Genomic DNA, 144,179 nt, shown 5'->3' with positions numbered 1-144,179 from the left:
TCGCTTGTATTGCAAGCAAAACAAAATACAACACACGACTTCGTTTCGCACTTACCTGCAGTTTAATTATTGTTGGACATACGTTCTACACACAGAAACAACAACGCAAATCCACCAACACCCCTCATCCCCCAACTTCAACACCTTCGACCCCCATCCCTCACCTTTTTCCATCACCCACCTTCAACACCCCCATCCCCTTCCACAACACTCCACGAACTTCCAACACCACAATCCCTATCCCCTTACTCTATAACACCCCCATCCATCCCTGCCTACAACACCTCACCACCTCTTCACTTCAACACCCCCATAAACACCTTCATTCATCACCTCCATCCACCACTTCTTCAACACCCCATCCCCCACTTCTACAACACCCCCATCCCCCACCTACAAATAGGTCAGCAACCCATGCTTGCCCACCTTGTCGTACGACTAACGGGATCGTAGTGGTCTGCCCCCACATCCCCATATCGACCTGCTGTTGAACACCCCACCCGCCGCCTATAACACCCACCCGAAAAACTAAACAACATCACTCACCCCCCCACCTAAAACACCCCACCGACCCCCACACTTCTCAACACCCCACTCCATAACACCCCCATCCAACACTTCCACCCCCTTTTCACCACACACCCCATACCCCCACCTTCAACACTCCACCCCCACCTATAACACCCCCATCCCCCACCTTCAACACCCTCCCACCCCACTCTCACAACCCCCATCCCCATCACCTCCACAACAACCCCATCCCCCACCTTCAACACCCCCATCCCCACCTGCTCAACACCCCATACCCCCATCTTATAACACCTCCCCATCCCCCACCTTCAACACTCCATCACCCCCACCTTCTAACACCCCACCCCACCTTCAACACCCCATCCCCCACCTCTCACAACACTCCCCCTATAACATCACCCACCTTCACACCCCACTATACCTTCAACACCCCATCCCCACCTTCAACACCCTATCCCCACCTTCAACACCCCTATCACCCACCTATCAACACCCCATCCCCCACCTTCATCACTCCCATCCCCATCTATCAACACCCCCATCCCCCACCTTCAACACCCCCCATCCCCCACCTTCAACACCCCCACCTATATCACTCCCCTTCATCCTCCACCTACAACACCCCCACCTTCAACACCCCATTCCCACCTTCATAACACCCCTCCCCCCACCTTCATGTCCCATTCCACTTCAACACCCCATCCCCTTCCTTCAACACTCCATCCCCGTCCTTCAACTTCCCCCATCCCCCAACCTTCACATCCCCATCCCCCACCTTCAACACCCTCATCCCCACCTTCAACACCCCCATCCCTCACTTCGACGCCTCCATCCCCCCACCTTCGACGCCTCCATCCCCTCCTTCTTCCCTCACATCCCACCTTCAACACACAACAAATCCCCCCACCTACAACACCCCATACCCCCACCTACAACACCCCTCTACCCCCATCTACAACACCCCCACTCCCACTTCCTTCAACAAACACACACACACACACACCCCAACCACCACATGGTAGTTTTCCTCTGTGGCACTCACGTGTGTCACACTTCACTGTGTATTACACTGGGACATTGTGTGGAGAGCGTGTGCCAGACAGGGACAGCTCACCCTTTCAGATAATTAGTTGTCATGAGGTGTGAAGTCGTTAAGATTACTTTACTCAGGAGCTACTGTTGATTAGGTGTAATGAGGTATGAAGGACGAAGTAAAGTTACTCAGGAGCTACTGTTGATTAGGTGTAATGAGGTATGAAGGACGAAGTAAAGTTACTCAGGAGCTACTGTTGATTAGGTGTAATGAGGTATGAAGGACGAAGTAAAGTTACTCAGGAGCTACTGTTGATTAGGTGTAATGAGGTATGAAGGACGAAGTAAAGTTACTCAGGAGCTACTGTTGATTAGGTGTAATGAGGTATGAAGGACGAAGTAAAGTTACTCAGGAGCTACTGTTGATTAGGTGTAATGAGGTATGAAGGACGAAGTAAAGTTACTCAGGAGCTACTGTTGATTAGGTGTAATGAGGTATGAAGGACGAAGTAAAGTTACTCAGAAGCTACTGTTGAGTAGGTGTAATGAGGTATGAAGGACGAAGTAAAGTTACTCAGGAGCTACTGCTGATTAGGTAATAATGAGGTATGAAGAGCTTCTGAAGTAAAGTTACTCAGGACGCTTACTGTTGATTTGAGGGTGTAATGAGGTATGAAGGACGAAGTAAAGTTACCTCAGGAGCTACTGGTGATTAGGTGTAATGAGGTATGAAGGACGAAGTAAAGTTACTCAGGAGCTACTGTTGATTAGGTGTAATGAGGTATGAAGGACGAAGTAAAGTTACCAGGAGCCACTGGTGATTAGGTGTAATGAGGTATGAAGGACGAAGCAAAGTTACCTCAGGAGCCACTGTTGATTAGGTGTAATGAGGTATGAAGGACGAAGTAAAGTTACTCAGGAGCCACTGTTGATTAGGTGTAATGAGGTATGAAGGACGAAGCAAAGTTACTCAGGAGCCACTGTTGATTAGGTGTAATGAGGTATGAAGGACGAAGTAAATTTTACTCCCAGGAGCCACTGTTGATTAGGGTGTAATGAGGTATGAAGGACGAAGTAAAGTAACTCAGGAGCTACTGTTGATTAGGTGTAATGAGGTATGAAGGACGAAGTAAAGTTACTCAGGAGCTTCTGTTGATTAGGTGTAATGAGGTATAAAGGATGAAGTAAAGTTACTCAGGAGCTACTGTTGATTAGGTGTAATGAGGTATGAAGGATGAAGTAAAGTTACTCAGGAACTACTGTTGATTAGGTGTAATGAGGTATGAAGGGCGAAGTAAAGTTACTCAGGAGCTTCTGCCGATTAGGTGTAATGAGGCATGAAGGATGAAGTAAAGTTACTCAGGAGCCACTCTGTTGATTAGGTGTAATGAGGTATAAAGGATGAAGTAAAGTTACCTCAGGAGCCACTGTTGATTAGGTGTAATGAGGTATGAAGGGCGAAGCTAAAGTTACTCAGGAGCTACTGAGGCATGATTAGGGAAGTAATGAGGTATGAAGGACGAAGTAAAGTTACTCAGGAGCCACTGTTGATTAGGTGTAATGAGGTATGAAGGACGAAGCAAAGTTACTCAGGAGCCACTGTTGATTAGGTGTAATGAGGCATGAAGGACGAAGTAAAGTTACCCAGGAGCCACTGCTGATTAGGTGTAATGAGGTATGAAGGACGAAGTAAAGTTACCTCAGAAGCTACTGTTGATTAGGTGTAATGAGGTATGAAGGACGAAGTAAAGTTACTCAGGAGCCACTGTTGATTAGGTGTAATGAGGTATGAAGGACGAAGCAAAGTTACTCCAGGAGCTTTACTGTTGATTAGGTGTAATGAGGTATGAAGGACGAAGCAAAGTTACTCAGGAGCTACTGTTGATTAGGTGTAATGAGGTATGAAGGACGAAGCAAGTTACTCAGGAGCTACTGTTGATTAGGTGTAATGAGGTATGAAGGACGAAGTAAAGCTACTCAGGAGCCACTGTTGATTAGGTGTAATGAGGCATGAAGGACGAAGTAAAGTTACTCAGGAGCTACTGTTGATTAGGTGTAATGAGGTATGAAGGACGAAGTAAAGTTACTCAGTTACCTAGGAGCTACTGTTGATTAGGGTGTAATGAGGCATGAAGGACGAAGTAAAGTTACTCAGGAGCTACTGTTGATTAGGTGTAATGAGGTATGAAGGACGAAGTAAAGTTACTCAGGAGCTTCTGTTGATTAGGTGTAATGAGGTATGAAGGACGAAGTAAAGTTACTCAGGAGCTACTGTTGAGTAGGTGTAATGAGGCATGAAGGACGAAGCAAAGTTACTCAGGAGCCACTGTTGATTAGGTGTAATGAGGTATGAAGGACGAAGTAAAGTTACTCAGGAGCTACTGTTGATTAGGTGTAATGAGGCATGAAGGACGAAGTAAAGTTACTCAGGAGCCACCGCTGATTAGGTGTAATGAGGCATGAAGGACGAAGTAAAGTTACTCAGAAGCTACTGTTGATTAGGTGTAATGAGGTGTGAAGGACGAAGTAAAGTTACTCAGGAGCTACTGTTGATTAGGTGTAATGAGGTATGAAGGACGAAGTAAAGTTACTCAGGAGCTACTGTTGATTAGGTGTAATGAGGTATGAAGGACGAAGTAAAGTTACTCAGGAGCTACTGTTGATTAGGTGTAATGAGGTATGAAGGACGAAGTAAAGTTACTCAGAAGCCACTGTTGATTAGGTGTAATGAGGTATGAAGGACGAAGTAAAGTTACTCAGGAGCTACTGTTGATTAGGTGTAATGAGGTATGAAGGACGAAGTAAAGTTACTCAGGAGCTACTGTTGATTAGGTGTAATGAGGTATGAAGGACGAAGTAAAGTTACTCAGGAGCTACTGGTGATTAGGTGTAATGAGGTATGAAGGACGAAAGCAAAGTTACTCAGGAGCCACTGTTGATTAGGTGTAATGAGGTGCATGAAGGACGAAGCAAAGTTACTCAGGAGCCACTGTTGATTAGGTGTAATGAGGTATGAAGGACGAAGTAAAGTTACTCAGGAGCTACTGTTGATTAGGTGTAATGAGGTATGAAGGACGAAGTAAAGTTACCTCAGGAGCCACTGTTGATTAGGTGTAATGAGGTATGAAGGACGAAGTAAAGTTACTCAGGAGCTACTGTTGATTAGGTGTAATGAGGTATGAAGGACGAAGTAAATTTACTCAGGAGCTACTGTTGATTAGGTTATGTAATGAGGTATGAAGGACGAAGCAAAAGTAACTCAGGAGCCACTGTTGATTAGGTGTAATGAGGTATGAAGGACGAAGTAAAGTTACTCAGGAGCTTCTGTTGATTAGGTGTAATGAGGTATAAAGGATGAAGCGAAAGTTACTCAGGAGCTACCGTTGATTAGGTGTAATGAGGTATGAAGGACGAAGTAAAGTAACTCAGGAGCTACTGTTGATTAGGTGTAATGAGGTATGAAGGACGAAGTAAAGTTACTCAGGAGCTTCTGTTGATTAGGTGTAATGAGGTATAAAGGATGAAGTAAAGTTACTCAGGAGCTACTGTTGATTAGGTGTAATGAGGTATGAAGGATGAAGTAAAGTTACTCAGGAACTACTGTTGATTAGGTGTAATGAGGTATGAAGGGCGAAGTAAAGTTACTCAGGAGCTACTGTTGATTAGGTGTAATGAGGTATGAAGGACGAAGTAAAGTTACTCAGGAGCTACTGTTGATTAGGTGTAATGAGGTATGAAGGACGAAGTAAAGTTACTCAGGAGCTACTGTTGATTAGGTGTAATGAGGTATGAAGGACGAAGTAAAGTTACTCAGGAGCCACTGTTGATTAGGGCGTAATGAGGGTATGAAGGACGAAGTAAAAGTTACCCAGAAGCTACTGTTGATTAGGTGCAATGAGGTATGAAGGACGAAGTAAAAAGTTACTCAGGAGCTTCTGTTGATTAGGTGTAATGAGGCATGAAGGACGAAGCAAAGTTACTTCCAGGAGCTACTGTTGATTAGGTGTAATGAGGGCATGAAGGACGAAGCACAAAGTAACTCAGGAGCTTGTTGATTAGGTGTAATGAGGTATGAAGGACGAAGTAAAGTTACTCAGAGCTACTGTTGATTAGGGTGTAATGAGGTATGAAGGACGAAGTAAAGTTACTCAGGAGCCACTGTTGAGTAGGTGTAATGAGGTATGAAGGACGAAGTAAAGTTACTCAGGAGCTACTGTTGATTAGGTGTAATGAGGTATGAAGGACGAAGTAAAGTAACTCAGGAGCTACTGTTGATTAGGTGTAATGAGGTATGAAGGACGAAGTAAAGTTACTCAGGAGCTACTGTTGATTAGGTGTAATGAGGTATGAAGGACGAAGTAAAGTTACTCAGAAGCTACTGTTGAGTAGGTGTAATGAGGTATGAAGGACGAACTTCAAGTAAAGTTACTCAGGAGCTACTGTTGATTAGGGTGTAATGAGGTATGAAGGACGAAGCAAAGTTACTCAGGAGCCACTGTTGAGTAGGTGTAATGAGGTATGAAGGACGAAGTAAAGTTACTCAGGAGCTACTGTTGATTAGGTGTAATGAGGTATGAAGGACGAAGTAAAGTTACTCAGGAGCTACTGTTGATTAGGTGTAATGAGGTATGAAGGACGAAGTAAAGTTACTCAGGAGCTACTGTTGATTAGGTGTAATGAGGCATGAAGGACGAAGTAAAGTTACTCAGGAGCCACTGTTGATTAGGTGTAATGAGGCATGAAGGACGAAGCGCAAAAGTTACCTCAGGAGCTACTGCTTGATTAGGTGTAATGAGGCATGAAGGACGAAGTAAAGTTACTCAGGAGCTACTGTTGATTAGGGTGTAATGAGGTATGAAGCCGAAGTAAAGTTACCAGGAGCCACTGTTGATTAGGTGTAATGAGGTATGAAGGACGAAGTAAAGTTACTCAGGAGCCACTGTTGATTAGGTGTAATGAGGTATGAAGACGAAGCAAAGTTACTCAGGAGCTACCGTTGATTAGGTGTAATGAGGTATGAAGGACGAAGCAAAAGTTACTCAGGAGCCACTGTTGATTAGGTGTAATGAGGTATGAAGGACGAAAGTAAAGTTACTCAGGAGCCACTGTTGATTAGGTGTAATGAGGTATGAAGGACGAAGTAAAGTTACTCAGGAGCTACTTCGCTGGATTAGGTGTAATGAGGTATGAAGGACGAAGTAAAGTAACTCAGGAGCTACTGTTGATTAGGTGCAGTAAATTGAGGTATGAAGGACGAAGTAAAGTTACCCAGGAGCCACTCGTTGATTAGGTGTAATGAGGTATGAAGGACGAAGTAAAGTTACTCAGGAGCCACTGGTTGATTAGGTGTAATGAGGTATGAAGGACGAAGCGAAAGTTACTCAGAGCTACTGTTGATTAGGTGTAATGAGGTATGAAGGACGAAGTAAAGTTACTCAGGAGCTACTGTTGAGTAGGTGTAATGTGGAGGTATGAAGGACGGAAGTAAAGTTACTCAGGAGCCACTCGTTGATTAGGTGTAATGAGGTATGAAGGACGAAGCAAATTTACTCAGGAGCCACTGTTGATTAGGGGTATGAAGGACGTAATGAGGTATGAAGGACGAAGTAAAGTAACTCAGGAGCTACTGTTGATTAGGTGTAATGAGGTATGAAGGACGAAGTACAAGGAGCCACTTACTCAGTAGAAGCTACTGTTGAGCCACTGTTGGTGTAAATGAGGCATGAAGGACGAAGCAAAGCCACTCAGGAGCCACTGTTGATTAGGGTGTAAATGAGGCATGAAGGACGAAGTAAAGTTACTCAGGAACTACTGCTGATTAGGTGTAATGAGGCATGAAGGACGAAGCAAAGCCACTCAGGAGCCACTCGTTGATTAGGGTGAGCAGGGTGGTAATGATTAGGTGTGTACCGAGGTATGAAGGACGAAGTAAAGCTACTCAGGAGCTGTACTGTTGATTAGGTGTAATGAGGCATGAAGGACGAAGTAAAGTTACCCAGGAGCCACTGTTGATTAGGTGTAATGAGGCATGAAGGCCACGAAGCAAAAGGTGTACGTTACTCAGGAGCTACCGTTGATTAGGTGTAATGAGGTATGAAGGACGAAGCAAAGTTACTCAGGAGCCACTGTTGATTAGGTGTAATGAGGCATGAAGGACGAAGCAAAGTTACTCAGGAGCTACTGTTGAGTAGGTGTAATGAGGTATGAAGGACGAAGCAGTTACTCAGTTACCCAGGAAGCCACTGTTGATTAGGTGTAATGAGGTGTGAAGGACGAAGTAAAGTTACTCAGGAGCTACTGTTGATTAGGTGTAATGAGGTATGAAGGACGAAGCAAAGTTACTCAGGAGCTACTGTTGATTAGGTGTAATGAGGTATGAAGGACGAAGTAAAGTTACTCAGGAGCCACTGTTGATTAGGTGTAATGAGGTATGAAGGACGAAGTAAAGTTACTCAGGAGCTACCGTTGATTAGGTGTAATGAGGTATGAAGGACGAAGTAAAGCTACTCAGGAGCTACTGTTGATTAGGTGTAATGAGGTATGAAGGACGAAGTAAAGTTACTCAGGAGCTACTGTTGATTAGGTGTAATGAGGTATGAAGGACGAAGCAAAGTTACTCAGGAGCCACTGTTGATTAGGTGTAATGAGATATGAAGGACGAAGTAAAGCTACTCAGGAGCTACTGTTGATTAGGTGTAATGAGGTATGAAGGACGAAGTAAAGTTACTCAGGAGCTACTGGTGATTAGGTGTAATGAGGTATGAAGGACGAAGCAAAAGTACTCAGGAGCCACTGCTGATTAGGTGTAATGAGGCATGAAGGACAGAAGCAAAGTTACTCAGGAGCTACTGTTGATTAGGTGTAATGAGAGATTATGAAGGACGAAGTAAAAGTTACTCAGGAACTACTGTTGATTAGGTGTAATGAGGTATGAAGGACGAAGTAAAGTTAATTGCAGGAGCTACTGTTGATTAGGGACGTGTAATGAGGAGGTATTGAAGGACGAAGGACGAAAAGTTACTCAGGAGCCACTGTTGATTAGGGTGTAATGAGGCATGAAGAGGCATGAAGAAGGACGAAGTAAAAGTTACTCAAGGAGCTACTGTTGATTAGGTGTAATGAGGAGGTATGAAGGACGAAGTAAAAGTTACTCAGGAGCTACTGTTGATTAGGTGTAATGAGATATGAAGGACGAAGTAAAGTTACTCAGGAACTACTGCTGATTAGGTGTAATGAGGTATGAAGGACGAAGCAAAAGTTACCTCAGGAGCTACTGTTGATTAGGTGTAATGAGGCATGAAGGACGAAGTAAAGCTACTCCAGGAGCTTCTGTTGATTAGGGTGTAATGAGGTATGAAGGACGAAGCAAAGTTACCCAGGAACTACTGTTGATTAGGTGTAATGAGGTATGAAGGGCGAAGTAAAGTTACTCCAGGAGCTACCGTTGATTAGGTGTAATGAGGTGACGAAGGACGAAGTAAAGTTACTCAGGAGCTACTGTTGATTAGGTGTAATGAGGTATGAAGGACGAAGTAAAGTTACTCAGGAGCCACTGTTGATTAGGGTGTAATGAGGTATGAAGGACGAAGTAAAGTTACTCAGGAGCCACTGTTGATTAGGTGTAATGAGATGTGAGGACGAAGTAAAGTTACTCAGGAACTACTGCTGGATTAGGTGTAATGAGGTATGAAGGACGAAGTAAAGTTACTCAGGAGCCACTGTTGATTAGGGTGAGATGCATGAGCTACCTAATTACCCAGAGCTACCGTTGATTAGAAGAGACGTAAGTAAAAAGTTACTCAGGAGCTTCTGACGAAGATTAGGTGTAATGAGGTATGAGATGAAGGACGAAGCAAAGTTACTCAGAGCCACTGCTGATTAGGTGTAATGAGGGGTATGAAGGACGAAGCAGAAGTTACCCAGGAGCTACTGTTGATTAGGTGTAATGAGATATGAAGGACGAAGCAAAGTTACCTCAAAGGAGCCACTGCTGATTAGGTGTAATGAGGCATGAAAGTACGAAGCAAAAGCTACCTCAGAAGCCACTGTTGATTAGGTAACAGTGTAATGAGAAGCAAAAGTTATGAGCTACCGTTGATTAGTGAAATGAGACGTGAAGGACGAAGCAAAGTTACTCAGGAGCCACTGCTGATTAGGTGTAATGAGGTATGAAGGATCGGGTGTGAAGCAAAGTTACTCAGGAGCCACTGCTGATTAGGTGTAATGAGGTATAAAGGACGAAGTAAAGTTACCCAGGAGCTACTGTTGATTAGGTGTAATGAGGTATGAAGGACGAAGTAAAGTTACTCAGGAGCCACTGTTGATTAGGTGTAATGAGGTATGAAGGACGAAGTAAAGTTACTCAGGAGCCACTGTTGATTAGGTGTAATGAGGTATGAAGGACGAAGTAAAGTTACTCAGAAGCTACTGCTGATTAGGTGTAATGAGGCATGAAGGACGAAGTAAAGTTACTCAGGAACTACTGTTGATTAGGGTGTAATGAGGTATGAAGGACGAAGTAAAGTTACTCAGGAGCCACTGCTGAGTAGGTGTAATGAGGTATGAAGGACGAAGTAAAGTTACTCAGGGAGCTACTGTTGATTAGGTGTAATGAGGTATGTGAAGGACGAAGTAAAGTTACTCAGGAGCTACTGTTGAGTTAGGTGTAATGAGGTATGAAGGACGAAGTAAAAGTTACTCAGGAGCTACTGTTGATTAGGTGTAATGAGGTATGAAGGACGAAGTAAAGTTACTCAGGAGCCCGTGAGCTGTTGATTAGGTGTAATGAGGTATGAAGGACGAAGCAAAGTTACTCAGGAGCTACTGTTGATTAGGTGTAATGAGGTATGGAAGGACGAAGTAAAGCGAAAGTTACTCAGGAGCTACTGTTGATTAGGTGTAATGAGGTATGAAGGACGAAGTAAAGTTACTCAGGAGCCAATTGTTGATTAGGGTGTAATGAGGTATGAAGGACGAAGTAAAAGTTACCTCAGGAGCTACTGTTGATTAGGTGTAATGAGGTATGAAGGACGAAGTAAAGTTACTCAGGAGCTACTGTTGATTAGGTGTAATGAGGCATGAAAGGACGAAGCAAAGTTACCCAGGAGCTTTACCGCCGATTAGGTGTAATGAGATATGAAGGACGAAGTAAAGTTACTCAGGAGCTACTGTTGATTAGGTGTAATGAGGTATGAAGGACGAAGCAAAAGTTACTCAGGAGCCACTGGCTGATTAGGTGTAATGAGATATGAAGGACGAAGCAAGCTACTCAGGAGCCACTGTTGATTAGGTGTAATGAGGTATGAAGGACGAAGTAAAGTTACTCAGGAGCTACTGTTGATTGTAGGTTAATGAGGTATGAATGACGAAGTATGAAGGACCACTCGTTGATTAGGTGTAAGTTACTCCTGGAGCCACTGTTGATTAGGTGTAATGAGGCATGAAGGACGAAGTAAAGTTACTCAGGAGCTACTGTTGATTAGGTGTAATGAGGTATGAAGGACGAAGCAAAGTTACTCCAGGAGCCACTGTTGATTAGGTGTAATGAGGTATGAAGGACGAAGTAAAGTTACTCAGGAGCCACTGTTGATTAGGTGTAATGAGGTATGAAGGACGAAGCAAAGTTACTCAGGAGCCACTCGTTGATTAGGTGTAATGAGGTATGAAGGACGAAGCAAAGTTACCCAGAGCCACTGTTGATTAGGTGTAATGAGGTATGAAGGACGAAGCAAAGTTACTCCAGGAGCTACTGTTGATTAGGTGTAATGAGGTATGAAGGACGAAGCAAAGTTACTCAGGAGCCACTGTTGATTAGGTGTAATGAGGTATGAAGGACGAAGTAAAGTTACTCAGGAGCTACTGTTGATTAGGTGTAATGAGGTATGAAGGACGAAGTAAAGTTACTCAGGAGCCACTGCTGATTAGGGTGTAATGAGGTGCATGAAGGACGAAGCAAAGTTACTCAGGAGCCACTGTTGATTAGGTGTAATGAGGTATGAAGGACGAAGTAAAAGTTACTCAGGAGCCACTGTTGATTAGGTGTAATGAGGTATGAAGGACGAGACTCAGGAACTAAAGTTACTCAGTAAATGAGCTACCACGGTTGATTACTCAGGAGCTACCTGTATTAGGTGAGAGATATGAAGGACGAAGTAAAGTTACTCAGGAGCTACTGTTGATTAGGTGTAATGAGATATGAAGGACGAAGTAAAGTTACTCAGGAGCTACTGTTGATTAGGTGTAATGAGGTATGAAGGACGAAGTAAAGTTACTCAGGAGCTACTGTTGATTAGGTGTAATGAGGTATGAAGGACGAAGTAAAGTTACTCAGGAGCTACTGTTGAGTAGGTGTAATGAGGTATGAAGGACGAAGTAAAGTTACTCAGGAGCTACTGTTGATTAGGTGTAATGAGATATGAAGGACAGAAGTAAAGTTACTCAGGAGCTACTGTTGATTAGGTGTAATGAGATATGAAGGACGAAGCTAAAAGTTACTCAGGAGCCACTGTTGATTAGGTGTAATGAGGTATGAAGGACGAAGTAAAGTTACTCAGGAGCTACTGTTGATTAGGTGTAATGAGGTATGAAGAAGGACGAAATAAAGTTACTCAGGAGCTACTGTTGAGTAGGTGTAATGAGGCATGAAGGACGAAGTAAAAAGTTACTCAGGAGCTACTGTTGATTAGGTGTAATGAGGTATGAAGGACGAAGTAAAGTTACTCAGGAGCTACTGTTGATTAGGTGTAATGAGATATGAAGGACGAAGTAAAAGTTACTCAGGAGCTACTGTTGATTAGGTGTAATGAGGTATGAAGGACGAAGTAAAGTTACTCAGGAGCTACTGTTGATTAGGTGTAATGAGGTATGAAGGACGAAGTAAAAGTTACTCAGGAGCTACTGTTGATTAGGTGTAATGAGGTATGAAGGATCGAAGCAAAGTTACTCAGGAGCTACTGTTGATTAGGTGTAATGAGGTATGAAGGACGAAGTAAAAGTTACTCAGGAGCTACTGTTGATTAGGTGTAATAATGAGGCATGAAGGACGAAGTAAAGTTACTCAGGAGCCACTGTTGATTAGGTGTAATGAGGTATGAAGGACGAAGTAAAGTTACTCAGGAGCTACTGTTGATTAGGTGTAATGAGATATGAAGGACGAAGTAAAGTTACTCAGGAGCTACTGTTGATTAGGTGTAATGAGGCATTATGAAGGACGAAGCAAAGTTACTCAGGAGCTCACTGTTGATTAGGTGTAATGAGGTATGAAGGACGAAGTAAAGTTACTCAGGAGCTACTGTTGATTAGGTGTAATGAGGTATGAAGGACGAAGCAAAGTTACTCAGGAGCTACTGTTGATTAGGTGTAATGAGGTATGAAGGACGAAGTAAAAGTTACCTTCAGGAGCTACTGTTGATTAGGTGTAATGAGATATGAAGGACGAAGTAAAAGTTACTCAGGAGCTACTGTTGATTAGGTGTAATGAGGTATGAAGGACGAAGTAAAAAGCTACCTCAGGAGCTACTCGTTGATTAGGCGTAATGAGACATAGGGTGAAGGACGAAGTAAAGTTACTCAGGAGCTACTGTTGATTAGGGTGTAATGAGGTATGAAGGACGAAGTAAAAGTTACTCAGGAGCTACTGGTTGATTAGGTGTAATGAGGTATGAAGGACGAAGTAAAGTTACCTCAGGAGCTACTGTTGAGTAGGTGTAATGAGGTATGAAGGACGAAGTAAAGTTACTCAGGAGCTACTGTTGATTAGGTGTAATGAGGTATGAAGGACGAAGTAAAGTTACTCAGGAGCTACTGTTGATTAGGTGTAATGAGGTATGAAGGACGAAGTAAAGTTACTCAGGAGCTACTGTTGATTAGGTGTAATGAGGTATGAAGGACGAAGTAAAGTTACTCAGGAGCCACTGCTGATTAGGTGTAATGAGGTATGAAGGACTCGAAGTAAAGGTATGAAGGACGAAGTTACTCAGGAGCTACTGTTGATTAGGTGTAATGAGGTATGAAGGACGAAGTAAAGCTACCCAGGAGCTACTGTTGAGTAGGGTGTAATGAGGTATGAAGGACGAAGAAGTAAAGTTACTCAGGAGCCACTGTTGATTAGGTGTAATGAGGTATGAAGAAGGACCTTGTGAACTCGTTGATTTAGGTGTAATGAGATATGAAGGGACGAAGCAAAGTTACAGGAGCTACTGTTGATTAGGTGTAATGAGAGTATAAAGGACTCAGAAGTAAAGTTACTCAGGAGCTACTGTTGATTAGGTGTAATGAGGCATGAGAAGTAAAGTTACCCAGGAGCTACTGCTTGATTTAGGTGTAATGAGGTATGAAGCGACAAGGAAAGCTACTGTTGAGCTACTGTTGAGGTGTAATGAGGTAGAACGACGAAGGACGAAACAGCTCAGGAAAGTTACTGAGGTAGAACGACGAAGCTACTCAGTTGATTCAGGGTAGACATGAATGTAAGCATTACTCAGGTATGATTAGGTGTAGAAGGATTTTACGAACCCAGGAGCTACCTCGTTGATTAGCAAAGTTACTCAGGAGCTACTGTTGATTAGGTGTAATGAGGTATGAAGGACGAAGTAAAGTTACTCAGGAGCTACTGTTGAGTAGGTGTAATGAGGTATGAAGGACGAAGTAAAGTTACTCAGGAGCTTCTGTTGATTAGGTGTAATGAGGTATGAAGGACGAAGTAAAGTTACTCAGGAGCTACTGTTGAGTAGGTGTAATGAGGTATGAAGGACGAAGTAAAGTTACTCAGGAGCTACTGTTGATTAGGTGTAATGAGGTATGAAGGACGAAGTAAAGTTACTCAGGAGCTACTGTTGAGTAGGACGCTTTAAAGTAATGAGGTATGAAGGACGAAGTAAAAAAGTTACTCAGGAGCTACTGTTGATTAGGTGTAATGAGGTATGAAGGACGAAGTAAAGTTACTCAGGAGCTACTGTTGATTAGGTGTAATGAGGTATAAAGGATGAAGTAAAGTTACTCAGGAGCTACTGTTGATTAGGTGTAATGAGGTATAAAGGACGAAGTAAAGTTACTCAGGAGCTACTGTTGATTAGGTGTAATGAGGTATGAAGGATGAAGTAAAGTTACTCAGGAGCTACTGTTGATTAGGTGTAATGAGGTATGAAGGACGAAGTAAAAGGACGTTACTCAGGAGCTACTGTTGAGTAGGTGTAATGAGGTATGAAGGACGAAGTAAAGTTACCAGGAGCTACTGTTGATTAGGTGTAATGAGGTATAAAGGACGAAAGGAGAAAGTTACCAGGAGCTACTGTTGATTAGGTGTAATGAGATATGAAGGACGAAGTAAAGTTACTCAGGAGCTACTGTTGATTAGGTGTAATGAGGTATAAAGGATGAAGTAAAGTTACTCAGGAGCTACTGTTGATTAGGTGTAATGAGGTATAAAGGATGAAGTAAAGTTACTCAGGAGCTACTGTTGATTAGGTGTAATGAGGTATGAAGGACGAAGTAAAGTTACTCAGGAGCTACTGTTGAGTAGGTGTAATGAGGTATGAAGGACGAAGTAAAGTTACTCAGGAGCTACTGTTGATTAGGTGTAATGAGGTATAAAGGACGAAGTAAAGTTACTCAGGAGCTACTGTTGATTAGGTGTAATGAGGTATGAAGGACGAAGTAAAGTTACTCAGGAGCTACTGTTGATTAGGTGTAATGAGGTATGAAGGACGAAGTAAAGTTACTCAGGAGCTTCTGTAATTGTCCATCCACATTAGGAAGTAACTAATTACGTGAATTGTGATAATAACTGATGTTATTGCTGTCTGATAAGGATGTTAATAAAGATATTAATCATCTACCCTCAATCAGTTACAGCTTGCTGCACACATGTGCCAAACAGTTAGATAAGAAACACTCACCTGTCACACAGGCAGTCTTGAACCAGATCAATTAATTTGCCTAATGCCAGAGAGGGCAGTGCCACAGAGAGCATAACCAAACCCCCACCCCATTTAAGTTCATTTATGCAAAGTCTTAACCTCATTCGCACTGATTTCTGCACATTTTAAAGGGATTGTTGTTATGCTTTGTATATTTTTTCCAGAGTTATGGTATTTGGGACTGATTCTAGATTATAAAGTGTGTTGGTAGATCTGACGGGTTTGGTTCCACTTGTCCTGTACTATGAAGAGGTGAAAGGGGTAGGCATGCTTTGACAATCATCCCCACTATCGCACCATCGTCAGTAAGAGTTCAAAATTGATCATATTCTCTTTCTTCTGTGATCCAGTCAGAAAATTAAATCGTCATAGATAAATTCATTAGCTTTATCCAAAAGGACAAGATCAAGTGTGCTGGCTGGAATTCTTCTGAGACTGTATTTTGGCCTATTCCGCAGATGTTTAAAAACATCATTTTCCATGACGCCCTGGACACGTTCAGGGTCGTACCATGGATTGACCTCGAGTCAACAGACGATAAGTAGAAGCAGCGAGCCTTGCCATCGCGTCTTTTAAGATGTGATCGATGTTTGGTGAGAAGGAAGGGGCATCCACTGACAAGCGTGTTGGACAGTCTCTGTGTACATCCATTACACAGTCGGCATTGCATGTTAATACTTTCCTTAAAGGTCACATGCAACCAAAAAATCAAACATATTTAAAACACAATTATCACTTATTCATGACATATAATATACATTGCTGGTTATGAAAAAATTATAAGCGTACAATCGCAAATCAAAAGTGCAATATTGTGTACTTGGGTTTACTTCCCAAGAAACGAAGCAGCCGGGATACAGAACCCAGTCAGAGCGGGTGGGTGTGCACTCAAGTGTAACGGCTGGTTCATTTGCAGATGCCCTCACGGCTCATTGTGTGTGCACTCTGTATATATAGAGATGTTGGGTTTTGTAAATACATGTTCATTTTTTGTGCATAACACTTTGCAATCAACAGACATCATAACATGTCATGTGTACAAGTATCACACCTGCCTGTCTGTGTAATTACATAATGTGACAGAGACCGAACTCGGACCATAAATCAATGCATTTTGTTTATGGTGTATAGCCTGATTGGTGTTAAGTTCAAATTGCATGTGGTCAGTGATCGCAGTTGTGTATTGAATATGGTCATTAGCAGACAGGCAGGCAGACACATAGGTGTCAATAAAACAGACATTGAGTTTTGTCTGTGACAACGACATATCTATATCACAGTTTGAAATTCTGTAAACGCTAAATAATGACACTGCTTTTAAGTATCGAACTGAGAAAGTGACTCGGTGAGAAGAACGTGTGGTGAAATAGACAAATGAAATTGTATAAACGGTTAATCTACTGTCATAACATACAAAAATCTCGCGCCTGTGAAATATCAACAAAACATTAGAAAAATAGCTCACACCAAAGCCTTTACCAAGTATTCACCGGACAACCCATTCCAAGCTGCGCGAAACTATTTCACTGCGCACGTGCTATGAGCGCAGCCCAGCTGTTGAAACCAGTTTTCCCCCCAAAATTAGTGAATCGTTTGAAGTCCGACTTCTCGCGGTTTTTTCATCGCGTTATTTTTCAACTTTATAAGATGAATTTGCATTTTTCATGATTTGTTTCGGTAAGTCAAGACTGAAAGGTATCAGAATCTGCAAAGTTGTGTTTTACGTTGCATGTGACATTTAGGCGATTGCGAATGGGAAGTGACCGATCCTGAACAGCAGAAAGGAAGCCCTCAGTTTCATTATTATAAATATTATTTACAACAAAACCTTGTCACTATCGGAAAATATTGCCATACACAGGATATTGTGATCCTTGCCAATGCCTATGCTTTGAATAATAAACCTTTCTAAAGTCAGTGTATATAAAAGTAATAGTTATGCGTTTACTTGAGCAATGCAGTTACGAACTTCACTTTTTATTTATTGACCAATTTATAACATACATACATATTATGTACATTGATTTTTATTTTAAAAAGCATTAAGCATGCCTTAAAACCAAGGAACCTGAGTTGGATACGGAGATGGCTGAATTCTTAAACCATGCTCCGTGACGCCAGGGAGGCAGTGGCCAAAACATATGTGTTTATAACATTGTACCGAGGTAACAGAGCGGTGTATGCCTACACTTCCACAATACAGAGGTAAAGCAACTTCAACTGTTAATGTTAAAATACTCTGCGTTCAGGATATGTTATTTACTTGCTTGGAAAAACTTCTATGAAACACAATTTCAATAAAGTAAAGAGGGTTATTGTTTGGAATAAAGTATGGAGTGGGTTTTGGAATGGAATTTGGATTGGAACAGTGGAACGGAATTTGGAAGGACGCAAATTTGTAATTTAGATACAAATCTCCACTCTAATATGCTGAGACAGTTTATAAAAACAGCTCGGCATTGAAGTAAGCTGAGAGTCGTGGGTGTCAGCTTATCTCTTCAACAGTGGCCAGTCCACCACACACTCTAAGGCACAAGTCGCTGGGTAGACTAACGCTATGAATGTATATAAGTTTGACTGTAACACGTAAAGAACATTTTAATTGAAAAGGAGCGAGCAAATCTACACTTGCTTCATTTAGGGCTTTAGCATTGCAGGTAGAGCTCGGCAAGCGCTGTAGGGAAAATAGTATGGTTCATGGATTGTGAGACAGACTTGTCTCTGGGGAATAAGTTTTGAGTTAAATAAGATTTTCTGGGTTATGTAGGTAACTAGACTGACTGACTGAGTTTAGTTTTACGCCGCTTTTAGCAATATTCCAGCAATATCACTGCGGGGAACACCAGAAATGGGCTTCACACATTGTACCCATGTGGGGAATCGAACCCGGGTCTTCGGCGTCACGGGCCAACGCTTTAACCTCTAGGCTACCCCACCGCCCCTAGGTAACTAGAACAAGTAGTTGTCCCAATGAGGCCGATGGCAAGTGGTGTGTACTTATCTAGACTTGCTTATTATGGGGACAGACCCGTGAAGACCCGGGGTAGAATAGGTCTTCAGCAACCCATGCTTGCCACAAAAAGTGACTATGCCTGTCGCAGAGGCGACTAACGGGATCGGGTGGTCAGGCTCGCTGACCTGGTTGACACATGTCATCGGTTCTCAATTGCGTAGATCGATGATCATGCTGTTGATCACTGGATTGTCGGGTCCAGACTCGATTATTTGTGCGGCGTAAAACTCACTCACTTATTGTGGGGATAGAATTGCTATACATCCTTGCAGTCATTATTCAGTGTCTCTTTGAAGCAATGCTAATGGCACGCCTGCATGGTGGCATGCTCACGTGTTGTGGCAGCATTAGACGTAATCTGTCATACAGACCCTGAAACAAATATATCCAAGAAAGTTTCCACAGTTTCAGATAATGAAGAAAGTCTCAGGGCTCCTCTTCATTATATTTATTTTGCTTATGAACTTTCTGTAAGATATGTTCATTTCAGAGACTAGTTGTTAGTCCAGATTAGACGTATCTGGCGGAGGAAACACAATATTATTCAACACAAAAGTCTTATGATATTCTTACGAAGCACAACAGAACAGCATGTGAAGGAAAATATCACATATATCTGGATAAAGTTTGAGATTTGTCATGTTTATTATCATAAAACGCTGTCAGCGATGTCTATGTTATCACAAATATTACATAGTCTCACTAGTCTCAATAAATGTTACTTATAAAATGTTATTAGACCTGGTAATTCAAAGACTTAGCTTGTGGGTTTCATATACCTAGTACACAAGAAAAAGCTCAATAAGATAAAATACGGTGAGGTGAAGTAAAATGGGGTTTAGCGTCGTACTTCAGAATATTTCGCTCACACGACGACGTGCATGCGTGTCTATGTGCGACTGCTTGTGCAAGCACAGACTAAAGCTGGTTTTATAGTGCCAGCTCACTGAGATACTATGCCGCAGTTTAGCATGAATACCCAACTCAGACACATTATACTGACCCCGAGACGACCAGTCCTTGTTGTACCCATTAATGCCAAGCGCCAGGCAGACACCAACAAGTACCATATTTCATTGTCTTTAGGCAAGACGCGGTCGGGGATCGAACCCGCGACCTTCACCTCTCCAGGCGGACGCTCTAATCTCTTAATGCCTTTACACCACGGAGGCGTTTAAGATAAGATACAGAGATACAATATCTGTTGCACAATAGCATTCCATGAAGGAACAGTGGCAATATTCTATAAACTAGAAATATAAACACAATAAGTACAGAATATAGAAATATGGCAATAATACAGATACATTTATACATATTCTAATATAAATGATGCACATTATAACAATTTCACAAATCATATGTAGTGTAAGGACATGGAAACAACGAGGAGACAATGGCAATACACAGAATTCATTTAGGAATTGTAAATCTCATGACATACTTCGGATTGTTTCTGGTCATATGTTTGTGAAAATCGTTTAGAACTGTTCTCTGTTTTTACAGAGTGTAGCAAGCTCTTGATCATGATAAAGCATGATAAAGCAAGTACAGTAATCCCCTTTCTTTGCTATTCTTGGTACAGGATATTACATGTTGTTGCTCATCTTCTAAGCCATTGCACATTTCACAGAGACGTTGTTCTAGAGGGGGTGCTGGTTTTGTATATCTGGGGGCGCGGTGAGCGAACTGGCTAAGGTGCCAAGTTGGTGATCCAGGGGGCGTGAGAGGTGTCGGGATCGAGTCTACCTGTGACCGGGTGTAAAAACCTTGGAGTCAGCTTTGTGTGCAGACTCTATCAGTGTTGTCCCAACCCCTACTGTACATTACACAACCCTGTGCACTTAAAAGAACCCACGAATCCGTTGGTATATGACCTGATGGTGGCCACATGAATACGTACAAACACCTAGTTGAGGGTACAGCAACGTGCAGTAAACTTGGACAAAGTACTGGGACTATGTGTCCCAGTCCACTCAGCTGTGAATGAGTACCTCGTAAGGATGGGAAAGCCACATTAACTCGGTGCGCCTAGTGGCAGCAAGGGTTGTATGATCCCAAGGGAGTTGAGATTGATAATAAGATGTGTTCACCATTTCAAAAGTTTGCAGTATTTTATTGATTTTATGTACCCAGCTTCATTTGTGATCACGGAGACTGATATTTGTTGGTACGGCGTCTTTAAGGATGATATTTGTTGTGTTATCTATATGTAACTAAGTCTTGTAATCAATTATGTTGCTTTATGTTTAGTACTAGTGATGGGTATACACCTAGTTCTGCGCGACAAGCCCAGTTATGTGTTTTCTTGCCTACTCCTAACGCTGATTTACAAAACTGAAAATAATTCTTAAATAACTTCACTGATTTGAGGGGGTATAGTTTTCATAAATGAATATGGTCAGTCGTTCTGAGGTCCAGTCTCAGTTGATGTGCAGTCGCGACAATATCAAATCATCTGTCAAAGGATCTTAAAGATCGTTATGCATCAAAGCTTGAAACATTTAAATGGTTAAGGGACTGTGAAACAGGCTATTGCCACACCTCTGTCTGCCACTACCCCCATCTTCCATCCGCAGGGGGAGGGTGTAAGACATTGGGAGCGGGCAGGAAAGTGACTCCCCATCTGTTTACAAACTGTCAATGTAATGTTTGAAGGTCGGCCCAAGACTTCGTTTGTTTAGTACAAGATGAGTATATTCCATTTATTCCCATTCCAAATTCCATTCCATCATTCCAATCTAAACTCCATTCCCAGTGTCTATTCTAGGACGCGCGATTGCGCGATTCACGCTGATAATTATCAAATCGCCCCTCATAAAAACAGCAATGCGCGAATTGTCGCGCATAGTAATTTTATCCCTACCTACCTTTCAAAAACCGTACGTAAAAAGCTTTATATTGACAGAGAATGATTTTTAAATCAGAGTTGGCCACAGAGTCGATAGCAACAGGAATACACGACAGAGTAACCTCCCTTGGTAAAATCCACTACCGGCACTTAGGAAACGAAATCCCATTCACTTCAGTATGAAAATAGATAAAACTTTTCAATAAATTTATAATTTGATTAATTAATTGTTTGAAAACCTTAGACTAAAAACTCTTAACACATTGCATATTGTATATCGCTTTCAAGACACAGTTTCCTCGATCTTTTTAAGAAAATCAGTTTGTTTTAGTTTTATTTTCGAAATCAAATAATATTTACAGTGACGTGTGAATCGAAGGGCGAGCAAAACCCTGAGACCGACCCCGGTCCCTCCGACTCTAAAAAGATGAAACCAAGTGTTTTTCAGAAAAAATGGTTGAAAGAATGGCCATGGCTCTCTCAAAACGAGCTTGGTGCGATGTTATGTGACTATTGTAACAAAAATAAAATGAGCAATAGTTTTACTGGTGATTGCTGCAATAACTTTCGTACATCCACACTATCTAGACATGCACAAACGAGTGACCACCAGCTTTCCCTAATAGCTATGACGAAGTCGCAAACCACAATAGAGGCATCTGTGTCTAATTTAGTATCCAATGAGGAATTAGCGGTTAAGTCTGCTATTGACACAGTATATTGGCTTTGCAAGGAAAACATTGCTATTGAAAAGTATGGTTCTCTGTTAGGATTGTTGGAGAAGGAAGGCTGCACCAATGTTAAACATCTTACTGTTGGGGGTAATGCCACATACACGTATCGGTCTCTTGCTGAAGACATTCAGGAAGCAATTGCGAATACAATCATGGCTCAAATAATTGGAGATTTAAAGGATGCTTATTGTGTAGCAATTCTGATAGATGAAAGCACAGACATTTCAGTGACAGGAAAGCTCATTCTTTATGTCAAATTTGTTGACAAAGACTTTAATGTGAGATCACACTCTCTGGGAAATTTTGACTTAGGTGAAAAGGGAGCAGATGCTATAACCCAGAAACTCCTTGCAATTTTCAATGATATTGGTGTTGATGTGAAACAGATTATGTGTTTTGCATCTGATGGTGCCAGTGTTATGACTGGATCTATAAATGGTGTAGCAGCACAGCTTAGAAGATCATCCCCATTTCTTATCAACATCCATTGCGTTGCACATAGACTTGCATTATTTACAAGCCAGTCTGCTGCCAAGATTGACGTTATGCAACAGTACAAATCTACTCTCACAAGCCTGTACTATTATTTCAAAGGGTCATCAGTTAGAAGCAGCAGACTAGCTAGGCTACAGGAACTGCTCAATCAGCCTCATATCAAAGTAGGAAAAATGCATGATATAAGATGGTTTCAGCTTCTACAATGTGTTGGAAGCTATCTACAAATCCTGGAACAGCCTGGTTGTATATTTTCAATCAACTGAACTATCAAAGGGATCCAAAGCTACAGGTCTTTTGAAGTCAATCACTAACTTCAAGTTTGCTGCGCTGACCTGGAGTCTTATGGATGTAATACCAGTGATAACTGAGCTTCTAATTTGGTGATGCAAAAGACAGTTTGGATGTTGCATCACTGAAGCCAGTGGTTGCCAGTACAATTGATAAACTTCAGTACCTGAAAGAAAATGATGGACATTACAGACAAGAGTTCCAGTCTCTGTTGACAGATGACAATCACCTCTATGGACACGAACTGAAATACAAGAAACAGCAGGAGGCAGTTGTGAAGTCAACCATGACAACCTTTATTAAGACACTGATCGGAAATCTTAACACAAGATTCCCCCCTGAAAGTGTTACAGTGATTTCATCTTTTGATGTGTTGGCATTCAGGGACTTGTCATTTGTTGCTGAAACAAATCTTCAAAGTCATGGTAAGGAGAAACTAGATGTGTTAATCTCTCAATATGGCAGCCCTAAGGGTGTGTGCCCGCCCTCATCGATGCAGGGTCAGCTAAACAAGAATTTGACCTGTTAAAACGCCTCCTGATTCAGCAGAGGTATCCAAGAGACAAATTCCATGAGTTATGGAGAATCATTGATGGCTGTCACAAGGACCTTTTCCCAAACCTGAAGCTTGCCTGTATTGGATTAACTTTGCCAGTCCAGACAGCAATTTGTGAACGTGGTTTCTCAAGTCAAAATATTATAAAAACATCACATAGAAACAGACTGAGTGAGAAGGCACTCAAAGAGTTGATGATAATAAGTATTGAGGGCCCACCTGTTTCAACCTTTGATGCCAGCAAGGCCCTTGAGGAATTCAAAACCAAAAAGCAAAGGAGGATCTTTCAAAGATGTTCTTTCAATATGTAACAATCTGAATCAGAAGTTATGAAGTTGACTTTGAGTGGACAGGATGTGGACAAATTATTTGTAAGCATTAAATAGAGTTTTAAAGATGTGAATTTCAAGGAATCTAGTTTGGAAATTCATTTCAGTCATTACAGAAAAAGATAGAACTCACCTAAAAAACAATCTTCATATTGTTTGTTATTCTATATTCACATGAGGTTACAGGTACATTATTTAGAGGGACAGCAATAGTGGTATTCCCCCCTACTGTTTCCAAATCCCCCCTCTTTTTTACATGATGGGGGGACAAATCCCCCCTAGATTTTTATTTCTAGAATAGACACTGCATTCCATACTTTACACTATAGCACCATATGGGCAACCTTCTCGCCATTACTGAATGATAATGCCTGATTGCACGCGTACAAATATGTTGGCAAAGTTATGTGGAACTAAGCCAAACAAAACAGTCCAAATACCATAAGCCGAGCTGATTTGAATGTTGAATACCTAGAATCGTATGTAAAAGATACTTGGATAACACACGATGACGATTTAAGTGGTTTACAAGTTGATGCATAGACGCGTTGATCAGTCTGTCTCACAGTCCTTGAACCATATTATTCTCCCTGCAGCCTAGCCCTCCCTGCAATGCTAAAGCCCTAAATGAAGCAAGTCTAGACTTCCCCAGGTTCAGGGTCTGTTAACATATGCAAGAAAACTAATTCACTTTGGGGGTCGGGTTACAAAGCATACATAGCTAACTACGATGGCTGGCCGGACCAACATCCTCACCAGTGGTCTGGAATCTGGCCTCACATTTTCATCTGTCAACTCTTAATCAACAAGCACTCGGGGTGACACGAAGCTATTATATAGGGCATAGTGTAAAGTATGGAATGGATTTTGGAATGGAGTTTGGATTGGAATGATGGAATGGAATTTGGAATGGGAATAAATGGAATATACTCATCTTGTACTAAACAAACCAAGTGTTGTGCCTACCTTCAGACATAAATTAAATTGACAATTTGTAAACAGTTCGGGTGTTGCTTTCCCTCCTGTTCCAAATTTCTTGCACACCTTCCAGATGTACGATAAGGTTAGTGGCAGACAGAGGTGTGGCAATAGCCTGTCTCACAGTCCCTTAATCATTTTATTTTCCATTTACCACTGCTAATAATTTGCATTTAATGAGATGACTGGAATATTATCTACTAGCTGTGTAAGTCGTTATAGTAGTACCTTGGTAAATATAGTCATCTGCATCTGTGTCTATGGGACACAATAGTTGAGTGAACAACTTGTTCTTATTTTGTATATAATCAAGTAATTGTGATTTTAAGTGACAGTTACTGAGACTATGTAACATTTGTGATAATATAGACATTATAGATTGCTTTTTATGATAATAAACAAGATTAATGTCAAAATTAGTTCTAATATATATGTTACTTTCCTTCACATGGTGTTCTGTTGTGCTTCCTAAATATATCATGAGACTATTGTGTTGAATAATCCGTTTCCTCCTCAATATATGTCTAATCCTGCCACAACACAGGTGCCTGCCACCATACAGGCGTGCAGTTAGCCTTGCTTCAAAGATGTACAGAATAATTATTGCAGGGATATATATTTGTAATTCTATCCCCATAATAAGCAAGTCTAGATACGTAGACAGCACATGCCATCGGCCTTTCTTCGATATATCTTGTTCTTATTATCTACATAACCTAGAAAATAGTATTTGAACTCAAAACTTATTCCCCCAGAGTCATGTGCCTCTGAGTGTGTGGTGGATGGGTCATGGCTGGAGAGAGAAGCTGACACCCACGTCCTTTTCCTTAGTGCTATATATCAGTGATCAGCTGTTTATAAACTGTCTTAGCATATTAGAGCGGAGACTTGTTTATAAATAGCAAATTTGTGTCACTCCAAATTCCATTCCAAAATCCATTCCATACTTTACACTATGCCATCTCACTCTGCCTTATCTCTCTCTGCCTTCCTGACTCTGCCAGCTATGCTGTGTGTACCAGCTAGGTTGCCTGGACCTAAACAGCTGTGCCTTAAACATGCAAGTACGCCCTAACCATCGTTGACGAGGCCAGCCGCTACAAAGAAGTGGAACCCTTAACCGCGAAAGATTCGACCCAAGTAGCTCATGCGTTCGAGCGCATATACAAGCGCAGTCCGCTGGCATGACCCACTGAGCTGTAAGTCGATCCTGGACAGGAGTTCATGGGTGCCGTGTCACAACTACTAACCAAGCACGACATCTAAGTCAGGTGTGGCGCGGCCGGAGCTCATCGCAGCCAAGCCATCATCGAGAGATTCAATAGGACTTTGACCAAGCGCTTATTCGGACATCAGTACACGCAGGAAATAAGTCTAAATAAACCCTACACCGAATGGGTCATGCGGCTACCAATCACGAAATCACACAAAAAAACAGGCGACGCTATTGAATTGAAATCAGTGAACGATGAATCGGCTGCACCATAGCGTAAAGGAAAAGAGAAACAAATACCTGACCGGGTTCTCGTGAGGTACCACTACCAGCCCGGAGAACACGAAGGAGACACTCGAATGGTCGATCAAAGCTTACAACATAGATAAGTGGGCATCAAAGACGACGAACCGAACTTGTACTATTTGAAAGATGGGCCACCGAGAGATTTCGTCAGAGAGGAGTTATTGATCATACCTCACGACACAATGTTACCCCCACCCAAGAAGTAGCGATTTAAAATATTTAACACTCACAATAGTGTCACGTGACCAGGAAAGTGTTGGTTTGCGGTCATAGTGACCAGGAAGTTGGCTGAGATACTACATCTGAATCCTGAAAAGGTAAAGGATGAAAATTACCCAAATATATGAAAAGAGCCCAAAAGTTTTCCATCATCAGAACCACAATACTTGTCTGGAACTGCTTGTTGTGAGAATAAATACAATTTTTCTTTAAATTTTTCATATATGTCATCAAAGACAGACTACCTGTATATAACGCTATTCCATGTCTATCAAATAATCTCCTATTGGCCATTTTGAATTTCTGTTACATTTATCAATAGTAAAAGATCCTGTATTGAGATAATACCTAAAACATGTATTGCTGCACACAGTACTGATCGGCACACTACCATTCAAGGTAACTGTACTAATATTGAGAAGGGTTAAACAATTTGCAAAGATTCATGAGGCATTACTTCATGGGGCATTGCAAGTTTGTGGTGCTGTTAAGGTTAGGGATGCCACGATACATCAATACATCGATACTTTTTCTATGACAGTACAATTATCAATACATTCAAAACTGTATCGATATTTAGTTTTGAAATATCTTTCCATATGTATCGTTTACATTTTGCAATTGTTTCATGTTTATCGTGATACGTATCGATTCATGAAAATTGGATGTATCACGCCATCCCTAGTTAAGGTAGACAAATATATTTAACAAAGTTGTGAAAATAGTATTCACAATTTAAACCTACTAACGTGAAGGTATTGATCTCTGGATCACATAACCTACCCCTTCCTCACTTTGGAATGCCTCAGAGACTCCTCCTCTGATTCTGCAATTTGAAGATCACATTTCTCCTCTGCCAAGCTCAACATCTCTTGATCCCATTCATAATTGTCTACATGATGTAACATTAAAATGTTAACAATATTCTTCTCAAAATGATTATGAACTTTAAGTCAAAACTGAGCTTAAGAAATTATATTGTTTCTTCTGAACTGATAAAGTATTTAAAATACTACTAGATTAGGTTATCATCCTAACAACATACATAAATTATGAATTTACAATGTTACATATTCAGAAACCTTTGTAAATTTAATTAACTTACCAGCCATAACCGGATTGGATATGATTTCCACGTCTAACAGGACCATCTGAGACTAGCACTTAGTCTATGAATATACATAAGTTTGATACAAACAAACAATTCCTTTTAAACTGAAAAGGAGCTCCAGTGAGATGGGAGATTCCTGAACCTAAGTAAATCTAGACTGGCTTCAATTAGGTGTTTAGCATTGCAGAAAGGCATAGATGGAAGTAAAAATAATGCATGAGACAGGCTAGACCTTACTAGACTTTTTACAGTCTATGGCAACTTTGAACTTGATTTGAAGGGTGATCAAAGGAAAAAACTTGTGCCATCAAGTCAATTTGAATGGAATTTAAGAATACCCATAATATCATAAATAGTATGCATGAACATAAACATTTGTGATGAAACATAGTTTCAATTTACTCACACGATATACAAAGTTATGTCTTTATTCATGGGTTGCTTCTAAGTCATGTTCAGGATGCAGTTTTGTTAGTCATCCATGCATAAATGTCAAAACTCACCACTAATACAAAATATGTCGATTTCTTTCAGATTTCTTTTTGATTTTTGTTCAAAGTTACTATTCCTAATAACGATCATCGATTCTATGACTTATATCAATACTGTCTGTCCAGTGCTGTTCAGAAATGTCGATATTAGTCGACAGTGTAAACTATCAGCCAATGATGGGCCAATGATGAATGGCACAAACATGAATAGATGCATCAAAGAGGCATTTCTGAAACTGTTGTTATGGCTTTGTAAAAATAACTTACCGGTACAACAGGAAGAGGCTTTAATTCTTACTGTTTGTATTGAAAGAAATGTTAAACTTCACCTCAATTTTTAAAAAAGAAAAAGTTTGTTTAAGAAACCCCTGCTTTGAACAAAATTACCCTTTTATGCAATTTGACCGCTCAGGGAACTTTAAAAAACATAAAAGACTAATAACATATCCCTGCATAGAAACAGTTGGTCTATTGACCAACCAATAAGTTTTAACATGTCTTAACGTCTTTAGTGAGATTCATCCTTGATTTTTCAGTTAATCTACTGACCACTGGCGTTTACCCTCTTTCCTATGTTACACAATGTACAGGATTTAGACTTTGACATGAGGAAATGTTCCTGCATTAAATATGCAAAGATATATCTGCAATGGAATTACGAAAGCCCAAAAGGGTTTTCTGACTGCATTCATGCTCAATATTATATAAACAGATTCAAGTGCATCAGTACATGTATTTGTTTGTCAAATTGAAGTGGAAAATCTCTAGCATTTGAAACTATATCAAATCTGCACCATGTGCAGAAAAATACAACGTAATACAAGGTAATTAGTATTATTAGCACGAAAAGGTGCAAAATATACATTTCCATCACTTTACACTGATATTTTTTACTCTGATAGACCAGTGGAGGAGATATACTGCACATAAACACCCAAAGGGGCAGGGTTCAAAGCAGTACAAAAATAGCTATATTTGAAAGTTAGAAACTCTTGATATAAATAATGTAACTGAAACATATTATGGTCAAGAGAGCAGATGCATATTTCCTCTGCATGAACATGATGAACATTTAGGAAATGTGTAGCTGATATAAAAATGTGTAGCTGATATAAAAATGTGTAGCTGATATAAAACTTGTAGCTGATATAAAACTGAGTAGCTGATATAAAACTGTGTAGCTGATATAAACATGTGTAGCTGATATAAAACTGTGTAGCTGATATAAAACTGTGTAGCTGATATAAAACTGTGTAGCTGATATAAAAATGTGCAGCTGATATAAAACTGTGTAGCTGATATAAAACTGTGTAGCTGATATAAAACTGTGTAGCTGATATAAACATGTGTAGCTGATATAAAACTGTGTAGCTGATATAAAACTGTGTAGCTGATATAAAACTGTGTAGCTGATATAAAACTGTGTAGCTGATATAAAACTGTGTAGCTGATATAAAACTGAGTAGCTGGTATAGAAATGTGCAGCTGATATAAAAATGTGTAGCTGATATAAAAATGTGCAGCTGATATAAATATGTGTAGCTGATATAAAACTGTGTAGCTGGTATAGAAATGTGCAGCTGATATAAAAATGTGTAGCTGATATAAAAATGTGCAGCTGATATAAATATGTGTAGCTGATATAAATATGTGTAGCTGATATAAAAATGTGTAGCTGATATAAAAATGTGTAGCTGATATAAAAATGTGCAGCTGATATAAATATGTGTAGCTGATATAAATATGTGTAGCTGATATAAAACTGTGTAGCTGATATAAAACTGTGTAGCTGATATAAACATGTGTAGCTGATATAAAACTGTGTAGCTGATATAAAACTGTGTGATATAAAACTGTGTAGCTGATATAAAACTGTGTAGCTGATATAAAACTGTGTAGCTGGTATAGAAATGTGCAGCTGATATAAAAATGTGTAGCTGATATAAAAATGTGCAGCTGATATAAATATGTGTAGCTGATATAAAAATGTGTAGCTGATATAAAAATGTGCAGCTGATATAAATATGTGTAGCTGATATAAATATGTGTAGCTGATATAAAAATGTGTAGCTGATATTAAACTGTGTAGCTGATATAAACATGTGTAGCTGATATAAAACTGTGTAGCTGATATAAAACTGTGTAGCTGATATAGAAATGTGCAGCTGATATAAAAATGTGCAGCTGATATAAATATGTGTAGCTGATATAAAAATGTGTAGCTGATATAAAAATGTGTAGCTGATATAAAAATGTGCAGCTGATATAAATATGTGTAGCTGATATAAAAATGTGTAGCTGATATAAATATGTGTAGCTGATATAAATATGTGTAGCTGATATAAAAATGTGTAGCTGATATATAATTGTGTAGCTGATATAAATATGTGTAGTTCAGCTATCACAGGAAACAGCAAAGAGCGACAATGGAGAGTGACATCATGAAACTATAACTACCAGTCTTCCTCAACACTGCAGTATCAGCTCATTATTTGAGCAAACCCATGTCAATGAGTATTAACCCCATGGTCTAACAGAGGGTGACAAGCACTGATGCAGTCAAAATATGCCGTGTGGGTGATAAAACAGGTTGTAATGTGTTATGCTATCTCTACATTTGGCCTTTAAGTAATTTTACTGAATTCAATTCGTACAAATTTGGTCACAGGGGCTTGTATTGCTGAATGTAATACGTTCGTTCACTGTTATCCATATACATATATAGAAGGATATGTAGGATATCAGGGAACGAATGTAGGACCCAGGAAGTATAATACGCCCCTGTGGATTTGGTTAGTTCCTGAAATTAGTAATGGTTGTGGACTGTTTTTGGGGTTGTATTTATCTATTAGTTGGTAGATACTTAAATCAAATAAGAAAAAAAGATATCGGTGAGAAACGTCAGTCTCATTCACTGAATATCAGGCATCAGAATGAGAGCCGTTTTGAGGGTTTTTATTTTGACGCACCAGAACTGACCGCAAGTGGTTCATAAATTACTTGGTTCCCTATCTGCTGACCGACTAAATATGCCCTAAGTACAAGAATGTACACTGGCCTAAAAGTAGAAGGTCAATTTCACCCACTGAGTGAACATATATCTAATGCGCTCTGATTAGCTGTCATGGAGTGTGGGTCTAGTCTGTCTCACAGTCCCTGAACCACAATAGCATTTCCCTACTGCCTAGCCCTTTCTGCAGTGCTAAAGCCCTAAATGAAACAAGTCTAGATTTCCTCAGGTTCTGGTTTCCCTGGGGCTCCTTTACAATTTATAATGGGTTTGTTTGTATATATTCAGAGACTAAGCGATAGCGACTAGGTGAGGAGCAAGCGGCAACATGATAAATTTAGCTATGCTCAAATTTTTTTCCAAACGTGTTATTATTATAAGAAAAATGGCTTTATGTAATATGAAACTTAAGAAGGAAAACCATATTTTTTACAGATTTTTATTGTCCATATATATCTCATGTGAAAAATCCTACAAAAATGGCACCGTCAGGACCTCGAGAAATAAACAAAACAGAAAAAGTGACAACCACACATAAAATATTCACTTTTGGTGGAAAAAATGAAACCTTTAAATCACAAGTGTGCTGATTGGTGGGAACAAAATTTAAGGTCAAGGGTGTTCATTGAGATTTTAGTACTAGAAAAATAGTGGAGAAAAAATAGCCGGAAATGGATGAAATTCTCCCAAAACATGCATTAATGTCTTTGCACTCAGTGTGTCAACCACAAATTCAAAGAAGTGTTAAAGGAACTAAGTGGAAGATATGTTTTTATTGAATAGTTGCATATACATACAGTGAGAGTACCAGTTTCTTATCTTGTGTAATATGTTGCAGTCATCAGTGATTATCATTATGATACCGTTGGTCTGTTTAGTTTAGTCTAGCCCTACTTGATGATAAATCTTCGATTTAGGGAATGTATAACGATTTTGATGATCATTTAATCAGTGAAAATTATGTGTGTAATATCCCACCAGTATGTAATACCTTTCTGTCAGTCCGCCTGTCCTGTCCGTCGTCTGTAATTCATTTCGTTTCCTGAGCAGAACTTGAAAACCGTTCATTATTTTTTTCTGAAAATTTGTATGCATCAGTCAAGTACTGAAGTGGTGCATTTTGATATTATACTAAACTCTTATTTCAATGGTTAGACTTGCTTCCGGGTAAGGGTTTGTTTATGAATCAGAAAAATGATCTTAGGATTTATGTGGAACTGGTGGGATAATTATCTTCTGATGATTTTTGTTGTCACATTGATCAAATAACACTTTTAAAACAAATATAATATATATATATACTAAATATAAACTCATATGAAATTAAATGATATGGTAGAATTACTAAGACAGACAGGCCATGGGCTCTTAACAGACAAACGCTGATCCTTGTATATTTTTGCATTCAGATTTTCCCAATTTGTTTCATTTGCAAATTGTCTCTATTTTTCTAGACTGAACGATCCTTTCTCATTGAAAAAGTCACAAAAACTTTCACAAAATCACACAGATTAGCATTAGCAAGGAGTTTTACGTTTCAAAGGGAGGTAACTCGATCATGAAATTGATAAAAATGCAGACCACATTTGAAAGTCACCCATTTTTAATTTGATTTAAAAAAGCCCTTGTCACTTGAAAAAAATTATCTTAAGGTATGATTTATTAAGTTTATACTTTATTCTTTAAAATAAGAAAGTTTCATTAGTGTAATATTTTCCCCACAAAATCAAATTTTCAAAACATATTTCATCATAACAAACCCATTAAAACAAGTCTAGCTCTAAATATAGCTATTACACATCTTCCATTTACCACAGCCTGTAGTGCACATACTATTTCCCATCTTTGTGTGGAAGGAATTTACTTCAAATCAACGTAAACTGAGGCTACCCTCATGACCTGGGTTTCGGGCCTCACCAACTGAGGTCGGGATGAGCTATCCGCCCTTACCTTGAGCATTGCCATGCAGGTTACACACACACCACCAAATGTTTTCCCATAGACTTCCTATAGTAGCCTTTATATTTTTAAATTATCCAGGCTATCAACAGCCATTCCATGTAAACATGGATATACTCTGGCCTTTACACTACAATAAAACACAATATCTGGCCAACTTGTCTGGCTTGTTTTGCGAGCACAGGAAGCGGAACACATCAACCCCAGTTCCGCACCAAATGTCACCTACTGGAAAATATCTGTACACACAATAAGCATAAGTCATGGTGATGAAAATGACAGCACTGAATGCGTAAAATTGTGGTCAGTTTTAATTACTGGTTGGATATGCTTTGAAAAAACAAAAACATCTTACACTATTTCATCCAATCAGATGTCTCTGTATCTCTTCACTTGTTTACATACGGTCCGGCTCAGCGAGCAAGCGATTCTCATTCAGTGTAGTGGAACCTGTAGAAAAAATGGTCTGCATCTGCACTAATCAAATCTGTGACGTATTTATTGTAAATATATGTAGCTCCTTAGAAACAAATTGAAATTGGTTCAAGCGCTATACTTTGTGCTCACTGCCATGTCTGTATGACACCTATATGCAGAGATCTGATACATAATAAAGGCTGTTAAGAGCTAAATTACTATGGTTTTGGCAGCTTATTGCAACATGTACTTCTGTATTAATAAAGAACTGTCTATGACCATACACAGGCCTCTATTGTTTATTCTTGTTTCCCAACAGGAGGGGTTCACAGGTCAATTCCATGGTTCACAGATGATGCTTCAAACATGTCACCACTAAATATCTTTTCGACCCTGTAAACTTGGCAATGCTGATGAAGTCAAAACAAAATAGACTTTATATTTCAATTTAAATGATGGTGAACTCTTTGGAGTAATGTGGTGACAGCAACTAGTGATAGCAGAATCTGATACATCTCATGAAATTTGGTTGTGACACTAATTAGATTAAAGGAGAATACGAGTGAATTGCAATAATTTGCTGGGTGAAAGATAAAGTCATCAGAAACATATTCTCAAATTTTCAATTAAAAATTATGTATAATTATGTTTTAATCGCGAAAAACAGTTTCTGTAAATCTCAGCTTCGGCCATTATGCATATTTCGCTGGAACCCACGTGACCTTTCCGCTCGTGACGTCAAATGTGCCTGGAGTCCGCCATATTGCCAAAGACCAAGCGCTACAGTAGTACAAATGGTGTTGTTACTGTCGTTTTTTTAAATGGTACGATGGTGTATTGCGTTGCCTGGGGATGCACGGCATCATCGAACATGGGAAAGAACCACCATTTCTTCCGTTTTCCAAGTGAAATGACAGATTTCAGGAGAAATGCGCCGATCATTCCGAGTCTGACGCATATGAAAGAGACATGCATGCATGGGGTATGGAAATCCTCAAGCTATGCTGAAGAAGGAAAAAAAGTATGCACGAGATTCATTAATACTCCATCAATCCCTGTAACAACTGTCAGTGGTATTTTGAACATATATCAAATCATGGCCAATTGCCAGTCGAATTGCCCCCGCTACAAAATGACACAGCAAATTTGGTCAAATTGCCCCAGTGGGGTAGTCAAAATGCCCCAATTTATTTAAAATGAATAAATATAGGCCATAAATGCATAGTTTTGTCAACTTTGAAATTATGTTCTTCATATATAAGTATATACATAGTTATGACTTTACTAATGAGACATTTATCAGAAATATTACTTCCTAATAACTTTTATATGAAGAACATAATATCATAATAAGTTGACAAAAAAACTATGCATTACGGCATATATTCAACCATTATGAATAAATTTGAACAAATTAGAATGAATGACCAAATTTGCTGGGGCATTTTGAAGCTGGGGCAGTTCGACTGGTTCGACTGGTATATATTATCAAAATCAGTAAGAGATTTCACAAGAGCTTGAAAATGTTTTGCTATAATGTTCTTTTCGGTTTGGAACCCTAAATGACGCAGGCAACTCGAAACATTGCCGAATACAACGGCAAATCATGAAGTACTTGTTGCTTTCATTGTTTTCATTTTATCCAATTACGCACGTCGTCATCAGACTATTTGTCAGTAGTGTGTGCCGTGAAAGTATTCTCATTGGCAGACAGGATGTCATTCTAAGGCTTTGACCGAGTACCATAAATATTTCCATAACCAAACAATGGGGAAACATACATGGTCCTGACTACTATTTTATAATTCACCAGTTTTCGGGGAATAACTTATCTGCGTTGCAAATATTATCTCTGCTCGACCAGGCTGGGATCTTGTATCCAGACTTGATACGTTATTAATGAGAACTAGGATCCTAATTCTTTTCAACAAAATAATTCCAGTGTAATTTTTGAAGCAGATAATTTTTATTTTCCCTCGCCTGAAGCATAATTATTTTGTTTTTAAATCCCAGACACTCTACAGTCACCCATTTGACACATAATGAACTGTAATCACATTTTTTTTTAAATAATTCTTAGTGACTGGTCAAATATTTATAGGGGTGAGTTTGCTGGCTGGAACTGTATGACATTTTGCTGATAAATAGTAATCTTGTATAATGATATGGTCTATTTTTAAATATATTTTGACCTCAAGCGGTGCCTCCGTTTCGCTTGATTCTTCTTCTTCATCTTCAGTGGAAGATTGTCTTGTAAGATGTAAAATCGGATCGTATTGATACGGTCTAACATCCATTTAGGAAATGACATCAGGAACATCTTTTACTGCTTCAGCATCCACGGACACTGTTAAGTTGTGAGGTAAAATCAAAGAGGAAGCCATCAGCAGCAGGCACTTACGACGTCAAGTCACGTGATACGCCCTCTGCTCATTAACTGTCGGGTGTTTCCGTGATAGGCGGAAATACGAGAACGTTTTTGTGTTTTTTTTGCTATTTTACAAACCTTTTGTTCAATTTTAATCACGGAATGTGACTTTTAGAATATCCTTTACAACATATCAATAGTTTTATTTTCGTTCATATTCTCCTTTAAGTGTTAAAAGAGGCTGGACAGAGTCAGTTGACTGGAACTGCTACCCCTGCACGGTTTACATCTAACTGACAGGTCCATATTTGGTATTTTAACTGTGGGAGGGCAAGATCCAATGTTAATGCCTTCATTCCAATGAAAAATTCATAGAGTTAGCATCTTGGACATACTCTGGAAACATGGCACCACACCGAAAGTGTTCGAAAAGTTGTTTCAAAAAGGGAAAAGCCTTGGAACTTTGGTAAAAAACAACCCAGGGAAAAACAAAGTAGCTTTAAAGTGCCCCAGACTGTCGGGTTGACCCCTGAGCTACATAACAAAGTGACCAGTGCAGGGGTGACTGGAGTCCAGCCAGTACAAACACTCACCAGTCTGCCATACCGCCAGTTAAGGCCGAGGATGAGAAACACCACTCAGGAGGAGGATTGTTCACTGAAAACAAAAAATGACAGGTAAGATGACTATAATCTACTTATTCATGTCACCCAAGCTTTGAAATACTTGCAGGTAACAAAAAATCCTCATTGTTAAATGATTTGGGTGGCCAAACTTGCCTCATTAAAAGAATTTATCTTTAAACAAGTTGACATAAGAAATTTTCAATCTTATTCACATTTTTCAGTGATTAAGTGAAGTAAGTGGCCAAACTCAGACTCATGAATGAGTGTTTTTCACAACCAATAAAAACCCCAGTGTTTTAATACAATAATGAAGGGCTAAACTGGGATAGAAATAGAAAATACATTTCATCCAGCAAGGGAGATAATTCACAAATGTCGAACACAACAACATATTGTAAATAATCATTCAGAAGTTTCACAGGTAGTCAGTGGGGTTTATTTTAAATCTGCAGGGCTGCTGCTGATGTGTATCATCTATTCCATGTTGGGGAGACAGAGAAACTGTTCATTGAGGCATTTCGTGAGCACGCCACGACATCCACAAACTGTAAGGGGGGCCTGGTTATGGATATAGAGCATGAACAGCAGTGGGGCCTCAACTGGACAGAGAGACTGAAATGTACAAACTGTGGCTACCTGTCTAAGCATCATAAGCTCTACAAGGAGGTAGAAGTAGCTGCAGCGAAGAAGGGACGTCGCTCCTCCACTGCCAACGCTGGACTCCAGATGGGCCTGTCGAAATGTCCCATGGGGAGTGAGAGTTTCCATGTCCTCTGCATGAGTGCAGATATTCCACCCCCATCCAGTTCAGGCATGCAGAAAGCTGCAAACAGAGTTTGTGATAAAAAATTGCAAAATTGGTTATTACACAGCAAATATTTGGATAAAAACTTCAAAAATACTCACAATGGAATTCTCTTTCAAAATTTGACTGACATTCATCTCGGCCCTAAAATAATAGACAAGACCCAATTCAACCTGAATAGTCAAAAGTGTGAATCTACAAACAAGGCACTGCGCAGGTCATTACCTTGTGATACAACCTTTACTCGGAACTTCCAAGCCTGTGCTCACAGTGCTGTGCATAGTGTCAACTTTAAGAGTCCAGCAAAATCACTCTTGACGCTGAGACATGGGCTCGGGTGTGCTGTCACTGCAGAAAGTAAAACTGATAATGAAATCAGCAAAAGCCACAATAAAGTACTTAAAGCTTGGTGCATAAGGCAAAGAGGACAAACACGTCAGCAATTTGTGCAGTAATCTTCAACTGTATTCACCATCATTCATATACTTGCTTACAGCAAGAACTAGTTGACAGATGAATATCTTGTGTGTTCTGAAATTAACAGTTAAACTGCTTATAATACACATGCCTCACGTTTAACATGAAAATATACTTAAAGTTATAAACTTTCCAATTATGTCATGTACTTGACATAAATATCCAAAGCATCCACACTATTACTGAATGCTGAACATTTTACCTAGACAGTCTGACACTGACACTGGTGCATAATACTACCACTGCTCTTTACACCTTTCACAAAATATGCAAAATTAACTCGTTGTGAAAATACTAGCAAAATATATTGTGCGATAATTACTTCGCTCATATGAAACTAACAACTTCACATGAATGTTTACCTCGCACATCGCAGTGCACGAAAACTGAGAACACTGTGTAAAACCAACACTACAACTACATTAATTTACATTGAATGTTCACAACTTGTTGTTACTTTACTGTATTAAACTATTTCTTGACATAGAATTGAATAAAATACCTGAAGAGTGGTGTCTTTACACAGATTGCTCATAGGCGAGTGACACAGGGTAGACCACGCTGTCTGTGTCGGCTACATGAAAACTCCGCGCTCTGCATAGCAGGGAGACATCATTATATACTTTTGCAAGGGAGAAGTCATTGCTATGACAAACCATTAAAGTTCAAACTTCTGGTTGAGATTATCACAAACTATAAAATAACTATTCTCAACAGCCTGTTGTAATTATATGATGTGCCATGTACATACAAACATAGCTAAAAAATAGTGAGTGAATTTGGTTTACGCCGCTTTCAGCAATATTCCAGCACTATCGCGGCAGACTAAGAAAATAAAGATGAGCTATGCTTGTATCAAGTGTTCAGAATATCACGATTGTACACGTATAGCAGGACATTCAAGTGTTCAGAATATCACGATTGTACCCGTATAGCAGGACATTCAAGTGTTCAGAATATCACGGTTGTACACGTATAGCAGGACATTCAAGTGTTCAGAATATCACGGTTGTACACGTATAGCAGGACATTCAAGTGTTCAGAATATCACGGTTGTACACGTATAGCAGGACATTCAAGTGTTCAGAATATCACGGTTGTACCCGTATAGCAGGACATTCAAGTGTTCAGAATATCACGATTGTACCCGTATAGCAGGACATTCAAGTGTTCAGAATATCACGGTTGTACACGTATAGCAGGACATTCAAGTGTTCAGAATATCACGGTTGTACACGTATAGCAGGACATTCAAGTGTTCAGAATATCACGGTTGTACACGTATAGCAGGACATTCAAGTGTTCAGAATATCACGGTTGTACCCGTATAGCAGGACATTCAAGTGTTCAGAATATCACGATTGTACCCGTATAGCAGGACATTCAAGTGTTCAGAATATCATGGTTGTACCCGTATAGCAGGACATTCAAGTGTTCAGAATATCACGGTTGTACACGTATAGCAGGACATTCAAGTGTTCAGAATATCACGATTGTACCCGTATAGCAGGACATTCAAGTGTTCAGAATATCACGATTGTACCCGTATAGCAGGACATTCAAGTGTTCAGAATATCACGGTTTGTACACGTATAGCAGGACATTCAAGTGTTCAGAATATCACGATTGCAACCCGTATAGCAGGACATTCAAGTGTTCCAGAATATCACGGTTGTACACGTATAGCAGGACATTCAAGTGTTCAGAATATCACGATTGTACACGTATAGCAGGGACATTCAAGTGTTCAGAATATCACGATTGTACCCGTATAGCAGGACATTCAAGCGTTCAGAATATCACGATTGTACCCGTATAGCAGGACATTCAAGTGTTCAGAATATCACGGTTGTACACGTATAGCAGGACATTCAAGTGTTCAGAATATCACGGGTTGTACACGTATAGCAGGACATTCAAGTGTTCAGAATATCACGGTTGTACACGTATAGCAGGACATTCAAGTGTTCAGAATATCACGATTGTACCCGTATAGCAGGACATTCAAGTGTTCAGAATATCACGATTGTACACGTATAGCAGGACATTCAAGTGTTCAGAATATCACGATTGTACACGTATAGCAGGACATTCAAGTGTTCAGAACATCACGACTGTGTACACGTATAGCAGGACATTCAAGTGTTCAGAACATCACGACTGTACACGTATAGCAGGACATTCAAGTGTTCAGAATATCACGACTGTACCCGTATAGCAGGACATTCAAGTGTTCAGAATATCACGATTGTACCCGTATAGCAGGACATTCAAGTGTTCAGAATATCACGACTGTACACGTATAGCAGGACATTCAAGTGTTCAGAATATCACGATTGTACCCGTATAGCAGGACATTCAAGTGTTCAGAATATCACGATTGTACCCGTATAGCAGGACATTCAAGTGTTCAGAATATCACGATTGTACACGTATAGCAGGACATTCAAGTGTTCAGAACATCACGACTGTACACGTATAGCAGGACATTCAAGTGTTCAGAACATCACGACTGTACACGTATAGCAGGACATTCAAGTGTTCAGAATATCACGACTGTACCCGTATAGCAGGACATTCAAGTGTTCAGAATATCACGATTGTACCCGTATAGCAGGACATTCAAGTGTTCAGAATATCACGATTGTACCCGTATAGCAGGACATTCAAGTGTTCAGAACATCACGACTGTACACGTATAGCAGGACATTCAAGTGTTCAGAATATCACGATTGTACCTGTATAGCAGGACATTCAAGTGTTCAGAATATCACGGTTGTACTGTATAGCAGGACATTCAAGTGTTCAGAATATCACGATTGTACACGTATAGCAGGACATTCAAGTGTTCAGAATATCACGACTGTACACGTATAGCAGGACATTCAAGTGTTCAGAATATCACGACTGTACCCGTATAGCAGGACATTCAAGTGTTCAGAATATCACGATTGTACCCGTATAGCAGGACATTCAAGTGTTCAGAATATCACGACTGTACACATATAGCAGGACATTCAAGTGTTCAGAACATCACGACTGTACACGTATAGCAGGACATTCAAGTGTTCAGAATATCACGGTTGTACACGTATAGCAGGACATTCAAGTGTTTCAAACTGGCACTAGAGACTGCTATGGATACACGTCCATTGAGTCATGGTTTTCTGTTACTGTATACATTTCCTATTCAATAAGACTGAATATTTCAATGGGACTGAATTAAATTCTCAACAAAGCTAAAACATACAAGAAATCAAAAATAGTAAGGACCGCTGTGCTAAGAAAAAGTTAGAATTATTCAAACTCCATCATTGTAAAAATATCAATATTCAAAAGACATGTTATTGAAAAGAAATACTGCGTATCTGAGACATCAACACCAAAGAGAGAATCATCCATACACAAAACTGGCCCCAAACAGAAAGACCTAACAACATAATGTATATTCTTACATTAAACAGTAGGGTTTATGACTCTTGGTGCACAAGCCCTGTTGTTGACAGTGAATTCTTTCCATATTGTGTTCGTGGGTCTCGACAGTCAAATGGTCAGTGTTTACACAAGAAGTGTTGTGACAGCAGAGACCATATAATAGATGTTATATGGTCTCTGGTGACAGAGGTTGCTCAATTTCAAATGTCTTGCCAGAGCTGTCAGTTTTAACCAAATCATCTGGTAAATATTTATTTGCTATGCATAGGGCTATTTTGTGGGCTTTTTGTTCGGTCCCTGCAATGGACGGCCACGAAAAGAAACACCGCCCAATAATTAGACGACTTTGCACTATACCAAGGTGAGCTCGACAACTTGATGTAGGCCTTGGCTGGAATATGTACATGTAGTAGGGGGTGTTGATACTAAACTGGGGCCTAGTTTATCGATTTTCTGACCCGCAGTTGGGGCATGTGCTCACACTCGCGATCGAGTTATACTAGCAAACAATTTCTTCCACTTGCGAAATCTTGAAATAAATTCTGTTATCAGACAAGCATCGCCTTTGATATAATCGTACATGCAGCTGTGTTCAACAAAATACTCCGATTACGATACAAACCATGCATTTCCCATAGCTTTGCTTTCAAATCGCCTCGTGGAGTGCGCGAAAACTGTAGCAAACGGGATCCGAATTGGCCCAAAACGTAAACGGGCCTTCATGTGAAACATGAATTCAATTTATTTACAGATTATTACAGTATTATTTTGATTCAAGTATCAAATGTGTTAGGTATGCAAACGTGTTCTTGGTAGCATATTATTATTGTCTGCCAGCTTCCACAATATCTACAGACATTATTAGGTCAGTGCTCACTTGGACGTGAATTACCGCATTTTAACTTTCTGCTTTTTGACACACAGAGCGTGCCGGTGTAAGATTGGAAACATACCCCCCCTTTTCGGAAAAAAAGTTTGTCTGTTTTGTATTATTTTCCCCTAACGTTAAATTGATGTCAAACGGACGCTCGTGTTGTCCACATTAAGATTCACGGTAAAACTATCTAATTGTTTAATATCTATTCAGGGCATTATTTAAATGGTAAAAACAGTTTATTTTCTGTCGAAAGAGTGGCAAATTCTGACTTTGAAACCCAGATATTTGTTTTTGTACAATCCCGGAAATATATAGATATTAGAGAGGTTGAGCAGCGCTACGTGTACATGTACGCCTACGTGTGACATTGGAATATACAGTTATCTTTACAATCAATATTTCACTACCAGGGGCATAGCTACCGTATTCGCAAAAGGAAATTGCCTACACATAATTGCTGTAACATTGAAAGCACTTTGTCTTCATTTCTGGTATCTCACGCCGTGATATTGCTGGAACATTGCTGGAATATTGCTAAAGCGGCGTAAAACCATACTCACTCACTCTACATGAAAGCACAGGTCTCAAACAGTTATAATCTAGTTTAGGTGCGCATGTATACTTGAAGTGATGGTGGATCGAGCTGAACATACTTCCATACAGGCAAGTGTGGCAGTTTGTAAGGATAGCAGCAACTTGGTAGTATTTACCAACTGGCTGCAAATACAGTTTTGGGTTCTTCTTGAAATCTAGAAATGCAAATTGTGTGAGCAACTTGTCAAAAGTCCACTCAACACAGACTCTGACAGCTGACATCTTCTTGTTGAATAGAGCTTGATTAGCTGTTATCACGCGTCCTCTGTATGGCGCGATATTATGTAAGGTGAAATACGCTGGGTCACCATATACACAAAACACATCATTGTTTCAAGTTGTCATATTCTCTGACATGTCATTTTTCAACCCCGCTTTCTCTCAACATACCAGCATCATGGCGTCGGCCTTCAATGGGGCCATAAAAATGGGCTATCATTCCATTGGGTGTTACTATACTCTGGTACTTCAAACCATGTACACGTTTATGTCCATTGAAAACGAGATTTTGGTTTTGTTGAGGCTGGCATATCGGTCGCACAGTACCATCAATATACCCCCAGCAGTTAGTGAGAGGTGAAACTTGGTAATGAATGGATCGAGACATATCTTCTAGATGACCATGTGATAGTCAAGGTTTGTCCAGATTGTCTAGTAAATGACTGTGCATGTTAGAAATGTAATTTAAAACAGTATTAAAAATGTGCGACAATTCTGAAGTCTATCTGCCAAAAAAGTGTTTTAAGTCTTCAAGCCGATTTAGATAAGAGAGTCTTCTAAGGAGAATGCACAGACCATCAATGCCTGAACAAATTGTATGATTCGAGAAGTGGAATTCGTCAGGTAGCAGTAGGGTTTCTTTAAGTGTGAATAAATCTTCTCTAGTAAATCTGAAGCACTTACGGCACTAATCGTCACTGAGTTCATGTAATTTGATATATCTGTCGGACAAAGTATCATCTTCTTTCAAAGCAGAAAGCAACAAAATATCATCGTTGTCTTCCACGGCAGCCAAAAGATTTATATTTGCCGCCATTACTAACTAGATTCACACGATTGTAAGCGTGTTACAGACTTGTTTAAGTCGGAAAATTTGACCAGTCAAAAGTCGATTTACATATACCAAGTATTGCTGAGTGCGGCGTAAAACTAAACTCACTCACTCACTTATACCGAGACCATGTACCCGTACACGTAAGATTTACTCACGGTCACTAAAGTTTGGTAGCGTGTACGTGGACGTGTGAGCTACGTAGGCGTACATGTACACGTAGCGCTGCTCGACCGCTCTACTAATGAACATACCAATGTCCTCGTTCTCCGACATTGCAAAATACATAAAACAAGCATGGTGCAGTTTTTACAGTAACTTCCTTATATTTGAAGATTCTATCAAATGTGAGAATTAGACACCGGGTGTCTGCCTTTTTTCATATCAGAATGTACTAGCTACATGTATATATGTTAGTTCATTTATTTTTCTTCAGGACAAATGCTGTTTCAATCGGCACGTTAAGAGAAAGTTATTGAAATAATTTTTTTGAGTAGTCACTTATTCGTAATACTCAACACCGATCCAACATTGCTGCACTTTTGAATCGAATGAATGAATCCAAGCGGCTCCGTGTGCTATTAATTAGATCTAGAGTGTAATGTCACAACAACCTCGCAGAGGTGAGGCGCAGTGGCTGTGGTAATACTATGACGTCATCAGCAGTGTGACGTCACTGTACATTTGGCACCACGTCATCTGGCGAACCTCGGCTCAGTCTGAGGTCACAGAGTGCAGCGAGATGTAAACAAACAGTTTGTCGCTGTCTGTTTCACGATTAATGAGAAAATTATGACACATAATTAAAACAGAACAACATTACGAGATGCGGCGTTCATGTACCGACGACATATCATCAATATTTATAGTCAACAATATCCTTACCTGATCACGTAAAGTTCCATAAACAACAAAATGTCTGAAAATGTTCTCAACAAGTTTTATTTCTCCTCAAACACAACAAATATTCTCACCTTCATACTGAATTATAAACAGCGCGACGACATGAACGGCATGCACAACTTCAGTGTCAGTAATGACATGTCCTCCATCACTGTCTACATCAACACTACATTCACTTCACTGTGTGTGTACCATGTGACACCAGGAAATCCCACAGTTGATGATGTCCCCGGTCTCTCGCCACGTCGGCCGCTGTCTCCCCGTCGTTGTTCCTGACGTTGATGTCCACCCCGTCCTGAGACAGGACAAACTCCACTGTCTTCCTGTCTCCTACCATACAGGCGCAGTGAAGGATGTTGTTACCGTCATCGTCCACCAGTGACACATCAGCACCTCGACTCACAAGGAGCTCCACAACATCCCTGTGTCCCCCCTCTGCTGCCTCCATCACCGGTGTGTTGCTCCTCCATCCTCTACTGTTGATGTCCACCACGTCCAGAGACAGGACAAACTCCACTGTCTTCCTGTCTCCTACCATACAGGCGCAGTGAAGGATGTTGTCACCGTTATCGTCCACCAGTGACACATCAGCACCTCGACTCACAAGGAGCTCCACAACATCCCTGTGTCCCCCCAGTGCTGCCCACATCACCGGTGTCATCCCGTCCACACTTCTACAGTTGACGTCAGCCCGACCTGTGTCCAGGATCCGCTTCACCTCCGCCAGGTTCCCCTCCCTGCAGGCGACATGGAGGTCGTCGTCTGCCCGGGCGTCTCTCCGTGCGGGTGTCGGTGTTGCTGTAACACAAAGTAAACTCTGTACACAGGTCGGACATCTTCATCTTACAGCTACATTGTTCACATCTTACACTGATGATACAAAACACTCGATACATCATCTATACATGCAGTATGGCTGACAGCAACATGGCGGGTGTACAGGGAATCACAAGAACTGACAGCAACATGGCGGGTGTACAGGGAATCACAAGAACTGACAGCAACATGGCGGGTGTACAGGGAATCACAAGAACTGACAGCAACATGGCGGGTGTACAGGGAATCCACAAGAACTGACAGCAACATGGCGGGTGTACAGGGAATCACAAGAACTCCACAGCAACATGGGCGGGTGTACAGGGAATCACAAGAACTGGCAGCAACATGGCGGGTGTACAGGGAATCACAAGAACTGACAGCAACATGGCGGGTGTACAGGGAATCACAAGAACTCACAGCAACATGGCGGGTGTACAGGGAATGACAAGAACTGACAGCAACATGGCGGGTGTACAGGGAATCACAAGGACTGACAGCAACATGGCGGGTGTACAGGGAATCACAAGAACTAGTTGATGTTTTTCACACATTAGTCATTTACATGAATAGAATGTTATCAAACAGTTCTAACACAGTTTTTGTGTGTGTGTGGAGAGAGGTGTGCCCACTACAACACACGTGACATTGTCTCCACCCACCTCGTGTGTCAGGTCTTGAGGGGGTCCCAGGCATCGGCGTGTCTCCCTCTCCGCTCGTGGCTGTGGAGACAAACAGGATGGTTAGAATAAACAACGTGTTCATTAGACTATAAGTGTGGTCACTGATGCAAGTATTGAATGTATTCTGACATTATATACATTGAATGTATTCTGATATCATATAGAAAGGGTATTGTGCTGATAAGGTGTACCCCCGCTGATGTTAGATTACAGAGGACAGAAAGATGTATATCAACTATCTCATTGTAAAGTATATATTCTATATGAAGTGATAATTTCACAAACAATAAATCTCTTCACTAGATGACACAAGGGTTTGTTTTTGAAACAGAAAAAGCTTTCTTACTCATCTGATGAGCTGACAATATATCATGTATAGTATTATTGTATACACAATGCGACTAGCACATCTGGTCCACAATATTCCCCCACCTACCGTGTACATCAGACATCTGTGAAGACCCAGGTATCAGTGCTATCCTTTCGCTCAAGGCTGCAACACAGAATATGTCATGAAGAATACTTCAACACAGAATATGTCATGTAGAATATTTCAACACAGAATATGTCATGTAGAAGACTTCAACACAGAACATGTCATGTCGAATATTTCAACACAGAATATGTCACGTAGAATACTTCAATACAGAATATGTCATGTAGAAGACTTCAACACAGAATATGTCACGTAGAATACTTCAACACAGAATATGTCATGTAGAATACTTCAACACAGAACATGTCATGTAGAATACTTCAACACAGAATATGTCATGTAGAAGACTTCAACACAAAGTTGTTCTCGTCAGAGACGTGCAGGAGGTGACATGGAAACAACTACACCAATGCGCCGGTGCTGTTGCTAAACATATGTGCAGGGTATTATTCATGATGCAGGTAGATGGTATTGAGTGATGGATCTTGGGTGGTTGTAACACGCCATTCCAGTATGTCGCTGTGTCTTTGTTCAGTTTAAAAAGGATTTTAAAAACATAAAACTGTCATTTTATTTATTGATGAGGTTATTTAAAAAGTACGTGGGTCAACTAAGAAAATCATTCTAACAAATTCACCTTAGATAACATCATATACATAAAAACGTAACACTACCCACCACTATCGTCCTGGCTGGATCCCCGCAGCGTCTCTCGCCTCCCGCTCTCTATCTGTGTTTCCGAGACAGGTGCTGAAAATAACAATATAATATGTTGATTCATGTGTATGGTATTTCTTTCCACCCATTCAGATGGAAGTTTGTTCCTGCAATCTCCAAAATGACTCAATGGAGGAATGGAAGTGTCTGGGTTCGAGTCTGGCAGAAGGGGGTTCGTGAGCTCAAATAGCTTGGACTTTATACACTTGTCATATTACTGTCGTATTTTCTAAATAATGCAAATAATGAAAATGCTGCATACGCAGTCAACGTGAGGCTCACCCAGTGTTTGCTTCCATCAGTACTATTATTGGAAAACTCGGGCCAACGTTCAAACTGACATGGTTTACTATGATCAAGCCTAGAAACCGGATCTCAAAGTTATTCATAAACACGCACACCTGTACATCAATTTTGGACAATTACCCGTAAATAGGAGTCACCTAGTCGCGTGTTGTAACCTCATCAGTGACAGCCTTCGAGACCACATTTCAAATAGACAGTGTTTCTCGTTTACTGACGAAAACGTTTAGAAATTAAAGTTGCGAGCAACATCGACGGCTCCTTGGCTTGGATAATTTCTAAACATTTGGTACCTGATGTCGAAAGCAGTAAAGGTCCAGACTCGATTATTTACAGACCGCGGACATACAGCTTGAATATTGCTGAGTGTGGCGTAAAACTGAACTCACTCACTCACTCAGTCACACTCGCGCTCATGCAAGTGAACTTGTGATTACACAGCAGTTAAGGTACTTCAGTAGTTTTGTATCAGTATCCATTACACTGTATGTGTATTTTAATGTTGTGTAGCGCTAGCTCTCGTCATTGTCAATTGAAATTGACATCGTCTCCCATATCTGCATGTGGACCACGCTTTGCAGTGGTAGTCTCTTTATAGCAGATATCGTCCCTGCGCTTTCCTTCAGACTGTCGCATGTTTTGCACGGGCAATCTGCCGTGTCGTAAATCTCCGAGAAAGTTATGACAGTGCGATGAGAACTTACAAGGCGTTGGTTAATAGAGGGTTCGTCTGCTTCAACGTAAAGACTATCAATTGGAGAAGACAAAGTCTAAGACTTTAGAGGTGGATAGAATCAGTTATTTTGAAACCAGTCAGAATGAGCGTGAAAACTGAGGTACTTCGATAAACATAATTATGCTCTCGAATGTTTAAGTGAGTGAGTGAGTGACTGAGTTAATACGTAACGTCACATCGGCAATATCTCAGCCATATCGTGACGCAAACAATTCATACAATATAAAATGAAAACATTTTGAAGATTAAAACCTGTCGGTGATTCCGGCAAGAATGCAATATCTCAGTGGGTTATTGTTTTCCTGAGTAAGTGGAGTGCTTTCTACAACATTGGAGATAATGGTATCGTTGTCTTCCTGATATTCCCCCGAACGGAAGTTCTACCCATTTAGGGTACAATGTGTAAGTTACAGATTTGTAGGGAATAGTCTTAAGACTTTTCTACTTTGACCAGGATTCTTCGACTGACTGAGTCACTGACTGACTGAGTTTAGTTTTACGCCGCTTTTAGCAATATTCCAGCAATATCACGGCGGGGGACACCAGAAATGGGCTTAACACATTGTGCCCATGTGGGGAATCGAACCCGGGCCTTCGGCGTGACGAGCCAACGCTTTAACCACTAGGCTACCCCACCGCCCAGGATTCTTCGAACTTGCAACAGTCGTTTGAGGGAAGATCAAGAGAGAAAGGGGTAGTGTGCAATGTATCTGACGGACGTATATGGAGAAAGTTCGAAGAATGTTTCTGTATAAATACAATAATTGAAGTACCGGTTATGTTTGAAACGTACCCTCAATCTGATAGCCAGTGAGATTATTGTGAAAGATCGCAGTATGTATCATCATAAACGGGTCCAGATAAAAGTACATGTCATTCATTCCCACATTATATCCCTTTATAGACACGGGACATGGTTGATACAGGTAGGGCAAACACTTTCTTCTATAGGTATCTGCCTTTCACGCTACATACATGTATTCAGATTACTACTTGAGAAAAGTAGCGACGCAGGTTCTCCTCCATCACACATATAATTGTATAGATATCCCGTGATTAGGGATAGCGCTGCAGCAACTTATTGAAATTTACGACATACACTATCATCTGCAGTAGTACTGCTATACCCAGCATCGTATTTATTGCTCTCTTACATAAGGTGAAATGTCACAGGGTTGTCATGGTAACGATAATTTGGCATACTATTTATTGTCTTATTCTTTTATCTGCGATTAGAATTTAAGTCAGTTTTGGCGTGAGCATCTTTAGAGAAAAGAAGCTGTAAAACGAATATTAATGTGATCGAACCTATAGGCCTTTGTCAAAGCGCGTTTCAAGCCACCTACATAAAAAACCTTCATGATAAATATCTGCTAATCCATGGCACGATTCCAACCATATCATGAGCATGTGTTTGTGAATCATAATCAAATAGTGATGTTACGAGGCGTCCATGCCGCGTCAAAAACACATGGAAACGCACGAGAATTGCAATACGGGCCCCTAAACCACTGATGCTCCGTGACCTGGAGACACAATTCTTGTGATTGAGCGTATGCAGGCAAAAAGACAAAATGGATACTCGTGCTGTTATGCTTTTGAATTATTAAGTATTCGTTCTTGTCACGGGATACAAGTATACTTTCCAGTTTCAACCGAATGTACATTCGAAGGATATCGAAATCTGGGTTAAGCTATTGGAATCATATTTACAATTAAAAGACTCAAACAATGGTCTGTTGTCCAAATATTTTGTTTTCCATGTCTTGTCCCAATCTGTATCCAGAGACCATACAATAGTCTGTTATATAGTCTCTGTTTTATCATAGTCAGAGAACGATATTATTTCCCCTTCCGCTCAGCCCTTACTGTAATGCTTACACCCTAAATGAAGCATATCTAGATATTCCCAGGTTCAGCGTCTGTTAAAACACACTGCAGGGTTCGGGTTACTGAGTAAACAATACCAAACACCGGTGGCTGGCGGGGACCAACATCTTCAGTAACATTTACATCTGCCAACGCTTAATTCGCAAGTGGTGAGGCAATACGCTAATGAGGCTAAGGGTCCTGTACCATGCTTGTGAAATATCTATGATGCCTTATATTTAGTCTATAATCTAAGCAAGTCTAGCTATGTATGGCGTTAAGTCACTGCTTGAAGAAAAGCTCCTTTAGAATTTGATTTGGTAAATATTAGTATTTCACTGGCTCAATCACATCGAAAACGCATAGCAGCCTATAATTCATTATGACTATGATTAAGCCATCACTGTAAAAACACAACGGTTATTTCCTTTGAGTTAACTTCGACAGGCTTTCGGTATCAAATATTTAGAACTCCAGCCAAAGGTGGAAATATGGCGTTTTGTAATGCTTTGTTGCACTTAATGATAAGTGATTGTTAAATGTACATATGATGTTTTTGAAGGATAATCTCAGCTGACTCAGAGACTTTACACGTGTTTTCCCCCACTGTTTCCACACCCATCCTTCAGTTGTTATGTTTGTGACATGATCTGCACACTGATGATTTAAAGCAAGTATATAAATAACAACCGTTTGCAATCTGTACCCAATGTAGTTTTCCATTTATTTAGCAATTTTCAGTTTCTATTCATTTCTGGAAATTTTGTACGGAGGTACATTTAATTAACAGTTTCACCCAATAACAGTAAAGCATAGTTATAAAACGTTTCGGTACTTTGATAGATTAATAAGTTCACATTATATTCCATGATATTGGGATGCCAAAATGATTAACATTATTATATAATGTATAACAAATCAGACAGCAAAAAGCAAAAATTAAAGGCGCATAAGCAACATATATGATGTCAGGCAGTAAGCTTTCAATAATTACAGAAACTGCTTAGTTATATAACTTTATGAACTAATTGCAATCACTACAGTTTTCTATAATCTACCCAAGAGATGGAATCAAAATAGGTGTACAGTATATTCTGTCGGGTAACTGAAATTTGAGAAAACGTCCGTATGGGACAACATCTGTATTCCGAATCAAAAGAGGCCATCTGACGATTCGTGTAACGATTCATCGATAGTATCGATGTTTGCATAGTCAACTATGCGATACGAATGCATCAATACAAAACACATTTAGGCAATACATCAGGATATTAATATCGCAAGGGCTGTGATACATCGATGTATCGCCACAAGAGACGATATATCCCGATACTACTTAAGTACTACTGAAGGTTGTAAGGAGTATTGCATTAGGAAAAGGAAGGGAGTCTCTTTGAAATTCTTCTGAAGTGAACCTTGTACTGTGAGACGAACTTAAGAATAATGCCGACCTGTCATTTGAACCCGTGCATCTGAATAGCGGTGCAGTCCATTTTACCATTAAGGTGCCGAGGGTATGTAAAACGATAAACTGTCAGTGTTGGCATTGTCTTGGTTACTGTGTAACAGTGTTGAATGTATTGTCTTGGTTACTGTGTAACAGTGTTGAATGTACTGGCGAATTGCGCATTTATCAAAATCATCAAATTCAACTTTCCGCACTTTCCCTGGGATTGTGAACTTACTGGTACCCATCGCGGAAACGCATTTACCAGGCGCGTAGCAAGCCAATTTTTGTCGTGTAAGCCCGATAGGCTGCAAAGCTGTATATTTATTTAGTGTTGAGGCCTTGCCCAACTTTCATTTTCAAAATCATGTCTAAGCGCGGGGCTTTTTTCATAGTGATAATTTCAAAAACCCAAATCACTTTATTAGGCATTGGGCTAAAAATGGAATTTTAACAATTAAGGACCTTTGTAATGAAAATATTTTAAGTCTTTTGAAGATCTGAAACTCAAATTTGATATTGGAGGAACATATATGGTTTTTGTAATGTTGATAGTGAAACTTTATGTCATGTATGTTGGGAATGTGTTGTAACTCAAACCTTCTAGAAAGATCTTGAAAACTGGATAATCCAAAACAAACAGAAATTTGAAATAAGAAAGACTTTGGTTTGGTTTGGTTTTGGTAATAAGCCATTGCTAAATCATATAATCTTTTATGCTAAAAGTCGAATATATATACTTGCACTTTAAAGAATATAATTCCAAAAGTAAATAATGTCTTTAAAAAAATTAAAGACACTTACACGGTTGAAAAATTCATATTCACAAGAAACAATAATTTTGATAATTTTCAGAGAAATGGTTTCCTTTATCCTTAGTTTTCAATCTTTGACTTAATCTGTAATCAAACTTGAATAACTTTATTGCATTATAATTTCTTCATGCTACCAGTTGATGAACTTTGATCATGCATATGTACACTTTTTGCTTTACTTTATATGCTTGTATTCAATTATGGGAACAAATGAAACAATCGCAACGAGTTTAAGGTAGCTGGTCACGTGATCATTATCGTATTATAGTTTCAGACCATCACACCGATTACAAATGAGATATTCTTCAAGATCATTAAGGTTAACAGCTGTTTTTGTTCAAACATGCCAAAGAAAGTCAAATGAGTGTATGAGTGGTTTTTTTCCAACACGTGGGCGGACATACATACATATCATTGCAACCGCTTCACAATATATTATTTGCACAAATATTCTACATACACAATGAATTTTAGCAGAGTGGGTCGTTTATGTTTCCGTAGTTCCACCAGAAGACATTTTGGATAATAAATATCACACTTTTGATATAATTATACACAATTAAGTGTTTTGCCATATATTCTTACAAACTTAGCTGCAAATACTTGCAATACTGCTGACTCACCTTTAAGCAATATTTACGTATTCACTCACTAAGTCTTTTGTCACTCCAGATGTTTTGTATGCATGCGTTGGTTATGTACAGCAAAGTATACCATGTATACAGCTTAGTATTTCTAAGTAACCCACCTTCGTCACACTTTGGTGTGAAAGGTGTCTGTTGAGTTTACACAGAACCCTTAGTGCGCCCAGTTGATACTATTTACACTCATATGGTCCTGCTTGCAGGTGCAATATAGCCATTATGTCCCTGCATTCACCATACATTACGGATTTCCGTATTGCATAAATAACTACACTGGGCACTTATCATCTTAACTTGACAACGACTGGTAAACATCTTTTGTCTTCAATGAATAACCTGTAAACACCATTCGACAGCTTAACTACTGCACCTGTGACAAACAAATGTACTATGTGAACACCGAGAGGAGAGAGCAAGGTTCACATTCGTCATGTGGAGGCACCTTTAGGACAATTGTGCATGTAGCAATGAGAAGAAGTACCGCACCCTTGAATATGAGTTAGTTCTTTGTCCCGAAAGAGAGAGGGGTATGGTTTTACAACAGCACGTAGCTCTCTTGATTCCAGCAGCGAGATTCTGACTTGTTTTCTGTTAAACCCGGCAAAGCCATAACATACCATTACATTGATTAACAGTTCACAGAGGTGTCATAGCTCAGCACAGTTATCATTGAGGTACACAGACCAAAATAATGTTCAACACGACCCCGATGAAACTACGTCAGTGTTAAGTATCATGTGCACACATCACACGTTGAAACTAATACATCGAAGTGTCCAAACTAATACATCGAAGTGTTCAAACTAATACATCGAAGTGTTCAAACTAATACATCGAAGTGTTCAAACTAATACATCGAAGTGTCCAAACTAATACATCGAAGTGTTCAAACTAATACATCGAAGTGTCCAAACTAATACATCGAAGTGTTCAAACTAATACATCGAAGTGTTCAAACTAATACATCGAAGTGTTCAAACTAATACATCGAAGTGTCCAAACTAATACATCGAAGTGTTCAAACTAATACATCGAAGTGTCCAAACTAATACATCGAAGTGTCCAAACTAATACATCGAAGTGTTCAAACTAATACATCGAAGTGTCCAAACTAATACATCGAAGTGTCCAAACTAATACATCGAAGTGTTCAAACTAATACATCGAAGTGTCCAAACTAATACATCGAAGTGTCCAAACTAATACATCGAAGTGTTCAAACTAATACATCGAAGTGTCCAAACTAATACATCGAAGTGTTCAAACTAATACATCGAAGTGTCCAAACTAATACATCGAAGAGTAACGAAAGGAAAGAAAAAGAAAGAGCGAAAGAATTTTTTTTTTTTTCGTGTAAGCCCGGTAGGTTGCAAAGCTTTATATTTAGTTAGTGTTCAAAGCTTGCCCAACTTTTCAAAATCATGTGTGAGCCCGGGCCTTTTTTCATAATGGTAGCTACGCCCCTGTTTACGTATGTCCTTTATTTTGCGCAAGGTTCTGACAGATATACCAGTAGCATCGCTGGCTTTTTGAGTGCACTGTGTGTGCTGTCGGAAATAGTACACATGTATTGAATGACATTGTAGGCAACCTCACGTGTTTGTGAATGAATGACTTGACTACCCAATATAAAGTGCGACATGATAAGTTTCAAATACCTGCAGAGTTTGATACTCTTTTAACGGTCCACTTTACAAGATACTAGTTTACACATGCTCGAGCAGAAACACGACATTTCCGAATCATTGCGCAGAAAGTGATTACAGGAAGGATCACAAAAATTATGAGATCAACAGCTCTTTAAGTGTGTGTGTGTGAAAGTAACACGGGTTTTAATGAATTTATAACTATTTGTAGTCACGATATGGCTGAAATACTGCCACTGTGACAGTAAACTTTAACTCACTCACTCATGATATATCGTCTCTCCTCATTAAACTGGTATCAGGATGTATCGTCTCTCCACTTGGACAACGAAGCACAGCTCTAATACCAAGTATGTGCATATTTACACATTTAAAACAGGACTTCACATCAATAATACATTGTAATCATCTTTTTCGAAAGTATAGATAATGAAATTTGTGCAGCTATGTGAACACACCTGTCTGTGTTTTATTGCAATAAGCTGTCTCTCCTTGTATGTTATATATAAGAAGTGTACCTAAGGTCAATTATTTAAACTATAATGTAATTTCCATTACAAAAAAATAAACGGTATTACCTACTGATCAGAAAGCCTTATCAGTACCCCACCGCCACCACCCCACCCTAGGCCTACCCCATCCTACACCCTCTCCCTCTCACACACATGCACACACACACTCCCTAACATGCACATCGCTCCGGCCCATAGACCCAATATATAAACCTTTTAAACAGACATCATTAGTCTCTCGTACAGACCCTGAAGCAAATATATCCAAGAAAGCCCACACAAGTCTAGAAAAAGTGGCAAGTCTAGATTTCCTCAGCTTCAGGCTCTGTATCAATCTGCTGAATTCACAAGCCAGAATATGGCTTGTAATTATCAGTTGATCTCTAGCTGTCACTAGTGTTTAATATTAACTCATGGGGAGCCTCCCCCACCACTCCCCAAGACCCCACAATGAGCCAAGACCTCCTGCTTCAGCCCTGTCCTCTCACTCCAGACAAACAACATGTGTGATTACACTAGCGACCTGATGACTGACAAAATCTGAGTATTTTCTTTAACTGTTTCATTTTACACTGGCGAGGAGAGGGGATCATTTCGAAAAGTTTTCCATCTCAGGGTAAAAATGAATTGGAACTTTGATGAGGATGAAAGCAAATATACATGGTATTCGTCCAAATCAGAATAAAATGATTGAAAAGTACTTAAGTGGTGAAGATGTGTTGTTTTGTCCTCCATCCAGGAGTGGAAAATCACTGACATTCGAAAATTTCCCTATTCAGAGAAGTCAGTAGAAAATACAAGCCATGCTACTGTGTCATCCTTGATTTGCATGAAGAAGAGACAAACAGAGAAATATAAATCATTAGGCTCAAAGCAGTGAACCTCAACGATGTAGGCATTCGTGACTTTATCGATAAACTTTGAAAAGACATTGTCATGGGGATCTGATGGCATATTGTCAACAACGAAGTTGCGGGGAGTATATATAGAAACGTGTTCCGTCCGTCTGTGCGCCCGTCATGCTTTGTCCAAAGCATATTTTCTAAACTATTTGTGATAGCTTAACCAAACTTGGTACACATGCCAAGCATGATCCTTAGATGTGCCTTTTGGGGGTTAGACCCAGATATGAATGCTATTTTTTGTTGTTTCCATGGAAACATGACTTAGGCTGTGACTATGAGAATGTCATCTTGTCCGAAGTAAATCTCCTAAATTATACATGCTAGCTTCATCAAACTTGGTACACATATCAAGCATGATCCATAAATGTGCCATGTGATGGTTAGACCAAGATATGGATTTTAGTTTTTTGCGGTTTCCATGGAAACGTGACTTGGTACACATGGTAAACTTGGTACACATATCAAGCATGATCCATAAATGTGCCATTTGATGGTTAGACCCAGATATAAATTTTATATTTTTGCTGTTTCCATGGACATGAGGATGTCATCTTGTCTGGGGCAGATCTTCCAAACTATACATGCTAGCTTCATCAAACTTGGTACACATATCAAGTATGATCCCTAGATGTGCCTTTTGGGGTTTAGACCCAGATATGAATTTTATTTCTTCGGTTTCCATCGAAACGTAACTTTCCATGGAGGCTGTGACTATGAGGATGTCATCTTGTCCAGAACCGAACTCTAAAACCGTTGAATATTTCTTCACCAAACTTGGCACATAGATAGGTCTGGTGATATTTTGATGCCTTTTGGTAGTTTTAGATTTCTGAATAAAACATATTTTGTGTTTCCATGGCAACAAGTTTGACTTTGACTGAAATTGTTGGCAGTGCTCTTTTCCGGAGCAGAACTTAAAAACCTTTTACTACTCTCCCACTTTGTAATATAGTCACAGACTTGGTTGACACATATCATTGCATCCTATTTGTGTAGATTGATGCTCATGCTGTTGATCACTGGAATGTCTGGTCCAGAGTCTATTATTTACAGACAGCTGGAATATTGCTGAGTGTGGCATAAAACTAAACTCACTCACTCACTGCTATATACACACCAAACATTCGACATAGTCATAACTAACTGACATATACATGAAGAGTATTTTGCCATTGCGGGGGATATTGATGATTTTTTCTGCTTGTTACATTATATATATGCGACATCAATTAAACTTCCACATATAGTGCAGACACAACCTTTGGATTTTGGAGAATATAAATAACTTTGGATTTTTTTTGGTGAGATCCAGTTGTCCAGCCATAGGATTATCAGGAGATGCTACCCTTAGCTGGTATCCCTGCTTGCTCTTAAAATAGATTTGGTGATACTTGATACTCATTACCCCAAATCGGCCCAAACTTCTGGCAGTAGGACTAGGAGGCGGTGGGGGCAGTAACTATTCCTGTCACACACAATTAAAGCAGAAATGGGTGATAAGAATCTTTGCATGTGTTGTGAAATTCCAAGAAATTATCCCTCTGCAGATTTGTTTAGTCTCTGAAAATGAAGAAAGTCTCAGGGCTCCTTTTCATTATATTTTATTTTTTTCTACTATGAACTTTTCTTTCAGTAAAATATGTTCATTTCAGAGACTAGTTGTTAGTCTAAGACATCATGTGTATGTCAAGAAAGGCAGGCACGTTAATAGTGGTGCTCAGTCATGGGTATCACTTCGCCATGTGTTTCTAATGATCTCCGTGCATTATGGCGTGGTCGGACGCGCTAACGAACCCGATGTGACAGTTACATTACAGAACCATTGAAATACATGTTAAAGTATTGTTAATCTTGTAATACTATATTTACCCATTACCAACCATTTACGTGTGTACTAAATATATGACAAACCTAACCCTGGTCATACGAGATTTCAAAGGTATTGAAATGCATGTCCTACAATCACAGCATTTACATACGTTACACATGCTAGAAAATACATGAAAATAATGGCCAGATTTACACACCTGTGAAATACAAGTAAATACAGACTTGAGTGTTCATTTATTTTAACACCCCTTTCAACGTGTGTAAATCTGACAGCCAGATGATACCTAGATTTTAAACGTTGTTCATATGGCCGCCGGATGAAACGTATATTCCCTAATGTTAGTAAATTTGGGTAACAAAGTCATTTTGTGTGGTGTTCTAGCAGAGAGAATCGGGACTGTCCACGTTAAATGGTCAAGTATTTCCGGCTTTGGTGATGCTGAGGGTGGTGTTTATTGTGCAATGTCGGAATTTGTTGCTGCTACACTGCAATTGATGATGGAAGGCTTTATCCTAGAACGATGATGGATGTTGTAACCTGGATGGAGCAGCTTTGAAAGGAGATAGATACATTTGTCAAAGTATCGCTACTGGCATACCTGGGAGTATTCCCCTTCTCAACGTCATCGGAGTCACGTGCACCTGAAGATCAGAAAGGAAATGATATGTAATATACATGTATATTGATTCAGTATATTGCTGTCTATCTATGCTATGTTCATGTGTCTAAAATATTGCACCCACAAAAATTAGAGTTATCATATTATTACAGTGCATATATTTCTTCATACATTTTTATATTTTTCACAAATTATTCATAACAAAGAAAATTCGTATACGTTCAAGTTGCAGTGCATAGTGTGTCTTGTTTATAGCGGGATGGCCTAAAAGTCGGGCCGGGCAGGGCCAAGGCGGGCCAAACCTATTATTGGCTAATAAACCAATTAACGAAAACCATGCCTACAATTAATCAGTGCAACATACACTCGGGATAATAATGATCAATCGGAAGCCACAAACGCGTACCATAATAACTTTATTACGAGTAAATCGGCTAAAACCCAGGAAAATGAGAGACCTGTGAACTGGCTGACCGAGGTTACGTCTAAAAGTGGAATCGTTAGTGAAGCCCTTGTCTCTCCCTAAACACAACATAGCCTCAATCAAAAGTGTTTAGTCGCTGTTCAGCTCGGCTTGGCCCGTGCTGTCAAAACCACCTTTAACCTCACACATGTATCTTGATTTGTGTTTAAATCCATAGATTAGTGTTATATCTACCTACATATCACTTCACGGAGTCTCAAAGCGTAGTATTTGAAGCAAACACCTTGCTCAAAGTGAAGCTATCTTTTTTACATATTCTCAACAAACAGTATCACAAGCGTTCGGTACGCCTTGGCCCGGTCTCTCAAAAACAACTTAAACCCCACACATGTATTCTGATTTGTGTTTAATTTCATAGATTAGTATTATATCTACCTAAATATCACTTTGTAATGTTATCAAATGCAACATGTAAAGATAACTGGTTCGTTAAAGTGAAGCCCTTTTCTCTCTCCATTCACAACATAGCCTCAATCAAAAGTGTTTAGTTTCTGTTCAGCCCCGCTGGGTCCGTGCTGTCAAAAACTACTTAAACCTCACACATGTATCTTGATGTGTGTTTAAATCCATAGATTAGTGATATATCTACCTAAATATCACTTCATAGAGTCTCAAAGCGTAGTATTTGAAGCAAACACCTTGCTAAAAGTGAAGCCCTAATTTCTATACATTCTCAACAAAGACACAGTATCAGAAGCTTTCGGTCCGGCTTGGCCCGGGCTCTCAAACGCACCTTATACCTAACAGATGTATCTTGAAATGGAATTAAATCCATAGATTGGTATTATATCTACCTAAATATCACTTTGTAATGTTATCAAATGCAACATGTAAAGAAAACTGCTCCGTTAAAGTGAAGCCCTTGTCTCTCCCCAAACACAACATAGCCTCAATCAAAAGTGTTTAGTCGCTGTTCAGCTCGGCTTGGCCCGTGCTGTCAAAAACACCTTAAACCTCACACATATATCCTGCTGTGTGTTTAAATCCATAGATTAGTGTTATATCTACCTACATATCACTTCACAGAGTCTCAAAGCGTTGTATTTGAAGCAAAAACGTCGCTGAAAGTGAAGGCCTATTTTCTATACATTCTCAACAAAGACATTATCAAATGCAACATGTAAAGAAAACTGGTTCGTTAAAGTGAAGCCCTTTTCTCTCTCCATTTACAATATAGTCTCAATCAAAAGTGTTTAGTATCTGTTCAGCCCGGCTTGGCCCGTGCTGTCAAAAACAACTTATAACCTCACACATGTATCTTGAAATGTGCTTATATCCACAGATTAGTATTATATCTACCTACATATCACTTCACATTCTGTGCACAATCCGACATTCTTGAACTGTTTATTACCTTAAAGTTCTCCATGTCCCACAAGAGATCGGGAATGTCAGCCACCATCGCTCCGGACAGTGACCTTGTCACGATCCCTTCTTTCTGCGTATAACGTCCAACATACTTCTGTAACGAGTCGCCAACAAGTAATGCAGACATTTTCAGATCAGATGATTTGAATATAGGCTGCTACTGCCCAGCTTGGCCAGTTTTATATGGATGCATTTGGAGAAAGCTAGGCGAAACACTGTGGATTTAATGAAAACATACTTCTCCCACTGCTCTCTCTAATACTTCTATTGTCTGTATGCGTGTTCAGGAAAACAGGATTATCTGAAACGCTTGAAGTTTGCAACTTCAGGAAACGGCATCTCAGAGTAACCTTTGGCAAAGCTCTCACAGTGAAAACAATGTTCTCCCGAGCCTGAGCTGGGCAAGACAGTGTCTTCGCCGTGGATGTGTTTTCATACTTTCGTATGTTCAAATTATATAACCATAACATCTCATACGGCAAGTCATTTTAGCTGATACCTTCTGATATTTATTAAATTACTGATATGTTCAAATCATGTCATGAATAGCTTCAGCCGGCTATCTATATCTGTACTATTATGAATTGATGTTTATACTGTATAAAAAAAAAAACTGTACGGAGAACATCCTGTATTCTGAAACCACTGAAAATCCCACCTCTTTCAAGCATTTCATGTCATATAATTGGGTATAATATCTTCTGATATTTATTAAGTTAATTATATGTGTAAGTCATATCACGAATAGCTTCAGCCTGCCATCTGTATCGGAACTAGTATTACTTAATGTTTATACTCTGGAACATAACACGAGTGGAAGCATAAATAATTATATATATATCTATAATTATTTATGCTTCCACAGCCTATATATATAACATAAAAAAATGTCTCAATTTTAGCATTACTAATTTAGTCAGTGATTACATGCCCCTCTGTGATAAACGTTATAAAAAACGGTGGAGTAATAATAAATAACACTGAAGGCCCCTGAACGGTAATTAAGGGCAACAATGGAGTATGTTAATTGAATCACAACACCTAGCTGATTGCAATTAGTCAAGGGGCAATTATTCAAGCTGGATACAGGTGTAATTAACAGGTGTATTAATTTCACTAGCCCGCACAGAGCTAGATTGAACACTGGGCTTCACTTTAAGCAACGTGTTAGATTCAAATACATGTACAAAGCTTTGAGTCTCAATAAAGAGGTATTTAGGTAGATATAATACCAATCTATGGATTTAAACACAAATCAGGATACATGTGTCAGGTTTAAGGTGTTTTAGAGAGCCCGGGCCAAGCCGGACCGAAAGCATGTTATACTATGTGGTTGTTGAGAATGTATAGAAATTAGGGCTTCACTTTAAGCAAGGTGTTTGCTTCAAATACTACGCTTTGAGACTCTATAAAGACGTACTTAGGTAGATATAACAGTAATCTATGGATATAAACACATTCCAAGATACATGTGTGAGGTTTAGTTTGTTTCTGACAACACGGGCCAAGTCGGGCTGAACAGAGACTAAACACTTTTGATTGAGGCATTGTTGTGAATGGAGAGAGAAAAGGGCTTCACTTTAACGGAGCAGGTTTCTTTACATGTGGCATTTTGTAACATCACACAGTGATATTTAGGTAGATATAACACTCATCTATGGAATTAAACACAAATCAGGACATATGTGTGGGGTTAAGGTTGTTTTTGAGAGCCCGGGCCAAGCCGGACCGAAAGCATGTTATACTATGTGGTTGTTGAGAATGTATAGAAATTAGGGCTTCACTTTAAGCAACGTGTTTGCTTCAGATACTACGCTTTGAGACTCTATAAAGACATACTTAGGTAGATATAACTCTATTTTAGAGATATAGACAGAAATCAAGATACATGTGTGAGGTTTAGTTTGTTTCTGACAACACGGGCCAAGTCGGGCTGAACAGACACTAAACACTTTTGATTGAGGCTATGTTGTGTTTAAGAGAGAGAAAAGAGCTTCACTTTAACGGAGCAGGTTTCTTTACATGTGGCATTTTGTAACATCACACAGTGATATTTAGGTAGATATACAACTAATCTATGGAATTAAACACAAATCAGGACACATGTGTGAGGTTTAAGGTGTTTTTGAGAGTCCGGGCCAACCGGACCGAACGCTGTGATACAGTGTCTTTGGTGAAATTATGTAGAAAAGAGAGCTTCACTTTAAGCAACGTTTTTGCTTCACATACTACGCTTTGAGACTCTGTGAAGTGATATGTAGGTAGATCTAACACTAATCTATGGATATAACACATTTCAAAATACATGTGTGAGGTTTAAGCTGTTTCTGACAGCACGGGCCAATTCGGACCAAAAGCGACTTAACACTTTTGACTGAGGCTATGTTGTGATTAGGGAGAGAAAAGGGCTTCACTTTACCGAACCAGTTATCTTTACATGTGGCATATTGTAACATCACACAGTGATAATTTGGTAGATATAATACTAATCTATGGAATTAAACACAAATCAGGACATATGTGTGGGGTTAAGGTTGTTTTTGAAAGCCCGAGCCAAGCCGGACCGAAAGCATGACTGATACTATGTGGTTGTTGAGAATGTATAGAAAATAGGGCTTCACTTTGAGCAAGGTGTTTGCTTCAAATACTACGCTTTGATACTCTATAAAGACGTACTTAGGTAGATATAACTATTCTAGAGATATACAAAGAAATCAAGATACATGTGTGAGGTTAAAGGTGTTTCTGACAACACGGGCCAAGTCGGGCTGAACAGAGACTAAACACTTTTGATTGAGACTATGTTGTGAATGGAGAGAGAAAAGCGTTTCACTTTAACGGAGCAGGTTTCTTTACATGTGGCATTTTGTAACATCACACAGTGATAATTAGGTAGATAAAACAGTAATCTATGGAATTAAACACAAATCAGGATACATGTGTGAGGTTTGAGGTGTTTTTGAGAGCCTGGGCCAAGCCGGACCGAAAGCATGTTATACTATGTGGTTGTTGAGAATGTATAGAAATTAGAGCTTCACTTTAAGCAACGTGTTTGCTTCAGATACTACGCTTTGAGACTCTATAAAGACATACTTAGGTAGATATAACTCTATTCTAGAGATATAGACAGAAATCAGTATACATGTGTGAGGTTGAAGCTGTTTTTGACAACACGGGCCAAGTCGGGCTAAACAGAGACTAAACACTTTTGACTGAGGCTATGTTGTGTTTGGGGAGAGAAAAGGGCTTCACTTTACCGAACCAGTTATCTTTACACGTGGCATTTTGTAACATCACACAGTGATATTTAGGTAGATATAATACTAATCTATGGAATTAAACACAAATCAGGGTACATATGTTGGGTGAAAGTTGTTTTTGAGAGCCCGAGACAAGGCTGACCGAACGCTTGTGATACTGTTTGTTGAGAATATGTAGAAAAGAGAGCTTCACTTTCAGCAACGTTTTTGCTTCAAATACTACGCTTTGAGACTCTGTAAAGTAGTATGTAGGTACATATATTACTAATCTATGTATATAAACAGATTTCAAGATACACGTGTGAGGTTTAGGTTGTTTTTGACACCACGGGCCAAGTCGGGCTGAACAGAGACTAAACACTTTTGATTGCGGATTTTGTTTTCCGAGGACTTTTTTCCCCTGGCTTGTTGGGAATGGAGAGAGAAAGGGGCTTCACTTTTACTTTACTTGATGAAGTGGTATTTAGGTAGCTACAATACCATTTTGTGTTTCATGTGTATTAGTAAATATAAGCATATGCATACGCGCTGGCTATCTGATTTGGACTGGTATTGTTTACAATGAAAACACATACGAATTTTTGTGTTTGTGAATGCATACTTTGTTTGATCCTTAATAACATATAACAAAATGTTGTGATTTCAAATATTTCTTTTGATATACATAATCATGTCATATTTGCCCATTGACACTCGCCGATATCCACGTCTCTTTTACATAAACATCCTGTGCTGATTCAGCCTGAGACAATAAAGGTTAATTAGGGAACCCCAATCTCTTAATTAAGGAAAGAAAAGCAGTCAAAACATTGTCACTTCCTGCCCAGGACCCCCGGATGTCACGAGCTGAGAGAAGTAAGCAACCTTCCCTCATATACATATCAAGGAAAACACATAACAAGACGGTGTCTTTTCTACAGGAATCTCGGTATGTAGTCATTGTTGTTGTTTGGTTTTTTTCACCATTAACTATATATTTTCAATCAAACTATGCATTTGTGAAGGCAGTAAAAGTATCGACCCAAATGTGCAGGTTTCGTTTTAATATTCTGCAATCCATTTTTAGTATTACCCGGTGGCCCGGCCCGGCCCGGCCCGACTTTTAGGCCATCCCGTTTATAGCCCCGCGTATCAAGCGCAGTAGTAGGCAATTAGCAAACGCGTCCACGCCAACCTTAAACTAATTAATCAAAGATGAAGCTAGCGAGCTGTGTCGGCTCCTTGGTCAAGCACAGATAAATAGTCCCATCCCAGCAGGAGCATATCTACCACCAACTAAGTCGTAATCGAAAATCAACTTTTGTTGAACAAGATCGAGATTACCATCATGCCATCCTCTTTGTCCTGTCGTAAATGCCATGGTCAGATATTTTGTTAAGCAGCTGGCGCAAGCTGACCGTGGTTACACCACAAAGGAAATCAAGCCTTGTTAGGTAATCATCTTCTTACCACCTACCTCGTGTAGTATACTTTGTCAGCATAGAGTAGATAACGCATATGGAAACTTCAACTTTATAGAAATTTGATAATGACAAACGAGTAGAGCTGTGGGGTATAAAATCCTGGGTTCTTCCATATCAGGCACACTTGCTTGAATAAACCCTGGATCTCATAGCTCTGGCTCCTTTCTTGTTTCAAGGTAAGAAACATTTAAACTTTAGTCTTGTTTAACTTGTTATTTATTTTGTAATTATCGTCTAGAAAATGTTAGAGTTAGGTTAGAAACATTCCTACAACATTGAAGCACTTTGTCATTGCAAATGCTAGTTCTAGATAACCGATTAATTATTAGGCACTACCCAGGGATATTTATGTATGCACATTGGGTCGTGGGCTCCTCAAGTTTATGTTTTTCATGTACAAACGAATAGTTCTTTTCTATGTTTTGACACACATGTGTGTATTCCCAGCCTTTGTCTTGTTTTATTCATTTGCGTGTTAGTTCTGTATATGCAGGTTAGATTCTCGTTCAGTAGTCTAGATTCTAGTAGCTTAGTCACAAAAACAGTTCCGAGAGTTTATACAATCAATTCCAGCAAAGACGAAGTTTATGTATTTTACTATAGTCAGCCGATCAAATGATATTCGTGTAGATTTACCTCAGATACGCGCTCACATGATAGGTATAACAGCCAACATTTGTATTTTGACATTTCACCAACACTATAATAATTTGAATGATGATGTATTAAAAGTTCCGTTCCGCGTGCAGTTGAATACCGTACAAAACAGTTTATACGCGAATCACATTACCGTAATCAGTAGAAAATGGTATTGTCTACTCTTCATATTATCAGAAAATATACATTCAAATCCATGTAATTGCAAGTACAGTCTTCGTTCCGTATTTAGTTAGCTCCGTAATTTAAGAAATACGCGTAGTCAACGACAACAGCGCCATCCTAGTACATTATTACATATTCATTTAACTAGGTTACTGTCTTGTTTGGTAAAGCACAAAAATGTAGCACTACAGCATTACGTATATTCTAGGTCATGGCTTAACTCCGTTTATGTCGAAATTACACGTTGCCAATAGCAACACCACCGTCGAAATACACTTACCGTAGTCACCCAAATAATTCGTGATAAAACAAGCTTAAGTAGTAGTACTCTAACTAAAACTAGGCCTTCTGTATCCGTATTTACAACACTTTTATATCTCTTTAATATCCCTTACCGTATCTACTGAAATTATTGTATTGAGAAAATATATGTTAACATTACAGTTAGAATGCATACAGTCAATACCGGAGTTAAATCGTATATGTCAAATCTGAGCACTTCGCGCCGCTTACCGTATTTGCTCAAGGCATGTATGACCCTAGTCATAAATCCTTACTTACCGTGGTTAATGCATTAAGCGCGACATAACGTAATAGTCATAAAATCTGCACAACAGTTAATGAACTAGGCACTACATGCTGTAATTAAACTGTCGGGCGCTCCACTCAGTACTTGTTCCTTGCAATTGTTGTTTAGGATTCATTTATCCGTCAGGTTATGTTGTTAATCAGTACCGTAGTTGCTCAAGTAAATATTGTATTATTTGCATTATGTTTCTGTAAGCAGTTACCGTACATACCCTGTTGTACCATACATTGCTTCAACTACCCGACTTAGATATAAACTGTATTAGGATATAATTGGTTATTATTTCTATTATTGTATGTCATTATTATGTATGAATTGATGTATATTGAATGTCATGCAACACACTTGCTTGAATAAACCCTAGATCTCACAGCACTGGCTCCTTTCTTGTTTCAAGGTTTCAAGGCTTGCTCCCTATAGCTAATTCCCCAAATCGAGGCCTGACAGCACCTTTAGTACACCTAGCGCTAAAGGTCGTCCTTCAACGGACATAAACAAAAGCTGTCTTAATATATTGGCAAGGACAGGATTTCTGACTATTATGTCTAGGGTCGTCGACCCTGATCAAATTATTTATTTCAGTGGCATCTTACGACAATAATATGTCACCGAATCAATCATGGAAATCCCACAAATTTCAGCTGGGAGACGAAAAAACACGCCACGATGACAGATTAAAAGAAGTGTAAGATACGCTTGGAAATGGTACTGGTAACTCCATGAACTGAGCACAGAATACATTTACTTAACAAATACACACTCATGATATAGTCAGAATTGTACAATTGACCCTGCCGTTGGGAGAGAGATTTCTTATGAATGTGGAAAGGGCATTGTCATTTCTATTTAAAAGAATTTTGGACATTGGATACCTTTTGTGATATTGCGAATGTTGTTAAAAGCGGCATAAAACCATCCTCATTCACTCAAGTGAGTGAATGAGTTGAGTTTTACACCGCACTCAGCAATATTCTAGCTGTATGGCCGCGGTCTATAAATAATCGAGTCTGGACCAGACAATCCAGTGATCAACGGCATGAGCATCGATCTGCGCAATTGGGATACGATGACATGTCAGCGAGCCTGACCACCCGATCCCTTTACTCGCCTATTACGACAAGCATGGGTCACTGAAGATCAATTCTAACCCGGTTATTCAGGCGTCCATTCACTCAAGACGTTTGGTAGACATTTTATATATTTACTTTTCGAACTCTCGTAGAGTTGTCGCGTGTAGTATCTGCAAGAAGTATTAGTAACATATGTGAATATACACTATTGGATATGATTTGATGTTTATCACCGTACTCGGCAATATTCCGGCTATGTTGTGACGCGGTCTGAGAACAAACGAGTATCAACTCTGGAGCTGTCTGGTTTTCAATGTATTGTATTTTGTCTTAAACAGGATAGCAAACATATAACTATACAATGAGAAACGTTGACTGAGACCTGAACCGCGATTGTGGTGAATATATCATATGGAACATTCTTGCATCCAACCATGCTTACATGTAGTCTCCAAATATTGGCGAACAAAGACATCCGTTAATTAAAAGGCCATGAACCGTCCCTACTACCTGGGCAATGAAAGGTAATAATTACACATGTAATACCGTGCAGAGAGACCTGTGACTGTCCACGTTAAATGGTCAAATATTTCCGGCTACTGCTACACTGCAATTGATGATGGAAGGCTTTATCCTAAACGATGATGGATGTTGTAACCTGTTGATTTAATATATCACTGAATACCATAAACGTATTTGTGTTCTATTTTACTGGTTTAATGGGGACTCACAAGCCTTTTATCTCAGTAATTTCTATACCGTAATAATATGTATAAACTATTATTATTGATGAGAAAATTACTGTCTAATCTGTTCTTCCGCATACAGGAGTCAAAACAATAACATGGAATAGAATTAGGATTCGTAACTTTGTACTTCTATGCCAGGTACAGATCAATATCAGTCAAAGAAAAAATACAAATCTGAAAAGTCCCTAATAGTCAAAGGTGGCAGTTGACAACTAGGTTGTTTTTTTGTTTTTTGCATTTTCCATAAAAAAGTACTCTTTAGTGATGGTGCTGACAAACACAATACTTCGTACAGAGTATTAATCACGCAAAACATAATAGTGAGTGAGTGAGTTACGATTTATAGTCACATCGACAATATTTAACAAATTATTAGTTCATAAAAAATGCAATTAAATTATTTAAAAAACTGTCGACGATGGACAGAAAAGTAACTAGATAATCACAGATAGATAATTAAAACTAGCATGAATCTGTAAAATTGAACAAATTTTGTGAGCAATACGATATATAAAAAGACCGCCTCCGTGGTGTAGTGGTTAGAGCGTCCGCCCGGAGAGCAGAAGGTCGCGGGTTCGATCACCAACCGCATCATACCAAAAGACGTTAAAATACGGTACTTGTTGGTCCCTGCCAGGCGCCCGGCATTAATGGGTACAACAAGGACTGGTCGGCTTGGAGTCAGTATAAATATGTCAATGTCCCCTATTGGACCCGGTTTGTTCGTTGTTTAACGCCGCTATGTTGTGACGGTCTGTGAACAAACGAGTATCGACTCTGGAGCTGTGATTGGTCTGGTTTTAAATGTATTCTGTTGTATCTCGTCTTAAACAGGATAGGAAACATATACCGATATAAGGAGAAACTTTGATTGTGACCAGGAATGTGACTGTTGTGGAATCATTTTCTAAAGCAGTTAATCATGGAGATGGAACATCATTGCGTCAAACCATCCTTACATGCAGTTCGCAGATATTGGTCACAAACCATCCTTACATGTAGTTCGCAGATGTTTAATTGGTCCGTTAAGGAAAGGTCACAAACCATCCCTACTTCATGGACAAAGAAAGCTAATTATTACATATATATGTAACTTCTAGCAGAGAGAATCGGGACTGTCCACGTTAAATGGTCAAGTATTTTCGGCTTTGGTGATGCTGTGGGTGCACGTGGTGTTTATTGTGCAATGCCGGATGCTGCTGCTAGACTGTATTCGATGGCGGAAGGCTCTACCCAAGAGCAATGATGGATGTTGTAACCCTGGGTACCTTTGAAAAGTGATAATTATATTTTTCAATATTTGTCATACCTGGGAGAAATCCCACCTCAACGTCGGGGTCACGTTGACCTGAAGACCAGATAGGAAGTGAGATGTATTAATTCAGGTTATCTGTTCTATGTTCATGTGTCATGGCTGCTCTGAAGTATAAACCAAAACAATGCAACAACAAAATTAGGGCAATCAATATTTTTTGTTAAGGACAGGATTTCCCGCTGTGATGTTTTGGGGCATGTATGCATTTGTTAAGGCAAATGTGTAGGTTATTGTATAACATGTTAAGTTATATGATCACGGCAACACGTAACACCCAACAGGTCGGGGATATCAGAACATACCAAACATACATAAACATACCAAGGAAGGCAACTCAGAAAGTCGCCGACCCTGATCAAATGATAATTTTTGGTGGCATCTTACGGCAATAATATGTCACCAAAATTATAATGGAAAAATCCGACAGATCTTAACTGGGTGACTTAAACACACAATGTGATGATAGATTAACAGAGCTGTACTCTATACACTTGAACTACCTATTGGAATTAGTATTGGTAACTCTATGGAATGAGTACAGAATAGATTTACTTACTTTCCTCCTTCTTCTTCTTCTTCTTCTTCTTCTTCTTTCTGTGCCTAAAATACAGAAATGAACAGTTACTCATACAATCAATATTATCACATGTAAACTCTTTCGGGACACTTTTCTTTGCAAACAGTATTGTACATGTAAGCCTCCGCAAGTCAGTGAGCCTCCAGATAACTGAGATGAGGTTTTGTAAACTAGCTCAACAATGAACGAGAGTAACTGACAATACTACATCATCTTCGACTGCACTATTTGTAACAAGCAGCTTGCCACCCTATTTACAGGCATGCCACTATGAATCATGTTTGGTGATTAAGATTGAATCACATAATTATTCAATCGACATATAAGTGTATCAAATAAACTACAGTTTGTGTAACTCTTTGTTCGTGTACGGTATAATTATTACAAGTAGAAACGTGTCGGACTGTCCGAGCAGCCATGTTGGTCTATTCCGAACCAACTGTGTCTCATAACAATTAGCAGTGGATGAAGTGTCATTACTTGGCCGAGTGGTCATTTGTTTTCTACGTGAAAAGGAAGTTAATAAACTCTCTAATCGTTCCTGTTAAAGCAATATGCATATTAGAGTCACATGATCGATTGTCCAGTATTTGTTGTATATGCTAACAATTCCAGGCAGTATTGGGAATGAACGAATGGACTTCGATATATTGAAATTATATCACGGATGTAAACGAACACAAAGTATGGCACCAAATGGTAAATAGGGCAAGAAGGTAACATTTGTTATTTGATTGGTTGCTTACATGCTGCTCAGGATAACGCTGTTTAATCGGGTACTGTTCAAAGCCTGTCAAAAGCTACAAACGTGATTTTACATCGTCATGAGTTTGTGAAAAAAACCAATATATGTGTACAAATATATATTGTTAAACATACCTTTCTTGCTAGAATATATGATAAATACTTTTCACCATTTACTTTATTACATTACGGACGATCGATCGAGGTTTTTGCACATAATATTTGTCAAATTTTCAAAAGGTACAAACGTACTTTGGTGAACAATTACTAAATTGAAACAATTTACAAATACTTTACTGTCTCCTGCATAACTGGTTGATCTGCAGAACTTGTTACGGGATCGATCATATAACTGATGAGTAAGTCGGTTAGTGAAGATCAATTCTAACCCGGAACAGCACGGGTTATAACTGATGAAGCGTGGATGAGGATGTATTTTCTTTCATGATGCGAGGGAGTAATAACGCATGGAATTACTTATTTCAACATGAACAGTGCTGATTATAACTGCGGTCGTGCAAAATATTTTATTTTCTCTGCATAATATGACCAAAAAAACACTATTATTGATGACAAACAAATGTTTGGCCTTTTGTGGCCATTGGGTATTGGCTAACATTGACTTACGTAACTGAAATTTCATAAATATTTGTTTTAATGCCTGAAACATTCAGAAGAATGCACATGGGAAGCGAAAGCACTCTCATCTAGGTATCAAAACCGTGGGATTAATGGTCACGGTCAAACGTGTCAAAAGCTTATGGCATGCCCCAACCAACTTGTTATAGAAGTTTACAGAACAACTTATATTTGGAGTTGCTGTCTCCACTTTGTTCCTAATTAGCTTAGGAGTACGACATAGCTGGGACCATGTGAGGTGACCCATGATGAAATAATGACAGTGCTTTACAGCAGGACACGTTTCAGCGTTGACGACTCTTGCTATGTTGTTCATGTGATACAGTTTTGTTTAACCGGACATGTGCTGCATTTCCTTGGCTTAAACCTAAAGCAGACTAAGTGTATATATCGGATGTGCAAGTAGGGCTTTGTTCTGCCATATGTTGATATCAAGGCAATTCTGCAAGACTAATGTAAAATAGAGACACCATTATCGTGTTTTATGTTTCGTCCCATCTTGATTTTAAAGCCAGCGAGACTTGTTCGGTAAAGGACATCAGGGCGAACCTGTGAGGTGCTACTGTTGTTTGTACTGTACAATCAATGTATTGCCAAAAAAGTCATGCATTAGAAGGGTTTTTTTTAGAAAGAGCTCAAGGTATCCCGGATTTGGACAGACTGTTGGCTTAGATCTCCCATTGCCCATACATACATTAGACGTATAAGAGGCAATGTCCATTGTTTGTCTTTTGTGTTTCTTTCTTGTCTTTGCGTTGTTATTTCTAAGTTAAACAATAGTCTTGCTGAAGGAGGAAGTTTCGCAGTCAAGCCATGTTCATAGAAGGCAAGTGTCACGATCAGCAGTTTGAGAAAACATTACGGTAATAGCCGACACTGCTCTAATAATGATTTATTACGCTTAAAATGCCCAAACTTTTCTGCACGTTCTGTACGAAAGAAGACATTGGAAAAGCATGTGGATTCAGGTGGTGTATTTCAATGGAAGAAACCACAGTACACGTACTTTGGCAGACAAATGATACATCGTTCCGGTATTAAACATTTACAATATTGTAACCCACGTCTGACTTTGTAGACACTTGACGATGCGGGTAAGAACTGGTCTTCAGCAACCAATGCTTGTCGTTAGAGGCGACTAACGGGATCGGATGGTCAGGCTTGCGGACTTGCTTGACACATGTCATCGTGTCCCAATTGCGTAGATCTATGTTCACGATGTTGACCACTGGATTGCCTGGTCCAAATATTTACAGACCACCACCATACTGCTGGAATGTGGCTGCGTGCGACGTAAATTAAACCAAAACAACCGGCCAAGAAACGTCTGATATTCTATTTATATATTTGGTCAAATGCACTCATCGTCCGTTTGGCTCAAAAGCGGACCGATGAATTGCAATCTAACTCGAAAACTACTACACATATAATACTCAATGAAACATTGATCATAATCAAAACATCATACCCATTCTGTGATTTGTTTGCAGAATATAAGTCCTAAAATTATAAAAAGTTGTTTAACAACCTGTCATTAAAAGTTTGACACAGTTCACTATTTGTTACGAGGGAGGAATGCAGAGAAAGGGACAGCCAGGTGTTCGAGAAGCACGTGCACAAGTGCCGACAAAGTTATTGATTCATTAACCTGTAACATTGCCGTCTCCATCCTTTCTCGCACACCTGACTGTCCCTTTCTCTGCACTCCTCCCTCGTAACAAATAGTGAACTGTGTCAATATTTTAATGATAGTTTGTTAAACAACTTTTTATTTTTGGGACATAAATTCTGCAAAACCTCACAGAGTTGGTCCGACGTTTTGATCACGATCAGTGTTTCATTGAGTATCTCTGTTTATTAGTTTCGAGTTAGAATGCAATCATCGGTCCACTCACTTGAGCCAAACGGACTATAACTCTATAAGAGTGGTTCCCACTTGAATATTTCTCCACCATCAATAATGTTTAATGAAAACATAATGTTTCAGGAACTTTTACTCATCAATAACTCCTCTTGGCATCAACTGTAGTATGTGTTCTTTTATTGATCTTCGAGACTACAGAACCACCAAATGATACTCCCACCAAGACTTCACTCTTCAGGGGCATGTCACAATAAACTGCTCATCATTGCAAGTAATATAAATCGTCAGTATTGTTTTAGTTGAGCTGTTATTTTTCACATGTTCTTTTCATGTGACGCAGCTCGAAATAGATTTGTCATTTCAATGCGTCGCTGTCGGCGCATAATAAATATTGTCTCGTGCAGATCTTGTTAGAAATTGGTATTCAGTAACCCGTGCCAGTCAAGATGGGGATCGGGTGGTCCACCTGGCTTGGTGACGCTGTCACCACATCACAATTGTGTGTGTCGATGATCATGACATGAATAAAGGACGATTATTTAAGGCCATTCTCATATAACTGGAGTTCTTCTGGTGTATGATGTTAAAAGACAGGCAAGCAACACCAAGCCAAGCTATTCTTTGAGATTTTACGAATTCATTAATTTTATTTCGATAAATACCGTACAGTACAATTACTGTGGCGATGACCTGGGTTTCAACTTGGTTCACGCATGATGTGTTTAGTTTATTGTGGTCACGGTTTATTCACTGTCGCAGATCGTGCACTGATCTATCGGGGGTACTCCACATTGTGTATTTCCCTCTTGATCAATCATGTTTAATGAAAACCGAGTGTTCTGGATATTTTCCAGTTACTAATTCATCTTCATATCCTCTGTCACAAGTGGTGACCCCAAGGATCCCCCCATCAAGGCACACAGGTCACTCTTATCCTCGACCAGAGAGGCACACAGGTCACTCTTATCCTCGACCAGAGAGGCACACAGGTCACTCTTATCCTCGACCAGAGAGGCACACAGGTCACTCTTATCCTCGACCAGAGAGGCACACAGGTCACTCTTATCCTCGACCAGAGAGGCACACAGGTCAGGCTCTTATCCTCGACCAGAGAGGCACACAGGTCACTCTTATCCTCGACCAGAGAGGCACACAGGTCACTCTTATCCTCGACCAGAGAGGCACACAGGTCACTCTTATCCTCGACCAGAGAGGCACACAGGTCACTCTTATCCTCGACCAGAGAGGCACACAGGTCACTCTTATCCTCGACCAGAGAGGCACACAGGTCACTCTTATCCTCGACCAGAGAGGCACAAAGGTCACTCTTATCCTCGACCAGAGAGGCACACAGGTCACTCTTATCCTCGACCAGAGAGGCACACAGGTCACTCTTATCCTCGACCGGAGAGGCACACAGGTCACTCTTATCCTCGACCAGAGAGGCACACAGGTCACTCTTATCCTCGACCAGAGAGGCACACAGGTCACTCTTATCCTCGACCAGAGAGGCACACAGGTCACTCTTATCCTCGACCAGAGAGGCACACAGGTCACTCTTATCCTCGACCAGAGAGGCACACAGGTCACTCTTATCCTCGACCAGAGAGGCACACAGGTCACTCTTATCCTCGACCAGAGAGGCACACAGGTCACTCTTATCCTCGACCAGAGAGGCACACAGGTCACTCTTATCCTCGACCAGAGAGGCACACAGGTCACTCTTATCCTCGACCAGAGAGGCACACAGGTCACTCTTATCCTCGACCAGAGAGGCACACAGGTCACTCTTATCCTCGACCAGAGAGGCACACAGGTCACTCTTATCCTCGACCAGAGAGGCACACAGGTCACTCTTATCCTCGACCAGAGAGGCACACAGGTCACTCTTATCCTCGACCAGAGAGGGCACACAGGTCACTCTTATCCTCGACCAGAGAGGCACACAGGTCACTCTTATCCTCGACCAGAGAGGCACACAGGTCACTCTTATCCTCGACCAGAGAGGCACACAGGTCACTCTTATCCTCGACCAGAGAGGCACACAGGTCACTCTTATCCTCGACCAGAGAGGCACACAGGTCACTCTTATCCTCGACCAGAGAGGCACACAGGTCACTCTTATCCTCGACCAGAGAGGCACACAGGTCACTCTTATCCTCGACCAGAGAGGCACACAGGTCACTCTTATCCTCGACCAGAGAGGCACACAGGTCACTCTTATCCTCTACCAGAGGCACACAGGTCACTCTTATCCTCGACCAGAGAGGCACACAGGTCACTCTTATCCTCGACCAGAGAGGCACACAGGTCACTCTTATCCTCGACCAGAGAGGCACACAGGTCACTCTTATCCTCGACCAGAGAGGCACACAGGTCACTCTTATCCTCGACCAGAGAGGCACACAGGTCACTCTTATCCTCGACCAGAGAGGCACACAGGTCACTCTTATCCTCGACCAGAGAGGCACACAGGTCACTCTTATCCTCGACCAGAGAGGCACACAGGTCACTCTTATCCTCGACCAGAGAGGCACACAGGTCACTCTTATCCTCGACCAGAGAGGCACACAGGTCACTCTTATCCTCGACCAGAGAGGCACACAGGTCACTCTTATCCTCGACCAGAGAGGCACACAGGTCACTCTTATCCTCGACCAGAGAGGCACACAGGTCACTCTTATCCTCGACCAGAGAGGCACACAGGTCACTCTTATCCTCGACCAGAGAGGCACACAGGTCACTCTTATCCTCGACCAGAGGAGGCACACAGGTCACTCTTATCCTCGACCAGAGAGGCACACAGGTCACTCTTATCCTCGACCAGAGAGGCACACAGGTCACTCTTATCCTCGACCAGAGAGGCACACAGGTCACTCTTATCCTCGACCAGAGAGGCACACAGGTCACTCTTATCCTCGACCAGAGAGGCACACAGGTCCTCTTATCCTCGACCAGAGAGGCACACAGGTCACTCTTATCCTCGACCAGAGAGGAGGCACACAGGTCACTCTTATCCTCGACCAGAGAGGCACACAGGTCACTCTTATCCTCGACCAGAGAGGCACACAGGTCACTCTTATCCTCGACCAGAGAGGCACAGGTCACTCTTATCCTCGACCAGAGAGGCACACAGGTCACTCTTATCCTCGACCAGAGAGGCACACAGGTCACTCTTATCCTCGACCAGAGAGGCACACAGGTCACTCTTATCCTCGACCAGAGAGGCACACAGGTCACTCTTATCCTCGACCAGAGAGGCACACAGGTCACTCTTATCCTCGACCAGAGAGGCACATCACAATGATTGTTAAATCAAGCGGGATTTCCGGTTCCAGTCTGTATTTTGTCCCGATTAATGGGATCGGCAGGTTGATATGGCTGATGCTGTCACTCTGTGCCTGTTGTGTGGATCAATGTCCATGATATGGATTGTCTGGTTGACTGTCAATTATTATTACTCGCCCGTGGAAGATAATGTAGTGTACTATTTCTACGGCAATATTACACTAGTGTAATATCGCCAGACGTATGACATCATAGTTATGAGTGAGTGAGTGAGTATGGTTTTACGCCGCTTTTAGCAATATTCCAGCAACATCACGGCGGGGGACACCAGAAATGGGCTTCACACATTGTACCCATGTAGGGAATCGAACCCGGGCCTTCGGCGTGACGAGCAAACGCTTTAACCACTAGGCTACCCCACCGCCCCCTCATAGTTATGACGTCACACTGCTATTACCTCTATCACAGTGGTATTGAACCTTGCTGAGAGCCATCCCACTGTAGGAAGATTCTATCACTTTATGTTTGAGAGTAATAGATAGAATACTAAATTCCGTTACGTGAAATACCATCTTTAATTAAACTCGTATAATAAATATGGTATTACACGGAAGGTCGTTTGGTACGTATCCTCTACCTATCTGATGGTGAATTAATTACAGGCTACTATCATAAAACTGGCATATTGCCAACTGGCGATAAACAGCAAATGAACAAAACAAGAGTTTGTTAGAACTTACCATATGAAGATAACCACTACGCCCACAAGGATAAGGACAAGTATTGCTACAACAACTGGAATGACGACCTGGGAACTGCTTGTCGGTACCACACCTGTGGTAACGGTTGTATGACTGCTAGAGGTAGTACCTGCATAATGATTTATAAACGCAGAATGAGAACTTATACATACAAAGTCGTCAACGTTGAATAACAAACAGAAGAGACGATAGCGGTTAAGCAGTTCCACACATCTTGGTAACATTTTATAAATGACACTCTGAAAATTGTATATCTATCAAAATATCATACAGTTTTTGAATTAAGTGTATCAAGGTAATATTGGAACGAGAATTTCACATTTATCATCGTTCACATTACATGTTCAGCTTTCTTTCGTTTGAATTAATGTAAAATTTTAAACTTATTTAACCTTGATGAACGATGGTAATCCCATTGTAAATCTCACAGAAGACGCCGATGTGATTTTCTATACAGCCCAGAGCACAGTGTCCATTGTGCATATTGCAGGTGTTTCCTAGGCAATGTTTGCTGCACGGTTCATCACACTGGTCACCGTACACACCCGCTTCGCATCCTTCGAAGCATTCTCCAGTTTCTTTGTGACAGCGCACTATGCCATTTGGAAGAGGTTTACAGTTTCGAGAACAACTTTTACTACAACCATCCCCATATTGTCCAGGCTCACATTCCTCTTCACCTTGAACAGTCAGACCTGAAATACGTTGACGGCGATTTACATTTCAAGTGTTGTCAAAGCACCGATGACATACACCTTAAGACATATACTTCAATGTCAGGACAATTACGCCAGAAATGAGAACGTAAAAGAATTCAGTGTGAAACCATCAACAAACGATGAACTGTTTAACAATGAAGACATTGATATAAAGATTAACAAAATGTGTTAATTAATGCAGAGGAAGTGTAATAGTACGACAAGCGCTATAACAGTACACACAATGTCAGTATGACATAAAAACCTTGGTTATTTAAATAACCACAATGACGATAACATAAATATTCTTATAAGAACTTACACTTAGAAAAATAATGTAAAAAATTACTTAAATGGAAAAATTAACTTGCTAATGAACTTGAACACTTAATAAAAAATACAACTAAATGAAAATAGAATAATAATCCCAATCATTAACTCGTTTAATAAAAATGGTATTACACTTAAGGTCGTTTAGTATCCTCTATTTATTACTCACCCGTTGAAGATATCACTGTTTAATAATTTTACAATGTTATGATACATTGTGTAATAACATCACGTGGTGCCGTACGTATGGTGTAAAACTGATTTACAGTTATGACGTCACAATGCTAATACCCCTGTCACAATAGTACTAGACCTTGCTTGATTTCGTTGAATTCTCGCTTTCGCTCGTTAGATACCAATCCATTCACTCGTTCCATAAATATGGTATTACATGGGACATCGTTTATTCTACCATGACTTCAGAAAACACTGGATTGTGATGGTTAATTTAAGTCATTCAGAGGTATATAATCACGTTATACAGGTCTCTGATTTTCCGTGCGCAATTATACATGCACTATTTTTTGTCTGCCCACCAACATGGCGGACACTAAACAACCTACCGATGCATCGATAAATTACGGCGATTTTGCTGTTTGAAATAACACATTTGTCTATAAAGATAGATTTAGCAATGACGGGCTCGACTCACTTCTTGCGTAAATCACAGCAATAGATGTTTATACATACAAAAGTACTTCGAAAGCATGGAAACAAATATTCAGTCGAACAAGATAAAAACATCGACTGCTTTTCGAAGAAAAATATCCGGTAACGGAGGATGCATTAAAATCGAACGCCGAAGAAATTTTAATGCCTTCCGTCCACATAAATAAACAGTTGGGTTATCAATTCAAACAAAATGATAATTTTTTGAGAAATTTGTACGGTTTCAAATTTAGCTGTAGTAAAACACAATTACAGAATCTGCAAAATTCACTTAAAACCGTTCTGTTTATCCCAATATACGTTTTTCTAAAAATATAATATCGTTGAAAAAGTGATTTAGCTTAGTCATGATCCCTCTTATCCATTACACTGCTTGATCTGCTTGACGAAAACAAAACTTTGGATATATCGTAAAGGATATTCTAAAAGTCACATTCCGTGATTAAAATTGAACAAAAGGTTTGTAAAATAGCAATAAAAACACAAAAACGTACTCGTATTTCCGCCTATTACGGAAACACCAGACAGTGTATTAGCAGAGGGGGTATCACGTGACGTCATAAGTGCCTGCTGCTGATGGCTTTTTCTTTGATTTTACCTCACAACTTAATAGTGTCTGTGGATGCTGAAGCAGTAAAAGATGTTCCTGATGTCATTTCCTAAATGGATGTTAGACCGTATCAATACGATCCGATTTTACATCTTACAAGACAATCTTCCACTGAAGATGAAGAAGAAGAATCAAGCGAAATGGAGGCACCGCTTGAGGTCAAAATAAACTTATAAATAGACCATATAATTTAACAAGATTACTATTTGTCAGCAAAATGTCATACAGTTCCAGCCAGCAAACTCACCCCTATAAATATTTGACCAGTCACTAAGAATTATTTTTTAAAAAGTGATTACAGTTCATTTTGTGTCAAATGGGAGACTGTAGGGTGTATGGGATTTAAAAACAAAATAATTATGCTTCAGACGAGGGAAAATAAAACGGGAAATAGGAATCCTAGTTCTCATTAATAACGTATCAAGTCTCGATACAAGATCCCAGCCTGGTCGAGCAGAGATAATATTTGCGACGCAGATAAATTATTCCCCGAAAACTGGTGAATTATAAAATACTAGTCAGGAGAACGTATGTTTCCCCATTGTTTGGTTATGGAAATAGTTATGGTACTCGGTCATAACCTTAGAATGACATCTTGTCAGCCAATGAGAATACTTTCACGGCACACACTACTGACAAATAGCGAGTCTGATGACGACGTGCGTAATTTGATAAAATGGAAAGATATGAAAGCAACAAGTACTTCATGATTTGCCGTTGTATTCGGCGATGTTTCGAGTTGCCTGCATCATTTAGGGTCATGTGAAATCACTTACTGATTTTGATAATATATATCTCATGTGTGGCATTCGAACTGCCCCAGCTACAAAATGCCCCAGCAAATTTGGTCATTCATTCTAATTTGTTCAAATTAATATATAATGATTGAATATATGCCGTAAATGCATTGTTTTTGTCAACTTATTATGATATTATGTTCTTCATATAAAAGTTATTAGGAATAAATATTTCTGATAAATGTTTCATTAGTAAAATCATAACTATGTATATACTTATATACGAAGAACATAATATCAAAGTTGACAAAACTATGCATTTATGGCCTATATTTATTCATTTTAAATAAATTGGGGCATTTTGACTACATCACTGGGGCAATTTGACCAAATTTGCTGGGTCATTTTGTATCGGGGGCATTTCGACTGGCAATCGGACTTGATTTAATTTATGTTCAAAATACCACTGACAGTAAGTTGTTAAGGGAATGATGGAGTATAAATGAATCTCGTGGATACTTTTTCCTTCTTCAGCCTAGCTTGGGGATTTCCATACCCCATGCGTGCATGTCTCTTTCATATGCGTCAGACTCGGAATGATCGGCGCATTTCTCCTTCCGAAATCTGTTATTTCACTCGGAAAACGGAAGAAATGGTGGTTCTTTCCCATGTTCGATGATTCCGTGCATCCCCAGGCAACGCAATACACCATCGCACCATTTAAAAGAACGACAGAAACAACACGATTTGTACTACTGTAGCGCTTGGTCTTTGGCAATATGGCGGACTCCAGGCACATTTGACGTCATTAGCGGAAAGGTCACGTGGGTTCCAGGGAAATATGCATAATGGCCAAAGCTGACATTTACAGAAACTGTTTTCGCGATTGAAACATAATTATACATAATTTTTAATTGAAAATTTGAGAATATGTTTCTGATGACTTTATCTTTCACCCAGCAAATTATTGCAATTCACTCGTATTCTCCTTTAAAGTATAATCAATTACCTTACCGTGTTTACGCCAGAGGCACACCCTCATGTCCTGTTCCATCCTTTCGGAAATATCACCACAAATCTGGCTCTTTGTCAACAGCCTCGCTAACATGCCAGCGAATCCGATTCAATTTTAATCCACTACACTTTTAAGCAACTAGGTCACAAAACACTTTCCAAAATGTAGAAAATAATATCCGTAGAATCGCATTTGAGTGAGTGAGTGAGTTTTTTAGTTTTACGCCGCTTTTAGCAATATTCCAACAATATCACGGCGGGGGACACCAGAATCGAATTTGAGCACAAAGTACAAACATGAGTGTGTAAGAGTCACCACAGTGACTTTTCTGTCGCAGGCAGACGTAGAGGTGCGTGAAATCGTCATGTTGACAGGGCGCAAAATTCAACAGTTTCTAAATTCGGTTATTTGTTATTACTGAATCTGTTAGTTATTGACGGTTTGCCATCAATCACCCCGTTTCGGGCGATGCCACTTGAGACTGGAATGCGAGGCCGCTTCACGTATTGACTCGTAACTAAAGAAAGAGTTCCAACTGAACATGTTCATAAAATTGTCATGGTAGAATGGAGATAAACCTACTATGTGGGAAAATCAGAGGTATATAACGAAATAATAATAGCTCTAAATTTCATTTAAACCGAACGTAGCGACATTATAATAGCTCTAAAGTTCATTTAAAACCGAACGCGTTATATACCTCTGATTTTCCCACAAAGTAGGTTTATCTCCTAAGTATTCTCTATTTATTACTAGCTCCTGGAAGATACTGCAGTGTACTATTTTACGGCAATATTACACTAGTGTAATACCGGTAGACGCATGACGTCATAATGGTTTTACAGCTATGACATCAGAATGCGAATACCTCTGTCACAATGGTATTAGACCTTGCTTGTCTTGCTTGGAAAGCTAAGAGTGATCACACTGTAGGCAGTTTCTATCAATATATGTTGGAGAGTAATAAACAGGGTGCCTATTCTCGAAAGTGTCCCAGTTAAGACAGATCCTAACCAGTTAGGACAGTAGTTAGGACATCCTACCATTAGGGTAAGACCCATTCTCGAAACTATGATATTCCTGTCCTAACTTGAGCTACCGATCCTAGCTATGATAGCGAGCTCTTCAGTAGGTGAGATAGAAAAAGCTTGATTAAGTTGGGGATATCACTAAATATTTCACATGGTTCATTGCATGAAAAACATATATAACGGCAACAAGAATCTCATTTACAAGATAAATGGAAACACTAGAAAACAAAGTAAAGAACTCGAACGCGTATAAATTCAGCTTTTGGTGGACGTACTAGAGCTAGAAGAAATTGTAATTAATCACAGTTATAAGTAAAATTAATATCTTGTATCCAGAAAACTAGAGTGATCTCGTACTCGAATAGATTTAAAATATCTAATGATGTGTTTTAATATCTATATGTATTTGTTCAAATTAACTTACTTCCAGAAAAAGAGTTATAGTTTTATATATGCAATACTTTCATAACTTTATATTGATTCGTGAAGTTTTTAAGAATTCATGTACAAATGTATTCAACAAGGAGATAACACTTTTCTTCAGAGTCTGAAGGTCTGCCAAAACATAATACCATATGTGCAAAACATATTTTCATTTAATGTGTTTCTTTTGAAAGTAATGACTTGAATTCCCATTATGCCTCCTCACCAAATGAAAATTCACCTGTTTAATACACAGCATTAACTTCCCTTATCAACCTATCCTAGTATTTGTCCTAAGTAAGGATATCCTGGCGCTGGGATATTTTTCGAGAATAATGTAGGACAAATATCCTAGACCATAGGATCAAAGTTAGGATGTCATAGGACTAGGATCCTTTCGAGAAAAGGGGTCCAGAATACTAAACTCTCGTCCGTGAAATACCATTTTTATTCTAAACGCGTGAAAGATTTAGTATCATACAAACCATTAACTCGTTTAATCAAACATGATTTACACAGAAGGTGGTTTAGCATCGTTTATGTCTCAGTCTTATCCAGTGTTTTACAATGCTCTAACTGTAATACAGATCTGGAAGGTACTACAGGGTCTACAAGTCTACCATATTCAAAAAAGTTGGCAGTTGGAGATTGCGTCACATTTCACTTTACATCTCAAGTTACACGGAAACCAGCAATTGTGTGGAGATCATTCTTACCCTGGATACTCAGCCTGTTTGGTAAGCTTTACCACTGTTGTAAGTAAGTGAATGTTACTACCTCAGTCTTTATTGCTATAATCACTGCTTTTGTATACCGGCTTTGAATTTGCTCTGCTACTGTGCTTAACCTCACTCTGCCTGCAGCCTATAGGTTGTTACTATTGACAAAAGGCCACAGCTCACAACATTTCTGGTTATAGACAGTTTAATTAAAGTTGGCATGTGCTTGTAAACTGTTCTCACAGAGTGAATACTGTTTAATTAATATCAGATTATGGTGGCAACCTGATGGATGAACACTTCTGAAGAATGTCATTGATTTAAATCATATGTTTATAAGTGAGTATTACCCTGTATATAAATTGCTAGGACTGGTCACACTGGTTATTGCAAAACAGCAAACGTTCAAGTAAATGTTTGGTTTGCTGCTTACTCCCAAGGTGGACAGAATTCTCACCAGGGCGTGTGGATGTTCATCTACACAACCACTGACAACTTGAGATACCTCTCCATGGCAGACAACTACTTCAGCGACGGTACCTTTGCCATGTGCCCAGAATCTTTTACAGATCGTTAAACATAAAGCTGCCGAGAACAACATTCCTTTGGTACCAGTGGCAATCATCACAGCCTTTGAGCAAGCTGCCCACATTGCTGCCAGAAGGGATGTATGTTCCACTACCGTCAAGTGATTTGGAGAAATGTTCAGAAATGTGGTGTTCAGACACTCTTCAACAATGACCCCAGTGTAAATAGACTCATCCGTCTTGCCTCTGCCCTGTCTCTCATTCACCCACCTGACATTGACGACATCTGGTTGAATGCCCCTGAGAATGTTGAGGATTGTGGAATTCGCTGACTATGTAACCGAACAATGGGTCGAGGCGGATGGGCGTAGTGTTTGGAACAACTTTCATACAATCGTTTCCAGCACCACTAGCCACTTGGAGGTTTGGCATTTGAAGGTGAATATACAAACATATACAAACATATATCAAGATCAAGGCTGGCGGTAGACTGGCGCCAAAGAGTAGAAAATACCTGGATTTCGACACAACAATTGAAAGTGAAAAATATGACTTGTTGACCAGGAGGAAAAGTATGCTGATGCTGTGTCGCATTTGGTTGGGGTGTAAATGTCAATGGTTATGTCTACAAAAAATTCTGTAAATGGGTAGAATGTCAAGTGAAAAATTATGTTATGTTATGGATGTTATTATATGCATGTACATGAAAAAAAACACCAGACTATAGTTTTTTTTTTTTTTTTCCCAATATATTTATTCATTTCAGTGGAGTGAGTGAGTGAGTTTAGGTTTACGCCGCTTTTAGCAATATTCCAGCAATATCCCGGGGGGGGGGGGGGGGACACCATAAATGCGCTTAACACATTGTACCCACGTGGGGAATCGAACACGGGTCTTCGGCGTGACGAGCAAACGCTTTAACCACTAGGCTACCCCACCGCCCCCATTTCAGTGGAGCATGTACAGAAGCATATAAGTATATGGTTTGATGATATGGCATGACATATAGGCATAGACTAGCATGTAGGGCAATATAGACTAGCATGTAGGGCAATATAGACTAGCATGATATATAGACATAGACTAGCATGTAGGGCAATGTAGACTAGCATGACATATTGACATAGACTAGCATGTAGGGCAATATAGACTAGCATGACATATAGACATAGACTAGCATGTAGAGCAATATAGTCTATAGACTAGCACATAGGGCAATATAGACTAGCATGACATATACAGCAAGTATGCACTTACATGAGAAGGTATATTCAGGCTACATATTTTTTTAAGGTGCGAGCAATACAACATGTGTTACATTTGGGACCACACTTTCTTTACTAACAAAGTATAATCCCCAGCACAACACATGTTACAATTGACCACTTTCTAATTGGCATTGTGTAATCATACTTAAAGTAATATAGTGGAATATCAATGTTGGCATAGCAAACATTTAGTCTACCATAACCGATACAATATGTAGTGCATGATATATACTCAGTCAGAAAAGAAACTTCACAAAATGTAATTTGAAAAATAATGAATCATTTTTCTCTGATGATACATCTATGTATCCGAAATGGAATCCCTATCTTTCGACTCTAGAAAAACGTTAGCAAAACCCACTCAAACCCATCCATTCGTTGTGCAAATGACGTTAGTGCCAAATGGTACTTGAAATGCCACGATTGTCAAATGTGCAACGTGAACGTGCCGTTGGCATGTTGCAAACGGGGAAGATCAGTTATTGACGCCGCAAGAGCAATGGGATGCAGCCGTCGTACTGTGTATGACTTGCGAGGTCGTCTACAACAAACTGGCACCACTTCTGATCGCCCAAGGTCGGGTCGTCCACGTGTGACGTGACGAGCAGAAGACCGTCAAATCGTCCTACGTCACCTACGTGACAGATTTCTGCCGGCTTCACGAACCAGGGCTGAGATGTTTAGAGGTCGACTGTCCTCACAGACCATTCGAAATCGGTTGGGGCTTCCAATCTCCATTCTCGACGTCCATATCGTGGGCCAATATCGACGCCGTTTCATCAACGTCAATGTCTGCTGTGGGCCCAACGTCACCTCCGATGGACCCAGAGAGACTGGAATCGAGTCGTCTTTAGTGATGAATCCAGGTTTACCCTCAGATTCGCGGACGGCAGGAATAGAGTCTGGAGACGACGTCGTGAACGGTATGCCCAATGTTGTGTACAGGAAGTCGACAGATTCGGGGGCGGAAGTTGCATGGTGTGGGGTGCTTTCTGTGGGAACGACCGTTCCCGACTTCTGGTCATCCGTGGAAACCTCACAGCTGCTGCTTACCGCGACCAGGTGCTCCCCCCTGAACTCGTTCCTTTCATGGCGGCTCATGGCCCAGGTCTACAGTTCCAGCATGATAATGCTCGGCCGCACACTGCGATGTTGACACGAAATTTCCTTCAAAACGCTGGAATCAACGTCATGGATTGGCCGTCAAGGTCCCCTGACCTTAATCCAATAGAGCACGTTTGGGATGCACTCGGGAGAAGGCTTCGTGGTCTTAGGAACCAGCCTCAGAATTTGCAGGAACTTGGCGCTGCCTTGCAAGAGCAATGACGCAGAATCCCCAACCACGTGTCCACGTGTTTGGCAGTGGTGAATGCGCGGGGCGGCCATACACGATATTTAACTGAGAAATTTTGCATTTTTATTCTTGTGACTTGACATTCTGTATACCCATGTTTTGGAACGGCGGTGTTGCCTAATGGAACTGATTATGGCACTGTCAGTGTATCGAGTACATCACACAGATCTCAGCAATGAAATAATAACAATTTAACCATCTTACCATCTCTTGTTCTTTTATAGTGCCCTGAAGAAAGAATGTAAAGTTTCTTATTTGACTCAGTATACTTATAATAGAAAGTATTGTCATTTTAAGGATATTATTACAGTTATTTGGGCATTACCTTCTGTGGTAAATATGGTACAATGAAATAACAATGTTGGCATAGCAAACATTATAGTCAAGCATAATAGATACAATAGGGTAGTACACTTTCATTGTAGGTAGTTCATAATACACTTATAAGAGAAAGTATAGTCAACCTCGGCCGTGGTAGATAGGTTAACAAAGAGAGGATTAACTATAAGTCCAACAAAAAGCCTCTGTAAAGCTTTATTTCATTAATAAAGCTTTTGTTAGACCCTTAGATCTCGCCACCATTGTACTTTTTAATCCCCAGTTAATTTCCCGGTCACTATGACTGCGAACTAGCACTTTCCTGATTATGTGATAGCTCTATGTCGTGTTGACAGGATACCATTTAGATTACCCGACAAGGTAAGTGTTAAATATTTTGCTTGGGTGGCAACATTGTGCCATACGGTATGACTAATAATTCCTCTCTAACGAAACCTCTGCCTGGCCCATCTCTCAAGTATACAAGTTCGGCTCGTCGGCTTTGATGTCTACTTTATCTATGTTGTAAGTTTTGACTGACCATATCGGATCGGTGGCTCATTTCCGAGTGTCCCCTTCGTGTTCCGGGGCTGGTAGAGGTACCTTGTGAGGGGCCTATCTGGTATCTGTCTCTCCTTCCCACGCGATGGTGCAGCCGACTCAGCCACCACTGATTTCAGTTTGATAGTGTCGGCTGGTTTCTTGTAGACTAACGCCTTCTCGGTGAAAGGGGTGGTTTCTTGGTTGATAGCCGGCACCACCCACTCGAGGTAGCCGCACTACCAATTCCGTCGATCGTTTTCCCGGGTTGACCATCTCTCTCGCATACTTGTGCCCGAATCAGCGCTCGGCAAAGTCCGATTGCATCTCTCGACTATGGCTTGGCTTTGATGGGCTCCGGCCACGCCACGCCTGACCTTGGTATTATGTTTGGCTAGCAGTTGTGACACGGCACCCATGAACTCCCGCCCGGGGTCGACTTGCAGCTCTGTTGGCAATGTCAGCGGACTGCGTTTGTATATGCTTTCAAATCCGCGGGCTACTTGGGCCGCATCCTTTGCGGTCAAGGGTTTGGCTTCCTTGTAGCGGCTAGAAACGTCAACGACGGTTAAGGCATACTTGTGCCTCTTGTCGTGGGGTCAGGAGGTCGGCCTGGTGGACGCTATTGGGTACGGTAATGCCGAACTTTCTTAGGGGCACGTAGCGTGGTGCCACAGATCTGCCACATGGCTTGTTTTTCAAAAGCCACGCTTTGGCCTCATCCGGGGGTACTCGCGCCATTTTGGCCAGCTAATTGTATGGCGCTAGCTCCTTTCCAGTACCCACGCAGGCTGTAGTAAATAGCCTCAAACTTTCTTTGATTCCGTGACATTGTATATATACACCTATGTTCTTGGTTCAATTTTCCCATGCCCGTATGCGTACATGTTGATCCCGTCGATGGCTATCCAACACTTTGTGTCCATCGGTTATAGGGACGTCTTGTTTATAGTCAGTCCGTATATCCTGTGCCCATCGCTTCTAAGCATGTTCATTTGATGTCTGAAGGTGCGGGTCTTGAACAGGGCTTCCTTGAATCTGGCGTGTTTGATGTGTTGTATCACCACGTACTTCTTGACTCCCTTCGCCTTCCGGATCTCGCATTGTCGGCCTTCAGGATAGAGTACATCTTGGGCCTCAAGCCTATGTACTCGGCTATGGGCGTGCCAGCACACTCGTCCTTCATCTTACCGAGGACCTTTTTGTTAACCGTGCTGTGCATGGCATGGTCCTTGGGGTAGTCACTGGTGTCATACAAATCGAGTGGTTTCTTCATGTCCTCATACACGACCTCGGTTCGAATCTCCATCAGCAGGGACTCCGTGTCCGTGTACAGCACTTCACACCTGTTGCCATACTGTTTCTTGGGCTCGTTGTAGTAAAAGTCGTACATCAGGTGTTTGGATAAATCGAGGATGCTCATCCCCACGTAAAGAGGCCGTTTGAATTTGATGTGGCTTTTCTTCATGTGCAGGGCCACCAGGTCGTCAGTGAATATCTTGCTCCAGTTGAATGCCAGGCTGGCTATCAGTTTCCTGAGCTTGTCTTCCTCTTTTGACAGAACCAGCTTCACGGTCACGCGTTTCCTCAGGTTCTCCATAGTCTTACCAAACACCGAGTTGTTCATGAGCTTGTAGAGGTTTTTCTCGAAGTCATTAGTGGCCAGCTTTCGCAAGTCCGTGTTCATTCTGATGTAAGGCTCCATCCAGGGGCTCTGGTCGAACACGAGCACCCTGTGTATTTTGGCCAGCCTCATACCCAATGACAGGTACAGCGGTAGGTTGCGATAGTGTACGATGTACTTGGTCTTATTCATTAAGTTGGGCACGAGTTTTTCAACGTCTGAAGCAAGTTATGTTGGTACTCAGACATCCAGTCCGGGTTAACCCTCAAACGTTCAGGGGCCAGGGGGAAGCTGTTGTGTGATGTGTACAATGCCTTGGGGTATTCCAAGTCCACTTCGAGTATATAGCCTTTGTTCGAATCCGGCGGCGCGATGCTCATAACATCGGTTGATGGGGGGTAGTCGGGTCTCGGCGAACTTGGCCCAGCCATCCATGTACTCGTAGAGGTAAACACCCTTCCTCATCAGCAGGGGTCGAATCTCGGCGTCGGTGTATCGATCGGTGATGGGGAAGGTATCGTTGGCCTTATGAACCTCAGGCCGTTCTGGGAGAAGGAGATGTATCTCTCCATGTTGTTGATGATGCACGTTGGTTGCCGTCGACCCTCGCGATGGCCTGCATGATCAAGTGAGAGTCGTACCCTCTCAAGTTGTGGAAGACCATGGAGATGTTTATTGTCTTGGGGTTGATTCTGAGCTTGAGGTTGCACGAGCTGTGAGCGGCGCCTCTATACTTACCGGTGACATGAAAGTGATCTCTCAACGAATCGCCGTTCAGCGTTTTATCATACATGTGACAGTGAGTGCTGCAGCCGTGAGCTAGTCGGTCGGCTTGAGTCATTCGATGGGAGCGACTGTGTACAGTGAATTTCTGATAGTTTTCTCTCTTCCTCCTGCAAACACTTTAGAAACTTTTCAGCCGCGTTGGTACCTCTGTACACTACGGGAGCTTTCATTTCCCCATCACATCGGACGACCACGTATCCAAACCCACAGGCCTCGTGCTCCTGTGTTTTGTGTTAACGTTTTTAATCAAGGCTTCAAAGTCGGCGTAGATGATGTAAGGCACGGGCATCTTATTCTTGTGGTTGGGCACGCAGAACCGGCTCCCGTACGCTTGGGTGATTGCCTTTTCACCCTCTGAGATCTTGTCTAGCTGGTCTGCCGTGAAGCCGTACCCCAAGCACAACCGAGTCGATTTGCTGATGCCTTGGTACACGTCATTGACGCGTTCTCCCTCGCTCTTCCAGAGGTCCCCGTAGCAGTGAAAGACTTCGCTGTCGTCGATGCTCGGTACCTCGTTACCGCTGATCTTGATAGTGGTTTTCTTGATGGCTCGACCTATGTTCCACACCAGCTCACGTTTGTCGTTGTCGGAGGTCAACGTGAGGTTGAACGTCAGTCGAACCGTGCCTGGTACGATGAGGTCATTCTCACCCAGGTTGGGGAATCTAACCAGCAGCGTTTGGTTCTGGTCTATCTTGCTGGGATTGTTGGTAATGGTCACCGACTGGCGCACGGCTCTGACACCTAGAGGCTCTCTTGATCTTCGGAAAGGATCTAGTTTCCTACCATACATTGTTATATATATAAAATATAAAAGTTTAATATAAATAATGGCTGAAGGCGGCCATGAGGACATCCCAATGGATGATTTTGGCGCTGGTGCGTATATTGGGGATTACGATGACACCTCATTCATGGGCGACACCGTTAGCAATGAACTTTTAAAATCAACCGTCGACGGTTGTGTGGAAGTCAGATAGAAACTACGTCGATCCGTTGGGGCTAGACTATTCCAAGTATACCATAGATAAGAAGGGCACACTGCAATCGATCTCGTGAATAAGCGCATGAGAAAACCGCTTGCCTTGTCTACGCTTGTCAGTCGTTATGGTGAGCAACTGATCCGTGATGAACTAGGCTTCATAGATTACGGTGACGCACGGCCTAAGCTTCCCCCGACGGTCGTCCAAGATCTGCAAAACATCAGGGCCGAACTCAGCGGTGAAGGTGATGATAAAGAAACATCAGACAGTATCGAAAAAATATTGGCAACGTACCATGACAAACCCTTGCCTAGTTTAGAATTTCCTGTTTGAGAACTGCGAGGCCTAGACGAAGCCTTGAAATGTGTACGCGGAGAACTCGTGAACCACATGGGGAAACTGAACGAAATCGATGAGCACATCGCTCGCGAGAAAATAAATTCTCACCGAAACGGAAGACAAATCTCTGAAAACCATCATCGAAATACGATTAAGCGAACTTGCGTAAAGATGAGAGACGGACTCGGTTGGAATCCGCTTCCTCGAACGTGAAACAGCTTCGATCCCAGATCAGCCCCGTGCGGGAAACCATCGATCGAGTCCTGAATGAAGACACCACTTTGGCCAACAGGATCCGAATCCTCTTTCGAGAGCAAGGGATTACTATACCAGCATTCTTACTGCATTGGGCTTCATCATATCAACCCTGGTCATGTCGCTGACGTGGGGGCACACCAACTGGTGACGTCAGAGACTGGATAAAAAAACATCTGAAATCCCTCGGGGAGGCCCTGGCTAAACTCGCTGGTAAGGCCGCCGAAGCCCTGCCCGGCATCCTGGGTAGCTTCGTCTCGTGGCTGCTTAGCACGCTGGCTAAAACTGTCACGTGGCTCAGTCAAAACCTGTGGGCAGCCATCGTCACCGTGGCGGGTCTGGTGTACGTAGCGGCTAAGGAATTTTTAACCAAATGAGAACCAAACTGACCGCGATCCCCCCGACCACCAGCGCTGTTTTACGGTCGATGTGCTGCTGATTGGATGCCTGCACGTATGGGGGTTGGGGCTGTGGTGGTGTGGGTTGAACCCTGGGCTCTGGGGTTGGTACGACTATGCTCGTTTCACCGGTCGTTGTGGGTGGTACGTGGACGACGCTGACATCGGGGTTGATACCCGGCTTCTGGTCGGCCGTGGCTACGATGATTTTGTTGTTGTAGCCCACCACTTTGTTGATTCTCAGTCACATGTTGCTCTGAGCCATGAACAGTCCCACGTCGAGCATGTAGTCCACTTTCGACCGGGCATATTCTTGGTTTGGTATCGTCGGATGGCACCCGGTATATCGACCGGGGGAGATGGCATCATCATCAACGCTTGGACAATTTAACTGTTTCTGGCGCTGGGGCTAATGCAGTAATTCGATACCGATGATACCGAACGCCCAGCACGGTCCGCGCATCGCACGCGTTCGAATCGAGTCGTTCGCTGCCTTCGGTACCGGCACGAGTGAACCCTCTCGACGTATCCAGCATGAACTTTTTCCAGTCATCCGCGGGCCCCTGCTTGAACCTCCAGACTCGGTAATCCTTGCTGTCATCGAAAGCCATGTAACGGTCATCCCACTCGTTTGTTGTGATATGATCCGACTTGTACCCCCATTTTTTCATCTTTTCGCTGGCTTCCATGAGGGGCATATTGTGAATGATGGGGATACCAAACCCATGGTTCTGGCCCGGCAAATGGCAATCCGTCTTCGGGTTTAGTTCGAATTCGTTGCAAATGTGTCCATGGGCCCGTCGATCGTACGGGTTGTTTACTGCGTCCCATGCTTTGTCCTGTGGGAGCGGGGCGCTGATCTCTTTGAGGATATGCCTGACCTGGTAGTACATGTGGAACGTGAAGACAGATTGACTCAGCGGTTCCCCCCGTGTGTCGGTCAACGTCAACCCACACCCTGTTGTCGCACACCAGACGGCGAAGTTGAGTTGATTCTGCCAGAACTGCATAGGGATGTTGAACCAGGCGTAATTTACCTTAGCTGCTATCCAACAAAACCTATACCTCGCCAACAGGATATCTGTAACCGGGCGCCGTAAATACAGCCCAGCAGCTTTACCTACGCATCTTCATGTGCGGGAAATCTATGTCCAGTTTAGGGTAAAACACTCGGAGGTTTGTACATTTTAAAGTATTATATAATGGGTATATATACTCTAACATGTACGCAACACTTCGAGTAATAACTGTAACGGCTGTCCGCTCAGCTGATGCACGCATCATCAATAACATGCGTCTGGCCAACTCGGTCGCGACTCGCGATATCACCTACCTACCGTGGATGGACTAACATCAACACCAGCAACAACAAGTTGTTCGGCCAGTGGTTCTCACAACCAGATAACTGACGGCTACTACAGTGTGTGCTCTAAGCCGCAGGTCTTCAAATCCTTGGGAGTCTAACCCAAGATGAACGACTCAAATGGCACAGTGGTGTTAACCAACAACAGAATAAACCCCCTCGAGGCTCTGCCGCACTATTGGCGAGGACACCGGATGTCGCCGACTTAGACAAAACCCACAACTACCGGGCTTACAGGCACGGTTACTCCGGACCTAGTACCGTACCGAGAGCTGTGCATTCATCTCGGCCCAGCTTGAGCACAACGACAACATTCAAGGGGTCACACTTCCACGATACTGAGAGCCGCGACCGTGAAAACAGAGAAATACAAGGACGGTAGAACCGAGTCGCTTTCACCAATAGTATAAGAGGTTAACCTCGGGCAACATCCCCTGAGTTGATAATATCAGTATGGTGGAGTTATATAGCATGTAATGCTGTGAATATAGATATTCTACCATAACGCTGCACATAAAATGACTAGCGCACAAGGTCCCAGAATGAAGTTGAAAAAATGTGTCAATGTGGGGATCTCCAACCTCGGGGACACACGCGGATTCGACGACCCCGGAGTAGATGGTAAATTGTATGCCTTGCAACTGAAAAACAACATTTACAAACGCGTTGAAGTCCCTTCGATCGGTAGAACCCTAGGTGACATAGTAGATACCTCAGGAACGGCCCTCAACACTTGGTTCGACCTAGTTCGCATCAGTGATGATAAATGGGCGGTATCCCAATCGTTAGGAGGCAAACTGTTCGACTTAGACGATGTTGAGAGCACGACCGTCGCCCGAAACAAGCAGTATACCCTCGTCCTCACTGACGACGACAAGCGGGTGTTGTTACCCTCTCGAGTAGATTGGTTTCTCAACATTAGGCTCGGCTCCCCCTACGTGTTCACGGAAAACAAAGACAACTACCTAAACAAAGTCTTGAACAACAGAACCCTGCTCGTGGGTTTATGTCCCCGACGCGAGACGAAGGTGAAGCCATCAGCCCAGTCTCGAAGTGCTAAGCAGCCCACATGCTGTCAAGCAAGCCCGGATGCAAAACTCGGCATTGTAGGTGGTGTCTGAATTCGTAGGCGTGGTCAACATCCTGGAGAGTCTACCAGCCAACTCCACGCTGGTCATCAAAGTCTACCTAGGGGAACCATCGCAGGATGATCGTGAAGGGGATCAAACTCCGGTGGGTGAAACGGCACCAGTATCAGGTTTGCATTATTCGTTTACGCAAGGGTTGGTGCGTCGACTCAATACACATCAATCTGCAGGGGTCACCGTGCGGACCGCGAAGACACGATATCACCCACCAAGATCTTCCTACCCGACAACATACACTTCCATGGGGTGAAGTGCACCCTGAGAAATTATCAGAAAACAATTTGAAACTATCTCGTAATAGCATTATAGCAATGCCCAATCATCATCGGCCCAACACCACACTTAACGATCTAGGAGACACGGAGGGATTCGTTCAGCCCGGCGAGGAAGATGCCTTGTATGTCCTACGCTTAAAAGACAATGTGTATAGGCGGGCGGCAATGGCCGATCAACTACCCAACATCACACTCGGGGTCTAGGAGGCACAATGGGGTTCGATCTGCCTGGCGTGGACGACACCTCGTACGTCCTGTCCTTAAGAAAGGCGTATTGCGTGCGGCAGTGTCTGCCAGACGACTTTATAGGAGACTAAAATGGTTGATCAACATGACCCCTCACCGCACCTTTATCTCTCGTTAAACAAAGATAGGGAGGTCTCCGAAATTATGAACAAAGGTATCTTCCTTGGGATTTTGGTTCCGAAGTATAGGATAATTACTCAGCTACCATGGGATCACAGGAGTGATGTTAGTTGTTTCAGGTCGGGAGGATGAGTTAAGTTCCCAATTGGATGTTATGACTGTGAAACCAGGCTCCACACTCACCATAGAAGTCTACCTCGGATCGGTTCTTGATAATACAGATTGGCAACTTTTACCCGAGGTGACAATACGCTGGGGCGTCACAGGCAGGCTCCAACGTTGCCGTATCATCATACGACCGGACCTCTTAACGGGCTCAACAGTCCCCTCAGTAAGCACCTTCAGAGGCTCCTCCGATGATGTTTATGTGGACGCAGAGTTACCTATTAGCCTCTCGCCTATTTCCCTGTACGATGATCTAAACCTTATTAGCCTCAAATACACTGAGCAAAAATTGAATGCCGCATTTCGATTTAAAGATCTTTTTAGAATATATTATATGCAATACAGGTGGATGGGCCTGTACCCAGTCGTAGAAGAAGTCGCGGAAGACCCTGGAAACCGCGAGACGGTTCCGCTTTGAGACAGTTATGTGTGATGTAAAACACCAACTAGAACAAGATCATGACACGCTGGAAAGCACTTCGCGCAAGAAGTACCATAGAGCTTTCAATATCGTGGATGGGGCTGATACTGTCCTTACGGCAAACCAGCATGGGACTAGGGGCGGCAGGTGTTGAGTTGTTAGCCACCATCGTGGCCGCACCTATAGTGCTAGGCATTGAAATAACAGCTCGGGTGGTAAGGGCGGCAGGGTTGGTGTTAAAGTGTGCATCCCGCTGATTGCATCGTAAAGCGTTGAAACACGACGAGATCAGGGTTCTGGCCGAAGCAAAGCTGAACACGGTAAGCGAGCGTATTTCCACGGCACTCACTGACAGTAAGATCTCAGAGGAGGAATTTTATTCAATCCTCTCTGAACTTGACAAGTACCGTATACGAAGAAACAAGAAATCCGGTCCAAGTCTCGTAAGTCTGCTATCAACGAAGACGAGAAAAAAAAGTACATAGAACGAAAAGCCCAGCAAGCCTTCATTACGAACACCAAAGAGATCATAGGCGATTCACATTAAACTGTTTCATCGAGGTCAACACGACATAGTGTCACGTGATCAGGAAAGTGCTAGTTCGCGGTCATAGTGATCGGGAAGTTAACTGGGAATTCAAAAGTAGTATATACAATGGTGGCGAGATTTAAGGGCCTGACAAAAGCTTTATTAATGAAAAAAAGCTTTACAGAGGCTTTTGTTGGACTTGGTCTCGGACAATCATTGTATATACTACTCTATAGTCTGTTTTTCAGAACAATAGGTACAGGCACAGTGAGGTGGTCCCCGCTACTCTATTAGTGGCATTGTGTTTTGAAAGGGTGTACAGGACTGTAAGACTGGTTTCATAACATACGGAATTTACAAGGGTCCTACAGTCCCGTACACCCTTTCAAAACACCGTGTGACGAATTTATTCGACAAACTTATCTCAAGCGTAATAATATCTGGTACTCCACCACTTTGGGCCACCTTGGAAAAAGACCACACAGATAAATGTTTTGGGGCGCAAAGCTTCAGTATCTGTATGAAATTAGAAATGAACAGAAGTAAGTGGTACACACTTGATTTCTTCGGCTTGTTATGACACCCAATGACTATTTTGGCATGAATATAAGCCATTTAAGTACAACCTATATCAAGATGTTGTGTTTTATATTTTGTTTAAATTGAGAGAATATATGCATATCAAGACCATGGGGTTGGTTTGGCTGGTTTCCTTTAACTGGCAGTCGACCTGACGATAACAAACGTGACGATAACAGCCAAGCCGAAAGATACTCCAACCAAGACACACTTCACTCTCGAGGGGCATATGCAAACGAATGTGTCATCTTTGTAACATAACGATTGATTAACACCACACTCAGCAATATTACAGCTTTATGGCGGAGGTCTGTAAATAATCGAGTCTGGACTAGAAAATCTAGTGATCAACAGCATGAGCCTCGATCTACAATGTTGGGATATATGTTGACAAGTCAGTAAGCCTGACCACCCGATCCTGTTAGTCGCCTCTCACGACAAGAACGATTCGCTGAAGACAAATTCCAACCCGGAACTTTACGGATTTCAAGTCAAAAGGAATATGTGATATAAAAGAATATAAAATCATATTTGAACTCTTTTGGAAATATTTAATCTACAACAAGCGGACATTTAGTGTGAGGCAACTAATTCAACTGGCGCACTGACTTAGATGTTGCACGTCATTATATTGTTATCGCGTAGATACATGCTGGTAAGTCAGTCACTTAGACCACGAGCCGAAATCTGTAGGGCCTCTAGAAATAGGAGAGTACTTCAACATAGGTGGTGAATACAAGAACTATATATCAAAATTATTCCCAGGATGTGCTTGATAAGAATCAAAACTTGTCTTGCATAAATAAATTGCATATTAATGAATTTCAGCTCCTGAAAGAAGGGTACCCCCTGACCGGATTCTGATTACATGGCCTTGGCCTTGGCCTGTTGGCAACAGCCTTTTATGGTACTTATGCAATAGTAATGTTGTAAAAACATTAGAAATGTTTTCATTATTTCATAATTAGTCCATATTTGTTAAAATTCAAATTTCTTGAATAAACATATCACCAATCAGGGTGTTGATCACTACACGACCAATCATGTAAATGAAAAATTAAGAAAGAATATTGTTCAAGACATTTTAATCATTGACATAAACAATACCATACATTACATCTATGCAATGGAATTAATTGCTCAAATGTAATTGATATAAATGATGCAAATGCATTCCATGTATATATCATATGAAACTATCAAATTTGAATGACAACGGGCTCACATTTCTGTCAGTTTCAGCTTACTAGAAGCATATTTGACCAGACAAAAGGTATCTGACACGAATCATTTTTTGCACTTTTGAAATATCTGCAGAATGGAACATATGAGTCAATAATACACATTATGCTGATGATTTGAATGTCAGAGCCAGAGTTTATTTCCAGTAAAAAGCCATAGGCCCAAAATACATTAAAAATAATGTCCCCAGGGGCAAACTGATCTTACAAACATTAAAAATTAAATAGATATAACACAACAGCTTTTAAACATTAAATATATATAGCACAACAGCTTGTACAGTATCAACGTTAGTGTTTTCTAAAAGATTAACTGAAGAATATAGAGTGTAAGGCTTTTAACAAACTTTGTAATATACCTCTCTCTTAGTTGTGAAGAGAACACCGAGTTATCTAGTGTTCGTGCATTAACCTGTCTGATGAAAGGAAATATTGAATAAGAAGCTAACATATAGTCAACACAGTAAAGCATGTACAGTGACCACATACATCATTACCTAATCTACTATTGAAGGCATAATTCAGCAAGTTGTTAGGAGGATAATCTATCTTATCTTATGCAAACAACCCTTGTCTTTTCATTTCAAAGCTCTCTCAATGCTAGTCAGTAGGCTCATCAGTAAATGATTAGAAGCTGTATTAACTGTTACACAATTTTCAATGCCATCCAGTTCTTTGCATATTGCAACACACTCACTCACTTTTACCCATGTTATATACGTATGATGATGCTGATGTGTATCTAAACTTATATTACACCAGATGTGCAATCGTAACAATTGTCTCTCTGCTATATTTATATCCAAGTATGACTTTTGCTTGAGACAACATATATCGCTATCTATGGAGTAGTACCCTCCCAATAAACACTTTATTTTTTAAATATACCACGTTGATATGTAATGATTAATATGACATTTCCATCAACCTGCTTACCAGTGATATATATTGTGGATCGCACTTGTTGCATTTAGGGTGACATGAAAGAAATACGTAATACTATTTAAACATTCAAAATACTTACAGCATAAAAACACAATTGATCCATAAATCCACATGTTTCAGCGTTGACATGTCATTTGGCAGATCACCTATAAATAAATGAATTGTATTTATTATCGAAACACACAACTGAGATATGCTTCACACAATTAGCCTAGGTTGAATGAGATGGATAAGTTTGCGCTTGTCGAGCTAGAAGGACATATACTATCGTTGAAAAAGGGCTTGACGGATAATCTGCTTTGTTTTTCAGGGTGGATTCTCCATTGGCAATGAAGGTCAATGTCATCTTGTATGAGGGAATCCGGTGATGCGCGTGTTGTGGCTGAATATGTAAATATACATGATGAAATAGGCGACTCAGGAACGGCCTTCGCGATACATGATTTTGTATCCAACTATCCAATATGGCGGAACACTTCCGCGTTCGTGTTCGGGCTTATCTCAAACACCCCAACAGGCTAGTTTTATTGTAGACGTTTGAGAAGTATCATAAGTCATTAAATTGCCGGTTTCGTCGGTTTAAAAATTAAAACAGATAGTGCAAAGCTGCTTACCAATGTTTCACTGCAACATAGACAGTTTCAGTTCAGGTCAGTGGCGTCCCCGTTGACTGTGGTAATATCACGTGGTTCAAGCCTGTCCTGTCCTTGTGCGTTACACCCGGCTTAGTGCAGCTAATGTATTTATAACCCGCCTTGCGACTGACGGGTAGTTCATTGTATAACATAACAATGAACACTCACTTTACCATAGGTTTGTTTGTCGGTGTTAGTATGCCAAAGACATTTGCAAATTTCATTTGAAAATGATATGTCGAAAACCTCATAGCGGGGGATCAGATTGCAAATAGGCCGGACACTCAAAATTTATTCTTCTCTCCTGCAGCGTCGCTGCGGTTTAGTTGTTGAAACTATGAAGTTGCTATCAAATTTCTTACAATATTCTTAATGAAATGTTTGGTATATTTTCGTTTCCCCGTCCCAGGTATCTCGCCCATGAATAAAAAGCTGGTGAATATATCTGTTATGCCACTAAATGAGGGCGCACTATGTTTTCTGGATAGAAATGACAACAGGCGGCACCACGTAAAGTCAGTGCTTGCAGTACTATGAGTGGGGTATGCACATGCTCCTAGAGCGGCTTACTGCGCCATGAAAAAATGACAAGAAGAGACTTATTCCGAATTGTCCCCATTTCATCCTCATCAACAAACATGATCCTCTCCCCTTTTAAAACGAATAAAATTATCTTCATCATTATGATTTACAGATTAAGATGGCAATGCAGCAGAGATGGTTCGGCTGATCCTGGCACAGTCAGGCTGGTAAGGCTCATCATCAGCTCTGGGCCCTTGCCCCCTCTACACAGAGCCCAGACAGCGAATGGGACTCGTTCGTCTACACCAAGCTTCATAGTATATGGAGAATTAGGCATATTACATATTGAAATACGTGTATATATCTATGTAAGAATGATAAGATACTGGCATCAGCTTGGAACTGTTAGTACTCCACTAAAGCTATCACGACAAATATATCGTTCCATGAGATATCAGTACTGCTATAATGGCACTGTTCTACCTTGGTTTAAGCATATCAAGCAAATTCTCTGTTTGATTGGCATTTAGAAGTTGGTGACTAATAAGAAAGTAAGAAAGTTTATGGATAACAACTTGGACCTCTTCACAAGTGTCCCCATAGAAGAAACTCTCCAAATCCTCCGCCAACGCATCTCTGAATTAGAAACCCCCCCTTGACACCAACCTCACCACTGACTCCATCATTGCCCTCACCTCTGCCTGCATCACCTCCACTTACTTCACCTGGGGAGACGACTACTATGAACAATTCCACGGCCTGCCCATGGGCTCCCCTCTGTCCCCAATACTCACATAAATCTACATGACCTCCTTCGAACAGCAAGCACTCAGCACCTCAACCATTAAACCAACCACTGGTACAGGAAGGTCGATGACACGTTTGTCATCCTTCGGCAAGACCAAGACCCAGCAGCCCTCCTGCAACACCTCAACCAACAGCACCCTCGGGTCCAATTCGCCTTAGAAACAGAATCCAGTGGTCAACTTACCTTTCTAGATGTCCTTGTAACCAGAACTCCAGCCAACAACATCCGTACCAGTGTCTATAGAAAGCCAACCCACTCCGACCAATACATTCATTTTGACTCCAACCACCCTTTGAGAACCAAAACTGGCATTATCTCCACCCTAACCAGACGAGCCATCAACCTTTCCTCCACCAGTCCCACTACAGAAATACAGCACCTCCGCCATGTTTTCACCAAGTTCAACCACTACCCGTCGAAACTAGTCTATAAAATTATCGGCACCACACTCCACCCAACAAGAAAACCGGCCTCCAACAAACCTGAACCAGCACCTATTCGTATCTCCTCCCTTCATAGGGAAATCCTCTCACCACATCAGCCGTCTCTCAAGCGAGAAGCAGGCATCGAAACCTACTTTACCAGCTCTACACCACTAAAAACCCTACTGAAAGCGAATGGCAGGAACACCTCTAAACGACAACATCAACCCAGAGGTGTTGTCTATAAAATCAACTGTGACTGTGGCGAGGCCTATGTAGGCGAAACCTCCCGGCCCATAAATATCAGAATCAAAGAACACTTATCATCTACCACTAAATCTGATAGAAAATCGGCAATATCAGACCACATCATCAACTGCCCCAATCACAACATAATTTGGGACAATGTGGACATATTATCCAAAAACCACCAGGACTTCACCAAAAGGAAACTTGCAGAAGCAGTTCAAATCCGGAGACACAAGCCCTCAATCAACAGAGACCAGGGATATCTCATCCCTTCTGCATACAATGATCTCATAAAAACAACAGATTAGAGCACCTCAGCCATCATTGTTAATTAATCTCATCAGCATGTATATTTTGTTTTTTACATCCACCACCATTGGCTTCTTATTGTCACTACCTTATTGCCACAGTGCCTTGTTGTTATTGCTAATCCCCCTCATTCAGTCCTACATGTTGTTATTACTTAATCCCTGTTCATGTATATAAGCCTGGTCTGTGCTGTAGTACTTCACTCTTGCTTGACAACGGTATAAGAATCCATACCGAAACGTCGCATCATATATAATAAGGAAGTTGTTATCCATAAACTTTCTTACTTTCTTATAAGCAAATTCTCGATACCTCAGGATTATCTTACTTATTTGAAAACCCGTTCACCTGTACAACGAAATATATTTCTCTTACTGTTGAAATGTACTTAAAAATCAGTTTTTACAAAGGTGGCAAGTAACATCGGAAACAGTTCCAAATGATTTTATTATCGTGTCCTGTAAGATTCTCCATCATTTGAAAAATACCTCTTATTACCAAAAGAAATATCTTATCCCTTACTGTTATTTAGAACAAGCAATCGTCATCTCCCAATTGAAACTGGCCGTTGGAAACGCATCCCGCAGAATGATAGAACCTGCCATCTCTGTAACTCACCTTCAACAGCTGATGAATTCCATTATCTATTTAGGTGTTCTGCCTTCACTCAAACTAGATCTCATTATTTGGAACCATATTATTGTAATTTGCTAATTTGCATAATATGAAATCATTGTTCGCATCCAACAAAACTGTCTATTATTAAGAAATTCTCAAAGTTTATATCTATTATCAATAACGTGTTAAAGCTACGCAGAAACTGTAAATTATGAAGGACCTTCCAACAATGTAATCAAATCTATGTGCAATATATACCCAATGCTCTTGTACCACCGTGGGTGGTTAAAAAGAGAATAAAGACTGATTGGAACTTTTCCCAGGAAACGCTGCCTAGTCGAACCCACCAAGAACTTTCAGGAGAATACATAGACTCCCCAACACTGCAGCCTTCTGGATTACCCAGAGTGTCAGAAGGGCTGTACTCCCGGTGGAAAACCCGGCCACTCTCCTGATCTGCGCCAAGAGATCATGATGTACCAAACCAAGGGCGCTTAGAACAATGGGGAGTCCGTGTACTTGGAGTGCAAGCGAGACATTTCAAAGGCGAGGTCCGCATATTTAGAATGCTTTTCTTGCAAATGTGGATGTAAATAGATTGCTCATTTAAAGTTACACGCTGTTCTTTTAGTTGCCACTTCGTCCTTGTAACATACTGAGATAACGCACTGACCTGTTGATGCATCTCATTTCGTTGATCCATGCTCATGTTTCCAGCCATTGTTTTCTTGTCGATGTTTGGTTATTTACAGATGGTGAGATGCGGCGGGAATTGTTGAGTGAGGCGCTAAGCAAAACCCAAACACACAAACAAACAGTAGCATTCATCACTTAGAATGCGTGATTGCATAACGTGGTAGTAGATACTAATGTTTTAGCATGTATACACATTGATAAATCTTTTCAAGTGCCAATATATACTAGGCGCCATTATTAAAGGGTCAAATGACATATAGCCACATGTAAGATGCGTTTCTCATAAACAATGGAACTAAGCGTGTCACCATAATGTTTGACCGTGAAAAGATCCGGGGTAGAATAGGTCTTCAGCAACCCATGCTTGCCACAAAAGGCGACTATGCTTGTCGTAAGAGGCGACTAACGGGATCGGGTGGTCATGTTCGCTGACTTGGTTGACACATGTCATCGGTTCCCAATTGCGCAGATCGATGCTCATGCTGTTGATCACTGGATTGTTTGGTCCAGACTCGATTATTTACAGACCGCCCTAAAATAGCTGGAATATTGCTGAGTGCGGCTTAAAACTAAACTCACTCACTCACCAGAATGTTTAACGTGTTGAAAAAGGCGACACATCGTGACATACAGACACAAATCCAAACAGCACAAGCTAACATCAGTTGTATAGATCAACCTCCTAAAATGAAAATGACAAATCTTAAACATGAAGCACTCGGTCTTCCAATATCTTGTGTACCCTCCTCGCGCGTCCAAGATGATGGTGCAACTTCTTCTCGTGCTCCTTATCAAGTTCATACAGAAAGCTTGTGGAATCGGATTCCATTCCCCTACTAGAGCTCTGCGGTGTCCTGGAAGATCGACTGGTGCTGGGTGGCGTGTGTACACACACCGACCGAATTCACCCCAGGCATGCTCTATTGGGTTGAGTTCTAGCGTTGCGTTGTCGGCTTGCAGCACAGAGGGTTGACCATAAAAGCCATGCATGGTACTGCTGTAGGAGAATCTCGTCCCGATAACGCCGTCCGGCAAGATTACAGCCGACCACGGGCAGTAGAGTACGTCCAGTAGGAGTTATCCCTGCCCAAACTATGACCGACCCTAGCCAAATCGGTTATGCGTGGCTGGTATGGTGGCTGATTAGGGCGAGATAGCGATGGCCCTAATCAGCCACCATAGGTCAGAGCTGCACCTGTGATTCCCTCTGCATTGCAACGATGATTGAAGCCTCGGAGAACACAGGGGTTGAACAGGTCCACACAGGTGGAATTCAAGGTTAGATAATCATGCATTTATCATCTGTTGTCATACATGTTGACTATAGTATTACGTCCTGAAGTCCCAATAATCAGGATGCTGGTTCACAAACACGGATTAACCTTTTCCGATTCTCTTTACTGCCTTCAGGCTATCAAAAATCTTTCTTGTAAACATCCACTTTTAATCGAAATTATTGAATTATGTAATGCTCTTGCTACTGGCCAATACGACATCGGCTTCTGTTGGTTACCCAGCCACGTTGGCATTTCTGGGAACACAATGGCTGATATTGCTGCTAAGGCAGCACTCAACAAATCTGTGACACCACTTCTGATCCCATACTCTGATTGCAAAGCTGCTATAAGATCTTATATCCGTGATCTGATGCAAAAGAAGTGGGATGCCCAAGTAGGTATCAATAAATTACATGCAATCAAACCAACTATCGGTTACACCTACTTGGGTTGTGAGTCCAGATTTGAAGAAGTCATCTTACATCTAAAGTCATCTTGTCGTATTGGTCACACAAGATAAACTCATGAGTACCTATTAAAAGGTGAGGATCATCCGTTTTGTATCCCGTGTGATGAGAGAATCACTTTCAAGCATGTCCTGCTTGACTGTGTTGAATATTCATTCACAAGGGATAAATATTTCAAATCACGAACCATGACGGATCTTTTAGTAATACATTGTATAAGTTCTCATATAATTATTGAATTTTTAAAAGAATTAGATTTGTTAACAGTTTTGTAAATAAATAAATATTTTATGATTGGAAGTTTGAATTAATAACTCAGATTGTTAGTGGCTGTATCCTCAAGGGGGGTTAAAATACTGTAAAATGATTGCCCACCTGAGATGATACATAAGTCCCAAAACATTCAAAGTAAATTTAGACTCTCCCCTTTTTTAATCGTTTAATTTGTGGCTAGATTATCTAAAATCGCAAATAGCTGAAGGGATGGTGTAAATCCAGCTAGGGTCCATGCAGGTAGCAAATGTACTGTAAGTCCCCATGGTCCCTAGTATGGTGATCTACCTTCAGTTTTTGGCAATAAATAGCCTGTTTGTACATTGCATTGTCGTCGATTGTTAAACTGTTTTAGATTTAATTTCTAGCTTTAAATTCGAATCTGTGATAATCTAGTTATTTTACTGTCTTTCGTTGACAGGTTTTTGCAATTTACCATTATTTACTGTGTATAAAATTAATTGATCTCGTCACGATATGGCTGAAATATTACCGATGTGACGATAAATTTTAACTCACTCACTCACTCACTCATTCACTCACTCACCATTGCAACGATAAATAGCCTGCCGACCATCATGGAAGGACAAATTTAATCTGTTTTCATCAGTGAAGAGCACACGAGATCATTGGCGGTGATTCCAGCGGCCATGATGTCCGCACAAACGCGCCTGCCTGTGACGTGGTGTTAGTGGTGGACGAACTGCAGGTCGCCGACAGCGGTGCTCCTGGATATCCTTGCATTGTTAACATTGAAGTGTTCTGTCCCAAGATACTGCGTTAAGGAATCTGTTACGTAACGCAGTGTTAATCATGTGCCGAACATCTCGGACTGTTGTGAATGTGTGTGTGTGTGTGCGTGCGTACGTGCGTGCGTGCGTGCGTGCGTGTGCGTGTGTGTGCGTGCGTGCGTGTCTATGTGTTTGTGTTTGTGCACATGTTTGGGCTTGTGTTTAGGTGTGGGTGTGATTTTATTACCAATGTTTTTATACAACTGTGATATCTGGCCATACGACCGGATGCTGTTTTTAAACCCTGGAAATAATATAATATCTTTTTAATGAATTGCAGCATGTGACACGTTAATAAATAAACTATATTTCTTCTTCTTCTTCTTCTCTGTGACTCTGACGATACCTGGTCGACATGCATATTCCACGGAGCCACTGGCTTGAAATCTCTGCTACTGTCTACAATAGCACTCTGACTCACATTAAAGCGGACAGCAACCTGCCGCTGTTTGCCGGATTCCAAAAGGCCTACAGCCTGACCACTTTCTAAAAGAAGTCTCATTTTAAGCTGATTTCTAACAGGTAACTGAACAGTGAACGACAGTGAATTCTCAGTGCATGTATTGTACACCACCTTCAATGGATAGCTCGACTTGCACGTGCAAATCATTGACATTAAGTGGCAGGTGGATTTCCATATTGACTATTTGAACAATAATTGTGCAATTTGTAACAGAATATATCTGAAGTTAAAGAACGAATTAATGACATGGTGTGTTTTTCCATACTCTTAAGAAAGTTTGTAAAACATTCAGTTGTATATATTTCAAACAAAAACGAAGATTTTACAACTTTTAAGAAATAGAGTTACCAATAGCTTGACCCTTCATTAATGACGCCGACTATCAAAGCCAATGTTAATGTATTCATATTTCAAGGAACAATAACACGAAAAAGCATTTTATTATCAGAACAAAATTTCAACTGTATAAATAATGACACCATTCAGTCTGTGTTTCTCTTGTCACGATATCTTTTTCCCTGTGAAGATCCGAATTAACTTGTTGCATCGGGCCAGCATAAGGCATTTATTGATCCAGCTTGTCATCAAACTACATTTGAGCAAGACGTACTTTGAAATCTAGAGAAACGACATATATGAAGGTACCTCACAAGATGTGATTTGAAGACACCAAAGGCTCAAGTAGCACACAGGGGTTAATAATAATAATACGTATAACGTCGGATCAGAGAGTAGCCAGGATTGACTATCCGGATCATATTCCCTTGAGCGTGAAATTTAATACTAAGCGGAGGAAAGATTTACGGGTGCATCACTGGAAATTTAGTTCTGCAGCGTCTGCAACGATATCAGCAGACATTGTGTATGGCATTAATTCTGGTAAAGGATTAAACTTATAGGAAAACGATGACTGGTCCCATTTCGCCTTCGTTGACATCACTGTAGATATGTTCAGAGTTTCGGAACCTCCTAGATGAGTTGCCCTGTCTGTTTCGATCACTTTGGGGACAGATGTCTGCCATCTGGTGGGATTCCTCTCTAGAACAGAAATAACATGTGTCGCAACTACGAACATCAAACCATCCGTACAATTCATTTAAGTTTTGAACTTCAGTGCAGCAGTATGCAATATAAAGAATCCATTAAGAAGGGCTTCTAGAATCAGTTTACAAACCAAATAATGAACTTATGATGTAGCATGGATTTGTTGCTGTTAAAACTATTGAAATTTTGACCATGGAAATCACATCTTTGAAGGGCATTTGAAAAGTCGAAGTCGTTACATATAATCTTATCTAATCAAATATTAGCTTAAGTTATGTTTGACATTGGCACACCACGTCAACTGGGTGAATATGCTGACCTCTTTGCGGCGACTCTCTTAAAGTGAAACATGCACACTGTTACAATGATTCCAAAAACCAACACCAACAGTGCAGTCATTGTTCCGATAGTTGCTGCATTCATGGCACTCTGGACAGAATCTGAAAAGGGTAGTTAAACAAAACAGTTGTCAACACATGTATGAATGGTATTAACCAAATCTATGTCTGCATGTTTTCGTAAGTGGAAATTAATTCACAATTCAGAGTACGCAAGTGTGCCTGGTTGCACAGATGTTAATTTTGAGTTGCAAGAACGAAGGCCAAGTCTGATATGAAATGAATATTAACTGTGTTTCAAATTTCAAATGTGTCTTCTCTCATAGTAAAGCCTTCACTCGTCACGACGAAGGCCCTCGTTCGACTCTCCACATGGGTTCAATATGTGAAGCCACTTTCTGCTGTCCACCACCGTGATGTTGCTGAATATGCTGTGAGTAAACAAGTAAAATGTTCCCAGGTTCATGTAAGTGATGATGTCTAATTACTGAAAACTCCTGTGAACAACGGATTTATCTCACCGAACACATCAATGTCAATTGTTAATTGTTTGAAGCACGGGTACAATTTGTTTTGTGGCCATCGCTAGATTTTGCTGCCAAGAAACACAGATTTGAGTTATCTTCCTTCGCATTCGCAAAACATCGGTAATTTCCGTACATCATACCAGATTCAGTGTTATCGAGATAAAGAATTACTACCACGAAGTACCAAATGAGTTCGGCATTCCCAGCAGGGTACATAGACATGTTACTCGCTTGTAAGCGGGGTACATTGTAAATAACAGAAGAACGCTCTCAGAAAGCGACATTTATGTGTGAGGTAATAAATATATGTGTGTGTGTATTCATATATATATATATATATATATGTGTGTGTGTGTATGTATGTATATATATGTGTGTTTATATGTATATATATATATATGTGTGTATGTATATATATACATGTGTATGTGTGTGTGTGTGACTTTTGTCTTTGATGTATATATAAGTGGTTATGGCCATCGCTAGATTTTGCTGACAAGAAAAACACATTTGCCTTAGCTCCCTTCGTATTCGCAAAACATCGGTAATTTCCGTACGTCATACCTGATTGAATCTTATTCGAGATAAATGAGTTCGGCATTCCCAGCAGGGTACGTAGAAATGTTACTCGCTTGTAAGCGGGGCACATTGAAATAATAGAAGAGCGCTCAGCCAATCAGAAAGCGACATTCATGTGTTAGGTAAGATAAATACACACACGCACACGCACACACACACAGACACACACACGCACAAAAGACAAAAGTCTGAAGATCCTTGGTACAGATATAATTTCTTCAATTCTAACCGGTTCCAAACTGTTAATGTGATAATCATGATTGTAAAGTTCTAGTTTTCTTTTTCAAAGTCCAATTGAAAACAAATGTCAATTCCTCAAATTTTATTCCTCATGCTAATATGTGTGAAGACGTTCAATTTTGAAGATTGACTGAAATAACAATAAAGGATCATAAGTTTTAGTCAACAGTGAAAACGCAGAAAATGGCTGACATTCATTCACTGACAAAGTTACCTTCAAAAGCAAAATATAGACATTCAAAATTACCAAAATTCATAATGCTACCCAAATAAATACATATAAGAATAAGTTGGAGTACATACCATTTTGTTTGACCTTCTACTTCATCAAATCCAATGTGTGAGACACTCTCACTGCCCAGCTATCTCTCACCCATGTGCCTCTCAGTCACCCATGTGCTCCTCAGTCACCTAACTAGAGTTACCCGACTTGCTTTAGCCTCAGGTAACTGAATCACCTCATAAATCTCTCTTTCTCTCTTTCTGATATTTTAACATTGTCATAACCAAAATTCGAACTTACTTTTAAACTCATACATGCACATTTTTATACATACATTAACTCACACATTCCCAATTTGATACAAAATACTCAAAACCTGACACTTTGCATGCAAACTTAGTACACATATCTTTTGCACTTACTATTTATACACTCACTCATGCTATTTACATACAAACACTCTATCCATGCATACCAATTTATATACAAACAAAAAATAACCTATGACCTGAACACTACAATGATAATGACGTTACTACACTTTGTATAACGATGTTGTTATGATATGACGTCACTTAGCTATGACGTCACAATACAATGGGCACGGAGCTCTGCATAGAGTGTGCATCTAAGGTACAATTTCAGGTGATTAATATACAAGCAGTGGAATATCTAATTAATTTCATCGTGTACAGATGGACAAAGTCGAGTTTTACTTTATACAATTAAGTTTAGGTCTGAACAGTTGGATGAAGTCATTTTATTTATTTTTCTATTTGAATTTTTCATCACTATCAGACGATATTTTGTAAAATGGGAATATTGTCAAGTTTGGTATTTTGGTATTTTGTGTGTGTGTTGAGATATATCGAACGGCTGTGAACAGATACATCAATGAAAAAATAACCCAGTTCACATAAACATAAAGCGTCAACGCCAGATGATGACACGTGTACGGACATATATCCTTCTGGAACAACAAGAACACAAGCAGCTGTGGAAACAACCACTGGTGACACCACGCGATTCCTCGCCGTGCCCTACTGTTAGCACTAACCACGATTTGCATTCAAAGAAAAAATAACATAACATGTAGAAATGCATTCCACTTACCACATATCCCAGTACTAGGATGGAAGCCACCTCCCGGACAGTTATGCAGGATAGTTGACAGGATTGTCCATATTGTCCCTCGATACATCCATTGTCACAAGACCCGTTGTTTGGGTAACATTTGTGATTGAAACAGGTCCTCGGACAAAGCTTACAGTCATCTCCAAAATTACCAGACAGGCATCCTTCAATACAGGCACCCGTCTCATTGCAACCCAAACAGTTTGGGTTACATTTAATTGGCGACGAACAGTGTGGGCCAGACATGTCATCTTCACAACCATTGATACACTCGCCACTATATCTTTGACATTCAGATATGCAGGAGGGGGAACTGTTATTTGTCAAAGTGTCATTAGTTATAGCGGTAAGATTAGACAAACAATATTGGTGGCACCGTAAAGAGCATGTACGTCCATACAACCCGGGTGCGCATGTCTGTACACAATCAGTTGTTGAACAATGTTCACATGAGTATTCACAGTCTAGGCCATGATAAAGATCATGACACACATCACATCTGCCTGTTTTCCTGTTACATTGTCGACATCTGGGTGAACAACTCTTGCAGTTGAACCCATAGTATTGGTCATGACATCCAGAAACACAAGATGTTGTCAGATGGCAGAATGTTCCATCACATTCTTGAGGACATTTGGTGCACCTATTCTTTGGAAGTATGCACGGGATTTTACATCGGGTACCATAGAAACCAGGTAATACAACTGTCAGAACAACTATAAAGTGCCACTCGGTGTCCGGACTACATGTACTGTTTATGCACTGGTTGCTACAGCGGGACTTGCATCTGCGGTCGAAATACCCCGAAAAGCAATCTGTACTGCAGTATTGTGTTGTACTTGAGCAGTTTGAGCACTGTTGGTCCTCCATGCACTTATCCACTGTAAAGAAGATAGGTTCATGTAGACAAAAAATAATTTCGTATGTCTGATTATACTTTTGAATACAATTTTAGATAAATGTTCATAATACTGTTTTATGCCCCAGCAGTGCACTCAAAATTAACTCAAATCAACAAATTGACTACATTGACAGAATACACGAGGCCACAAATATACTGAGTCAAAAAAGAAACTTCACAAAATGTAATTTGAAAAATAATGACTAATTTTTTTCTGATGATACATTTATGTATCCAAAATGGGATCCCTATCTTTCGACTCTAGAAAAAACGTTGCAAAACCCTCTCAAACCCATCCACTCGTCGTGCAAATGACGTTAGTGCTTAAAATCAAGTTTGGCAAAGTGCGTAGTCGATCACGTGATCTTCGCATCGAAGTTTTCTTCATATGCACGTGTTTGCATTGGCCTCAAGAATTGAAAAAAACACTTTTAAACCACAGTTCTAACGGTACTTGAAATGCCACGATTGTCAAATGTGCAACGTGAACGTGCCGTTGGCATGTTGCAAGCGGGAAGATCAGTTATTGACGTCACAAGAGCAATGGGATGCAGCCGTCGTACTGTGTATGACTTGCGAGGTCGTCTACAACAAACTGGCACCACTTCTGATAGCCCAAGGTTGGGTCGTCCACGTGTGACGTCACGAGCAGAAGACCGTCAAATCGTCCTACGTCACCTACGTGACAGATTTCTGCCGGCTACACGAACCAGGGCTGAGATGTTTAGATGTCGACTGTCCTCACAGACCATTCGAAATCGGTTGGGGCTTCCAATCTCCATTCTCGACGTCCATATCGTGGGCCAATATCGACGCCGTTTCATCAACGTCAACGTCTGCTGTGGGCCGAACGTCACCTCCGATGGACCCAGAGAGACTGGAATCGAGTCGTCTTTAGCGATGAATCCAGGTTTACCCTCAGATTCGCGGACGGCAGGAATAGAGTCTGGAGACGACGTCGTGAACGGTATGCCCAATGTTGTGTACAGGTCCTCACAGACCATTCGAAATCGGTTGGGGCTTCCAATCTCCATTCTCGACGTCCATATCGTGGGCCAATATCGACGCCGTTTCATCAACGTCAACGTCTGCTGTGGGCCGAACGTCACCTCCGATGGACCCAGAGAGACTGGAATCGAGTCGTCTTTAGCGATGAATCCAGGTTTACCCTCAGATTCGCGGACGGCAGGAATAGAGTCTGGAGACGACGTCGTGAACGGTATGCCCAATGCCAGTACAGGAAGTCGACAGATCTCGGGGCGGAGGTTGCATTGTGTGGGGTGCTTTCTGTGGGAACAACCGTTCCCGACTTCTGGTCATCCGTGCAAACCTCACAGCTGCTGCTTACCGCGACCAGGTGCTCCCCCTGAACTCGTTCCTTTCATGGTGGCTCATGGCCCAGGTCTACAGTTCCAGCATGATAATGCTCGGCCGCAAACCGCGATGTTGACACGAAATTTCCTTCAAAACGCTGGAATCATCGTCATGGACTGGCCATCGAGGTCCCCTGACCTTAATCCAATAGAGCACGTTTGGGATGCACTTGGGAGAAGGCTTCGTGGTCTTAGGAACCAACCTCAGAATTTGCAGGAACTTGGCGCTGCCTTGCAAGAGCAATGGCGCAGAATCCTCAACCACGTGTTCACTAGCATCAGGCAGTCGATGAGGAGACGGTGTTTGGCAGTGGTGAATGCGCGGGGCGGCCATACACTATATTTAACATTTTAAATTTCGCATTTTTATTCTTGTGACTTGACATTCTGTATACCCATGTTTTTGAACGGTGGTGTAGCCTAATCGAACTCATTATGGCACTGTCAGTGTATCGAGTACATCACACAGATCTCAGCAATGAAATAATAACAATTTAACCGTTTTACCATCTCTTGTTCTTTTATAGTGCCCTGAAGAAAGAATGTGAAGTTTCTTTTTTGACTCAGGATATGTTTACACTATTAAAAAGACTGGTGTTCACAGGATACACGGTATGCCATTCGTCTTTCCGGCAAATGTAAATATTTCTATTTAACTGAAGCAAAATACCCAATGAATATAAACGTTACCTTGTGTTGATACAAGCGTCAGTGCTACAATCAGTATCACCTGGATGTCCATAGCTGTCCTGAAACCTTCATAACACAGCATATAAGTAAAGTACTGTGAAATTAAGCCTCAGATTCATTGGTTTCGTGATTTCAATTATAAGATAACTGAGAATGTCATATCAACGGGTGAGTGATGGGTGTTCTTCAAATACAAACGTACCTGTCCACTGAGTTCAGCTTCAACGGTGGGGGCAAATGGGAGATGAAATCACAACTGAAGCAACACTGAGCTAGACCACTGCATGAAAGTCATGGTTTCAGTGTGGTTTCAACTTCCCGTGGCCAAGGTCGGTAAACACAGGAAATATGTGCCTCATGCATGCTAATACAAACGGTTGTGAAAAGATGACATTGACATCACGGACATGCCTTCTACAGTCATTTCCACATGTATTTATACCCGTACAACACATTGCATCACAGTCTCTGGACATATTTTACAGTGGCTTTGAGTAGCATAATTGTATAATGGTATATGTAGCCCAGTCGTCTAAAGTAAAATCTGACTGGCCAAATAAAGAACGATATATACAGTAAATATGATAAAATCAGTGCTTTACAAACTATCATCGAACGTTGTGATCAGGACATTCCTTTTGTAAAACGTAGCATCCAGAACTTATGTGAGCAAGTTACGTTTTCTCAATGCCTTTCTCTAGGTAGTTATAATAGGTGTGATATCCAGTACTTATGTGAGCAAGTTACTAATTCTTAAGCATTCTCTAGGTAGGTATAGTGGGTATAGCATCCAGTACTGATGTGAGCAAGTTATGATTTCTCAATGACTTTCTATAGTTAGGTATAGTGGGTATGGTATCTAGAACTAATGTGAGCAGGTTACGATTTCTCAATGACGATCTCTAGATGAATATAGTGGGTATAGCATCCAGTACTGATGTGAGCAAGTTCCGATTTCTCAATGACTATCTCTAGGTAGATATAGTGGGTGTGATATCACGTATTTATGTGAGCAAGTTACGATTTCTCAATGACTTTCTTTAGGTAGGTATATTAGGTGTGGTATCTAGAACTGATTTGAGACAGGTACGATCCCTCAATACCTTTCTCTAGGTAGGTATAGAGGCTGTGATATCAAGTACTAAAGTGAGCAAGTTACTATTTCTCAATGACGTTCTCTAGGTAGGTATAGTGTGCATGGTATCCAGTACAGATTTGAGCAAGTTACGGTTTTTCAATGCCTTTCTCTAGGTAGGTATAGTGGGTGTGATATCTAGTACTTATATGAGGTATTGACGATTTCTCAATCACTTTCTCTAGGTAGCTATAGTGGCTGTGATATGAAGTACTGACGTGAGCAAGCTACGATTTCTCAATGGCTTTGTCTTAGTAGGTATGGAGGGTATGAGATACAGTACTGATGTGAGCATGTTACGATTTCTCAATGGCTTTCTCTAGATAGGTATAGTAGGGGTGATATCAAGTACTTATGTGAGCAAGTTACGAATTCTCAATGACTTTCTCTAGATAGGTATAGTGGGTGTAATATCAAGTACTTATGTGAGCAAGTTACGATTTCTGAATGCCTTTCTCTAGGTAGGTATAGTTGGCGTGATATTCAGTACTTATGTGAGCAATTTACGATTTCTCAATGACGTTCTCTAGGTAGGTATGTGGGTGTGATATCCATTGCTTATGTGAGCTAGTTACGATTTTTCAATCCCTTTCTATTTGTATGAATAGTGGGTGTGATATTCAGTACTTATGTGAGCAAGTTACGATTTCTCAATCCCTTTCTCTAGGTAGGAATAGTGTTTGTGATATCCATTAGTTATGTGAGCAAGTTACGATTTCTGAATGGCTTTCTCTAGGTACCTATAGTTGGTGTGATATCCAGTACTGATGTCAGTAAGTTACGATTCCTCAATGACGTTCTCTAGGTAGGTATGTGGGTGTGATATCCAGTACTGATGAGAACAAGTTACGATTTCTCAATCCCTTTCTCTAGGTAGGAATAGTGTTTGTGATATCAACTACTTATGTGAGCAAGTTACGATTTCTGAATGGCTTTCTCTAGGTACCTATAGTTGGTGTGATATCCAGTACTGATGTCAGACAGTTACGTTTTCTCAATGACTTTCTTTATGTAGGTATAGTGTGTATGATATACAGTACTGATGTCAGCAAGTTACGATTTCCCAATCACTTTCTCTAGATAGGTACAGTGGTTATGAAATCCACTACTGATGTGAGCAAGTTAAGTTTTCTCAATGCCTTTCTCAAGGTATGTGTAGTGAGTGTGATATCTAGTACTGATGTCAGACAGTTACGTTTTCTGAACGGCTTTCTTTATGTAGGTATAGTGGGTGTGATATCCAGTACTGATGTCAGGAAGTTACGATTTCTCAATGACGTTCTCTAGGTAGGTATGTGGGTGTGATATCCAATACTTATGTGAACAAGTTACGTTTTTTCAATCACTTTCTCGAGGTTGGTATAGTTCGTGTGATATCCAGTACTGATGTCTGCAAGTTACTTTTTCTCATTGACTTTCTCTAGTAGGTATAGTTGGTGTTATATCCAGTACTGATGTCTACTAGTTACGATTTCTCAATGCTTTTCTCAACGTAGGTATAGTGGGTGTGATATCCAGTACTGATGTGAGTAAGTTAAGTTTTCTCAATGCCTTTATCAAGGTATGTATAGTGAGTGTGATATCTAGTACTGATGTCAGACAGTTACGTTTTCTCAATGACTTTCTTTATGTAGGCATAGTGTGTGTGATATACAGTAGTGATGTCAGCAAGTTACGTTTTCCCAATCACTTTCTCTAGATAGGTACAGTGGTTATGAAATCCACTACTGATGTGAGCAAGTTAAGTTTTCTCAATGCCTTTATCAAAGGATGTATAGTGAGTGTGATATTCAGTACTGATGTCAGACAGTTACGTTTTCTCAATGACTTTCTTTATGTAGGTATAGTGTGTGTGATATACAGTACTGATGTCAGCAAGTTACGATTTCTCAATCACTTTCTCTAGATAGGTACAGTGGTAATGAAATCCACTACTGATGTGAGCAAGTTAAGTTTTCTCAATGCCTTTATCAAAGGATGTATAGTGAGTGTGATATTCAGTACTGATGTCAGACAGTTACGTTTTCTCAATGACTTTCTTTATGTAGGTATAGTGTGTGTGATATACAGTACTGATGTCAGACAGTTACGTTTTCTCAATGGCTTTCTTTATGTAGGTATAGTGGGTTTGGTATCCAGTACTGTTGTGAGCAAGTTACGATTTCTCAATGCCTTACTCTAGATATGTATAGTGGGTTTCGTATCCAATACTGATGTGAACAAGTTACGATTTCTCATTGCTTTACTTTAGATAGGTATATTAGGTGTGGTATCTAGAACAAATGTGAGACAGGTACGATTTCTCGATGCCTTTCTCAAGGTAAGAATAGTGTGTATGATATCCAGTACTGATGTCAGCAAGTTACTATTTTTCAATGGCTTTCTCTGTGTAGGTATAGTGGGTGTGATATCCAGCAGTGATGTGAGCAAGCTACGAATTCTCAATCACTTTCTCTAGGTAGGAATAGTGAGTGTGATATCCAGTACTAATGAGTGCAAGTTACGATTTCTCAATCACTTTCTTTAGGTAGGTATATTAGGCGTGGTATCTAGAACAGATTTCAGACAGTTACATTTTCTCAATGAATTCTTTATATAGGTATAGTGTATGTGATATACAGTACTGGTGTCAGCAAGTTACGATTTCTCAATGGTTTTCTTTGTGTAGGTATAGTGGGTTTGGTATCCAGTACTGTTGTGAGCAAGTTACAATTTCTCAATGCCTTACTCTAGATATGTATAGTGGGTTTCGTATCCAATACTGATGTGAACAAGTTACGATTGATCGATGCCTTTCTCTAAGTTGATACAGTTGGTTTGGTATCCAGTACTGTTGTGAGCAAGTTACGATTTCTCAATGCCTTACTCTAGATATGTATAGTGGGTTTCGTATCCAATACTTATGTGAACAAGTTACGATTGATCAATGCCTTTCTCTAAGTAGATACAGTAGGTTTGGTATCCAGTACTGATGTGAGCAAGATACGAATTCTTAATCACATTCTTTAGGTAGGTGTTTTAGGTGTGGTATCTAGAGCTGATGTGAGACAGGTACGATTTCTCGATACCTTTCTCAAGGTATGTATAGTGACTGTGATATCTAGTACTCATGTCAGACAGTTACGTTTTCTCAATGACTTCTTTTATGTAGGTATAGTGAGTGTGATATCCAGTACTGATGTGAGCAAGTTACGTTTTATCAATGACCTTCTTTAGGTAGGTATATTAGGTGAGGTGTTTGGAAGTGATGTGAGACAGGTACGATTTTCGATGCCTTTCTCAAGGTGGGTATGGTGGGTGTGATATCCAGTACTTATGTAAGCAAGTTACTTTTTCTCAATCACTTTCTCTGGGTAGATACAGTGGGTATGATATCCAGTTTTTATGTGAGCAAGTTACTTTTTCTCAATGGCTTTCTCTAGGTAGGTGTAGTGGGTATGGCATCCAGTACTGATGTGAGCAAGTTACGATTTCTCAATGCCTTCCTCTAGGTAGGAATAGTGGGTGTGATATCCAGTACTGATGTGAGCAAGTTACGATTTCTCATTGCTTTACTTTAGATAGGTATATTAGGTGTGGTATCTAGAACAGATGTGGGACAGGTACGATTTCTGATGCCTTTCTCAAGGTAAGAATAGTGTGTTTGATATCCAGAACGTTACGTTACAGCAAGTTACGATTTTTCAATGGCTTTCTCTGTGTAGGTATAGTGGGTGTGATATCCAGTACTGATGTGAGCAAGCTACGAATTCTCAATCAAGGTTAGTGATTTATCAATACTAATGAGTGCAAGTTACGATTTCTCAATCATTTTCTTTAGGTAGGTATATTAGGCGTGGTATCTAGAACTGATTTCAGACAGTTACATTTTCTCAATGAAATCTTTATGTAGGTATAGTGTGTGTGATATCCAGTACTGGCGTGAGGAAGATACGTTTTCTCAATGACTTTCTTTAGGTAGGTATATTAGGTATAGGTACGATTTCTCGTTGCCTTTCTCAAGGTAGGTATAGTGGGTGTGATACCCTGTATTGATGTGAGCAAGTTACGTTTTCTCAATGGCTTTCTTTATGTAGGTATAGTGGGTATGATATCCAGTACTGATATGAGCAATTTAAGTGGGTTCTATCTAGTACTGATGTGAGACAGTTATGATTTCTCTAGGTAGGTATAGTGGGTATGGTATCTAGAACTAATGTGAGCAGGTTACGATTTCTCAATGACGATCTCTAGATGAATATAGTGGGTATGGCATCCAGTACTGATGTGAGCAGGTTACGATTTCTCAATGCCTATCTCTAGGTAGTTAGGTTTTCAATGCGTGTGATATCCAGTACTGATGTGGTATCAGTACTGATGTTAGCAAGTTACAATTTCACAATGCCTTTCTCTAGGTAGGTATAGTGGGTATGGTATCCTGTACTGATTTGGGGAAGTTACGTTTTTTTCAATGCCTTTCTCTAGGTAGATACAGTAGGTTTTGTATCCAGTACTGATGTGAACAAGTGACGATTTCCCAATGCCTTTCACAAGGTAGATACAGTGGGTTGTGTATCCAGTGCTGAGGTGAGCAAATTACGTTTTCTCAATGCTTTTCTCTAGTAGGTATAGTGGGTTTTGTATCAGGTACTGATGTCAGACAGTTACGTTTTCTCAATGACTTTCGTTATGTAGGTATAGTGGGTGTCATATCCAGTACTGATGTGAGCAAGTTACGATTTGTCAGTGCCTCTCTGTAGGTAGGTGTAGTGGGTGTGATATCCGGTACTGATGTGAGCAAGTTACGATTTTCTCAATGGCTTTCTCTAGGTGGCTATAGTGTGTGTGCTATCCAGCGCTGATGTGAACAGGTAACGTTTTCCCAGTGCATTTCTCTACGTAGGTATAGTGAGTGTGGTATATAGAAATGATGTGAGCAAGTTACATTTCTTTGTTGTCGCTCTCACGGATGACAACATCTCTTGTGATAGCCCTCGCTGATATGCCGGATACCAATTATTGGCCTATTTGTTGTCAATTGTCAGTTGAGGAGGCCCAATATCAGTTTATGGTGAAGGAAACGGGCTGTGAGAACTGAAACTTTATTGTACGTGATAATCGCCTTTGATCGTAGCACATGCATATGTGAAATCAATACATGGTGCGCCCGAAGGGTCAAAATCCACAAACAAGCATAATATGATATGAAAATACATGACTAAAAGATCAAAGGCACCGATGGTACTTTACCAGATGATAAAAGGACACATTTTACATTACGTCAGAGTGTATTGACGTCACTACGCCATTCTAGTCTGCCTCCTCGTAATCAAACGTACCCCTGGTAGCTGAGGTAACGATAAATGTCAGTTGACGTCCACTTGGCTAACATTGCCGATGGAATCAAAACGTGTAACTTGTTCAGCGACAAATTGTTTCAGCTCGACTCGACATCGACACGGCAACGGTTGCTAACAAAGCCTTGTCCCACAATGCACCCGTGGAACGTCGCGTGACTGATCAGTTTCATCTGAATGTACTGATCTAATCTTATATTGGAAGTTTAAATGCTACATTAATATTGCCCCATATGGTTTGCGATAATCTCAAATGATGTTAAAACGCTATGTAGAAGATATTTCACCCAAACGTAAACCGTCTTCAAATTGTTCATCAGTTGTTTTGTTGGTAACGTGCGTTTAACGTAGGTGGGCAGACACGTCAATAGAACAGCACGTCAGTTGGCCCTGAATGCATTGTTCAGTCAGGTCGCCGACATCCTCGTGTTTCTTTTTGTTTTCTGCTTTAGATTAATCGTCGGTAGGTATTTAATTGACATCTTAGAAAAGGAATGCAGTTCGCTCTACCCCCATGTATAGTGTGATAGAGTGCAGTTTTGACCTGAACTATTACAACGTTTAAAGTTCTCGGTCACAAGCGTAATCGTACTTTAACTATAACAGTTTCTTAAAAAAGGGGTTAAAATCAAGTGTACCAATACATTCTTGCTCTGCGTGAAGAAAGGTGTAGCTGGTTATATCTCTCAGTAAAATCAATCCTTACGTGACTATATCCATACACTTATATTTGTTAGCAGTAGTTTGCTTTGTTTTAAACATATTTTATTCGAAAATGAAATGGATTGGGCACAAGTTACTAGTATCCTATAGGAACGCCCTCTCCCGGAAGTTACATATTTCATATTTACAATATAAAAACATTGACAACATGGATTTGTGGAATGAATTTACAAGGTGTTTAAAGAGGATCTGTATAGTATATACAGGAATAAACCTACAAAAATCTTTCAGTGAGCTTAATATATCTAATATATCTATGATAATTCCTTTTCTTATAGTGATAGTGTAATATGACCAAATAACAATAAATCTAGATTATTGGGTATGCGATGTTTAACGACAGTATTTACATTTACAAACAAATCTTTACGCTGCGTTGTGTACAAAGGACATTCTAAAATGCCATGAATTTTCACAAGAACAACCACAAGTACAAGATGCATCTGATCTTAAATTAATTCTGAATACATCGTAATTAAGCGGACTTGTATTGTACCTTAGTTTTGTGTGAACAGTGTTCAGTTTCCCTGTACCAGACCAAAAGAAAGGTGGGGCTGCATATATTGTATTTTAATTTTCAATTTAAAACCTGCTAAAGAATCTATATTTCTTATTTCTATGGGAACTTTGTTCCAAATTCGTATAGTAGATGGAAAACAAATTATGATAAGGAAAGTTTCAATCTCGTAAATGGAAGGGAGAAGTTTAAGGAGTTGCGAAGGTTATAAGATGATTTTTGGCCAACATATGTAGGTGGTAACTCCTGAAGATATGATGGTGCAATATTGTGAAGAATCTTATAAAATATACAAAGTTTTCTTTTTCTTCTACGTTCACTAAGGGTTTCCCAACCAGTTTCAAAATACAAGTGATCACGACAAGTATATTTTGGAAGTCCTGTCACTATACGAGCTGCTTCTAACTGTAACTGTTCTAAGGAGTTAGTTTGATCAGCTGTACATCCATCCCATAACTCACACGCATATTCAAAATGAGGACGAATGAAAACAGTGTGGATCTTGTTTAGGGTTGTTCCTTTCAACAAAAATTTAACTTTCTCATGGAATTTATCATTTATGGAGTAGTAGCACCCCTATATACGTCAATGTTAAATACATAAACAAATTCGCCAATATCTACATATATGACAGACAGTTTTCGGTTATCCAAAACAACAAATATGTCATTTTGCTACATACGGAAAGAGGTATCTGCGCATATCATAAAATGAAAATTAAACCAGAATTTTGGAGTAGTCCCCACCCCCTCACCTCTACATCCGCCCCTGCTTATACGGCATGACGTATATGATGTATTGATCATTGAGTGACGTGTGAAAGCTAGTTGACGGATCCATCAACATACTCTGCATTAATGTATGAATAACCAACATGCCCGGGTCTAAATACCGCGTTTCATGTTCCTCTTTCATGTACCTTGTCCCAGTATTGCGGACGTTATATCTCACAAGCAAATGCTTGTGATTCCGAAACTGAACCCGTGTACGTTTTCAACTTATTTAAATGTTCATTTAATATAACCTTCACTTAACTTTGTCCAGTATGGACATGCAGTTACACATGTTTTGTCGATGTCAAAAATGTTTTGTCAAATTGATTTAATGTTCTACCCTGCTATTATAATCACAATTATACATGTTATGTCCTCATGTGTTCTGGGCCATAAGTGAGTGAGTTTACTTTAACGCCGCACTCCTCAATACTCCAGCTACCCAGCTATCAACTTCACGATGTCGCAACGTTATGCTTGCGTCCGTACAACGTTATTCTACGGACTCCTATTTACGTTGTCACAACGCTGTGACGTGACGTTGCACAGTGACGTCATATTAACGTTGTCAGTAAGAATGGAAATTACTTTACTGTGACGTCATTATATTTGTGGAATAATAATCACCAACCTACAACCTTCTCACAACGTTCTGAAAACGTTGTGTCTTAGCTGGGTATGTGGTGGTAGTCTGTAAATATTCGAGTCTGGACCACATAATCCATTGATCAACAACATGAGCATCGATCTACGAAATTGGGATATTATAACATGTGTCAACCAAGTCAGCAAGCCTGACCACCCGATCCTGTTAGTAAACTGTTAAGACCGAAAATGGATTACTGAACATCAAATCTAACCCGGATCTTCACAGGTGTGGGCCATAAAAAGAGTTTCTAAACACCGAGGACGACAAATATCAGCACAATACCATATTGTATGCTGTATAATTGCCAAGAGAATGACATTCCGATGAACATTTCCAAATCACTCCATTCCACACGTGTGTTTGTATGAAAGATGTATGTGCGTGTATATGTCTGTATAACATTGTGTTTAAATATATGCGTATATACATGTTTATATTGTATATTTATAATATAATTAAATACAAAAATCAATGCCAGATGGTAGCATACTCAAAACTGAAGCGCTAAAGAGCCAGAACATAATAAGGGTGCAGTGGTGACAATTTACAGTTTTATTTTCGTCGGGTGATTTAGTTAACAAAAGGAACTCAGAAGTGTCTGAGCTTAATTAGCACATTCCATGATCACTAACAAATGCATAATGTCGACAAAACCCTAACACATCGGCGTGAAAATTTCCGAAAAACACGAATAGTAAACTAATTACCGAACCAATATCTGAGATTTAGGTATCAAAACGAAGGATTAAGCATACCCCCCCTAACAGAAGCACCTTTACAGCCAGATGTGTACAATCCATAGGGTGCCACAGATCACAATGAATGCATGAGAAATTTCTATGCTGAACAAAGTAATCCCATTGTCGCAGGAAACCAAAGTTACCTAACACGTTTAACGGTGAACGAGCTTTGAAAAACATAGGCGATAACATAGTAAAATCCAAGAATACAATGCAAGAGAAGAAAATTGACAAATTATAGACATGAAGGCAACTGAAAGCATCACAAAGGACGGTAGTCCAACGGACGATCAACAAACAGAGATGTATGATTTCTGCAAAACTACAGTCCGTTTGAGTCAGAAACGGACCGATGAATTGCAAATTTTATCATTGTACAAAATTGTCACAGAAATATATATCATTTACTAATACCCAACAGCTTTCTTATATTTGAAAATTTCCGGACTCCACCAAAAAAAGTTGTTAAAGAAACTATCATCATTGAAAGCGCAAAAGTTGTTATCTGTCGCGGCGGGGTGAAACCGTAGAAACGGAACAGCCAGTCATGGCGGGGGACATCTCAAAATCTATTCCGTGAGACCTGTCAAATATAAGAAAGCTGTTGGGTATTAGTAAATGATAAACATGTGTACTATTTATATTTCTGTGACAATTTTGTACAATGATAAAATTTGCAATTCATCGGTCCGTTTCTGACTCAAACGGACTGTAGGTTAAATCCTCACTTTCAAAGTGATGTATCGCTGTTTGAGCAATTAAGTATCTTCCATTGCTACTTTAGGTGTTGTCTTCAGTTGGTGATAGATAGATAGATCGTCTTTATTTCCTCCAAAATTGAAGATACATATGCATGATTTAGCAGACATTACATTTTACAAGGTACAAGTGTATGAAAGTTATACAATACAAAAACATTTAAAGATATGTATATATGGGGGGGATGTAAATCTAGTAACATGTGATGAAAAACCGTTTCCATTCATGAACAGCTTTACTCGTGATTTTCATACATTGAATCCATAGATCAGTATCAAGATCTCTAATGTTGTCATTTGGCACTCCTCCAAGTAGAAAACTAATCAGTGCATCATCATCATCATTCCAAACACTTACAAAGGTTGTAACATCCAATAGATCAATGAGGGAGCTAAGTAGTCGCTCTCTGTTACATTCCGTTTGTGGACAAAAGAGAAATACATGTTTTACAATGTCATAAGCATATGTGCCACATAAGCATTCTTTAGATTGTATAGCGAAAGTGCCGACACGGATAAGGTAGGATATGTCATAGAAATAATCTGAATCATTAAGAGCTATTAACCAAAGTTTGTTACTAGCAGCTGGATTGCGTAGGAGAGCGTATCTGTGGAGATTGACTCTGTAGTTAAGCTCAGAGGTAACGACATTTGCTTCAAATTTTGAGACTTTATCTCTTACAAGATTTGACCATTGATTTTTTGGTAACAAATACAGATGAGTTACGATAAATGTCAACATATTCAGTAAGATCATATTTACAGGTAAGATATAACATATGGTTACACTTCAGCATGTTTTGCATACTATCCTTACAATCATGTTGAGCTAATCTAAAGTGAAGAATTCGTTTGAAAATGAAACTAATATCAGTGTTAAGCAGTCTTCCCAGGAACAATAATGCTCTCTGATCAATATACGCACGTAGTGATACAAGTCCAAGACAGTCTCTGGCAATGACCGAGCACGTGCGTTTAGAGAACCCTTGTACTTTTTTACAGAAGTACTTTTGCACACATTCAAGCATATCGTATTCTTTAGTTGATATGTTACACCACATATTACAGGCAAATAGACCACAGGGTAGTACAATACGTTCCCATATGCGTACAGCATGCATAGGGTGAAGACCACCAAAATACAATCCATGACTGTGGTTAACATTGACTAGCTTTCTAAGCTTTTCACATATTAAAACAGTACGATTAAGGGTAGATTTAGCGGTGTTTATGTACAGGCCCGCATATACGACATCGGTTTTGCGGTTAATAACATGATCACCCAAAAATAGTTCTGGGCATTCGTGTTTATGATAATCACCAAACAGAAGGAAGGCACTTTTACCAGCATTAAACCTAAGGTGCCATGTTTTTGCATAATCAGATATAACATTCAATAAACATTGAAGACCATCGGGTGTACAACTTAATAGGGTTGTATCATCTGCAAGTAGGATACCAGGGGTAGTGGCCCAGGGCAGGTTTAAGCCTCTTCCTGAATTATCAGCAGCATTTAACAGATCGTTAATGTACAGTGTAAACAACCAAGCCGATAGGACCCGTCCTTGCCCAAAACCTGCTAAAGAATCTATATTTCTTATTTCTATGGGAACTTTGTTCCAAATTCGTATAGTAGATGGAAAACAAATGATGATAAGGAAAGTTTCAATCTCGTAAATGGAAGGGAGAAGTTTAAGGAGTTGCGAAGGTTATAAGATGATTTTTGGCCAACATATGTAGGTGGTAACTCCTGAAGATATGATGGTGCAATATTGTGAAGAATCTTATAAAATATACAAAGTTTTCTTTTTCTTCTACGTTCACTAAGGGTTTCCCAACCAGTTTCAAAATACAAGTGATCATGACAAGTATATTTTGGAAGTCCTGTCACTATACGAGCTGCTTCTAACTGTAACTGTTCTAAGGAGTTAGTTTGATCAGCTGTACATCCATCCCATAACTCACACGCATATTCAAAATGAGGACGAATGAAAACAGTGTGGATCTTGTTTAGGGTTGTTCCTTTCAACAAAAACTTTAACTTTCTCATGGAATTTATCATTTATGGAGTAGTAGAACCCTATATATACGTCAATGTTAAATACATAAACAAATTCGCCAATATCTACATATATGACAGACAGTTTTCGGTTATCCAAAACAACAAATATGTCATTTTGCTACATACGGAAAGAGGTATCTGCGCATATCATAAAATGAAAATTAAACCAGAATTTTGGAGTAGTCCCCACCCCCTCACCTCTACATCCGCCCCTGCTTATACGGCATGACGTATATGATGTATTGATCATTGAGTGACGTGTGAAAGCTAGTTGACGGATCCATCAACATACTCTGCATTAATGTATGAATAACCAACATGCCCGGGTCTAAAACGGACTGTAGGTTAAATCCTCACTTTCAAAGCGATGCATCGCTGTTTGAGCAATTAAGTATCTTCCATTGCTACTTTAGGTGTTGTCTTCAGTTGGTGATATATACGTGACAACAGGTTTCGGATCATCAACAAACACATCCCTCATTAAGGGAGTGTATGACTGGGAACCACTCGTTGACTCATGCAATGTGTCACCTTCATTGTTGTCTTCTACATTCCGTGCCCCGGGCAAGTAATCAGCCAACACAGGTGGAACAGGAATACCGTCATCATCATCACTGCCACTTGGTCCAGGGAAGTAGTCGGCCAAAACAGGAAGTGCAGGGGCACTGTTGTCTTCTTCCTCTGACGGTCCTTGTTGTTGTCTTTGCTGTTGAGATACTTCCTCGTAATCTTCTTCCTCTGCCCGTCCTCGTTGCTGCCCTTGCCGCTGAGATACTTCATCATAATCATCTATATCCCAGTACCGATGCACCTGGCAGTACTCTCCTGTTTCCACTTGCCCTGATCTCTCTGTAAGTATCGACTCATCTCTTTGGTGATTCCTGAAAATATACACATGAGTACTGATAGCTCTACAAGTTACCATTGATCACTAATAAACTAGTATCATACAGGTTGTTTATAAATAGTGTTTACATTCAGAAGTTAATATGTTTTGGAAATTATGGTGTTCCATACGTTTTAGTGTAAACCCCAGTCTGATTCATAATCCTACCAGATTTCTCAGGTATGCAAGTAAGTTATTGCATGTAAGTTGTTTTTATCATAATCATATTGATAACAAGTGCATTTTGTCAGAGATACCATGACAGATTACTGTCATAGTTCTAGAGTGCACATTGATTATCTTAAGATTGCTAAATAAGAAATCTTATCTTATGAAGTAACATTAATGTGATAAATTTAACGTACAGTTTTCAGAATAAATAGTTTAAATACCAACCTTTCTGTAGTTTGGCGACGACGACGAAAATGAAACACAAATATACAAACAGTACAAACTATAAGAAGTACAAATCCTGTCGATAGTCCTAGTCCCAAAACAGGCACGTTGCTTCCTGAAATATATTAACTAAAACTTAATTGTTGTAGCAGGCTGTGCAAATATTCAAATTCAGACCCAGCATGGGGTGAGGTCTGCAACGTGTTTTCGAACAAATTATTCCTGAACAAATACTGTCTATTTAGTATCATTAATACTGAGATACGGGCAAATGTTGTTGTTTTTACGGGCAAATGTTGTTGTTTCTAATAACTTAAGAAGGTAGGGACATTGCTGCGTTTCAGTTGATCTATATAACGTTTACCTTGAATACATATCCCCGAACTAGGATTACAAGCTTCTCCTGGGCAGTCTATGCAGGATAGTTGACAAAATGTCCATATTGTCCTTGGATACATCCATTGTCGCAAGACCCGTTGTTTGGGTAACAGGTGTGATTGAAACAGGTCCTCGGACAAGGCTTACAGTCATCTCCAAAATTACCAGACAGGCATCCGTCAATACAGGCACCCGTCTCATTGCAACCCAAACAGTTTGGGTTACATTTAATTGGCGAGGAACAGTGTGGGCCAGACATGTCATCTTCACAACCATTGATACACTCGCCACTGTATCTTTGACATTCAGATATGCAGGAGGGGGAACTGTTATTTGTCAAAGTGTCATTAGTTATAGCGGTAAGATTAGACAAACAATATTGGTGGCACCTTAAAGAGCATGTACGTCCATACAACCCGGGTGCGCATGTCTGTACACAATCAGTTGTTGAACAATGTTCACATGAGTATTCACAGTCTAGGCCATGATAAGGATCATGACACACATCACATCTGCCTGTTATCCTGTTACAATGTCGACATCTGGGTGAGCAATTCTTGCAGTTGGTCCCATAGTATTGGTCATTGCATCCAGCAACACAAGATGTTGTCAGATGGCAGAATGTTCCATCACATTCTTGAGGACATTTGGTGCACCTATTCTTTGGAAGTATGCACGGGGTTTTACATCGGGTACCATAGAAACCAGGTACACAACCGTCAGAACAACTATAAGTGCCACTCGGTGTCCGACTACATGTACTGTTTATGCACTGGTTGCTACAGCGGGACTTGCATCTGCGGCCGAAATACCCCGAAAAGCAATCTGTACTGCAGTATTGTGTTGTACTTGAGCAGTTTGAGCACTGTTGGCCCTCCGTGCACTCATCTGCTGTAAAAGAAGATAGGTTCATTGTAGACAAAAATAATTTCGTATGTCTGTTGGTACTGTTGAATACAAGTTTAGATAAATGTTCATATTACTGTTTTATGCCCCAGCAGTGCACTCAAAATTAACTCAAATCAACAAATTAACTAAACTGACAGAACACGAGGCCGGTAATATGTTTACACTATAAAAAAGACTGGAAACACGGTATGCCATTCGTCTTTCCGACAAATGTAAATATTTCTATTTAACTGAAGCAAAATACCCAATGAAAATAAACGTTACCTTGTGTTGACACAAGCGTCAGCGCTAGAATCAGTATCACCTGAATGTCCATAGCTGTCCTGAAACCATCATAACACAGCATATAAGTAAAGTACTGTGAAATTAAGCCTCAGATTCATTGGTTTCGTGATTTCAATTATCAGATAAATATGAATGTCATATCAACGGGTGAGTGATGGGTTTTGTTCACATACAAACGTACCTGTCCACTGCGTTAAGCTTCAGCTGTGTGGGCAAATGGGAGATGAAAACACTACTGAAGTGATGTCTCTGGTGTTGCTGGCCACACTGAGCTAGTGCTACGTGGACGTCATGGTTTCAGTGTGGTTTCAACTTCCCGTGGCCAAGGTCGGTAAACACAGCAAATATGTGCCTCATGCATACTAATACAAACGGTTGTGAAATGATGACATTGATATCACGGACATGCTCTCTACATGCGTTCTCAGATGTATTTATACTCGTACGGCACATTACATCACAGTCTCTGGACATATTTTACAGTGGCTTTGAGTAGCATAATTGTATAATGGTATATGTAGCCCAGTCGTCTAAGGTAATACCTGAGTTTTATTTCATATTAGAGTTTCGTTTCCGTCAAATATGAAAACTAGTTGAATAGAACTTGGTATCAGAAGTATTCATGGAGATATTTTAATATATCTTACTAAAACAATGGACATATACTTATTGAGTGATACAGGACAGTGATATAGAAAACACTGATGATATGGAAACTGATGAATGGAAGTGGAGGTGGTACGTAACAAATGACATGTGCAGAAAGGTCAAGGTCAAGATTCCGGATGAACTGTCAAGGTATGTTCTGATATTCTTCCCGCAAAGCCAGAAACAAAGCACCAGTCAGACCACTTCCTGTACGCAGTTGGGAGCATACCGTTCATGGCGCCGTCTGTACACACGTGCTCTTCCGTCAGGACGCTTGAGCATATACCGCGACTCATCACTGAACACGACACTTCTCCACCTTTGTAATGACCACTAGAGACCATTGTTTATATTGTTGCCGATTGTGTCGTGTGAGGATAGGTCCCCCGCAAAGGTCTCCCAGGACGAATACCAGCCTCACGTAGGCGGCCCCTGAGAGTTTGGTCCTGGCACTGCAGATGTTGAAGAGGATGCGGTCGTAAGTGTTTCGTAAGTGTCGAAGACGAATAAACCTGTCTTCGGCGGGTGTGGTCATCCGGGGTCTTCCTGACCGAGGAAGATCACGTCTCGTTCCATGCTGCTAGTGCCGATGCCAAAGTCTCCCTATGGTACTCTGGTACTCGGTTAGTCAGGCATGATTTCACTTCAAGATTTACGTTCGCCGCTAAAACAATCACACCCCATAGTTTTGATTGCAAATGATGCACGAAGTTTGCATGTGCAAGAAAGCGTTTTACAGATTTGGTTGCGATTTGGCGACAGGTTTTCAATAGAAATGGAATTAAAACTCGAAAATTGTTCGAGGGAACGTTCACCATAGACTCACATTTATGATTCATTTTCGAAAAATCACAGGAAACTTACTGGCTATGCGTTTTTGGGTTTGAGTAGAATATAAAGACAAATTTGTGAAATAAGGTTTAACAATATCTTTATAGCTATGGCGTGTCAGCTAGATGTGAGAGGAAGCCCCGAAATGAAGCAGATCTCGGGCAGTGACCTCTGTGCTGAATCCCTCGAGGACAGACTGACAAACCTGGAAACAATCAGGGTGAGTCGAGATTCGAACTCTCAGTCCTACGTTCCTGGAATACACCACTGAGCCCCAGAAGTTGGAAATAGCATTCTGGCTAAGTTGATGTATGCTTTGTCTCTGTTACTGTGTCTTTACTCAGTGAAGAGTTTAAGGGACAACCGCCATGTGGCTGGAATATTGTTGGGTGCGGCGTAAAACAACAACAACAACATGTTTAAGAGACATGGAAGTCTTTTGCAGGTCCTCACCATATGTTATATGTGAACTTTCCTGCAGCTTGTAGGAGTGTATGTGAGTACTAGGAGACACTGAACATTATTTTAACGAGGGCATATTTCCCGTAATCACTCGTACCGAGTTGGATATTCTATTTATTACCCATAATGTAGTTTAAAAAGAAGAACCACGAAATAAAAAACACCCGGAGACAGGACTTGTGACCTCAAACAGCTGATTCGTTTTCATACGCGTATTAAACCTAACTTCCCCAGCGGTAATAACATAACTACGCTATGGAAAATAGTGCCCAGTAAAATCGCTTTAAAATACAACAAAAATAGTTTGTGTGGAATAATTGATTAACCTTTGTTAATATGATAAAAATGATCTTTTAAATATGTCATTGAATTTAATAACAGCTAAACCGTTATTTGATCAAGTCATTGCGACGGAACATTGTTCATTCACGACTGACGTGTGTCCAGTGACGGGTGACGGTGTAGTGTTGAAACTTTGGCAACAACCTGTCAATTATTGGGAAAGTCAATGGTTAAAAGTTTGGAAATCTTAAACATAACCATCCCACGAATAGATCTAGAAAAAGTTTTCTGACAAGAAACTCAACAAGTTTGAAGATTAAACTACATTTTGTTCTGTGGAAGGCGTGTTACAGTCACGTCGTTGGTCCCATTAGAGTATAGCTGAAACAACAAGGATAACTGTAGTCGGAATCCGAGTCAAAGGGAGGAATACGCCTGACAGAGGGTCGACTGACATGGGAGTCATTCGGAAATGTTGAAGTGGGATACACAACCAGAAATTGGACCTGAGAATAGTGTATGTACAGAATGAAGAATTACGGCTTGCGACAAAAACTGACGTCATGGTGGCAGCCTGACGCTGAGGATGAGTGGACAGAGTAGTGGAGTTACAAGGGTTTGACAACAATTTATTGATGGACTGATGTTGTTTCTCATTAATTGAAGAGTAACTGTTTATTGATTGAATATTTTTGTGTCCGGAAATTTGCATGATTTGATGTACTGGTGCACCATTGTCAGAGAGGGTCTGGATGAAACGTTTACGGGCCTTCATCGGGGTTAGCCTAATGGTGGCCATGTTTGTTTACAAACAATGTAAACGATTGTTTTGGGTTTTTTAAGGTCATTTATTTTAAAAAGACTACTATTTATAATGCAGTTCTATTGGCAAAATAATAATGCCTAATACAAAGAGTATTCATATTCTTTAACCTTTATGTTTTCTTGTGTGACTACAGCACGTTCTTATTACCAATGTAACGGTAAAAGTTGTCAACGAACTATGATCATGAAAAGTAGTTCCGTCAACCAATCATATTTCTTCTCTGCTTAGCTGACCAATCAACGTTGAGAATCACTGAAAAGCACATGTGCGATTAGCACAAAAATAATCACCTGTGTATCCGAGCCCCTATGGGTAATAAATGTTCTTGTTACATCAATATAACCAACGTTATTCACAACATAAGTTTCCTGCTTTTATATAATGAGCGTTTCCTACTGTCTGATCCTTTCTTTTAGATGCCTGGTCTCGTAATGTCGGGGACACTTGTATCGCGGGTGTAGTATCCAGTATTGATGAGGGCAGTTTATGTTTTCACTTGTCTGCTTATTCTCTTGTTGAATACGAGTGTAGCATACAGAGTATATCACGGTTCCACGTTCTCCAAATGACTTGAATATTGGACATTACGTAGTTGGTGGCAGTCTCTATATGTAAACAAGTAACTGTCGCTGTAGATCACTAGCGCTGTTGTGAAGTTGTCCATCAATGACTCGGTAAAACAATAGTGACGATGCAGAGATTCCAAACCTGGGCAGTCGACTATTGGTACCAAAAAGCAGCAGACTGTGACGACTCAGTTAATGCCACCATAATGTGTGCAAGAAAATAGAGGATATTAGGAATTAACAGTCTTTGTCTTCGTCATCGTCTGGTCCAAATGGAAGGCATGTGGCCATATCTGCTTGTACGTAGCCGATCAGATAGCTGATTCGAAATGTTTTGTTTCTTAGCATCCAACATCACTAGACCAGATATTTATTATTAGAAACAAGCCTCTCACGAGTTGGTTCTTGTTCCACGCATCAATGAGAGCAGTACTGAGCGTTGTGCGTACGTTTGGACGTTGACGTATTCGTCATTAGTCGGCCCATGTTCTTCCACGTATCAGTGTCCACCAGAAAAGTCCCAGATGTGATCTAAAAGAAATCTATAACGTGGCAGGGGTGTTTCGCTTGTTTTGGAGGAACAAGGTCGTAATCCTGGCATACGAGCTTTATCATCATGAAAGATGAAACAATGACATGAGCAACGAGCAATAGCACAATACCTACTGGGGTTTCAATAATGCCTACATGAGACTCTACCATGAGTAATATGGGGCGCAGTTCAGTTCATTGTGACACCAAACTACTCCCAACACAATCATGCTGCACAACGTCAATGACCACAAAACACTCAGTACAATGTCTCCAGACACGATTCCTTTAGCAATGGATATATAGATTGAACCCGGCTCGTCAGAACACAGGACGAACGTAATTATTCCAAAAATGGCGTTGCCATCGTTACTGACACATTTGACTCAATTGACGTGCAGTAATTTGTTGGATAACACGTGGACGTAAGGCACATACATGTGATCTGTTGTAGATGATCATGTACCTTCTGGGCATAACCTCTTCCAGCAGATACCTATTCACTACCTGTGTTTAGTGAATATTGATAACCGACTTCTTTCGATGACCGTTCTGTTAACCGGTTCTGACATATAACTTACATAAATATGTATCTTGGGGTGTTTGTATTGTAATTTGGTATTTGTAATACTACTTTAGATGTCATTACTTAAATCTTTAACTTAACAACTAAAACAAATATGTAGCTGAACAGAAAATCACTATCCTTCAATTGTAATATTGATTACCACCCGTGAAATCCGGGTTGGAATCGTTTTTTCTTGGTGTGTCTGTTGTTTCTCGTCGACCTCAATTCTATCCCACAAGAAAAGCAACCTCCTATTATGAATAAAGTCCAAATATTATTGAATGTATTAAACAAACTAAACTACAAACACGCACGCACTCACGCATCCCAAACCCACCCCATTCCCACATACATACATGCATGCATGCATGCATACATACATACATACATACATACATACATACACATACATACATACATACATACATACATACATACATACATACATACATACATACATACATACATACATACATACATACATACATACACACACAATCTATCTCACTCACTTACTCACTCACTCACACATCACCGCCCCCGATAGCACATGTGTGCAGCACTACCGGGTGTGTGTGTGTGTGTGTGTGTGTGAGTTTCCTATTCCCTCTACTGGTGGTGATGTTTGTTGCATGTACGTATTGCGGAAGCCTTACTCATAGGCAAAATAAGTTAATCATCTCTGGTGAGGTTGCAGATGATAGGTCCATATATGACAAAACTATTAAAGGCCATTTAGCAAAATGAACAAAGCAATGATCTTCGTGTGGGGTGACAGTTTCATGCGGTGTTTCCGTACATGCCCGGAACTATAGCTACTGAATGGTGTTTCACAAACATGGTTCGGATAAAGTTAGACTTGTACACTGGACACAAGCCGTGTACCCTAACTCTCTCGTTGTGGGAAGGTTGTTGTATTTCTATACATGTGCAACTGTTTGTATACATGTACAGCTCTTCGCCTTCTCATACAGAAGCCTTTGCCATGGAGCTGACGCCTGGTTTTGTAAATATAAGAGCATGCCGTTCACAGAATAGTATTCAAACATTATTAATACCACCGCATGTTTGTTTCAGATAAAATATCTGTCCAGGACAATAATACACATAACTTTATAGCAAATTCATAGTCATCTCCTGGCTATACTATCTGCCCTTGTAGCCGTACAGCGTGTGGCTTTACGCCTGAAAGTACTAGTAACTGAATATTCTAATATGTATTGAGCATGGAAAGCAATTCTAGACTTTTGTCACCATACACGGAAATTGAAGCTTTTGCTAGCTGAAGCACACAAAATACTCCATTGCTATTAAATTCGTTTATATTTCCTGAAATAACAACATGCATATAAGAATCGAAAATAGGTTTACGGTTTGCATTTCAATGATAATGTGATATAAAATCACAGTTGAATGCATGTTTTTCTTTTCAAAGATTAATCTCAAATGGGGACAGGGTACAATTTTTCAGTAGTGATGAAAACCTGTTTGGAGGTTGACAAAAGATTTGTTTCCGGCTTTCTCATATTAAATATAACACATCGCAGTCTGTCCCAATTCACAGTGACTTGGAAAATGCGTAGTTTACAATGTCGAAGTGTCGATAACACCTGCAGCAGCTCTTTGTCCATAACTATACAGTGGTGACTTAATAGCCATATATATGAATGACATTTGCTTGCGAGTTCTCCACAATTCTCTGCTTTATCGACTCAGTGGTTATGTCACCACAACCTTGACGTTGGGCATTGACGCATAACAAGTGGAGTAGGCTTAGAATGTTGTTAACAGAAAGGTGATGTGTAACTTACAGTCGAACTATTATGTTAGATCTTTATGCATTCTAAAGCAAGCACAGAATTGTTTAACGATGTGTAGACAGTGACAAACCATTTGCAAATATGCAATGTGCACATGTGTTTGGGGTTTGTCTTAGGATAACCACTGACAGCGGGATCCTTGTTCTCATCATATACCGTATCGGTAGGGGAGATAGGTACTTGTCGGCAACCTCATCGGAAGAGCAGCCGTGTGGTGTAACTGATCAGTTTCTCTCAAAATAGGTTTTAAGATATATCTTATATATATATATATATGTCTGTGGGACAAGAGAGGGTGGTCAAATGTCGGAGAAATCATCATATGTTTTGATGTTCAAGCTTTTGTTTTGAGGGATTTGTTTCCCAAAACATATTATTCAATCTAATCAAACGTACATGTAATAGTATAACTAGTCTGGATTACCTGCCAACGCAGACTGAATTTGGCGTAGCAGGCACAATAACTGGGAAATTACATGGATGGATCATTGAACGTCTGTTAAGACACCAGGTGTTCTCCAGAGGGTAAGCATGCCCCACGCGTGTAACACCTGCCATTCACACAATTCCCATAAAAAGTATTTCTTGTCTAACTCCCAGTAGTTATCGTTGGACTGCAGCCTGTAAGTTAACCGGGCAATCAAGTGAATAATTTTCCAGAAAATGCATGACTCACTGGTGCATTTATTTGTTATGTTGAAACTAATAAATACGAAATGTTATTATGGAGTCCGAGGAAACTCGCGAGTGAACAAAGCAAACTACATAGCAAAAGCTGAATAGACATTAGTCTCATTTAATTCCTGTCGGTATTATGTTTCTGTTTCTCTTTCCGGAAATATTCACAACCACTTTCTCTTTGTAAAGATGTTTTCAAGCAAGTGCCCTCGATCTGTAAGGAGATTTGCATTTCTTTACAAATTAATACACGAGAGAGACGGAATACGTGAGTTCCTCCAAATTGACGTACTTTCATATGGGCTCAAAACTCAAGATGACATGCGTTATGTCCATGTATGTCGTGTTGGACATTATTTTGATGTTTGTACCTCAATGGTGATTGTACTAACCTATGGCAATTCTGTGAACTCCACGCAGGGCCATGTGGCATGGCGTTATCGGAATCTCGCAGTTGGAATCAAGGGAGCTACGTGCTGCAGACTAATCCCTTTTTATGCTTTGATACATTTCTGGACATTTTATTGAGTCTTATTTAGGGTGGCAGCACTTCTTCTCATAGCTGCACACAGAGTTCTAATAAAGGTACCTCCATGGGACGAATACGCTATTGCATGCGAAACGTACCAAGCAACGTATATTTGTAATCACATGCAGAAGATCAGTATCTGAGTACAATATCAGCCTATAGTAGTGTGATACTGAAGCGAGAGACAGGCAATATATAGATCACCTAGATTACTTATACTTACATGTTCAATGGAAATAGTGTGGGCATGTTTTTTGAAGAATAGCCTGCATGGGTACAATATGTGAAGCCCATTTCTAGTTTCCCCGCCGTGATGTGGCTGGAATATTGCTAAAAGCGGCGAAAAATCATACTCACTCACTCCTCCGCTGAAAACACATGACCTCTTCACCTATTCCTTTATGACTCCGAAATGGTGGGGTAGCCTAATGGATTAAAGCGTTCGCTCGCCAAACTCGACATTTTTCGACATTGTTTCACGCTTAAGACATGGGTTGGATTCACCATCTGGAATTTTCACAGTGTGATTTTCCTATTTCTGGTGTCCCCTGACGTGATGAGGTGTAAACTGAACTCACGTTTCAACACATGCAAGAAACAAACATTTCTAATGAAGTGCCATGCTACCCTGACACCATGCTGTCCTTGATAAGTAATGTTTGACATATTAAGATAAAACCTGCTACAGAGGGTTCGGCTGATCCTGGCACAGTCAGACTGGTAAGGCTCTCCATCAGCTCAGGGCCCTTGCCCCCTCCACACGCAGCCCAGACAGCGAAATTGGACTTCTCCCAGGAAACGGTGCCTAGTCAGACGCACCAAGAACGTTCTGGAGAAAAGAAGACTCCCAAACACTGCAGCCTTCTGCATTATTATCATGATTTTTTTTTAGCCATGCGTTGTGTGTTGTATCAGGGTCGTTTAATTCCAGAAATAACTTAAGCTTATATGGTTTCTTTTGATAAAGGTTTTAGAAAATCGTGCAGCATTATGCGTATTTCAAACTTGGTATTATTGAACGGGTTCATCTGGCCAGTTTAAACTTCACCACACATGTTGTGTTGATGGTGATTGTAAATTCATTTTCATTTTAACGAAACAAGGACACTTGAAACGGCATGTAAAGGACATTCACATTTGTTTTCAAATTTAAGCTTCTGTTTCAGGAATAAATGTCAAGTAACAGTGAACTACTTGAACTAATTTTCATTAATTAATCTTCGTGGGATCAAGAATAATTTTCTTGGCAGCGAGCCAATGTGTATAACAATATATATAATTTGTCGAAGAGTGTGTAGAGAATCAGACTTTGAGTCACTTAGACTGGCATTTGAACCAACTGATATCAGTTTATATCAGATGCAATGGCATAGTGCAATGTGCTGTTGTCAGTCCATGTCGCCAGTTGAGCTAGGTACAATTCCTTATGGTTTGTCACAGAGAAAGTATATATGTCACACAAGGACATAAATGACCACAAACTGCTATACATATGATATGAATTTAATGATGATTCATTGGTTTCAGAAGAAGATGGCATCACTCAAGGTATTAGGCAAGCCGTTTGCGATTACATTTGTATATATATATATATAATGTTTGATGTGACACTTAATTCTGTATGATTATATGAAAAGTGTGATACTTATCTTCCATAATGTCTACTGATGGAACTATGGAAACATAAAACGACCCATTCTACTAAAATGCGTTGTGTATGTAGAATATGTATGCGTGTAGTATATAGTCAAGCGAGAGGCAGATACGTGACAACTAACTATGTGATCACACACGAAACAAGACCACCCTTTCCTTTGGATTACGATTGCAGTAACTGTAGTGCTATGGGAAGATATTTCATCTTTATCTTTTGGCCAAAGATTGAGAAACATCCACATTTCGGGATTTGAGATGATGGCGGCCCAGGATCAATACATAGGGGAGTGATACTCAAGATAAGGAACCGTTGTAATGTACGTCTAAATGTCTGTGGCTCTGAATATGTGACCCTGTACATGTAACATAACAAATCACTTACACTTACACACGTTGAATGTACATTGTCGGTAGTGTATGCATGGTTCATGATGAAAACGGGCTTGCTGACTTGGTTGACACATGCCATATCCCGATTGCGTAGATCGATGCTGGAATGTGGATCACTGGATTCTCTGGTCCAGACACGTTTAGTTACAGACCGCCGCCATATAGCTGGAATATTGTGGCGTAAAACTAAACTCATTCACTCATGAAAACACATTACCTCGTCACCTATTCCTGTATGACTTACGTTACAGTACATGGCCTTCACATACTCATGATACAGTGACAAGATTAAGTACTTTTGGCAGATACTTCTTATGAACGTTGAAAGATTTTGTCGCTTCTATTTAAGTCTCCAGGGGCGGTGGGGTAGCTGAAGAACCATGTTTGATTCCGCACATGGTTACAATGTGTGAAGCCTATTTCTGGTGTGATATTGCTGGAATATGGATAAAAGAGGCGTAAAACTGAACTCGGTCACTTTATGACTCCATTACAATACATGATAGCACCGGGCATATTACCGTGCCAGTAAGTGGCCTTTGAAGTTATTATTATTTTCATCATTAGTTCATAGCCATGGGTTATGTGTTGTTAGCTTGTAATTTCGCTTCATTAAAGTTTAAGGACGACAGGCAACATTACACATATTTCAAACATTTCAGTGAGAATATTAACATATATGAAAGTACATTTACATTTGTTTTGAAAGCTTCTATGTCAGGATAAAATGTCAAGTGACGGTGAACTACTTGAACTAGATTTTATTCATTAATCTTCTTGGGGGCCAAGTATAATTTCATGGCAGCGACGTGATATCTGTTACAACTTAATTCATTTGTAGAATATTGTGTATACCCCATTGGCTTTACTTATATAAATGGTTGGCAGTTGAAACCAGATAGCGTCAATGTAATGGCATAGTGCAATGTGCAGTTGTCAGTCTATGTCGCCGATTGAACAAAGTGCATTTACTTTTAATGTAGGTATCAGCTGTAAACTGCCTTTACATGGGGAGAGTGTATGCGTCAGACAAGGACATACATGGCTATTGCAAAGTGCTACTGCACACATGCTTTATTGCAGTAACATTTCCCGTCACCACTAAATCATAACATATCGGTAGCAGGACAAAACTGGTATCAATCAAGGTATTAGTTTAGTTGTTTACCGTGTTTGTGTCTAGATTTGGCTTAACTAGTACTGTAATACATTCTCCCCTTTGAAGGTATTTGGACTGTTGGTGACAATTCAATTGACTTCTGCTCTCCCATTCGAAATTGTCAATGCAGAGCCCTTTTTCACCATTGAATTGGCAGTGATTGTATGAATGCAAATATCCCATGTGCGTGGATCGTATTCAGCTATAACGCACATGCAGGTGCACAACCTAAAGATAATATCTGACACTGAGAGGGCGTGTCACAGTGCCTCAATGATGTGGAGTGTAACAGTGTCCCTCCATATCTCTGTACGGTATACTTGCCTACCAGTTCCCTCACAATATACCCACGCATTACTCGAACACGGAGTTGATGTAATAAATATATACAAATATATACCCATTGTATAATATCTGTGTAATATCTCCTGTCCTTTTCACCCTCTACACTAATGATTGTGCAAGCTCGAATTCAACCTGTTCAACTGTAAAGTTCACAGATGATGCAGCAATTGTCGGCAAACTGAACGACACTGATTCTGAAGAACTGTATAAAGAGGACATTAATCATTTTACGACTTGGTGTGCAGAAAACCACTTACTCTTAAATGTCACAAAAACAAAGGAACTGATAAATGACTTTCGGAGCAAACCCACAGAAATGCTTCCAGTTTTAAACACGGTGAATGTGTTGAGACAGTGTCGGAGTACAAACCTTCATTGACCCTAAGCTGAACTGGAACTCTAACACTGAATCCCTATACAAAACGTGTCAACAACGTCTTCATCTCATGCGTAAACTGAGATCTTTAAACGTAACCCATCTGTGATGTCATCTTTTTATGTAGCATTTATTCAGAGTATCTTAACATTTTCCTTCCATTGTTGGTACGGGTCTCTCTCAGTTCATCTCAAATCTAAAATAGACAAAATTGTTAACACTGCAAGTAAAATCGCTGGAGTCAGGATTTGAATGTTTATCATCAATATATGAGCGGCAAATCGTGAATCAAGTTGTCAGAATCATATCTGACCGTACTCACTACTTGAATTCGGAATACAACCACCTTCCTTCAGGCCGCCGATACAAAGTTCCACTAGTGAAATCCAAGAGAGCCCGTACATCCTTTATTCCAAGTACCATATCTCTTTAAAACAAAATGTGAAGATACCTAAATCAAAGAATATATATGCAACATATGTTTGGCATCTCTGTAATGTGGCCTTCTTCAGTAGCCCTTGGCTTGATATAACAGAATTTCCTTGAAAAGGCATTAAAGCATTATTCCTATTTCTATAGCTCAAAATTGGTACAATCAAATCTCCTCTTTGAAGCAGGAGATTCGTTGGTGGATGTGGACAGGGTTTTGTCTCTTCTTATTATTGTAGGCAGGTGATAGGTGCACACAGTAACATTCAGTTTTAACGTATGCTGATTACGACCATCTACTGAGATATGTTCACCTCAGCCGTCAAATGATACAAGGGTTGTTGTTCAGACTTTACGAATGTTCTGTTGTTATATACATGTTTCTAATCTGATATATAGAATATCAATGTCCCTCAGATGTGCATTGATACATGTTTTTGTTCACCTATGTTCAAAAGATTCATTTGGTGGAAAGACGTGTGTGTGCCATTCTATCAAGAATTGTATGTTCGTACTTATTTTAATCATTTACAAGTATTGTAGTTATTGTTTGCACCACGATTTAAGGCAGTTTCAATTAGTGTTTCATAACCCGTGTCGACACTATTTTACCTTCAAACCTCATAGTCAGTTCATCGCCATCCCCTGCACATTAACCGCCATGTATCATGTAAACCGGACTTCCATGAGATTCTGTTTGGTAGATATTTGGTGGTGTGTGCTCGTGTGCGTAGAGCCCAGGACATAAAAGAACTGAAGTTAAGCAACGTCGAGCGCGGAGAGTCCTTGGATGGGTGACCATGTTTGGCAGCTTGACTCATGAGTTTCTAGGACTTCAGTCCTGCACCACAGTCCTGCACCACACCTAGGCGAAGCACCCAGCAGAAAATGTCATGCATGTTTTGTCGAAAATTGCCTCTGTTCACCCAGCAGAAAATGGATACCCGGTGAGATATGTCATGTGATTATAAACCTTCTAGCGCCTCACAGGCAGCCTGGGATAAAAAATAATCAGATTTGGATTACAGCGTCCAGTGAGCAACTAGTCAGATAGATACTAGGCGCTATATAAATCAATTTTTATTATCCTTGTTAATGGAATTCTACTAGATAATGAATGTCCCTGGCACTGATTGAGTGATAGACTGTGTTTAGCCACGTGGTATATACTACTCGGCACAACATCGATATTTGCAACTTTTAACTCATCAGAAATAAACCGTATGTTAATTAGATAATTTCTAATTTCGGATTTCTAACTCAACCTTACTACTACTGAAGTAGGAGTTTTCAAACATCAAATGATTTTATTAATTAAATAATGAACGAAGGTTGGAATTGGTCTTCAGCAACCCATGTCGTAAGAGGAACTAACGGTATCTGAATGACACGTGTCATCGTACCTCAGTTGTATAGATGCTCATGCTGTTGATCAGTGGATTGTCTGGTCCAGGCATATTGCTGGGATATTGCTGAGTGCGGCGTTAAGCAACAAAACAACCATAAAGTGTATTCAGATACAAGTCATGTCCTATTTATTTTCATTTTCCTGAAACTGAGGCTCAGGTTTGACATTCCAGGATAGATTACAATTCATTCATAAACAGTTTCATCTCTCACAGTCTAAGGCTTGCATATACTTCCCAGTGAATCATTTACTCTATGTTCAAATGTAGATGTCACGGTAGGGACGTGTGTGTTGTATCAATATGTTGAACTTTGTTCATGAATTTTGACCCAATTCACGACATGGCGAACTTTGTACACAATTATGTTATTAGTCAGTCATCATGTGATGTGGACATTTTCCATTAAATGATGTGGTCTCATATTTTAAAGCTTATATCATAGTGCGGTTTCGCTCGTCAGGTTACATTGCCCTTGGCATTAGGGCCTACTGTACTGCGCTGAACATATTATGCAGTTACCCAGCACACCGTGACAGACATGACTAATACAAACTGCTCTCTCGAGGAAAACTGCATTCATGACATTGTCGACAGGAAATTGAATGATGATTTTTTCATCGTTAACGAACCAGCCTGTCCATTTCACCACACCTTTTCAATGTTGATGACGTCGCAGTGTTGAAATATTCGGGAACGTTCATTCTTGTCTTATCCTCTTTATTAAACTGGTTTCTATAAAGATTTAGTATTAAAGATGAACTTTTTTTCACCAGGGTGTTACAACAAATTGAAAGACATCATGTATAGATATAGCATTGTATGCATCAGTTTATGTCGTTTCATAAATGTATGTAGAGTGAATGCAGAGAATACAGTGGCAAGAAACCGTAACGAACAATCGTGTTCAAAGATTTCAGTATGGTGGATCTCTTATAAGAGTACCTGTTCATTTATAAAGTAAATATTCAATATCCTTATGAAGGTATTGGTTTATAATGAAAATATGCCAATACTTTTTTAACGCATGATTAATTCTGTACATTTAGGACACCAAAGACCTGTGCAAGTCTTGAACTATGGTGACAGTTGCTATCATCAACATTTTATGTGACAGAAATGAATGGCTTCTGGTTCCCGCTAGTCAATTTGCGTTGTAGCCAATGTGTACATGTCACAAACAGCTGATCCACTGTTTATTGTGTCATAAGTGTTACTCATCTTTATATGGTACAATCTTTGTACTCAAGCATGTCATTACAGTCAGCCATCGCGCGATGCGGCTATTCATTATGATTTGTCTGACATTGAAAGCCTATATCATAATTAGACACA

At 40.3% G+C, this 144,179-nt stretch overlaps 3 protein-coding genes and 4 long non-coding RNA genes across 22 annotated transcripts; 1 reads left to right on the top strand and 6 right to left on the bottom strand.

Annotated features, from left to right (window-relative positions):
• Positions 1–26,474: 26,474 nt before the first annotated feature.
• LOC124269126 lies at positions 26,475–38,424 on the bottom strand. 6 transcript variants are annotated; one of them, XR_006896435.1, is made up of 5 exons: positions 38,231–38,424; positions 37,083–37,599; positions 36,414–36,477; positions 27,248–27,356; positions 26,475–26,554 (listed from the first exon to the last, which is right to left on the bottom strand). It is a non-coding gene; the product is annotated as an uncharacterized LOC124269126 (long non-coding RNA). The 6 variants fall into 6 exon arrangements; XR_006896433.1 differs by lacking the exon at positions 26,475–26,554 and having other exon boundaries at positions 27,135–27,356; positions 37,083–37,269; positions 37,477–37,599; XR_006896436.1 differs by lacking the exon at positions 27,248–27,356 and having other exon boundaries at positions 26,537–26,554.
• A 6,185-nt stretch (positions 38,425–44,609) lies between these two features.
• On the bottom strand, positions 44,610–99,981 carry LOC124269125 (ankyrin repeat domain-containing protein 49-like). Of its 11 annotated transcripts, none has more exons than XM_046704144.1 (11): positions 99,831–99,970; positions 99,296–99,362; positions 77,953–78,255; positions 77,540–77,669; positions 70,244–70,287; positions 69,682–69,720; positions 47,202–47,273; positions 46,524–46,580; positions 46,067–46,126; positions 45,085–45,386; positions 44,610–44,883 (listed from the first exon to the last, which is right to left on the bottom strand). In XM_046704144.1, the coding sequence occupies exons 2-11, from the start codon at positions 99,327–99,329 to the stop codon at positions 44,761–44,763; spliced, it is 1,164 nt and encodes a 387-aa protein (XP_046560100.1). In that variant the 5' UTR covers positions 99,330–99,362; positions 99,831–99,970; the 3' UTR covers positions 44,610–44,760. The 11 variants fall into 11 exon arrangements, with proteins under 11 accessions (XP_046560100.1, XP_046560091.1, XP_046560094.1 ...); XM_046704135.1 differs by adding an exon at positions 76,906–76,912 and having other exon boundaries at positions 44,610–45,386; positions 70,244–70,259; positions 99,831–99,966; XM_046704138.1 differs by adding an exon at positions 76,906–76,912 and having other exon boundaries at positions 44,610–45,386; positions 70,244–70,256; positions 99,831–99,966.
• Positions 99,982–107,167: 7,186 nt separating this feature from the next.
• On the bottom strand, positions 107,168–111,521 carry LOC124269129. The gene is made up of 3 exons (XM_046704151.1): positions 110,811–111,521; positions 108,110–108,230; positions 107,168–107,784 (listed from the first exon to the last, which is right to left on the bottom strand). The coding sequence occupies exons 1-3, from the start codon at positions 110,896–110,898 to the stop codon at positions 107,640–107,642; spliced, it is 354 nt and encodes a 117-aa protein (XP_046560107.1). The 5' UTR covers positions 110,899–111,521; the 3' UTR covers positions 107,168–107,639.
• On the bottom strand, positions 109,544–110,204 carry LOC124269130. The gene is made up of 2 exons (XR_006896438.1): positions 109,778–110,204; positions 109,544–109,604 (listed from the first exon to the last, which is right to left on the bottom strand). It is a non-coding gene; the product is annotated as an uncharacterized LOC124269130 (long non-coding RNA).
• Positions 111,522–111,602: 81 nt separating the features above from the next.
• On the bottom strand, positions 111,603–114,019 carry LOC124269124. Its single transcript, XR_006896431.1, has 3 exons — positions 113,998–114,019; positions 113,796–113,854; positions 111,603–111,712 (listed from the first exon to the last, which is right to left on the bottom strand). It is a non-coding gene; the product is annotated as an uncharacterized LOC124269124 (long non-coding RNA).
• An 11,707-nt stretch (positions 114,020–125,726) lies between these two features.
• LOC124269123 lies at positions 125,727–137,033 on the top strand. Its single transcript, XR_006896430.1, has 3 exons — positions 125,727–126,169; positions 126,355–126,357; positions 137,024–137,033. It is a non-coding gene; the product is annotated as an uncharacterized LOC124269123 (long non-coding RNA).
• Positions 126,788–129,991, bottom strand: LOC124269121. The gene is made up of 5 exons (XM_046704133.1): positions 129,524–129,991; positions 129,322–129,380; positions 128,135–129,039; positions 127,771–127,885; positions 126,788–127,369 (listed from the first exon to the last, which is right to left on the bottom strand). Exons 3-5 carry the CDS (start codon positions 128,226–128,228, stop codon positions 126,898–126,900), a joined length of 681 nt encoding a protein of 226 aa, XP_046560089.1. The 5' UTR covers positions 128,229–129,039; positions 129,322–129,380; positions 129,524–129,991; the 3' UTR covers positions 126,788–126,897.
• Positions 137,034–144,179: the final 7,146 nt, after the last annotated feature.

The sequence above is a fragment of the Haliotis rubra genome, unplaced genomic scaffold (genome assembly GCF_003918875.1).
Source record: "Haliotis rubra isolate DU_JTF1 unplaced genomic scaffold, ASM391887v1 Scf1420, whole genome shotgun sequence".
Lineage (NCBI taxonomy): Eukaryota > Metazoa > Mollusca > Gastropoda > Lepetellida > Haliotidae > Haliotis > Haliotis rubra.
The sequence above is the reverse complement of the archived record's forward strand: the minus strand, read 5'-3'. Positions and strand labels throughout refer to the sequence as shown.

Coding starts and splice junctions, on each gene's coding strand:
- LOC124269125 (XM_046704134.1), bottom strand. CDS start 99,329: ATGTGGATTTATGGATCAATTGTGTTTTTATGCT. Junction 77,670..77,952: donor GATTACCATCGTTCATCAAG/GTTAAATAAGTT, acceptor ATCATTATGCAG/GTACTACCTCTAGCAGTCAT. Junction 45,387..46,066: donor CTCAAGACCTGACACACGAG/GTGGGTGGAGAC, acceptor TTTGTGTTACAG/CAACACCGACACCCGCACGG.
- LOC124269129 (XM_046704151.1), bottom strand. CDS start 110,898: ATGTATCGAGGGACAATATGGACAATCCTGTCAACTATCCTGCATAAC. Junction 108,231..110,810: donor TCCTAGTACTGGGATATGTG/GTAAGTGGAATG, acceptor TACCCTTTTCAG/ATTCTGTCCAGAGTGCCATG. Junction 107,785..108,109: donor AAGAGAGTCGCCGCAAAGAG/GTCAGCATATTC, acceptor TTTCTGTTCTAG/AGAGGAATCCCACCAGATGG.
- LOC124269121 (XM_046704133.1), bottom strand. CDS start 128,228: ATGTATCCAAGGACAATATGGACATTTTGTCAACTATCCTGCATAGAC. Junction 127,886..128,134: donor TTCGGGGATATGTATTCAAG/GTAAACGTTATA, acceptor AATATATTTCAG/GAAGCAACGTGCCTGTTTTG. Junction 127,370..127,770: donor CGTCGCCAAACTACAGAAAG/GTTGGTATTTAA, acceptor GTATATTTTCAG/GAATCACCAAAGAGATGAGT.